The 144,179-nt window shown below is 39.5% G+C and overlaps 1 protein-coding gene and 1 long non-coding RNA gene across 9 annotated transcripts; one reads left to right on the forward strand and one right to left on the reverse strand.

The window, feature by feature from the left end:
- Positions 1-276: 276 nt before the first annotated feature.
- Positions 277-1,144, forward strand: LOC129717440 (uncharacterized). The gene is made up of 3 exons (XR_008726675.1): positions 277-436; positions 494-678; positions 741-1,144. It is a non-coding gene; the product is annotated as an uncharacterized LOC129717440 (long non-coding RNA).
- Positions 1,145-2,641: 1,497 nt separating this feature from the next.
- LOC129717439 (phospholipase A1 3-like) lies at positions 2,642-66,587 on the reverse strand. Of its 8 annotated transcripts, none has more exons than XM_055667330.1 (8): positions 66,503-66,587; positions 59,183-59,494; positions 42,822-42,996; positions 41,055-41,178; positions 15,321-15,459; positions 14,646-15,253; positions 2,801-2,957; positions 2,642-2,735 (listed from the first exon to the last, which is right to left on the reverse strand). In XM_055667330.1, exons 2-8 carry the CDS (start codon positions 59,230-59,232, stop codon positions 2,654-2,656), a joined length of 1,335 nt encoding a protein of 444 aa, XP_055523305.1. In that variant the 5' UTR covers positions 59,233-59,494; positions 66,503-66,587; the 3' UTR covers positions 2,642-2,653. The 8 variants fall into 8 exon arrangements, with proteins under 8 accessions (XP_055523305.1, XP_055523306.1, XP_055523304.1 ...); XM_055667331.1 differs by having other exon boundaries at positions 59,183-59,538; positions 66,503-66,584; XM_055667329.1 differs by having other exon boundaries at positions 66,354-66,579.
- Positions 66,588-144,179: the final 77,592 nt, after the last annotated feature.

Below are 144,179 nucleotides of genomic sequence, written 5' to 3' on the forward strand. Positions count from 1 at the left end.
GACACATATTCGCGCGCGCTACTCGTATAGGCTCGCGGGGTCTAACAAGAAAGATAACTATCGTTCGTCTTCGCAATGCGTTAACTTCGCGCGTAACACTACCTTCGAGATTATGCCACAAAATACCGCAACAATTTTTGAGTGCACACCACACAACTTTAGGTCGTTAAGCATGCAGCCAATCTAGAGCCAAAAGGCTCATTCTCTCTCACGAGATCAATCAAAGCAGCAAACTGTTTCCGCTCTCGCACCCTAACGACACTCATCGGCAGCAAAGCCGATCATTAGCTCAGTATAGAGGATCAAAAGTGGTCGTGCAGTTGAGCGATCCTAAGTGAGTTGAAAAAGCCCACTAAAACCACTGGCATCTCACTGGAAGCTTGAGCTCGCCCCAGCAAGAATCGCCGTAAATATAAAGGAAACCAACCGCGCACAGGTAAAAGTGACGAAATAAAGAAAACACAACGCAATTGAGGCTAAATTTGTCTTGTAGCAAAAGATCACACCGCGACACGTCAACCACGTGCTCAACTCAAGCGATCCCCATGACTACGGTCCAGGTATAGCATCATCCAAAGCGATTTGGTCGGCTAGTCAGGATTCGCAGGCACATTGAAAATCATCAGCGCAGGCAAATCGATCGAGGACCATTAGGCGAGCACAGAAGGCCTTCAACAGGTACAATTGCTCCACAACGAGGATCTTCCGATTGCGAAAATAACGATCAATCGCCTCATCAGAGGGCCTTTTATTTGCAGGCCAAAACGTGATCAAGAATAGACTAGCGATTCCAGGGGGATTCTGGGCCACCAGATCGAGCTCGAGGGACATTCCGAGCGGGTCGGTTGACCGGTGAACGGGCGCGAGGCTTCGCGCTTAGAACGACTGGCAGGCGGCACTCTAGGGTAGTAGGGTGCAGGCAGCTGATGCAGTAGTGAAGCGGTGCGAGACGGTGGTGCCTTCAGCGCCAGAGTAACCGGCACGGGCGTGCATGGCGCGACAATAGATCGACAGCGGCGGTCGGAGTGCGGTAAACGTCGTGTCACGGGGCCCCCATCGATACTATTATTTAAGACCACTGTAGATGTGAGAATGGAGAGATAAACTGTATGTATAGCTAACAATAGATATAAGTCCACAATGATCGCGGTGTTTATTTTTAAGTCGCCTACTCCCGTAAACGCTACCTTGCATGAATGACCAAGGGTGATTGATTAAATCTCATTCAGTCTTGTATTAGCAAGTAATCCTCAGTACTTAGTGCGTGTTATGCTTTGACTGCGAAGTCTACTTGTATTGACTTGAGCGACCTCTCACGGTGTAGAAGAAAGGGGAACATATTAGAGCTATATGTTTTATAGGTTTCCGGAACAAAGTAAACTCGGTCTCCGACAACAACGACTGTTACATCTTCTTCCTTACTCCCTAACGATCGTAAGGTCGAAGCCGGCGCCGTTATCGATCCATACAAAGCGGTAGCTGCTGAACTGTTGTACATTGAAGATGGTAAACTAATCGCAAGTTGCCATATTCGTGCAACTTCACTAGCTCAGATCGATCACGGATGAGCAACTACGAAATGTACGGTCGTCAAGCTCACAGACTCTACGGCCAACTGTTAAGTGTACCGGACAATTGCAGGGCTTGCGGTACGATCCTACTGACACTCACGGTCTCTCCCGAATCAGGGTAGGAACATACGACGACTATATCATAAACTTCATCAAATTCTATTATCAGAAACCGAATGAAAATTCCAACTGCCCGCTAGATAATTCAGGCAACATGGCCAAACTCCCTGCTGCGATACCCACTGTGACGGGATGCACCCACAACTTCGACGAACAGAATTGAATCTTCTTCGCCCGCCTTACCGCGGAGCTCGAACCTAACTCCAGTTATAAACTGGTTATTATTTATAGTTGTGCACAAGATTTATTGTTTTCCCCAGGGGTGGTGTGGCTTTCTTTCGCTTTTCCCAGACTTAGAACCCAGTTCATACAACTGGTCGGAAGACGCCGGAGACGCGCGCCGTGCGTTCGCACCGATCTCCAATCGGAAAACAGGTGAAAACAATGTCGAGACCTGCAGCAGCACCGTGGTGTCTGCCCGGCAGCGGTGATTTATTGCCCTCACCTTAGCAGAATATTGACTGAACCAATGAAATAATAACTAATTTTCTGAAAGGACAGCAAGAAAATCACCATAAAACTATAAGAGTTTATTCCGTCCTGCACCATTACCACCATGGCACATTAATCTTCCAGCCGTCGTCGTCGCCGTTCTCGTCGTCCACCTCCCGGCAGTCCGAATTAATTATAGACACTTCACAAGTCACTCCCCGGCTGGTTTGTGTCTCTCCCGGAGGGGCTTGCGATGCGAAACACACCACTTACATCGCCCAAACACGATAATAGACCGTGATAACACACTTCCGCTCTAATTTTCCCACTGCCGGCAGAAACGCAATCGGAGAGCAGAAGAGCTTTAGTCCTTCGAGACGGTCTAGTCCAAAACCGTCCCTCCGAGCAGGAAGTAATTTTCTCCATTAATAAATCATCGCCGGTCGGCTCCCTTTCGCCGGTCTCGGCCCAGGAAGAGCGCCCAGGGATTTTCTTAGCTAAAGAACAAAAACGCGCCATGCAACAAAATTTCATGTATTTCGCGATATCGACTTGGCATACGGATAAACGGTTTTGTCTATCGAGATGAACAATGGTCCGAGGGCTCGTTTGCTGGTGGAAAGAAAAATGTCTAATGAAAGCTTGCTGTAGAACGTGGCGGCTCTGCCCGTGCTTACCTGTTGTAGAGTCCAAAGTCGTCCCGTGTATTGTTGGCACATTCACCCCGCCGGTAGAAGAAGTACGAGTGGCAGTTGGTGCCCATAAAAATATTTTTCCGGTTCAAAGAGGCCCGAAAGTATTCCACTGCTTTGAAGTGGCTGCAGATGAATTGAACTAAAATGACAGGAAAAATGTGAATTATTTTAAGTTTTCAGTAACCGAAGCTCGAGAGCAAAAGTGACCAGTTAATAAACAGCGATTTTTGTTAACTTCAACTATAGACAATATTAATTCTTATTCCGAAAATATCATCATCGTGATATACCCGAAAACGTCTGAATACTAAAACGTGCAATAACTCCTGCTAGACTTGATGAATTTTTCTAAAAATTTGTGGTATTATTCTATACTAAGAGTACCACAAAACGCATGGTCACAATATATGGCAAAGAGGTAACATGACGAAAAAAAATGCATTCTTCTTTTAAAAATTGTCAATTTTCAGGGTCATCCTACTCTTCTCAACATCACTAGCAAAAATATCTGAATATGAAAATATTTTGTAAAAAAACTCAAGAGCTTTAATGTTATGTATAATAGAGATGGTCGGGTTTGGCTTTTTTTTCAAACCCGTACCCGACCCGTACCCAAATTTTTTTTTCTCGGTTGAAACCCGAATCCGACCCAAGCCCGAGACATTTTTTCTCGATTGAACCCGAACCCGAAAATTTTATTTTTGCGAAATTTGAACCCGACCCGAACCCGAAACTGTGAAACCCGAACCCAAGATTTTTTTCGAGGGTTGAAAACCCGAAACCCGACCATCTCTAATGTATAAGCCAAGTGTGCCAAATGGGGTAAAACGGCCCTAGAAGGTTTTATTCAAAAAACCGTCCAAATTACTATATTTCCTGTTAGATTTGATAGATTTTGCTGAAAATTTGGATAATCACTCTACCTTACCAGAACCACCTACTTTAGCAGAAGATGCGCCATTTGGGGTAAAACGTTCCTCGAAGATTTTTTTTTCGAAAGATGCTGTCAAAATCACCAAAACTGCCAGAGCTTGGGTCTTGATAAATTTACTAAAAATTTAGATTATCACTCTAAGTAAACTCGAACCTTAAAGCAAGATGACAAGAGTGACAAATAGATTTTTATGACGAAAAAAAATATTTGTCTTGGAAAATACAATCAGTATAAATCTTTGTAGTACAAAACATACTCTTAAGTATTATAATATTTCATTGCCGGCTTTTAAAATTTTATAGCAAATTCTAACGCTAACGAAATGTCACGCAATCAGTTCCTTGTGGTTGCCAGAGCTGTTTAAAATGAAACATTAGCAAAAGAGTTGCCATATATACTGTTATTCTCTCGTCTCTATCTGAAGCGGTTGGTAAAAAATGTCAGAATCTACCCGAACGATACAAAACCAATTTCACTGCCAAACTTGAATAATTGCAAAGTGTTTTCTTCAAAGTACCAACCAGAAAAAGTACTAAAGCAGCTCTGGCGTTTTGAACCTTTTGCTTTTTGATTTTTTTAGCTTTTGAGCTATTGACGGTTCGACTTCTAGTCTCTTCTGATTTTTGGTTGATTGACTTTTTATCTTTTAAACTAATTGAATAATTTACTTATTTTTTACGTCTCTGGCGTCTTGACTTTTGGCTTCTCGCTATCCTGACTTTTTTGTGTTTAAGCCTTTTATCCTTTAACTTTTCGACTGTTTGACCTTTTCTCTTTTTAATTATTTTACTTTTTTTCTCTTTTTCACTTTTTGATCTCTCTTATCTTTACAAATTCCGATTTTTGCATATTTTCACTCATAAAATTTTTGTTTTTGAAGAATATTCGTAATGGACCGATTTGATTTTGATTTTTTTTAATTTTAATTCTTTAGCTTTTGGATTACTTGACTATTAGAATTGGCGGTTTTGTTGTTGACTTTGTGTGTTTTTTTTTTGAATTCTCGATTTTTTTTTACTTTTTGATTTCTTGGCGTTTTAACTTTCTCTTTTTGACTGACTATTTTAATTTTTATCTATTTGACTTTTTTAACTTTTTCTTATCGCTTCCCTTTTGACTATTTTGCGTTTCATATTTGGACTAGACCAGGCTCCTTCCGTTCTCTTGATTTTTGCTCAAATTTCCTTCTCTACCTGCCAAACCCCTTGGAGAACTAGACTTCTCTCACACAGAGAGAGTAATTATCCACATTTAGGCGTAGAGTATTTCAGTCGCAGAGCTCCTTTTCACTCTTAATCATCGCGTGTTAGGGGTAAACATTTGTTTGCTCTCTCAGTTTAAGAGTTTTCGTTGGCTTCTCCTTTACTAGAAGAGAAGTTGGCCAAATATCAAAACGTTTGGGTTCACATTGAAGCCACATCCTAACTGTTTTCGAATTTAATATTTTAGGAAGATTCACAACTCACCATGGGAGCGTATTCTGCAGAAAGTTCAATTTTATACTGTTTTTGCCACACCCCAGAGCGATAGGAACGGTAACGCAATGCTCAGTTGATCTCCGAGCAATTTATTTCACTTTTCTTGCGTGCGCGGATGAGCAATTTACAAGAGTTTCACTGGGTTATTGCTCTGTCAAATTAGGAGCGTTTTTTCGTCGGAGAAACTATTACTCTGCGCTCTCTCTACAGCAGATGGTGTGATGCACATTGAATGTAAGCTCACAGTTGTTAAGACGGAAGAAAACTGTTTTCTCTTTAAGATGAAGATGAGCAAAACAAAGCCGATTTTTTCACGCTTTAGAACGTTTGACTTTTCGACCTTTCTGTCTTTTTACCGATTTTTTATGCTTGTCAAAACCTTTATTACTATTTATTACTATTGACTCTTAAACTTTGTGATTTGTTGTCCGTTTGAGTTTTTGACTTTCTCATTTTTAAGCTTCTTGACTGTTTGATTTTTCAGAATTTTGACTTTTTGACTTTATTATTGACCTTTTACTCCTGTTACTTTCTGATTTATTGACTTTTCTGCTTTTAGAGTTTTTTACTTTTGAACCTGATCTAAATTTTCGATTTTTTAACTTTTTATCTTTTTTATATTGCGACTTTTAAACTTTGATGAGGATTTTTTTTTGAAGGGGTTGGTAAATTGATCCTTTGATCGCATGGATTTTTGAATTTTTGAAATATCTTTTGAACTATTTCAATTAAAATTTTTGTTTTTTTTAGACTTTGTGAAATCTTGACTTTTTGAGCTCCTAATTTTCTTATCTTTCAACTTTTTGACTTCCTGATTTTGAGGCTTTTCAGTTATTTAACTTTAAAACTGTTTTAGTAATTAACTATTTCACAATTTGACCTCTTGATGTCTCTGACTACAGATCTTTTTGGTCATTTTGGCCTTTGCCATTTTCGTACTTTTTGACTTTCCGAAGTTTTGATTTTTTGCAATCTGACTTTTTGAACCTTGAACGTTTTGAAATTTATTCTTTGGATACTTGACTTTCTCACTTTTTAGTAGCTTGAATTGACTTTTTGACATTTTTTTTAAATTTTTCCCTTATTGGACCTTTTGAATCTTACTTTTTGACTATGCTTTGTGACTTTTTGGCTTACGATTTTTCATTTGCTTTTTGAGTGTTTGCTCTAAAACTATTCGACATAAAAAACTTTTGACTTTCTACTTTTCGACTTTATAACATCTCATTTTTTTATTTTCTGCCTTCTGACTATTTGATTTTAAGGCTCATCAATTATTAAATTTTGGTTTATTGATTGTTTTTTATTTAAATTTTCAACTTTATTTGGCTTTCGATTTGTTGACTTTTTTACTCTTTAACTTTCTTACGCTCTTTGAATACAAGATTGAACATGAGCTTGAACTTTTTGAATTTCATTTTCAACTTTATGATAGTTTAAAATTTCGATTTTTCAAACTTCCAATTTTTATAATTTATACCTTTTATCACGTGATACTTTGACTGTTTGCATTTTGATTTATTAAATTAAAAATTACTCCAGACTTAGTGACTTTTATGATATTTCGGTTTTTCTGCTTTTTGACTTTTTACCTTAAGGCTACTTAGACTTTCTGGGTTTTTTTTACCTTTTTGTCTTCTTAACTGTTTTGACTATTTTATATTTTAGATCTTCTTCAGTTTTAGCTGCATAGCTTCTCACCTTTTCTTTACCTTCTCACTTTCGGACTCTGTGACCTATCAACTTTTGATTAATTGACTCTTTCGAAAGAGTGATTTTTTTCCTTGACTTTCTCATTTTCGGTCTCTAACTTCTAGACAATATGAAATATCTTGTTAAAAACTTTCTCTTTATTTTTTGACCATGTTTCATTTTGACTTTTGGATTTCGTTTTGTTGTTTTTCATTTTGACTTTCATCTCTTTTATCTTTTGTCCTGGCTTTTCCTAATGATAATCTTTTTATTATTTTGAGTTCATTATTATTTAGACCTTTTGATTTTCTAATTTCTTTGCTTTATAGGTTGAGACTTCAAGACTAGTAGCCTTCTGGATTTTTTAATTTTCTGCTTTTTCAATTTTTGCCACTTGGACTTTCTCATATTCTGGTTTTATGGCTTTTGGACTTTTTAAGACTTCGATATTTTGTCAGTTTTTGGTTTCCCAAGTTTTTGACTTCACACTCGAGTTTTTCATTTCCTGAAATTTTGCTCCATACCTTTCAAATGTTTTGATATTTTGATTTGTTGCGTTTTGACCAATCGACTTTAACCCTCTAGTGCCCAGTGCCGCCTTTAGACGGTCTTCAGTTACACCTTCATAGTGATTTTAACGAAGTCCGTCTGAAAATTAATTTGGGCAATAGAGGGTTAAAATTGTTCGAATTTCTAACCTCACTTCAAGGGGTTCTTGATTTCTTCACTTTTTGCCATTTATTTTTTTATTTGTTGGCTTCTCTACTTTTTGAGTTTTTGACTTCTTGATTTTCTGGCTTCTTGAACTATTTCTCCTTCTGATTGCTCGATTTTTTGTTGACTGGCTGTTTATATCTTTTCAACTTTTTTATTAATCACCTTCTGACGATTTGACTCTTTGAGTTTTCGACTATTACTTATCTTACTCTTTCTCATCGTAGCCTCTTAAACTGCTTTATTTTCTGGTTCCATGACTTTTCGGGTTTTTTGGTTTTTCAAGTTTTTGCCAGTTAATTGACTACTGAATTTCTAATCATACCATAATGTCTTTTTTTAATTCGTACATGTTGCTCATTGTTTCTATTCACGTTTCACATTTATAATATATTTTTCTCAATTTGCTTGTAACTCGAGTATCAAACTTTTTCATATTTTGTTTTTAATTTTTGAATATCTTCGAAGAGCATTGTAATGTTTCTATCAAAACAATTTTTATTTCGATTTTTTGGCAAATCCCGCCGCTGTCACCAAGGATCTGTATGATTCTGCCTTATGTTGAAATCTTTTTTGTGAATTTGCGCGTAGGTGTTGTTAAGTATTCACTAAAGGCACTGTTTGTTACTTTAAATATTAATTTCTCGAACTTTGAATACATGTTTCATGTTTCAGAAGCTTACCACAAGATTGCATCCTGAACTTTCATGATTACATGACCATTAAAATCAATATACGCTGTAGAACATTGATTCCTAAACTTTGCTTGCAGTATAGTTTCGAACTCTATGCTGCAGAACATTTTTCTTCATGGCTTTATACTCAACGTAGAAGTATTCAGTATTCCTTCAAATAATTGATAACATTTATGCTCCAAGTAGCCGAACAAGTTTTCAAACCGAAAAACAGTTTACTGCATCGGGAATCGAACTCTTGCCTTCCAGCTTGAAATGTTGTGCTCTTACCGACTTAATCAAAACATACGAACCCTCAAAGTATGAGAAAAACAAAAACTTTGAAAAAAAACCTGAGCAACATGGAACAATAATGTGCTATCGAAATTGATTTGATTTAGAATTCTGAAAGAATCAGAAACTGACTCATAATATTAGGAATCAGATGAGCATATCATTTCGTGAATTTTGATTAGGAAAATTCTGTATGAACGGAAACTCATATTCAACATCAAACTTTGATATATCTACCACAAATTAGTGAAAATCCGGAGGTTTAATCATTTGGTTTCGATTGTTTTATAGTTGATTCAAAACCACGATTATGCTTAGCTGACCCATAATACTGGGATGAATGCAATTGATAAATCCGGCCGCTGTCACCAAAGATGTACACTATAAAGATAAAACCGAATTTCTCCCCGCTTTGTGTCGCTCGGAATGAATTTGTAACGCGAGTTTTTACCTTAAAAATGAACCACTGAAAAAATAGAAAAAGGGTTTACCTTTGGGGTAAGTTTTTTTCAGCATGATTTTTTCAAATGTTAAGTTCTGTTTCGTTTAATCGCGTATATATTTGTCGTTCAATATTCTGCCATGTGGTTATATTAAAAAAAAATTTAAATGTTTTTTTATTTCGAACTTTCTATATAAATTTCTCTACCTTCCAGTTATTTCTAGCCCCTGTTGATTCTTTCACCTTTTCATTTATCAAGTTTTTGAATTTATGCTTTTTCGAGGACCTTTCTGAATTGTTGCTTGCCTTAGATTTTGACTTGTCTGCTCTGATTTTTGAATTTTCTTGTTAGTGTTTTCAAAGTTTTGATGTTTTGGCTTTCAAATTTAACTTTTTGAATTTAATTTTTCTGACTCTTTGACGTATTAACTTCTCTAAAGCTTCTCACCACTTTCTCTCTTTTTTGAATTTTCGGCTTTTATCTTAAGGACTTTTCGATTTTGTGGCAATTTGACTGTTGAATTTGAAATTTTAGTTCTGCCAGTTTCTTTAGTTTTTAACTTTACACCTTCCTAACTATCTGACCTTTTGATGTTCCGGATCTATTTTTTTTTTCATTTTTAACTCTTTCACATGATAGTTTTCTAACTTTTAAACTTTTCAACTATTTTGATTTTCTGACTTTTCTGTTTTCATGTTCATGGTTTTTTCATGTTCGATGATTTTTAAAGTTTTTGACTTTTAGACTTCAGTGCCATTTTAGTGCCTTTCTTCATTTCTACTTTGTGACTTTCCAACATTTCCGTTTGAGGAATTTACATCTTTTTGTTTTTTGAATTCTCAAATTTAAATTTTGTTGACTTTTTCACTTTTTTACTTCTCTACTTCATAGTTTCTGGCTTCTAGAAGTTTTATCTTTTTTTGAATTTATTGACTGTTACTTTTTGTATTTTTTGATTTTCTGGCCTTTTCATTTTCAAACATTAAACTTTTCCGATTTATGACTTTTTAACTTTTTTTGACTTTTGAACTTTTTTATGTTTGATGTCGATGTACCGATGGCTTTTTGCCTCTGACTTTTCGACTCCTTTTTTTTTATTTTCTAACCCTTTTACTTGATATCATTCTTACTTCTAAACTTTTCGACTTTTATGATTTTCTGACTTTCTACTCTTTTATCTTTTGCCTTTTGGATATTGAATTTCCTGGTTGTTTGGCTTTCAGACTTTTTTACCTTCAGATTTTCGATCATGTTGACTGCAGTCTGCTTGATTGTTTTGATTTTTTGACATTTTGATTTTTTTTTCACTTTTTACCTTCCTAACTTCTCAACTCTCTGAATTCTAAACGATTCGACTCTCCTAGTTTTGAACTCTTTTTGATCTTCAGATCTTTTCTAAGTAATACTATTTCACACATTTTGGTATTACGAGTTTCTTTTGGACCTTTTCCCTTTCAACTTTCAAACAATTTAATTTCCCAAAATTTTATTTTTAAATATATATGCTTTTTGCGTTTGGCTTTTATACTTTGAATTTTTTTGACTTCAAGCTTTTCCACTCTACAGCTTGCTTACTTGTAGACTTTTGGGATTTTGAACGAATTTTTACTCTGAACGCTTTTTTATCTTTTTCAATTTTTGCTTTGTTAACCTTTTAATTTTTCCACATTATTTTCAAAAATGCCCAATATGTGTGTGTAAAAATGCAATAATACATTCAGTATAAAACATTTATATAATTACCAGCAATTAGTCAGAGTACGAAGGCTAAATTGTTCGTTTTCGATTTTTTAATCGTCGATTTAAAACCGCGATTAGGCTCAGCTGACCTATAGACGGTAATTAGCAAATCTCGCCGCTGTCACCAAGGATGTACGCTTCTAAGATAAAAACGATTTTGTTACTTAAAAAAATTCACTTTTACCATTTTTTGACTTTTCTTCTTTTTGAAAGTAAATAGATTTGTATTTTTTTTTAACTTTTGCACATTATTTTTGAATATATCCAATAATTCGAGCTAAAACTCAACTAGTTTTCTGGCTTCTAGGAGCTCATAGTTTCTGGCTTCTAGAAGTTTAACCTCCTTTGGATTTATTGACTTTGTTACTTTTCTGATTTTTTGACCTTTTCATTTTCAAAAATAAAACTTTCGATTTATGACTTTTTAACTTTTTCGTTGAACTTTGAACTTTTGAACTTTTTGAAGTTTGATGTCGACGTTCTGATGGCTGCTTGCCTCTGACTTTTCGACTCCATTTCTTTACTTTCTAACTCTTCTACTTGATATCATTCTTACTTCTGAACTTTTCGACTTTTTTGATTTTCTGACTTTCTACTTTTTATCTTTTACCTTTTGGATATTGAATTTACTGGTTATTTGGCTTTCAGACTATTTTACCTTCAGATTCTCGATCATATTGACTTCAGTCTGCTTAGTTGTTTTGATTTTTTGTCGTTTTGATTTTTTTTCTCACTTTTCACCTTCCTTACTTCTTAACTTTCTGAATTCTAAGCGATTCAGTTCTCCTAGTTTTGAACTCTGTTTGATCTTTAGATCTTTTCTGATTTATATTATTTCACACATTTTGGTTTTACGAGTTTCTTTTGGACCTTTTCCCTTTCAACTTTCAAACAATTTAATTTCCCAAAATTTTATTTTTAAATATATATGGGTCATTCCATACGAAGTGTCCATGCCACTTGGTCCCAACCATCACAGATTTTGCTCAAAGTTGGGGGAATTATTCATCTACTGTCTCTTTGGAAAAATCCTAATTTTGGTGTCGTTGGAATACCCCCCCCCCCCCGCTCTGTAGGACCCCCCTTTTTATTGCAAAGTCACGCAATTTTTGTCGAAAATATCTTTTTTCTTTTTCTTACAATTCATAGACGTAAGATGTCCGAAAAATACTGATGGATGGATCCAGAAAAAATATAAGTTTTGACCGGAAGTGTTGCCAAATAAATTATTTTTGTATTTGAAAATTAAATTTACATTTTTCGGTAAATGCAGCCATTTTTATTATAAATTTGATAATATCATCGTGTTCCTTGGAAAATTTTATGTAAAAAGCAACTATCATTCCGGGGTAATATGAGCCAATCTCGAGACATAACATATTTACGAAAAATTAATTAAGAAATTCAAAACCATTTTCGTAAAAATGCTAATCTCGATATTGGCTCATATAACCACGTGGTGAGATGTGTTTCTTACGTAATTTTTTTCAAGAAATGCGATGAAACCATCAAATTTAACATAAATTTAGCTGCATCTCCCGATCAATGCAAATTTAGTTTAAAATACCAAAATAATCCATCTGGCAACACTTTCGGTCAAAAATATTATTTTTTTCTGGATTCCTTGGTTTAATTTCTTCAATGTTCATCTATCACAATTTTTCGTTTGTCTTACGTCTATAAATTATAAAATGAAATAATTACGAAATTCACAACTATTTTCGTAAAAATGTTATATCTCGAGATTGGCATATATTACGTCGGGATGATAGCTGCTTCTTACGTAAAATTTTCCAAGGAACACGATGAAATTATCAAATTTAAAATAAAAATGGCTGCATTGGCCGAAAAATGTAAGTTTAGTTTTCAAATACAGAAATAATTTATCTGGTAACACCTCCGGTCAAAACTTATATTTTTTCTGGATTCTTTGGTTTATTTTCGTTGTAAATCATCTATCAGTATTTTTCGGACATCTTACGTCTATGAATTGTAAGAAAAAGAAAAAAATATTTTGAACAAAAAATGCATGACTTTGCAATAAACAGGGGGTCCCACAGAGCGGGGGGTATTCCAATCGACTCCAAATTTGGGATTTTTTCAAAGTGACAGTAGATGAATAATTCTCCCAACTTTGAGCAAAATCTGTGATGGTCGTGTTCAAGTTTGTGCTTTTTCGTGGTCACTTCGTATGGAATGACCCATATGCTTTTTGCGTTTGGCTTTTATATTTTGATTTTTTTCGACTTCCAGCTTCTCCACTTTACAGCTTTCTTACTTATAGACTTTTGGGATTTTAAACGTATTTTTACTCTGAACGATTTTTTATCTTTTTCAATTTTTGATTCGTTAACGTTTTAATTTTTCCACATAATTTTCGAAAATACCCAATATGTGTGTAAAAAAATGCAATAATACATTCAGTATAAAACTTTTATACATTTACCAGCAATTAATCAGAGTACGAAGGCTAAATCATTCGTTTTCGATTTTTTTATCGTTGATTTTAAACCGCGATTAGGCTTAGCTGACTTATAGACGGTAATTAGCAAATCCCGCCGCTGTCACCAAGGATGTACGCTTCTAAGATAAAAACGATTTTCTCACCGTACCACAAAGCATTTACCACACTCATTTGTACCTTAAATATGACCTACTAGTAAGTTGAAAAAAAAATCTGCTGTATTCTTGCATTGTGTAGATTTTGAAATAAGTTGTTTACTGTATGTTCGTTTCAATTGTCGAGTTAGTTATTCTTGGGACTTCTAGACATTTGGACTTAAAAAAAATTTCACTCTATACCAATTTTGGACTTTTCTTCTTTTTGAATGTTTTGATTTGTATTGTTTTAACTTTTGCACATTATTTTCGAAAGTATCCAAAAATTCGAGCCAAAACTCAAGTTTAATAATATTTGAGATGACCTTTTTCTATATCTGTTTATGTTTTCAAAATCTTTTTTTTTTTTCACTGTAAGTTCTCAATTAATTTTTTTCGATATTTTTGAATAAAAATATAAAAAAATCAAAAAGATCTATTTCTTGGTTATCTCTTTTCGTTTTTTATGAATATCGATTTTTATTTTAAAAAAAATGTAAACGCTTGTTAAAAGTTATTCTAGCGAGAAATCCGTTATGCACGAAGCGAAATTTTTTGTCGTAGAATTTACTGTGATTTTTTCCGTATTATATTTTTCCTAGTTCCTGCCTCATGAACTAAAATAATGTACGTATGGAGAACAACAATTAGACATTCAGATAATTTTCCAAATATCTTATTTTTTAGCGCTGCCTATGACAATGCGTGTTTTACTGTTGAAATTGAACCGAACTTCCGACTTCCCTGACATCTTTGATTACAGCTCAACAACTTTGATTACAGCTCAACAACTATACTTGATATTTCGAACTGTTCAATAAGATTAGAGAACAGATCGATCTACAAAACGCAACCCAGTTTGTGTCAATTGTACATGCGGTTGCTGAGTAATAAGAGTTTGAAGGTCATTTTTCGGGGTAAAAGCTGATTTCTCTCCGCTGGGAATGGTTTAAGGAAATATATGTTTTACAATCTTTGGATAAAGCTTCTTTTCGTGGCTTTCATAACTTGAAATTTTTCGTCAGATTTGTTAAAGCAGTTCGAAAAATTGCTGAAAAAATTTATGTTTCATTTTAACATAAAATTTGTACAGTAAACAGAAAATGCTTAGTTCATCAAAGTGGTATACGACATTCGACCCATTGGACTTCATTAAGAACTTCGATTTTCACGATTATTGCCATATCGTTCTAAAAGAAAGGCAAGCACAGTAAGAAAATTAAAAACTAACTGAACTTTTCTGAGCACAGTTTTACTTACGATACGCTTTCGTGGTGTCATTGTTGACCAGCGGGAATTCGCAGCCCGGCTGCGGACTCGCTCCGTTGTTGGTGTAAAAGTCCTGATGTCCCACATTCGTGGCCGTTCCAATGATGTTCTTGTCAGTGTGAATCGCCTGCACAAACAAGGCATCCGTTTTGTCCAGTCGCTTTTGGGGCGATACCAGGAAGGGTTTCGTAAAGGATGGTCCCGCTGGATCCAAGGCGACAATCATCGGCACTTTCCCATCCAGGGCAGCACCAGCGATTCCGGAGATGTGCGCCCCCATGCTGTGTCCCACCAGTGTCACCTGCTCGATGGTTAGTCCTTGCGCGAGAAGGAATTTAATGAACTTGGCGAGATACCGGCCAACTTTGCCGGTGTTCCGAGCCGCCAGATTGTACTCCACTAAGCCCAGATAGCTCCAGTCCACAGCACAGATGTTACCTCCAAAGTGTTTAATATAATCAACGACAATCTCCCGTACCCAAGTTCGGTTGACATTATCCGTCCAGCCATGGGTTAGGAAAACTATAGGCTTCGTAATATCTATTTTTTTGTGAACGTACGGATCGTTAACAAACACTTGCTGATATGCCAGATGATCGCTGAAATTTCAACACACAAAAAAAATTAATTATTTCATTTTAAATTTTAACAATATAAAAAACTCACGGTTTCGAACACCAGAAGGTCACCTCGGACCGGACCTCATCTGTGCCGAAGAAGAGCTGTGACAGCGTATTTCCGACCGCTCCCACCACGATGCCCACCCTATTGGCTAGCAATTCATCCTCATCCAACGCGGGGGACGCTGCATCCGAAGGCCACGAATGAATATGGAAGCGGAAAGACAAAAAAAACACAGAGTATGATATTAATCCTGTCATACAAGCGAACCGAGCGTCCGACTAACCCCCCCAGCGGAGTACCAAGAAACCAATGAACAAGCGAAAAAGGATTAATATTCGCCATTCAAATATTGTTCGAGAGATCGAATAGTCCAACTGGTGGTGAATTGGGAATGCGGGAGACGGCGACTAGCAGCTTAGCCGCTGGTTCGATCTGTCCACCGGAGCGCGAGCTCGAGTCGGATGCCGGAATCAACTAAAAATCGGAACGATATTGAATTGGACATCGTTTCAGACTGTCTCGGACGGAGTTCACCGGCTAGGACCTCGAGGCGGAAGGAGCGGGATTGGATCGCCCGAGTGCTCGCAGCGCGAGTCCCGAACCGGTCATAGTTCTTCATCCACCAAATTGACAATACAATACGATATGTAAATAGAGTGTAAATTAAACTCATGATTTATAGCTGGAAAATGGTCAAACAAACATCGCTCGGTCTGCTGGGCGAATCCCTAGCACAGCAGCAGCCGCGGTTCGGGTGGTGCTAATTCAATTCGAACTAAACGCGAACAGTATGAATTGGAATGATTTTTGGAAAATTGATTGATTCTATTTGTTTCTTTTCGGCGGAACGCTAAATTCGATCTATTTTATAGTTTGCGTACTGAAGAAGATGGTGTTTGTATTAGTCGACTACTGAATTTCTATCATTCCATAAAGTTTTTTTTTAATTTGTACATGTTTCTTATTATTTTTTTTATTAATTTGTCTGTAACTCACGTATAAAGTTGTTTCATACTTTGTTTTGAATTTTCGAATACCTTCGAAGAGCATTGTAATGTTTCTATCAAAACAAATTTTATTGCGATTTTTATGGCGAATCCCGCCGCTGTCACCAAGGATCTGTATAATTCTGCCTTATGTTGAAATCTTTTTTGTGAATTTGCGCGTAGTTGTTGTTAAGTATTCAGTAAAGCCCCTATTGCTTTAGCTTTAAATATTAATTTCTCGAACTTTGAATACTTGTTTCATATTTCAGAAGTTCGCCACGAAAATCCATCTTGAATTTTCATTATTTCTTGGTCATTAAAATCAATAAACCCTGTAGATCATTGATTCCTAAACTTTGCTTGCAATATAGTTTAGGACTCTATGCTGCAGCACATTTTTCTTCATGGCTTCATACTCAACGTAGAAGTATTAAGTATTCCTTCAGTTATTGATAACACTTATGCTCCAAGCAAGCCAAACGATTTTTCAAACCGAAAAACAGTTTACTGCATCGGGAATCGAACTCTTGCCTTTTAGCTTGAAATGTTGTGCTCTTACCGCCTCAGTTAAAACATACAAACCCCCAAAGTATGACAAAAGAAACCTGAGCAACATGGAACAATTATTTATTATTGAAATTGTTTTAATTAAGAATTCTGAAAGAGTCAGAAACTGACCTTCAAATTCTGTATGAACGGAAACTTATATTCAACATCAACCTTTGATATATCTACCACAAATTAGTGAAAATACGGAGGTTTAATCATTTGGTTTCGATTGTTTTATCGATGAGTCGAAACCACGATTATGCTTAGCTGACCTATAATATGGAGTGACTGCAATTGACAAATCCCGCCGCTGTCACCAATACACTATAACGATAAAACCAATTTTCTTCCCGCTTTGTGTCGCTCGGAATGAATTTATAACACGAATTTCTACCCCTAATAAGGCTCACTTGAAAAAAGCTTTTTCTGGCTTTTAAGGGCCATAAAAAGCCAAAATAGAAAATGATCCCAAATTGACCTTTCAATCGCCGAAAAGTGCTTCTAAGGGCCAGATATGGCCAAACAGAAAATGACCCCAAATTGAGTTCAGAACCGCCGAAAATTGTTTCTAAGGGCCAGAAAATGCCAAAACAGAAAATGATCCCGAATAGAGCTCAAAACCGCCGAAAAGTGGTTCCAAAGGCGAGAAAAAGCCAAAATAAAAAATGAAATGAAATTGAGCTTAGAATCGCCGAAAAGTGCTTCTAATGGCCAGAAAAGGTCAAAATAGAAAATGATCCCAAATTGAGCTCAGAATCGCCAAAAAGTGCTTCTAAAGGCCAGAAAAGGCTAAAATAGAAAATGATCCCCAATTGAGCTCAGATTCGCCAAAAAGTGCAGAAAAGGCCAAAATAGTAAATGATTCCAAATCGAGCTCAGATTCGCCTAAAAGTGCTTCTAATGGCCAGAAAAGGCCAAACTTGAAAATGATCCCAAATTGAGCTCAGAATCGTCGAAAACTGCAGAAAAGGTCAAAATAGAAAATGATCCCAAATTGAGCTCAGAATCGCCGAAAAGTGCAGAAAAGGCCAAAATAGTAAATGATCCCAAATTGAGCTCAGATTCGCCAAAAAGAGCTTCTAAAGGCCAGAAAAGGCCAATCTATAAAATGATCCCAAATTGAGCTCAGAATCGCCGCAAACTGCTTCTAAAGGCCAGAAAAGGCCAAAATAGAAAAAGATCTCAAATTGAGCTCAAAATCGCCGAAAAGTGCTTCTAGAGGCCAGAAAAGGCCAAACTAGAAAATGGTCCCAAATTTAGCTCAGAATCGCCGAAAACTGCTTCTAAAGCCAGAAAAGGCCGAAATAGAAAATGATCCCAAATTGAGGACAGATTCGCCAAAAAGTGTTTCTAAAGGCCAAAATAGAAAATGATCCCAAATTGAGCTCAAAATCGCCCAAATGTGCTTCTAAAGGCCAGAAAAGGCCAAAATAGAAAATGATCCCAAATTGAGCTCAGAATCGCCGAAAACTGCTTCTAAAGCCAGAAAAGACCACGATAGAAAATGATCCCAAATTGAGCTCAGATTCGCCAAAATGTGCTTCTAAAGGCCAAAATATAAAATGATCCAAAATTTAGCTCAGAATCGCCGGAAAGTGCTTCTAAAGGCCAGAAAAGGCGAAACTAGAAAATGATCCCAAATTGAGCTCAGATTCGCCAGAAAGTGCTTCCAAAGGCCAGAAAAGGCCAAACTAGAAAATGATCCCAAATTGAGCTCAGAATCGCCGAAAAGTGCTTCTAAAGGCCAGAAAAGGCCAAACTAGAAAATGATCCCGAATTGAGCTCAGAATCGCCGAAAACTGCTTCTAAAGGCCAGAAAAGGCCAAAATAGAAAATGATCCCAAATTGAGCTCAAAATCGCCTAAATGTGCTTCTAAAGGCCAGAAAAGGCCAAAATAGAAAATGATCCCAAATTGAGCTCAGAATCGCCGAAAACTGCTTCTAAAGCCAGAAAAGACCACGATAGAAAATGATCCCAAATTGAGCTCAGATTCGCCAAAATGTGCTTCTAAAGGCCAAAATATAAAATGATCCAAAATTTAGCTCAGAATCGCCGAAAAGTGCTTCTAAAGGCCAGAAAAGGCGAAACTAGAAAATGATCCCAAATTGAGCTCAGATTCGCCAGAAAGTGCTTCCAAAGGCCAGAAAAGGCCAAAATAGAAAATGATCCCAAATTGAGCTCAGAATCGCCGAAAAGTGCTTCTAAAGGCCAGAAAAGGCGAAACTAGAAAATGATCCCAAATTGAGCTCAGAATCGCCGAAAACTGCTTCTAATAGCCAGAAAAGGCCAAAATAGAAAATGATCCCAAATTGAGCTCAAAATCGCCTGAATGTTCTTCTAAAGGCCAGAAAAGGCCAAAATAGAAAATGATCCCAAATTGAGCTCAGAATCGCCGAAAACTGCTTTAAAGGACCAGAAAAGGCCAAACTAGAAAACGATCCCAAATTGAGCTCAGAATCGCCGAAAACTGCTTCTAAAGCCAGAAAAGACCAAAATAGAAAATGATCCCAAATTGAGCTCAGATTCGCCAAAAAGTGCTTCTAAAGGCCAAAATATAAAATGATCCAAAATTTAGCTCAGAATCGCCGAAAAGTGCTTCTAAAGGCCAGAAAAGGCGAAACTAGAAAATGATCCCAAATTGAGCTCAGATTCGCCAGAAAGTGCTTCCAAAGGCCAGAAAAGGCCAAACTAGAAAATGATCCCAAATTGAGCTCAGAATCGCCGAAAAGTGCTTCTAAAGGCCAGAAAAGGCCAAACTAGAAAATGATCCCCAATTGAGCTCAGAATCGCCGAAAACTGCTTCTAAAGGCCAGAAAAGGCCAAAATGGAAAATGATCCCAAATTGAGGGCCAGAAAAGGCCAAACTCGCCAAAAAGTGTTTCTAAAGGCCAGAAAAGGCCAAACTAGAAAATGATCCCAAATTGAGCTCAGAATCGCCGAAAACTGCTTCTAATAGCCAGAAAAGGCCAAAATAGAAAATGATCCCAAATTGAGCTCAAAATCGCCTAAATGTGCTTCTAAAGGCCAGAAAAGGCCAAAATAGAAAATGATCCCAAATTGAGCTCAGAATCGCCGAAAACTGCTTTAAAGGACCAGAAAAGGCCAAACTAGAAAACGATCCCAAATTGAGCTCAGAATCGCCGAAAACTGCTTCTAAAGCCAGAAAAGACCAAAATAGAAAATGATCCCAAATAAAAAGTGCTTCTGAAGGCCAGAAAAGGCCAAACTAGAAAATGATCCCAAATTGAGCTCAGATTCACCGAAAAGTGCTTTTAAAGGCTAGAAAAGGCCAAAATAGAAAATGATCCCAAATTGAGCTCAGAATTGTCGAAAACTGTAGAAAAGGCCAAAATAGAAAATGATCCCAAATTGGGCTCAGAATCGCCGAAAAGTGCTTCTAAAGGCCAGAAAAGGCCAAAATAGAAAAAGATCTCAAATTGAGCTTAGAATTGCCGAAAACTACTTCTAAAGGACAGAAAATTCAGACAAGAAAATGATCCCAAAATAAGCTCAGAATCGCCAAAACGTGCTTCTAAAGGCCAGAAAAAGACAAAATAGGAAATGATCCCAAATTGAGCTCAGAATCGCCGAAAAGTGCTTTTAAAAGCCAGAAAAGGCCAAAATAGAAAATGATCTCAAATTGAGCTCAGAATCGCCGAAAAGTACTGCTAAAGGCCAGATTTGTGCAACATTTTTTTTTTTCACTTTTGTCGACCAATGTAATTGGAAAATCCCGCCGCTGTCACCAACGATATTCGCTCAAAGATAAAACCTGTTTTCTTCCGGGACGGGTGGCTTCGTGTCACGCGGAATGAATTTATTGCACTCATTTTCACCTTGACCTAGCTTTCAATTACCTGTTTGAAGTATTTTAATTACTTGTCCATTTTTGTTCAATTTTATTGTTATATTTACTAAATTTTCATAATTAGTAGTCCGTTAATTCATGCATATTTTCACGATAAACTTTTTTTTAATTCATACACTATTTTGTGTAATTGGCGCCGATGAGTACTTGAAGCTCTAGCAGACTGTGGATAGACAAACAAAGTAGTAGAACTGCTCATCAAAAGATTGCGACCAGCATATTTTTCAAACTCAATTTTTTGCAGATTTAAATTTGTGTGAGGCTTACTAATGATATATATTTCATGATACAAACCACACACGCGTAGAGTGCGTGGCGCCAACAATATTCTTATTGCTTATTGATTTAACTCAGTCCCAAAAATATGTCTTTGGAGTAAACCATGCTCATTTGTACGTGGCCCCAGCAGCCTTCCCGTGGTATGCTAATTTAAATCGGATCCACTTTGTGTATTATAGTATTTTTCATTCTTCTGAGATAGCAATCTATTGTCTGTTTGTTTGAATCGGTCTAAGACGAGGAAGTTGAACAATATTGTGATCTAAAGCGTTTCCATGCCAAATAACCAAATAACTCTGCAATACAAAGCATTGCAAATATAATTTACTGTATATAAACGTTTAAATTTACTGTATATAAACGTAAACACCACTACGGGTCAGTAAAAAAACACAAACTGATAAAAATTCGCACAATAAGAAAGCGTCAGAAATGAAATTGGTTTTCCAACTTTTTCATTATGCATTATGGTAATAAGCAAATTGTGCAGACAATCTGTGCAGTAGGGAAAGCGAAAAATAAGCGAACTGGAAATATGATACAAATTTGGAAAAATATCCCGCATCCCGACGGGACTTGAACCCGCAATCTCCCTGTCTCCGGCATGGTGTTTTGACCAATTAAACTACGGGGGACGGTGGTACTGTTCCACAATCTATATGCGTATCACATTCCACTGCTGACCGTCCCCCGTAGTTTAATTGGTCAAAACACCATGCCGGAGACAGGGAGATTGCGGGTTCAAGTCCCGTCGGGATGCGGTATATTTTTCCAAATCTGTATCATATTTATAGTTTGCTTATTTTTCACTTTCCCCACTGCACACATTGTCTGCTTAATGAACTCGAATATTAACGGGTAAAAGCCGTTGTTAAAAATAGAAATTTAGGTGGAAAAAGCAGGTTGTGGTCGTGGAAATGTATAAACATATTTGATTTTGAAACTTTTCCTCCGATTTCGCCACGAAACACGAAAATGATGGTAAGGCTATCACCATACATACCATAGTAATATTATAGACGAAATTTAAATTCGATCTCAATCGAAATTAACCATTTACCGTTTACAATTAACCAAGCAGAAATTGAACATTTTCTGCTGATAAAGCAGTATATATTTGAGAGAAATCATACAACATACTTCGAAAAAAAATGTGTTCTTGAAAAGGACGGACTTTAAAGTCGCATCGTTTACAGCTCTTCAAAATTAATATGAAAAATGTATGAAAAGTGTTTTTATGGATATTTAAAAATCCTTCGGAGAATGGATTGAGATTTTTCTTAACATATATATTAACGAAATTGACGAGCAATAACCAATCCAATTATTACCCGCACGTAGAACCTCCCTAACAACAGCAGCAGCAACGGCGTAGTCTGTAGTGGAATGTGCAATTCTGAAGGCGCGGTCGCGTCTCTCCATGAGCAGCAATGCATCCTGCCCTGCTTTCATCGACTCCATTTGTTATCTCCTCGTCGTTTGGCAAAATACAGCAGCAGCAGCAGCTCATCCCTAGTAATATTTCCCAACCAAAAGCGAAGCGGGATTCTGCTGGCGACGGACCGTAGCAAATTGCTGCCGAACTCAACAAGACTTGATTTTTTTTTTTTTTTTTTTTTTTGTTCAAGTTCCTACAACCCCACAGGAAGTGAATTCCCGCTGTGCGCCCTCTTGTTTTGCACAGACATCGCAACGTTACACCGCGAGAATAATGAAAAATTGTATAGCTTCAAATCGATCGGATTTCGGTGGAATAGGCATAATGATTATGGCCGAAATTAGCAGGAATGTCCATTTTTTTTGTTTCATTCTAGTTTCAGAAAATTCATCCACGAACAATGATAAGCGAAGCGGAGTGGCTTTTTATATGCTACCATTGAAATGAATTCTAATTAGGCATATACTTCAAATGTGGATGGTCTTTCGAGTCAATGACGCCGATATTTTAAAGCTTGTGTGTGTGCATGAGGGACCTATTTATTCTGATTTTTCCGGTTCGTTTAAATTACTACATCATTTGAGCTTGAATTTGAAGGGGAGTTGCCTTTTCAATTATAGCGTGAAATATTTTTAAGAACAACACAAAAACGAACGTAACTTAAACCAAGCTCTACAATAGGACATTCCACAGCTCCAACAACCGCCTGCCGGTCGAACACAACCCGTTTCATTAATGGGGAGAATTCATTTTCAAAATGAGATTTCCTGTCCCTTCGAGGAATGAAGAACTCCAACCGCAACTATTGAAAAATGCAAAGTCATGTCAAAGTCACGAAGTCATGTGGAGCCGCCGAGATCCACTGCTGCGGTTGGATATGTAGATTTTTTGTCATCGCCTTCCAGCGCACCGAGAGGACGAACTGAACCAGCAGCAGTAAGACAGATAGATAATTGGAGGAAGGCTGCACTTTCCACTCCCCGGCAGCGGTCGAAACGGGAAGAAATATTCTAGAGGATCCACTGCAGGACCTTCTCGGCGGAGACCAGCGCGGAAGGGGAATCGGTTCAGTAATGGTTGGGGCGAAGTAGCGCGTTCAAACTACTTCTTGTTAAATTCTTCCGCTCGACCGGTTTCTGAATGGGCCTCTGCCGGAGATAGCCGTTAGAAAGTCGAGATGAGGGAAACAGATGACTTGGCGAGAGTTGAGTTTTTTTTTTTGCTCCTTCGTCCTTCGTCCAAACCCGCACCCGGGTCCGCACTGCAAAATGAGATGTTTGACGAGAATCGGAATGATTATCTTATTTTACTGCTGGCATGTTATTTTTTTCAATTTTATTCCTTCTATTTACTCGCCAGTCCAACCCAGACTCCACTCGAGAACGGTTCGCCCTAATGATATGGCATTTCCAGACGCGATGACATAGTTGACAGACTCATAAAAAGTGACAAGTAACATTTCACTCTTGCCCATCTGACAGAGGATGGAACTGCAACCGACACTGCACCACGATTGCTGCTCGACTTCCACCCAAACACGCAGCAGCAGCAGCAGATGCAATGCAAGTCAATTTGTGCGGGTCTCCGATGCTCGTCAACCGGCAACGGATCGATACGGTAGTGCAGTGAGCAGAAGCTCAGTTTATAACATCATGTGCGTGTCCGCTACTGCATGCGCTTGTTTGATTTGACCCAACTTAGTGCGTAATTGAGTTTAATTGTTCCAAAAATCGACCCAACAAAGCGGCACCGCATTGGAGGCGCTAAATCGGATGGATTAATATTTGCACATCCTGTCTCGGAACGGGAGCCACGATGCAAATGATTGCTATTTGGGTTGTAATATTGCTGTGCAAGGGGTGCTATTGGTTTCAATCACTTGTACACCAGTGAGAAGGTGAGCAATCTGTCGGATTATGTTGAACGAAGATGAAAACTACAGCTTTGAAACCGTGAAGCCATATTAGATAATTGATAATATGTATAGATAAAAATTAATTTCAGTCTATTGTGCACATTTCCAGATTTTGTTGAGTCATTTCTTTTGTTTTTTTTTTGCTTGCAAAATAATTTCAAAAATTATCTGCATTTCAGATACACTGGGGTCTTTTTTCACGCGGTTAGTTGAACCGCGTTGAAAAAAAAATCCGCGTATAAAAAAACCGCGTAACTTGAAAAAAAATTGCGTGAAAAAAAACTCCATTCAATAAAAAGATCCGATTGAAAATAATAGCACGTGAGTAAATATAAACTTGAAAAATGATATACAAATTGTAACAGAACACACAAAATGAGTTGGAATGCTTCCAAAATGAAAATTCATTGAAGAACAAGACAATAACTCCGTTCTGTGCCGAACACGCATCAGTATCGGACGTGTTTGGTGATCGCTCCGATAGAATATAAAACAAAAGACGCGCGAGCAAGTGTTGGCATTGTTTGCCTGGTCGAGTGAAGGTTCAAGGTCGCCCGCCTTTGTGCAACTGTTTCGCATCGTGGCTGTTTGCTGGTGCGTAAGCCGATTTGGCTGCTAAGTGATTTGTGCTACAGCAGTGGACGAGAATCTCAACACAAAGGAGGAAAAAGAAGAAGCCAACAGTTGACAGCGAGTTGTGTCGCTGTGCTGAGTGATCACACACCCGGCTCGCTGCTGGTGGCTGTTTGGAGCTGCTGTATTGGTGCTGCTGGCTGCAACGGCTGCAGCTTCGACCGTTCGGACAACCAACCCTGCTGAAAGGAGAAGTAAAGAGGTACGTGTTCTGTCGGCGCTAGTGCGCTAGATTTAGCGCGATGGATGTAGATCCCTCGCCTCCCGTGCCACCATCCCCGAACCCCTCCAACCCTGTCCCTCCTGCCAACCCTTCCTCTGTTAATTCTCCAGTCCCCCCTCGCCCCAGGCTTTACCCGGACGGATCTCAGGGCTTACTGTTACTGTTTTCTTTCGGCCAAAAGCAGGACCGAAATCGAAACCGTTAAACATCCTGCAGATTTCGAAAGACCTGACGGAGGGGTACAAGGCCGTAACCGAAATCTCCAAGGTCAGACCCAACAAGCTCCGTGTCGTGGTCAGCGACCTGGAACAGGCCAACGCTATTGCTCGCTCCGAGCTTTTCACACGCGAGTATCGCGTTTATATACCCGCACGAGACGTGGAGATCGACGGTGTCATAACCGATTCGAGTCTGTCGGTCGAGTGTATCTTGGCAAGCGGTTTTGGCTGCTTCAAAAATGCTTTGTGTCACGACGTAAAAGTAAAGATCATAGATTGCAAGCAATTGCGGTCTGTGTCTCTTGTCAACGGCACAAAAGTGTACACTCCGTCAGACTCGTTTCGTGTTACGTTTGCCGGATCTGCTCTCCCTAGCCACGTCTCGATCGATCGGGTTCGTCTGCCTGTGCGATTGTATGTACCCCGTGTTATGAATTGCACCAATTGCAAGCAGCTAGGCCACACAGCCGCCTACTGCTGCAATAAAGCACGATGTAGCAAGTGTGGAGAAACACATGCTGACGATTCTTGCAGTGTAATTGCTGAAAAATGTATTCACTGCGGGGAAAATCAGCATGAGCTCTCCACATGCCCGGTGTACATGCAACGCAGAGATAAAATCAAGCGGTCACTTAAGGAGCGTTCAAAGCGATCTTACGCTAAGATGCTGAAGAAGACCGTGACCACTTCTACCATAACATCGAACCCCTTTGATCTGTTGTCCTCTGATGAAACCGATTCTGACGATTCACCAGCGGGAACAACTTATGCCAATCCTGGGGCGTCTAGAAAGAGGAAAAATATTTCCTCTCCTAAACATCCCCGAAAAGGTCCTAAGATTTCCCAAAGTGAAATGAAAGTTGCAAACAAACCAAACAGTGCTGCGGAAAAACCGAAGCAAACTCCTCCTGGGCTTGCAAATTTAAAGTCCCAGAAGGAGTTCCCAGCACTGCCAGGAACATCTAAAACCCCAGTTGTTCCTTTTGCACTCCCAGTTGATGAAACAAACTCTGGATTAGTGAAATTTTCTGACATTGTGGACTGGATTTTTGAAAATTTCAATATACCCGATCCTATTAAAATTTTTCTTACAGCATTCCTCCCAACAGTTAGATCATTTTTGAAGCAGTTGACTGCCCAATGGCCCCTCCTTGCAGCGATTGTATCCTTCGATGCCTAATTCAACTGCGTATACGAAGGATTTTATCTCTGTCTTACAGTGGAATTGTAGAAGTATTTCACCAAAAATGGATTCATTTAAAGTTTTAATAAATAGAAACAAATGCGATGCATTTTCCCTTTGTGAAACTTGGCTTACTTCAAATATTGATCTCAACTTCCATGATTTTAATATTATTCGCCTTGATCGAGACACCCCATATGGAGGAGTACTTTTAGGGATTAAAAAGTGCTATTCTTTCTATCGTATTAACCTCCCCTCGATTCCAGGCATCGAAGTTGTAGCATGTCAAATGAATTTACAAGGTAAAGAGCTTTGTATTGCCTCAATATATATTCCTCCCAGAGCACAGGTCGGGCAACGGCTGCTCTTTGATTTAATAGAACTTCTTCCCTCGCCACGTTTGATTTTGGGAGACTTCAACTCTCATGGTGTGGCTTGGGGTTCCCCCTACAATGATAACCGCTCCTCTTTAATCTATAACCTTTGCGATGACTTCGACATGACTATTTTAAACAACGGTGAAATGACACGTATCCCGAAACCTCCAGCGCGCCCAAGCGCTTTGGATCTATCCTTATGTTCGACGTCGCTACGGTTGGATTGCACATGGAAGGTAATCCTCGATCCTCACGGTAGCGACCATTTGCCTATTCTTATTTCAATTACTAACGGTTCAACTCGCATGCGACCAATTGACATTCCGTATGACCTCACACGGAATGTCGATTGGAAGTTATACGAGGAAATGATTTCAAAAGCGATCGAGTCGATTCAACATCACCCACCACTTGAAGAATACAACCTCCTCGCGGGCTTAATCCTCGACGCCGCGTTGCAAGCCCAAACGAAGAAATATCCCGGCGTAACGATCAAAGAGCGGCCTCCAACTCCGTGGTGGGACAAAGAGTGCTCCGATGTCTACACGCAAAGATCCGACGCGTTTTTGGCCTTCCAGAAGGGAGGTATACCCGACGACTATATACGGTATTCGGAGCTTAATACCAAGCTTAAAAGCCTGGCTAAAGCAAAGAAACGCGGATATTGGCGTCGGTTCGTGAACGAGACGTCGAGGGAGACATCGATGAGCACTCTTTGGAACACAGCCCGAAGAATGCGGAATCGCGTAACGGTCAACGAAAGCGAGGAGTCTTCAAGTCGGTGGATATTTGATTTTGCCAGGAAAGTATGTCCGGGCTCTGTTCCTGCGCAAAACTTTGTTCGCGATACGTCTCCGGGTCACGACGCGATAGAATCACCTTTTACGATGGCAGAATTTTCAGTTGCCCTCCTGTCCTGTAACAATAACGCACCTGGGTTAGATAGAATCAAATTCAACTTGTTGAAGAATCTACCCGGCAATGCCAAGAGGCGCTTGTTGAACTTGTTCAATAAGTTCCTGGAGCAAAACATTGTACCGCAGGATTGGAGGCAAGTGAAGCTGATCGCCATCCAAAAACCAGGGAAACCAGCTTCTGATCACAACTTATATAGGCCGATTGCAATGCTATCCTGTATCCGGAAATTGATGGAAAAAATGATACTCCGTCGTTTCGTCCACTGGGTCGAATCAAATGGTCTACTATCAGATACTCAATTTGGCTTCCGCCGTGCCAAAGGGACGAATGATTGTCTTGCGTTGCTTTCAACAGATATTCAGCTGGCGTATGCTCGCAAAGAACAAATGGCGTCTGCGTTCTTGGACATTAAGGGGGCTTTTGATTCCGTTTCTATTGACATTCTTTCGGGTAAACTTCACCGACAAGGATTTTCTCCAATTTTGAACAATTTTTTGCACAATTTGCTGTCCGAAAAGCACATGCATTTTACGCACGGCGATTTGGCAACTTTTCGCATTAGCTACATGGGTCTTCCCCAGGGCTCATGTTTAAGGCCCCTTCTTTACAACTTTTATGTAAATGACATCGACGAATGTCTGGCAAATTCATGCACGATAAGACAACTTGCAGACGACAGTGTAATCTCTGTTACAGGAGCCAAAGCTGCCGATTTGCAAGGACCATTGCAAGATACCTTGGACAATTTGTCTGCTTGGGCTTTACAGCTAGGTATCGAATTCTCTCCGGAGAAGACTGAGATAGTAGTTTTTTCTAGGAAGCATGAACCTGCTCAGCTTCAAGCACAATTAATGGGTAAAACGATTTCTCAGGTTTTGGTACACAAATATCTTGGTGTCTGGTTCGACTCTAAAGGCACCTGGGGTTGTCACGTTAGGTATCTGATGAAAACATGTCAACAAAGAGTGAACTTTCTTCGTACAATAACCGGACAATGGTGGGGAGCCCACCCAGGAGACCTTATAAGGCTTTACCAAACAACGATATTGTCTGTCATTGAGTACGGGTGTTTCTGCTTCCGCTCCGCAGCAAACACACATTTGATCAAACTGGAGCGAATACAATATCGTTGTTTGCGTATCGCCTTGGGTTGCATGCAGTCGACCCATACGATGAGTTTGGAGGTCTTAGCTGGAGTACTACCATTGAAAAACCGCTCCTGGAGCCTGTCTTCTCGCATTCTTATCAAATGTGAGGTCTTGAACCGTCCTGTGATTGAAAATTTTGAAAGGTTAATCGAACTTAATTCTCAAACCCGTGTCGACTTATCAAATACTTCTGATTCTACTGTGTTTTTCGATACATCCATGATAGAAGAAACTCGTGGAATCCCGGATCATTTACGCGTGCAGCAGATCCCTGAAAATTTTTCCAATAAATATCGAAACATCAACTGCGACAATATGTTCTACACTGACGGACGGATCACTTTTGATGGGTCCACTGGCTTCGGTATTTTCAATAACAATTTAACCATCTCCCATAAGCTTGATAATCCTCCTTCTGTTTACGTCGCAGAATTGGCTGCAATTCAGTACACCCTAGGGATTATCGAAAAAATGCCCACGGACCATTATTTCATCTTTACGGACAGTCTCAGTTCCATTGAGGCTCTCCGATCGATGAAAGATGTTAAGCACTCTCCGTATTTCCTGGGGAAAATACGGGAACATCTGAGTGCTTTTCCCGAAAAATCGTATCAGATTACCTTAGCGTGGGTCCCTTCTCACTGCTCGATACCGGGCAATGAGAAAGCGGACTCTTTGGCTAAGGTGGGCGCAACAAACGGTTGAATTTATGAAAGACCAATTGCCTTTAATGAATTTTTCTCATTTGTACGTCAGAATACGATCATCAGTTGGCAAAATGCTTGGACCAGAGGGGAACTGGGAAGGTGGTTACATTCCATAATCCCCAAGGTGTCGACGAACCCGTGGTTCAAGGGGTTGGATGTAGGTCGGGATTTCATTTGCGTGATGTCCAGGCTTATGTGCAATCACTATAGATTTGACGCGCATCTCCGTCGTGTTGGGCCCGGGGAAAGTGGTATCTGTGCCTGTGGTGAGGGTTATCACGACATAGAGCACGTTGTTTGGTCATGCACTGTACACCGTGACGCCAGGTCTAAATTAATAGCTTCCCTGCAGGCCGAAGGTAGGCAGTCGGCTGTTCCTGTTCGTGATGTCTTGGCGAGCCGTGACCTATCCTACATGTCCCTTATATACGTTTTCCTGAAATCCATCCACGCCCCAGTTTAGTCCTACCCCCTTCCGCCTGCATCCAGCCTAACGACAAGAACACGTTAAGACCCCGGATCCGGAAACAGCAATCAGACCCGCACGATACTCTCAAGGCCCGAGGGAGACAACCCAATATGCCAGTCCGTAATATCTTGGCCCAGCAGCGGACAATATTCAATATGCTGCTTACCTATGGCGATGGAAAACCATCAAACAACAAATCAGTGCTTTTAATGCAAAACATTCTAGCTTTAAGTTAGATTTAGTTTCAGCTCGTAGTCGGCAGCGAGGATAAAAAATTTGCTTTTAGTTACTAAGATACTTTAGAAAGTAAGCTACCAGATATAATTGGCCCCGTAAACATTAAATTATATTTGTGCCGTGTCAAATAAATTATAGATGAACAAAAAAAAAGACAATAACTTTTTCAGAACGATTTTACCATATTTTTAAGTTTTCGTTCCTTAATCGGAAGTTAATCGCAACGACCCTGACTCGTATCGTTATACAATTATTAATGTATTTTTTTGTTCCTTTTTCCCGAATCAACTGAAATATTTTATTATTAGATAAGAACAGCGAATATGTTAAAAATATGCATTATTTAGATTGATAAAACAGAAAATCTTATAGTCATGATTGATACGATTGATTTTTTACTTTATTAGATTCACTTATACTAAACTTATTTAATACTGCGTGAAAATAATCATACAGGCAGGCTTGTCCTTTCTCCTCAGAGAATCACTAGCGTCACTAGGAGAATATCTTTCACTGCGGAAACAACTTCTCTCACACTTGTGAGCAATTCGATGTACTTGTTTGAAGAGAGCAGCGAATCGTCTGTATCTGAGGAGGCTGCAAACAACTTAGTAGAAAAGAAGATTACGTTTGCTTTACATCTCGAAACTGGAAAAAAAATATTTAGGCGCCACTTCTAATCACATTCTTCTACGAGAAAACTCAAGTTGTCTCTCAGCTCAGCGTATTCTCACTCTTCTTCCGCTCGGCTGTAATGTAACAGGAAGTAAATTATATTTTTCTGCAAGCAGCAGAGGCTTAGCACAAAGCAGAAGATAGAAGTGTGGTGCAAAAATCACAAGGGTTGTATGCAAAGCCACGACCGCAAGGTTGACGTAGACCTACATAAGGTTGTTTGATACATTATTTTTATTGAATATTATTAAAATTCTGTGCAAATGAGAAGTACTACCGAATTTAACTTGCACATATAAATACGACCCCACTGATCAGGAAAGGAACAAACATTTTGCGGCGCCAACAAGTTTCAACAGTTAGAGTGTGCATGTGCATGCAAATTAAGATAATTAACTTTTAGTTATAGCGCAGAGCGAGAATATATCAAATCTTCAATTCATTTGTTTGGTTGACTATGACGTAGACCTACATAAGGTTGTTTGATACATTATTTTTATTGAATATTATTAAAATTCTGTGCAAATGAGAAGTACTACCGAATTTAACTTGCACATATAAATACGACCCCACTGATCAGGAAAGGAACAAACATTTTGCGGCGCCAACAAGTTTCAACAGTTAGAGTGTGCATGTGCATGCAAATAAAGATAATTAACTTTTAGTTATAGCGCAGAGCGAGAATATATCAAATCTTCAATTCATTTGTTTGGTTGACTATGCTTCACAGGATCATGAGCGGCTTCGGCTGAGGCCCTTTTATAGGCCAAATATAACATTTCAAATTTCAAAGTCTATAACTCGGCCGACCGTGCTTGGGAAGCAATCATATTAACGACCAATCAGATCAATCAAATTTTGCGCTACAAGGATTGACCATTTACAATAATTTAGTTTTTTTTGTCGTAATTGAGGCTGAATAATTTTTAAGGTTTGATTATGTGAAAATTTAATTTTTATGCAGATAATAAAAGCTGTTCGGGTGTTATGCTTATTACTGAACGAAAAGTTAATTCAGTACGTACTGAGTCATGGAGATTAGGTCAAATTTTAATTGTTCCAAATTTGAAGGTGTAAAATATTAACTCTTCAATTAGGTATTTATTTCATCCTGAAAAGGACAATTTTCTGTTTAACTCAATATCGGATAAAATGCCGATCGCTTCTCTGCGTTATTACTAACGGTGCGAATAAGGTATTCCTTGTGATAGAATAACACAGTGAAAAGCTGTTTTAACACTTAAAACTAGACGTCTCATGTATTTTGAGACGCCAGCTTTCCAGAACGTTGGTGTGTTGTCAAAATGAGACAACTTTTCATTGGATGCATTTACTAGTGCCCGCTATCGCATAGAGACAGCATTTCACTAGAGGAAGTGCCCCACTGCATCAGCTGGCCCTGCTACTATCGATGCTGATACCAGCTGCAACTGCTGCTGCTGCTAAGGGAGGACTGGTGTTGTCGCTGTCTAGAACTATTATGAGCGGCTGAAACAGGCTCTTACATAAACCAAATAGCACATTTAAAATTTCAAGGTCTATGATTCTGTCGACCGTGCTTGGGAAGCAATCATATAACGACCAATCAGAGGTCGAATTTTTCGTTTGGACAAGGCTTGACAATTATCAATAGTACAATAGTTTGAATAATAAAGAACGAAGAAAATCCATCGAAAACTACCCGATTTATTAGCATTTGAATTGGACATATTTTTCACATTTTCCGATTTCAGATTTTCATGTTACATCCCTATGTAGCCGAGTATGTAGCCGAACTTCCTGAGAGACGTAGTTCTACGTCAAAAAACAAGCAGGCAGCGCTCACGCCGGTGAAGAAGTGCGCGATGAATTTTAACTTCGCATTTTTCACATATTGAGGAGAATAACAAGTAATCATGTAGAATCGTGATCGGAACCAAAAATGTATCGTAATCGAACCAGCAATTTTATTTCAGATTCATTTGAATTCGATTATTCTAGGCAGACAATTTAATTTCCTAAAACTATTCTTAACATTTCAAAATGGTCACTTCCAGCACAGGCAAAAGGAAGCGGTGAAGTTTCAGAAGTGTTCCAATCATGGTATAAGAAAGGCCTTCGCATTTCATCAATAATTCCAATTAAAGTTCACTAGTTAAAGCAAATATTTCGCACAATATACATGAAATTTAGATGTTATTGAAACATTTACTGAAAAATATACTAATATTTTTCTCCATTATCACTGTTTAAAAACAAGACATTATTGCAATCGTGAGGGCGAATTGTACTCGAAAATAGATTATTTTTACAAACTTTTTATTGATGGTATTACTTAAAAAATTTCATTTTTCTGAACATCATCAGGAGAAGTTGTTTGATAATACTAGTAAATGTTTGAAGTATCTTTTCGTTAAATAGTGAAGTAATCTCGTATAAGAAAAATTGTTTCGATCATGGTAAATTTTTGTAATTCTTGATGATCATGATACAACACCCTATAAATGATTTACTTTACGTGATACTTAAGTTTCACCGCGTTTTTTAAAACAGGTAACAAAACTTGTTTTATCAAAGTTTTATGGCACTGTTTTGGCTGTTTCAAGCGCTATAAAACTTTGATAAAACAAATATTGTAGGTTATGCATCTCAAAGGAGAGCAGCGTAGCCGCAAGGTTACAGGGTCCGCTTTGTCAAGCGGATGGTCGTGGGTTCGAATCTTAGTAGAATCAGGCCAATCGTTGTCAAAACTGGACTTTAAGCATGGGTTCATCCTCAGGCCCCCCCCCCCCCAACCACTTATCCTTCCTTTTCGCTGAAATCTATAATACCTGTTGAATTTATCAACAGAAAAGTGCTGCGAGAATAATTCCGTAATCATAATTCGACAATTATTCATTAGATGCTACGAGTGTACCATTAAAATTAATCTAGAATTTTACAGAGTATTACTTCGATGCATAATTATTAATTAATTAACACTTGTTTTAGATATAATGTTTTCCAAATCGTTTAACTTATGTTATATTTTCGGCTAAGCAGTCACAAAAAATTAGAACGACTTATTTTATACTATCCGACGTTTCGTCACTGGTCAGTGACTATTTCAGGGGAAACTGCGGGGATTTATTACATGATTAGAGGCTTTCAACATAGTTCAATGATTAACAAATAGTTATAGTCTAGCTGATTGTCTGTGGTTATTGTGTCTGTGACTTACATATTATCAGTTCGTTCCTTGTCAAGATGCTTTTTAAAGCTTATCGTCAACACTGATTGGGGCGATTTTGGGTACATTCTATAGGTTTGGTGGCATCTTGGCAAGGAACGAACAAATAATATGTAAGTCACAGACACAATAACCCCAGACAACCAGCTAGACTACAACTATTTGTTAACCATTGTAATATGTTAAAAGCCTCTAATCATGTAATAAATCCCCGCAGTTACCCCTAAAGATCTCACTGACCAGTGACGAGACGTCGGATAGTATAAAATAAGTCGTTCTAATATTTGTGACTGCTTAGCCGAAAGTATAACCGATGTTGTAAGAACCTCCACCTTTTTCTGCAAGTTATGTCATTTTCCTAATTTCGCAAGATGCAAAGAGATTCCATTTCGTACGTAATACGAATCTACGAAAAATGAATCTCCTTTTGTGTTGGCAAACAGTGGAACTTGACCGATAGAGTTCACCGTCACGCAACAAAATAAAACATCGTTTCGTGTTGCAACTTGGAAGAAAGACAATCGAAGGGCACAGTGCTCTCAGCCACGCAACAATTTATTATACTGTCGCGTGTTGCATATTGCAGCTGTGCGGCTAGAGATAAACAAAATTCTGTTCCTGCTTACGTTGACTGATGTCAAACATGAGAATGAAGTTCGAAATGTTGCTGTGAAGTCGTGGTTCAATCTTATTCAGCTATCGTCTAGACACGTCATGCTTAGCATGCTTGTCTTTACTTCTAAGAAAACCTCTAGAGTGCAGGAGAACATTTTTCACTGCGAAAACAACTGCTCTCACACTAAAGAGCAAATCAACGCACATGCTAAAAGATAACGACAGACGATTTTTATCTGGTGAGCTTCCTGGAGGCACCGCCGTGAAATCTGAAACCTCTCTCTTGAGAGACAACCAACTATGGTGTACTTTCTCACACGTATGGATAAAATAATTACACAGCATAGCTATCTGCGGTGCGTTTTACAGTTTGTTTCTTGAGCATGGCAGAAGAGGAAAAGAGATTGGGAGAAAAAAATAGACTGTGTTTCTCGTGCCGGTCGAGTTTACTCTGGTCGAATTCGTTTTCGCGGTGTAGCTACACGAGGACTACACTTTTGTTTTTTTATGTTTTTTGTGTTTTTTTTTTTTTCACTTTCCAGACTACTCGCCAGTGAACACTGTGGTGGGTAATACCCACAATACCAACCTTTGTCTTGTCTGCTTTTGTTACCATAATATCATCTCGCTTCGCGATGTTTATTTTAGACCAATGTTGTAGGTGGCTCCGCCTTTTTTCAAGTTCTGTCATTTCCCCAACTTGGCAAGATTCAAATCGGATTTATTTCGTATGTAATACAAATGTCCGGAACATGAATATCATTTCGTGTAGACAAACAGTGGAACTGGGCCGATAGAGCTCTCAGCCAGTGTTGCGGCGTGGAGAAAAAAAAAAGTCTTCTCGTTTCAGATGGAAGCAGATACCAAGAGTAAAGCATTCTTAGCCACGCAACAGTTTATCGCACTATTGCGTGTTGCATCCTGCGGCTGGGGGATAATAAAAATATGTTTCAGCTCAAAACACTGTCTGTCTGAGCTCAAAATACCGCCTGTCTCAAATCATTTCAAAGTTTTGTATTAAATGAAAAAAATTCTTCAATAATTTACGTAGCTCTCCTTGATCAACAGTCGGGTTTTGGATACCACCATCTACTTTCAAACAAATGTTGTATATTCCTCTAAATTTGTTTAAATTTCATCATTTATTTCAAGTGGCAGTGTTGCCAGAAAAGTTGTTTGGCATTTGAAAAAATGAAATTGTAGTTTTCGGCAAATGAATATACTTATATTTCAAATTAAATATTTCCAGCGTGTTTCTTAGAAAATTTTACATTTGAAACACTTCTCGCCCCATGGTGTTATGAGCCAAGCTCGAGTAACAGCATTTTCAAGAATTAAATTTAATTCAATTTGATAAAGTAATATTTTCATGATAAGCCTGCAATTTTAATTTTTAGTTCTGCTAATCTCTCTGAATTTTTTTTACTATGGACAATCTGGCGCAATTTGAAGGAAATCAGACAACAAATAAAAAATACCAATTTTGACCGGCAGTGTTGCCAGATATGTTATTTTTACAGTTGGAAAATTGCATTTTTCGGCAAATGAGTATTTTTTTATTTCAAACTTGAAATTGCATCGTGTGTCTGAGAAGAATCCACACACCAAATACTTGTCACACAGAGGTATTATGGGCAAAACATCTACAGTTTTTTTTTTAAAATGAAGTAAACTTTTCTCTGGTTTCATGTCATTTAAGTTTTTGCTTTTCTCCTATTTTACAAGGCTTCAATCCCAGACATACTGCAATCTATTCTGGTTTCGACTCTATATCTTTGAAAACGGTTTTAGTTCAACAGAGAAGACCATCTACAAAATGTTATCGGAGAGGTGTTACCGAAATAAGACGTCGTACACATATTACGTAATGCATGAAGGGGGGGGGGGAGGGGGGTTGACTCTGTGTTACTTATCGTTACGTAAGGGAGAGGGGATAGTAGAGACAGTTACGTAACTGTGATGTTTGCTAGAAATTGAGAATTTTGGAGGGGAGTCAGGCTGCTCAGCGTTACTTAATTTTAGGGGGAGTCATATCGAACGTTACCTATCGTTACATAGGAGGTGAGGGGGTCTGAACTCTTGATTTTTAGCGTTATGTAATTTGTGTACGACGCCTAAAATATAAAATACTGAGAAACCATGACGAAAATCTTGTAGCGCCAACAAATCAAAGTGCTTTTCTTGTTTATACATAGGGTATCGAATGTCTTCGGCAGTGGTTTTCTTCGGCAGTTTTTCTGCAGTAATCTTATGCAAAAGGGGGCCAAAGAAAACCACTAACGAAGACGTTCGATACCCTATTTGAAATTGGAAATTTCGAAATAAAATTTGAAATTTTCTTAAGACTGCTGTTAATCGAGTTTCACCCATAATTCCTCTGTGCGACAAGTATTTTGTGTGTAAAATTTTAACCTGGAACACGATGTAATTTTCAAGTGTGAAATAAAAATATACTCATTTGCCTCTTTCTCCTGTGAAAATATCATATCTGGCAACACTGTCGGTCAAAATTGGTTATGTTTTTCATTCCTTTACTAATTTCCTTCAAACTGCGTTATTCAGAATGTCCATTATCAAAGAGTTTCAGAGATATTAGCAAAAAAATAATAAAAATTTTGGGCTAATCAGATTTTTTTTAAATGCTGTAACTCGAGTTTTGCTCATACCTCAGGGTGATTAGTATTTTTAATGCAAAATTTTCTCAGGAACAAAATGAAAATATTTAATTTAAAATCAAAGAATATTCATTGTTGCAAAATCGAACGAGGTCTGAACAATTATTCTTCTTATATTCTACATTTTGTATGTTTGTTAAGTTGAGGTTACTTTGTTGAGTACATATTTATGCAATATTTTTGGCATTTTCCATGGTTCCCGTATTTTTTAGATTAGCTGTGTTTTTATTTTTCCTTTATTTCATATATTCTGTATGTATTCTTTGTTTCATATCTTTTCCAAATTTTCTATATAGTCTACATGGTTAAAATTGGTTTAAAAATTTACTTCTTCTATCTTATCTATATTTTCTATACCAAACACAGATTTTATATTTTATATTTTTTATACAGTTTCTATGTTCTATATATTTTCTTTCTATTTTATAAATCCTTTTTATTTTTATTATTTTATATTTTCCATATTTCCTCTGGTCCTATAGTTCCCATATTTTCCAAATTATATTATCCAAATTCCTATATTTTCATAACTTTTATATTTTTCTGTATTATCTATATATTCTGCATCATTTGTTTTTGCCATAATTTTAAAGCTTTTTGTTTTCCATTTTCATGTTTCCTAAATATCCTGTATTTTTTTTTATTATTACATATTAACAACCACCATTTTCATTATTTCTATATTTTCTGTAATGATAGTTTTAATATATTTTTGTTTTCATTATAATGGTTCAGAATTACTGTTTTTTTTTCTGTATGGACTTCCTCACTGCGATCAGAATCGTAGATCTATTGTGAGATATGCCCGGGTGTCTGCTGTATCCCGCACTTCTGTTAATAACAATACCGCTATTGAAAAGTGGCATGCTTATTATTATTGTTCATCAGTGCTTTTGTGTGTAATGTGATACTCTTCCTTACACGCTTACTGTTCTACGATACTCGTTCCTCTTGCCAAATATCACCAATTACAATTCCCTGGAGAAGTTTCGTCGTGCGTCCTTCTGGCCAGTTTTATTGATAAGAGGGACTTTATTTTTTGTTAAGAGGAAGTCACGCAAAGGTATTGTAGATTTCAGCGTAAAGGAAGGGTAACTGGTGGGGAGCCTGAGAATAAACCCATGCTTAAGTCATTTTTGATATCGGATGGCCTGGTTCTACAAAGATTCGAACCCAAGACCATCCGCTTGACAAAGCGGACTCTAACCTTGCGGCTACGCAGCTCTCCAGAATTACTGTTTATTAGGTTGCCATTGCACGCTGGGCCAGGAATGAAATTTAGCGGAACGAAATTATTAGCGCTCTCAGGGTTTATCAAACCAGTTTCTTATCTTCTACAAAGTTTCTCGGTATATTTATTACAGAGAGTTGATATTTCGGCTTACAGTCCAATGAACTGCGGTAATTTCTATCTGCTCATAACCGACGTTTCGGCCCTTATATGGGGCCATCATCAAGGCCTACAATATATTCGATATTTTACGTACAATTCGACTTATATTAGGACAAAAATTACACTTTACGACATTGAAAAATCTACTCACTTGAAACGGTAATCAACAAGTTAAACTATATTTGCAAACGTAAGATACTCAAGTCGTAAAAAGGGTTTATGCTGTACATCCAAGCGCAAATACAGATAATTCGTTTTGGGGGGGTTTGTACTGCTTGTAATCGGTGAAAAAAAAACTATCAAGCGACGCACTTCGGCTCACAAAAAAGAAAGGAATATACCGTGTAGACGAGTCTTAATGCTTTGACTGGTGTTAGAAACATCAGCTTCGTTGGTGTCGTTCTGAACCAGATGGGTTTCATTTGGTCGTTCCACTCGCATTTTCCCTACACTTGTAAACTTGGTTTAGCTAGGGCTTTAATTTGAATGCTTAAATTAGTTTCACGATTTGACCACAAAGGTGGCAACTTTTTTATCTTACACACTAGAACTTTGCAGCCTTCGTCGAAGTTGTAGACAAAAAAAGTTTATGAAACTTTGCAGAAGACACAGAATTTCTATCTCATCAAATTTAAGAGAGCTCCGAAGTGGCGTCTCAAAACAATCAAAGTGTTACTTTTCGCTGCCGTTGAAAAAAATATACCGCTATAAGCTACCAATAAAAAAGGCTAATCGCTACTCTGTTTTGTTTTGTGGTTAAAGTAAGCAGTTACTTTGCTGTCATTAGACCATCACTGTTTCTCATGGAAAACAAGGTGTCTAGTATCAGCGCTTTATCTATGCTATTTTCGAACAAATCGAATGTTGTTCTCGAATTGACCTAAACTACCCTAACAAAGGTTTATTCAAACAGCACGTGCGTTGCACGGTGAATGGTATCACTAATGGCAGGAACACATAATTGAATACGTTCTTCTTCACTCAATCCCTACTTCAACGCAACTAATAAATTTCATCAAATATTCATCGATAATTGATTGATAAATGTGAATGTTTACATGATATTCAGCATCCTATTAACAACAAAAATACGTTCAAAGTTCTACATTACATGACACCACAAGTCTCACAGCAATAACAACACCGACACTCATGAATATTAAAATAAACATGAAAGAAGGGAGAGTGTCGAACAACAGCAGTCAAGCACAGTTAATTTCAAACTCAATTCGAACTGTGTGCTGCCCTAGCGATAACATGGCGACGCTCGTGAACCCTACACACACACACACATACATATAATAATTCAAACCCCACGCGTGCCGGCCGGGCAATGAAGCGGAAAGTTATTTCAAACAACGCGCAGTCAGTAACACAGTATAAGCAGCAGCAGCGGCGGCATTTCCTCGTCCCGCTTGGCGCACATCTATAAAATCTACGTGTCTGGCGAGATAATGGAAACGAATTGCAAACTATTCCCAACCAGCGGAACTCCGAAGGTAGAGTTAGCAAGCAACACTACCGTTACCGCTTTTCACTTTCTCGCCGCACCCTGCACGTAAAGTCAAGTGGAAAACTTTACGCGAAAATTGCAGTTCTGCTCCGGGTTGATTATGAATAATGATCTGCGCTCGTGGTGCGTTGTTCGTGGGAGGAGAGGGTCTAGCGAAGAGATTGGATAATTTATACGAATTAGCAGATTACATGCACCAACTCCTGCGAGGGGCGCAAGCGGAAATCGCAATCTTTAGGAATCTTTCTTGAGAATTGCACTTTCCTTGATCTTTGCTGTGAGTAAAATTTCAGTGTCGCGTGTCGCGACACATCAGCACTGGTGGTCGCGTAAAAATAAGTAAAGTCATGATATTTGTGATTTTTTAAAATCAAATTGGTTACGAGAGTAATAAAAATAAATTAGAGCACGCACACATGAGGGATAAGCGAAAGGAAGGAGAAAACCTGAGCCTCGGAATTACGTGAGTTGAACATGCAAATACATGAAAATGATTTGTAATGCTTACATAAGTCAGTTTCGGAAAAGGAGAGTATGAAAATACTTACGGAAATACTCCAGCAGATCATCCTGGCGAAATTTTTTCAAGTTATTAGGTTTTCCGGTCCTCGTTTTGAAGGGTTTAAAATCAAATTTCATCTTAACATTGACGGCATCCCGTTTAAGCGATTTCTGTCCGCGAGAAGAAGAAACAAATAAAAAAGGATAATTCTTTTATTATGCATTTTAAATAAAAAAAAAACTCTTTGAACAAAAGCACATGAAACTCATAGTTTGTCGCCACGCTTTCTGGTGACTGTAGCCGGCCCCTAGCCGGGGAATAAAGGCTTGCCGCAAGAAGAAAAACCCAAGGATTTATGAGTTGGCACGATGCTCTGCACCAACCCAGCCACCCATCATGGTTTCCCGTTAAATGATATATTAGACTGACAATGGACACAATATTTTCTCGTTTTTCCTCCGGGCGGTCTTGCTGCCCACCTGTTGTTGGTCGCGTTCATCACTCCGCCGGTGCTTCCGGTGCTTAACGTTAGAGTCGATGCTTTAACCGGTTGAAGCCGAAGAAGCTGTCACCCTAAGGGTGGAGTTCGTGATTCACGTTCGGTTGTAATTATACCTTATCTACTAGTGACAACAATGACTGTTTTCACCCTTTTTACACGGCTTACGGTTGATCACAAGGCGCCCAAGATGACAACGCGCTCCACGTGCGAATGAAAATAAATTGCAATATATTTCACATAATAAGACGACGATCTTTTATAATCGGATTTATGGTCAACGGGAGCTGAAGCGAGACGTGAGTTGACGAATCCGGAACAGGAACCATAGCCGGAGGGGGTTCGCCTGGTAGCCACACATTGTGTGTCATTATTTGGTTGTCTTTTTAGTGGCTGGAGCGATTTACCGAACGAAGATGGAACGAGTTTTCCACGCGCAAGCTTTCGGATGGCCACCACCGGTTGTGGTCAGATTGGGTGTGCAGATAAATGGGAAAGTGATTTCCGCTGTCAGCGGTGATTGAGGTGTTCCATTACCAGCGGGGGAGGATCGAAATTGATTAATTGACAACCGGGCGTGTTATTATTTCGTAGACATGAAACTGTAACTATTAATAAATACGTTTTATCTTAAAATCGTTTTTTAATTCAATAAACGCAGATGACAATTAACCACTTCGACGCCTTTAAGATTACAAACTATCTTCCTGAGCGCAAACATGATTCAGTTGAAATTGCACAAGTTGTTTCCGGCAATGACAGATGCTGTTACATAATATCTTTCGGAGCGTTGAACACAGAGAAGTTGCGCGCAGAGAAAAAATAAGTTACCTTCCGGTCACACCAAACTGTCTTACGATGTTTTCCATGGCAACATAAAATCTCAGGACGGGAATTTCATTTTCCAAATCCAACAAACAAGCTGCTGCAGCTGTGCTTCAGTATCATTCAGATCTTACCTTCGATTCCGTGGCGTACACTCACACACTCGAGTGGAAATATGCATCTACGACATCAAAACTCAATTTTCCTGTCATCACATCAGCCCGGTTCCTTTTGCCAGCGGCGAAACCGGAAAAAGAGGACACTCAGCCAACATCTGGCGCCCCCCACCTTCGGGCATGTAAAAGGTAAGACGTTGTAAGGACCAGGTTTCCGAGATGATGTGCATAACAATGCAAATCGGCTCGCTGCATCACACGGAATGTTACATCAACGGGGTAACGAGCAAACCTGTCTTCTACCTTTCTTATTCGAATAAACCAACAAAATTGCAATTTCTTTTCTTTTGGTTTAAATTCCGATCGTACTTACCATTAGGTTAAGTTTCGCCGCAGCCGTCCCGGGACTGGACAGCGTATAGGCTGACCCCATGCCGGCACCCAGCAGCATTCCAACGGCGGAAGCCAGCAGGATCGTTACCATCGTGGCGGTCAGTGCCTGGCGGGAAACATGTGTGATTATGGTGGCGGTGAAAAATGGCCGCTTCCTGGTAGGTGGTAGTGCGGTAGGTGAGAGGCCGTCCAAGAAAAGAAAACAAGAGAAAAAAAGAAAGAGGTAAAGTTGAAATAAAAAAAACTTCCTTCAGATTAGATGCACCGAAACTAGTTCCGTTTTTCCGTGCATCCAGTGCATTCCCACCGGAGGCAACCGGGAGGCAGTGATTTATGCGAAAATCCTGACCAGTGCTGGAGGGATTTCACGCAAGACTCTCGCACAGATCTCAATGAAACTTTGTGAGTTTTTTTTTTGTAACAGTTTGGTGACATCGGTAATTTGAGTAATTTCACATACAAAAACCATGGAATGTACAAAAAAATTGTTGAAAATTAGAGTGTAGGAAATTTTCGTAAAACAAAATGGCAGCTCTTTCTTAACATTTTCTCCATCAAAAAAATTTTATTTTAAAACTGAAAATACATGTTTCCAAATTAAAACACTTTTTTTAATTCAAACTTGACCAAACTAGTTATATATGTGGTGATCCTGATAAGAACCGTTTTTATTATTCTTGTGAACGGAAATGGTAATGACTGCTTCCAAAAGCGATGGTCAAACATTGTACTGGCTCCATTTTCTTTAAATTCATAATACTTCATATAAAATATTTAAACATGTTAAGAAAGACTGTTATAATTCGACTTCACGCTGCATTACGAACTTAGAACAGAATTTTGTTGTCCCCTAGCCGCACAGCTGCAATATGCAACACGCAACGATGTAAACTCTTGCGCGCTGAGAGTGCGGTACCTCTTGCTATCTGTTTCGATATTTGTCCTCAAGAGAGTGCTGCACTATTGCTATTCACATAAGTATGGTTGTGATTTGAGTGTTTGTGAACTGGAATCAAAATTTAGGACTAAGGAATACTGTGAAAATTTTGACTCCGAAGTGATTTTGGGTCCAGAAAACGACAAAGAAGATGTGCGCATACGTTTTTAGAATACAAAAAAAGGATCATTTACATACAATATAATTTGTGGCAGTACGAGGTCAGCTAGTTAAAAATAAAAAAACACTAACTTATTTGTGTTGAAAGAATGAGAGGAATGGTTTATTTCGCAAAGTCGTAGGAGATTTTTATAAAACTTTGCTGATCAAATAAATTCGTACCTTCATTGGGTACAATGTTATAAAGCATACAATATGGTTGTTACTTAAAATTTTTTGTACTTAACTTTTGTTAGTTGCATTTGACAAGAAAACGTTGTTCGGAGGAACACAAAGCACATAATTTTGCAAAAGACCACTTATCTCCGGGACATTTGTTTACAAAGATAGAGCATATTCCACTTTATTTTTCAATAGCTTTCAAAACGCATAGGGTGAAAAAGAGCTCGTGGAATCATGATGTCAACACTTTTCCTCAAAGTTCAAAGCCAGCGCACAGTGGTCCAATAAGGCAAAAAGTGGAACTTAATTCCATAGCGCCTTTCACATTCATCCTAGCTTAATAGGGACTTCGAAACAATTGTTTGTATAAATGACCCGCATAACCGCAAATCATCGAATGAAAAGTTTACCATACTAAAAACTTCAAAAATATGAATATTTGTAGAACAAATTAAAATACTGTCTTCATGAGGTACAAAGTTATAAAGTATGTTATATAGAACTTAGCTGAAAATCAGTTTTTTGTACTTAATTTTTGTTAGTTGCATTTTACACGAAAGTGTTATTCGGAGGAATTGTTAGGGCATACAAAACACACATTTTTTTCCAAAGACCATACATCTCCAGGACCTTTTCCTTCAAAGTTATATCATATTTTAGCTTATTTGTTCGAAAACTTCAAGAACGTATAGGTTTAAAAGGGGCAAGTGGAATCATGATGTCAATACTTTTCCTTGAAGTTAAGCTCAAGTACTAGAAAGTCTTGATTCATTTGTCCCAATCCACCCATATTAGAGTACGGCGAGCACATATTACAGTAGGTTTTCATATATTAAAAGGACACTATTAGTATACCTTTTTTGTGTTGAGAGCTAGAGGCATAATTTATTTAGCAAAGTTTTAGAACTTGCAAAAATATGAAACTTTGCTGAACAAACAAAATTCCTATCTTCATTGGGTACAGAGTTACAGAGTATTTTATGTAAAAGTAATTTAAAAGTTAGTTTTTTGTATTTAACTTTTATTAGTTACATTTTACAAGAAAACTGTGTTCTAAAGAAGCATTTGAGCATACAAAACACACGTTTTTGTTATAGACCACACATCTCCAGGACTTTTCCTTACAAAGCTATAGACACATTCTCTGCGAAGCTACACCAACAAACCAATTTTTGAAATGCATATTTCAGCGATGTAAATATTTTTCCTAGATTCTATAGTGCTTGAACCTTCCAAAAACGTAAATGTCAAATTTATAGTGTTTAAGAAACTGTAGGAAACTAATTGCAAGGCTCAAGTAAAATTAACAAAAAACAAGCGTTTTTGGTTACATATTTTTTAAATGGCTACAAATGATCAGGAGTATGTATTTATAATACATTTTTTATGCTAAATGACTGTGAAATAAGTGCTTTATTCGATGCCTAAAGGGTTTTGAAGTGAAATTTCAAATATGTTGATCTTAGGCCAATATGAAAACAGGGGTAATTTAGCGTTGTAACGTCACGAAAAAAGTACAGTTTTTTACTTCATGGAAACTCCTTACATTTAATCAAAGAAATATTTCGTTTTCTCTTTATACTCAAAAATACCTTTAATTTGATACTAAAATATCGCAGCTAGGTTGACTACAACTTGAGTTACAACCGGGTTTAATTTGCATTGTATCGTCACGATTTTTTTTTCTCCCTTATAAAATATTCATCTATGTTTAAAAACATATTTGATGCGTCTAAATTAGTTCACGTTACATATGTCATATAACAGAGAATAAATTTTGTGAAATGGATTAATGTTTTTAGTTATTAAACTGTGGGTCATCCATGAGTAACGTTACATTCTAAAAAATTCTAATATTATTCTATTATATTACATTACAATGCATTGCGTGAGGGGGGATTGAAAATTGTCAACTTCCGCGTTACGTAACATGCGAATGTTCCCTAAGAGAAAAACTATTGACGCAATGTAACCGTATCAATGAAATGAATACTTCGTCCGCATCGCTCAAGCCAATCTTCCGAATGTGTTGGTTATTGCAATTACGAGACGTGACATCACCACATTTAACGATGAGAAGAACATTTTTGAACGGCCAACACCATATCGTGGAATAAGCCAGCTATTTATTTTTGGGGCAAGTCTAGATGAAAAAATCTTCAGCGGAAAAAAATGCACTCGAATTTTCTTGAATAAGTAGTGTTAGTTTTAAAAAATCAAGAAAATATTACGGGAGCGAAAAAAGCTAAAAAGCGGCATTTTTGTGTTGTTATTATAATTTTCGAAAGGTTTCTTGTATTCATTGGAATTAAGGACACATTTGTAAACTTGTTTTTAATATAAATGCTGAATAAACTGCTAACGTACTCAGACATTGTGAAAAAACTACAATAAAAATAAATTTAATATGTTTTACACATAATGTCATATAAGACACTTTTGAGATCATTTATGATACATATGTCACTCATGAAAAGAATTGATTTGATCATAACTCACATTCCTTCACTGAAAATCTCCAAGTTTAAGTTTGATTCTGCATGACCAAACATTAAACGACAAAGTAAATTTGCTACGTAGTTTATGGATAACCCCACAAACCAAGTGCATAAAGTAGAAGTAGAAATATATAAAATCATACATTAAACTATTGCATATGAAAATGCCTAAGAAATATGTGATGAATAATGGATATCGACTGATTCATATTTTCGTGACGTTACAACGGAGTGAGAATACCCCTTGCTGAAAAATGAGCGTTGTAACGTCACGAAATATAAAAGCTTCTTAAATATAGATGTTACCAGTTATAGGCACTCTAAACATGGCAAAATGTTCGATTATTATTTTTTATCAAATCGTGGAACAAGAAATTGTTATAAAATTCCAAACAGAACAGAGTTTTTGACTTTTGTAAGGAAAGTCCCGACACCTCAATTTCTCGCGCGTTGTAACGTCACGCTACATTTTTACTCCCCAAGGTTATAAAAACAAAGTAAACAAATATCTTATACATCATTCTTATAGGAAATTTTGTCTACTTTCCGGATCTGTAATAATATCAAAGGGTTTCATGACAAAAATACAAGTTAGAATTTAAATGATGCCAACAGAATAGTCAAAACGTTGTAACGTCACGGTAGAATGTGTCTATAGCATATTTTGAGACTTTCAGTACTGCATGTGAAGCCTTACCAGAAGTCCGATCAAGTTTTAATTTTGGATAGAGACTTTTGTCGAGGAGACAAAACTGTTGAGTTTGTAGTAAATAAAATGCACAAAAATTGTCGATTTTTTCATGTGTTTACCTACGAAATTAGGGTGGGGAATCGTTTAATGGAAAAAACGAAACTTGATAGCAGAAAGCCAGAACCAAGTTTTTTTGTTCTATTTGGGTTTATGTTCTATTATTACAAACAATCCTGAATTTATCGGAAGTCGATTGGTTTTGTCTCCGCTTGGCGCATTGCATTTTAAATTTATATGGAGATTTGTATGGAAAAACCAACTTTTTTGCATTATCCATTCTAAAGAGCTCAGATTGGCTCAAACCATAGATTTTCCGCATTTAAATCGACATACTCAACTTTGAACAGTTATGGCTCTTCTAAGGTACGTTCTAGCTCTTCAGTGTCTTCTGCAAAGTTGTTAGGCATCTAAAATACTATACTTTTACATAATGTAGTGCATTATTAGAGCATTATTGGGCTCTCTAGAAAGGTAAATGCAAAAAAGTAGGTTTTCCCAAATAAATTTTCATACAAATTTAAAATGCAATGCGCCAAGCGAAGACAAAACCAATCGACTTCAGGTAAGTTTTGGGATGTTTGGGACCCCAAGAGGAACCAAAAAAACTTGGTTCTGGAAAATCGATCATTTTCCCCACCCTATTATTCATAGTAACTCATGGGTCAGCAGAAAAAAATTAACTCGAACTCTAAACGTTATGGCGAAAACAGTGAAACTACTTTATTCAGAAGTGTGCGCACTCAATGAACGGTAGGGGAGACTGGGGAGACTTGATCCCGGGGGAGACTTGATCCCTTCATGGTATCTCACTGGTGAAATAACATACGTTGTTCAAATATACTAGAGAAATGTGTTATTTTACATGAAACAGTATTCCTGTTAAAAAAAAATGGTATAGAAAACTCAGGATCTAAAATATACTAGATTAAATAAAAAATCGAGCCCAAGCACCTCCAGAGATTTTTTTTTTTCAAATTAAAGATTCCAAATGAACCATCTATGATCACCCCTCAAATATGAAATTCATAAACATAAGATTGATAGATATAGATAAAAGAATTGGTAATGTTTAAACTGATTTCTCATTGAAAACTATTCAAACAATAAGTTTGCTAAACTAGTTCTTTTGGGTAGACTTGATCCCTCAAATTCGTGGAAACATGATCCCTTTGTGCCGAAGTCAACAAATACCAACAAATATAGTAAACTAAACATTACCTCAATCAAAGCGAATGTTACCGGAAAAGTATTGTCGAAAATCATCACTTCTGCGTACAGTAAAACAAAAACTATCAGTAAACGCAGTACGACTGGCAACCCTGTATAACAAGTTTGACAGTTGTACACGTATCTCTATCAAAACAACAGAAAATCGCTGCCTTTCGTCGACCGGAAAATGTTTTTAGTTGGAAATCCAGAAATTCCGTTGAAAAATCTGGTAAAACTGTTGAAATATAATAAATTGTAGATCTTTCCATCATGAAAAACATATTTTCGTTTCAGGATGCGTACCTACAAACCAACAGAAAGTTCCACCAAACGGGTGCCTGTGCCACCAAACTTGCTTAAAAAAGCTGTAGCCGCTGTGCTCGATGGTCAACAAATCAAAACAATCGCCAGGCAGTTCGGTTTACCGGTGATGACCCTCAAGCCCGGAAACAGAAAACTTCCGACAAGTTGATCCAGTACGAGCCCGATTATGGATCATCATCCAGAGCATTCACAGATGAAGAGGAGAAAATGCTCCAGGATTATGTGTTAAAGGAAGGAAGGAAATGGGTTAACGGTGCATCGTTTGAGTGGTACTGCGGATTTATGCGTCGCCGAAAATGTTTGTCGGTACGGAACGCGCAGGCAACGAGTCTGAGCCGTGCTACTAGCTTCAACAGGCACAACGTTGGCAAGTTTTTCAACAATTTGAGATCAATTAAGGCACGGTATAATTTTGAACCAATGGAAATCTGGAATTTGGATGAAACAGGAATAACTACAGTTCAGAACCCCCAAAATGTAGTAGCTGAAAAAGGATGCAAACAAGTCAGCAAGGCTACATCAGGCGAACGTGGTGAGTTGGTAACCGCCTGTTGTGCAATAAATGCTATAAGTGCTAATAAGTGCTTTATCCCACCGTTTATGATCTTCCCACGCAAAAACTGGCAAGATAGGATGCTCAACAACTGTTTTTCTGGAACCGCAGGCAGCACCCATCCGAGCGGTTGGATGACTGCTGAAAATTTTGTGAAATTTCTCGAACATTTTGTGAAGCACGTCAAGTGCTCGAATGATAAACCGTGCCTATTGGTCATGGATAATTATGACAGTCACGTAAGTGTACATGCTCTATCGTACGCCAAGAATAACGGAATCCATTTGTTGACTATCCCATCCCACACATGCAGCCATTAGACAGAACTGTCTATGGTCCGCTCAAAACATATTACAATCGTGCGGTTGACGATTGGATGGCCCAGAATCCAGGAAAAACGCTGACTATTTATCAAGTGTCGGAGTGTTTTGGTAAGGCATTCAAAAAAGCTTTTACTGTGGAAAATATCGTTAGTGGTTTCAAATTGAACCCTTTAATGAGAATATATTCACCGAGAAAGACTTTCTCTCTTCATACGTCACTGACAGATCGGAACCGGAACTAGCATTCAGTGACCCTTTATCGAGTGTCGAAGCAGCAGTTTATAATGCAAGTGTCGAACATTCATCAGTCATAAACGTTCCACTCGATAAACAAGCAGGGAATGCCTCCGCAGAATCATCTGCTGATTCCGCTGGGGCTAAGCAGTCCAGATCGCGACGTGTACCAAAAATCGAAACACCCAAGCTTCCGAAAAAAAAAAATACCGGCTTCAACAAGTTCCAGTAGGTTTTGCTCTTGCTTAAATATCGATTCCGATCATCGAACAAGAACCCTCAGATTACCTCAAACCTATTTCGAGTGGAATCAAAACACCAGAAGAAATTAGACCATTTCCCAAAGCATCACCCAGCAAAAATACCAGGAAAGGCAGGAAGCGTGGGGAGACTCAGATCCTGACGGACACTCCGGTTCGAGTAAAAATCGAACAAGAATTCAAGGCAAAGCAGATGAAGAAACCTAAGGAGAAACAGCAGAATAAGAAAACGGCACGTCGCAAACTTTAATTTTTTTGACAACTCCGAATAATTTTTCAAAATAACTTTTTTAACCATTTGACAACATATTTTAGAAACATTTTTAACCAACAGCAATTCAGTAGCAATAAATTATCTATGAAATAAAATGACCCTTGAGTGTTTACGTACTAAACGAACGATTCCTTAAATTTTATATTTACATAAGGCGAAAAACAACATGTTTTTCGAAAGGGCGATCAAGTGTACCCAAATGAGGGATCAAGTCTCGCCTAGTCTGAGATTTTCTTCATTCATGCATGTTTTACAAAAAATCCTAATACTGCTTTTTAAAGCAATATAACTAGAAGTTTTTTTTTATGGTAATCAGACACTAGTATAGTTCATCCAAATCCGCAACAGAAACATATTTTGAATGTGTTTTCTTACAAATATAATGAAATTGAGAAAACGGGATCAAGTCTACCCAGTCTCCCCTACCCCGCCGCGTCTAAAACGGATATCTTGCGACACTTTGTGGACACCGGATACGCCCGTTTCGACATCTACAATATCTTGGCACTATTGGACAACAATCAAAGCATCGAAAGAAAGCCCGGTTCCGAACGGCCGACGACCTTGAACGGAAAGACGCTCCAAAGTATGCTGACGAGGAAGCCCGAGGGGAAAATGGCTACATCGCTGCGTGCGCTTGGTCGGGACTTGAAAATTACTTTTTGAACATAGATGGCAACGACTGGCAGGGCACTTCGTATTTCACTTTCTCCACGAAGTCTAGTTTTTATGTTTTTTGAGCACTATGCTTCGGTCAGTTGTCATTGTTTGCCACCACGAAATGAAGTTCATTTTTCGTATTACACACGGAATAAAATTTCGTTGCGTCTTGCGGAACTGAAGAATTGTCATAAGTTGAAAAACAGAGGCGGAGTCACTTACAACATGGTTCTGAAATAAACATCGCGAACAGAAAGCGAGCTCGTGATTGGTTAAACGCTACTTCTCCAGATAATTTATTATTAGAAATACGTGTCAATTTTTATATTACTTTCACACCGCCTTTCAAGACATCAAGAACGCTTTTCATATTTTGTAATCAGTTTTTTTAGTGTCTTAGTTTTTTTATTCAAATGTAATATCTTTATTTAAGAATTTGAATGGGGAGCTCCGTTGCAGAAGGCTAAAGAGTCAGCTTTGACTAGCGAATGGTCGTGGGTTCGAATCTCAGTAGAATCAGGTCATTTGGTTGTCAGAGAATTTTACCATGTGTTAATTCTCAGGCTCCCCACCACATACCCTTCCTTGAAGCTGAATTCTAAAGTACCCCTGTTGACTCTCTCCCAATAAAAATAAACCCCTATCATAATAAAACTGGTCCGAGTAACGTATGAAAGTTCTCCTCAGGGAATTGTAATTAGGCGATATTGAATTAGGCGAGAATGGAAAGAGGCTAGGTATAGTAGAGCAATAAGCATGAAACGGAAGGGTAAAACTCATACACAGACACGGATATGAATGATAAGCGTATCACTTATTTCAATAGTTATACTGCCGGTGAGATGCGGTGTACGAAAAAAACCTGGGCAATATCACAAAAGATCAAATGTCTGGTCGCGGTGTTGAGTCCACACAGTTAAAAAAAAATTTTTGAATCTCCGCGTTCCAGAGGGTCAACCTCTTTAGGATGTTACATAGACAAAGCATAAAAAAATCCTAATTAGAAGCAAATATGTTATTAAGAAAATTTATTTTTAAAAAATACAAATATTTTCTACTTTATTTTTTATCAAAATACAGTGACGTGTCGATTTTAGCACGGTTCATTTTTTCACGTTTTGTTTTTATCACTTTGAATTGTTCATTTGCATTTCGGTTTTATCATGTTTCTGAAATATATGAAAAATATTATAAAGTCGCGAATCAATTTACCTAGTGGCGTGATCGCCACTGAGTATTGTATCATCTAATTTGAATATTGCAGCACTCCTCAAAAGCTTAGCATCACCGGGAATGGGTAGATATTTTGTGTTTTCGACGACCTGGAAAGTTACGATCTCCAGCAAATTTGTTCGAAAGGCCAAGGGCTTTTGGTTAATGGAGAGTTCAGTGCAAAATTCTGTCGTTACATGGCGATAGTATGAACGCAATTCGTCATATTTGACCCTAACTTATCCCGTGATTCTTACTCTCTAGAAAACTGCGGTCTTCAGCAAAGTTGTTCAGAAGGTCAAAGGCTCTTGGATGGTGGAAAGCTAAGTACGGAGTTTTACAATTATGTGGTGTTAGTGTGCACGCAATTCTTTATATTTTATCCTTGGTTGCCTATACTACGAGTCCATCTTCCTAGAAAGCAATGGACTTCAGCAAAGTTTTTCATATGACCTTCTGAACAAGTTTCCCGAAGACCGCAGCTTTAAAAATAGAATCTTTCGAATTAAAAATACTTAGAACTACATGCACACTAGCGTCACGTACCGGCTAACTCCCACACCAAACTGTATTACCAACTAGAAACCCTTTCCGTTCTGAACAACTTTGCTTATATTCTTAATTTTTTAACTCTCTGGATTCACAAAATAAGTAATGTTCAAAGTTCCTCAAAACTACATGCACACAAGAACCACGTTATGGTCAAATTTAAAAAAAAACTGTGTACAAAATAAAATCTCTTGACCCCCTGCACAACTTTGGTATAGACGACCTCCTGATTGGTCGGATTCAAGAGGTGAATAAAGTTCAAAATACTCAGAACTACATGCACACTACCGCCGCGTAGAGGTTGAACAAACTGTGCGCCAAATAAAAGCCTCTAAAAGTTCCTGGACAACTTTTCTCAAGATCACAACTCTCTAGGTTGTCGGTATCCGAGTTAAAATTATATAAATATGCCCATATTAGGCATTGCTAAACTTTTCGGGGTGCTGCAATATATAAACTTAAAGTGAATAGTGTATTTTTCATCCAGGAAAAATACGAAAAAAAATCACTGCATCAATAGTTCTTTAAATGTTTTATAGATTATATAAAAGTTTTGAAAAACAGACAAACACGGAAACAGTTTTGAGCAAACAGCAGCAGTAAGTGTGAGTCGATTTTGACATATCCAAAATGGAATGAAAAGGTTAACAAATCGCTTGAACAGGTTTTACTGTGCCGTCGTTTACTATCAGTTCTGTGAAAATGAATGCTTTTGTGTCAAATAGTCTCCATTTGCGGGTAGCGTTGCTTTTCTTATACAAGAAAAACGGCGACTAAAGCGCATCGAGAGTCAAAATAAGTTTACGGAAATTCTACACTATGTGAAATTAGTGCCGTGATTGGTCTGTTCTGTTGTTTTAAAGTTGGTAATTTCGATGTTGACGACTGTCCGCGTGAAGAAGAGCCAAAACCCTTCGAAGACGCTGAATTGAAAGCGTCACATGATGAGGATCCATGCAAAACGCAGGAACAGCTTGCTTTAATATTAGGAGTAAGCCACCAAACCATTATCAAGCGATTGCAAATTTTGGAAATAATTCAAAAACAAGTAACTTGGGTTCCTTATGGTTCGAAGCAAAGAGGTTTTGCGCGTCGTTTTTGCCTGTGAAAAACTGTTCCAGCGGCAAAAGAGAAAGCATTTCTTCATCGCATCGTGACTGGTGATGGAAAATGGATTCATTACAGCGACTCAAAAAAAGGAAATCAAAGTACACACTGCTAAGGGTAATGGCGTGTATTTGGGACCAGGTCGGTGTTATTTATTATGAGCTGAACAAAACGATCACTAGGGAACGGTATCAGCTCTAATAGATGCGATTTAGTCGAACATTGCGGAAAAAAACGACTACAGTACGAGCAGAGAGCATGAGCATGAACATGAGCATGATTGATCGCCCGCGGTTGCTACTCTGTTATTGCCAGGTCAGCTGTATTTACACAGGAAACCAATTGATGATGTTTGAGATTAACATACATCCTCAATGTGTAAAAACTGGTGACCTCAATCTTTTTATTGGACAATACCAGCGCCGGCCGCATCCGAATGCAGATCAAATAAGGAATGTGTATAGGAATATGATGACATGATACTCGCTTTGATGGAAGCCGAGAACACCTCTGCACTTCCACGAGAAATCACTGGGAGGTCGGATAAAAGGGTAGGGTTTGTTGCAGCATAGTTCGTTTTGGTAAACGGTGCGCTGCCACCGAGTCTCTCTTACCGTATCACGTCTTTTATGACAGCCACCGACGACGTCGACGATCACGATAGCGTTAATATTCCTAACCGATATCCACGAAAGTTCTCGCATAATACACTCGAAAGACTGAAAATTTAACGGTTATTAGACCAGACAATATATTTTAAATTGCATCCACAACCATAATCGCAATATGAATATACAAGCAAATCGGAAGGTAATTACTTTCTGCGGCCTTGCGTAATTTTCGTTAATTGAACGTATCGCACTATACTACGCGTTTTAGTTCCAGCAAGTGTTATTTTATTGATTGATTTTATTGATTGAACCTAAGTCAAACCCTATTGAACAACCGTACGTCGAACGCGAGTAGATGGCAATTATACCACTGGGAAATATATTAAAAAGCATTGTCGTCAACCATGAAATGATGGATTATGCGCTCGGGAAACTACTCGGGAAATTTTTTTATACTTAATTAAATCAACAATTATACCGCGCGCGACATGTGTTATAAGCCGGCCATTGTAAAGGTAATCTTGAACGCGTTGAAGAAGCTCGCTAACGTAGGTAGAAATGAACTAAGTATCCTAATGAATTCAAAAACTGGCAATTTTTCATGCATCCAAAGCCCGTAAATTTCAAAAACGAAAAATTGCATGAGTTTTTTTTTAAATGCCAAAATTGTCAATATCAGAATACAACCGGCATAGACTCGTAACACGCAGACTTACGAGACACCAAATAATCACTCAAAAGTTGAATATATGTAACAGTATTTTTCAAAAGCTGTAAAAATCATAAAACTTGACGAAATACCCACAAAACTATGCCTTATTTCAAGTTTGCTAAATGTTGAAAATATCATGCTTAAGATCCAAAAGAAAACCCGCAAATATCTGCATTTGAATAATCTGTATATAAATAATCTGTACACGAGCCCGTGTAACCTGCGATCTGCGGACAACTCCACACATCTAGCAAGCAGCTGTAGTTTGCAACTACTGCTCAAAATAAATCTCTCGTCGACCTCACACAATACCCTCACTCGTTTATTAGATCATAGTGAACCTGTAAGTCAGAGAACCGACAAGGCACCCACCGTCAAGGCAACCGTCAACATCAAAACAGACGAGCTGTATAATTTTTGGTGTGGTAGCCGCCCCATCGGGGAGCCCCCCGCCGACCCTCCAACACACAGGCTTACTAATTAGATACAAAGCCAATTCGTCTGTGTATCTCTCACATAGTTATCGACTCAAGAGTTACCTATTGAATGAAAAAACTAATAAAATTCCATGCATTCAAAGCCATAAAAATTTAGAAAATTCAGATACACTTTTTCCTCAGAACAATGCGCATAAATGTATATAAAACCGAGCAGAGTTCCAACTCCATTTGAAAAATGCCAAACCAATCGCAATCAAAGTATGTTTCAATATAATTGTTTGAAAAAGAAAAGTTTATTTACGGAAATATTTATCCAAAAGCTAGAAAAATCATAAAATGAAATCCGCGATTCTATGAGACAATTCCAAATATCATGCGCCAAAAGTAAATTGTAAGGATTCTATATACTAAAACTATCGACGTTAAAGCAAGACGCATATTCAACGATTTGATTAGAAATTTATGTGTGCCTATTACCTTTCATAAACACAATTCATCTATTCCATCTCTCATGAACTCTAATAGACAACAATATTCCACATAACCACATAACAATAGGGGTCTTCACATCGAGCTCGTATACGAACACCCAGCCGTAAACTGTGTATCTTCCGTTACTCGTCAATGGAGGTGAGTATTTTTACGGCTGGGTATTTGTTTACGAGCTCGACATGAATACCCATAATATAAATCTCCAAGAAAGCACCCTAATTTAACTCTTTTTCCTATTTGGACAATCAATACAACTATACAATTATTCAGGAACAATAAAAACAGTACGCTACGTCGCTGCGCAAACTGGTAACTACGCGGTATCCGGTGGCATATAAAGCCTGTATCAGACCAACCGTTGCAGCGGTCAACCGCCACCGTTCCGTCCTTCTTCGACCAATCAGAACACAGCGGTTGCAAAAAATAGAATTATTTCTATTCTTGCCGTCAACCGTTCCCAATCAATTTGTTGACCAATTTTACATAAGAAATGCTATATTTGACCGTTGGGAACGGTTGGCGGCAAAAATAGAAATAATTCTATTTCCTGCAACAACAACAAGCGACGGTCGACCGCTGTGCTCTGATTGGTCGAAAAAGAACGGAACGGCAGCGATTGACCGCTGCAACGGTTAGTCTGATACAGGTTTAAACCATATTCGTGAACCATTTAGAAAAAAAAATATTTCCAAACGCGGATCGTGTATGTCGAACCGATCGCGCTGATAAGTTAACCTACCTGACTATTCTCAGTTGCTTCTACTTGTGGTCTTGTGGGTGAAAAGAGAGTAAAACATTTCGAGACTCAACGCATCGCACAATTTGACTTGCGAAAAAAAAGCACTACTAGCAACCGGAAAGCTACCAACAGATCACACTTTTACACTTCTGCCGAAGTGCGATGAAAACCACTACACACAAGGCCTATGCATTCTCGAAATGATCGACACAAAAACATATGTATCCTTTCGATGATTACTATGCCAGCAAAACAAGCGCCAACTAGCACCTAGCATCACAGCAGACACGACAGCGCAACGCTGCTCTCTCCGCTCTCCAAGTATTGCCTTTCTTTTCGTACACACCATCATGCGGTCCATTTGCGCATGTCCATAATGAACCGCTAGTTAGTGCGACGCACAAAGTATGCACTCACACTCACGCAACTTAGCTTGCCTTGCAATTGGCAATTTTAATACGTGGATAAATAAATAATCACTCCCACGCAAGGAACACTACGTTTTTCACTAAACCTTCACTTTTCTCACATAAACGAAGCATCACAGACCACATCTTTACACTTTTAAACAGGTTTGGCCACATAATTCATTTATAAATTAATAACCTAAACGGAGAACTTTCAGGGCACGTGTTATCAAATAGCCGTCGGCATCATTGCAACGACTACAGTACGAGCAGAGACACGAAAAAGTCATTCTTCTTCATGACAACGCTCGGTCTCATAATCTCAAAGTCAGTAAAACTTACATACCTAACCTTCATCGTAACGATACATTTATCCTAACGATATTCGAGCTCTACCAGAACGATGAGACAAATTTTTAGCTAGAAAGAAAACGGTTTGGTCTGATCGGTATGACGTTTTCGATAAAATTGTAGATAATAATTGTGTCTTTCCGGCAAAATATACACTCTGAAAAAAATTAATTCTTTGAAAAAAAGTTAAACGAAAATTTCAAAATTAATTATCAGAAAAAGCTCATTTTTAAAAAATCTATTTTTTTATAAACAATACAAAAGATTACCTAAACAATGCAATCGGTCCGATCATGGTTAAAATTATGATTTTTTGAGAAATACTTCTATGCAGGGTTTTAGCCAAATCAAAAATAACAATTTAAAAAAAATATTAAAACTGGGACATTTTTTGTGGAGCTGCTCTCATTTATAAATAACTTTTTTTAAATAAATAAAAATTTAATTCCCCACATCCCATTCATTAGCCTTTTTCAAGATATTGTATGGACAACTTATGCAAAACTTCAGAGTATAAAAAAAAAAGTTTTAATAGAAGAGTGCATTATAATTTACGAATTCAAGTTTCTATCTGTTTAACAATTCTACCAAATTAATGTTTAAAAAAATAAAACAATTTCCCGTTCCACGATTTGACCAAAATTTCGCAAATCGCATCATTTTGAAGTAACATACTTTTAAAAGCAAAAGCTTGAAAAAACACGAAAAAATGATATTAAAACTTTCCATGAACCAGCATCAAAAACAAATTTGAAATAATATAAAAATTGATCGATGGACGATCAATATAAAAAAAAGTTGCAACAAAAGTGATTCAAAATGTTTGAGAAATGGATAAAAACGTAGTAAAACGTAATTCGAAAACATATTGAAAATAAATCGAAATGGTGTATAAATGAATATAGAAGCTGCCCAAATTATTATATATTCTCCAACATTGGGTGATAAACTGGTCGGAAATAAATCAAAATGTAATTAAATATTAAATCATGGGATGGCATAAGAATTCAGATTTTGAAAAGAAATATGTGTTTCAGGAATATATTTTGTTCAGTGTAAAATTTAATTCTTTAAACAAAATTTTGTACTTCTCATAGCTTATGAGTTGAAAATTTTCTGGGAAAGGTAGAAAAAACTTTGACCCTTCTCACAGACGACTAAATCTACCAAAATCACCAAACTCACAAAGTTTCACAGATATCAAAAAGATTTTCACCAACGATCGAGTGCATTAGCGTAAAATCCTTCAACAGAAGACACTCATGGCGGCTTCCAACGTCGACGAAGGCAGCGGCGACCGACGGCGGTGGCGTCATGATGGTAAAATATTTGAATAACGAGATTTTGAACACTTACCGGTGTTGGAGATGTGTCGCACTAGTGTGGTGGCCAACCGTTCGTGTCATGTTTGTTTTTCGGAGCTTCAAGTTCTGCTGTTGCTGCTGCTACTGCTGCTTCTCCTATCTGGTGTGTTTATCTAAGACAAGAGCGCTCGACAGAACTACTAGCACAGACTACTTCAGCACAGCAATAGCAACTTTCTTGACACGTTCTACCAGAACAATTGTAAACATTGGCCTGCTGACCAGTAAGCAGTTCATATACAACAGTAAATTGAAGGTAGTTCTCTTTTTTTCGGTTTTTTTCTGCCTCAGTACTCGCACCTAACTGAGAATCAACAGTAATTAATGCGTCTCTCATATCATGCCGAACTGGACCGAAAAATAATCGTCATTAGAGGGCTCCTTCGGCCGAAGGTAATAAAAGTGCTTGGTCGGTCAAGTAAGCTACATGGCAAGAAACACGTTTTGTGCGGTTCAGCGAACTCGGAGTTTATCAAAGCGTGGTGGCTCGTCTCGAGGCGGGTTTGGCTTGACCAAACCGGGCACGACACATTCTAATGTTATAGGTTATTTATGTTGTACAGTTCGTCATCGTACATGTAACCGTATTGAAGGTCAATTCCGGGTTTTATAGTAAGTGCCGAGTTACGAATGTGAACATATGTTTTTGGTTTTTGTTTTTGTGCTTTCCCCTTTGTAGATTTCACGTTTCTCACAAACTTTTTTGAGTTAAAAAAATTGTTTTGCAACACTTAGCTTCCGCGTTTTTGATTTAATAATTTGGTTTAAATTAAGAATATAATCTGATTTTTCAACCTCCCGCTTCACAGAGGCAATAGACAAAAAAATGATTGAATGATCAGAGGGCTGAAAACAACGGAGCAGTTTAGGTAGAAAACACTAGAAGCCAAACCAGTCAGAGTTAACACTGCAATAAAGAGTGTTTTTATGGGGCTCTAAAAAAATTATTGAACTAAAATTTACAAAATTTTAACACATTCGAAAATATTCGAAGTCGACTTTTTGGAACAATGTAACAAATTTTTCACACCAATTGACAGGTTTTCAAATTTCACCAATTTTTCAAATGCTTTTAGTTATTGTTTGTATTATTTTTACGCTGATTTGAAAATAGTGGAAAGTTAATTGATAAAATGTCAGAGTTAATTTCTATTCTTGCAAAATTATTTTCTAGTTTTTGCCATTTGCGGTTTGTGAAGGATTTGTCATCGATTCTTAGATCAGTTTGTGATAATTTTCAGCCCCTATTTTTTTTTGCTCTCCATAAATTTTGAGTTTAATTCGAAGTCACTTTTTTGCCATTTCTGGCCTTCAAAAGCGTGCATTCCGAGTGAAATTAACGATGTATTTTCTTTCAAATACATTTTTTGAAATTATTATTCTGTGCTGACTTTGGATTATAAACGATTATAATTATTTTAATCACCATTTCTTTATATTTAAAATGGTTTTAGTTGTATTCTAAAATTAATTGTTTTTTTTTAAATTTCGTAGTTGAGCGCCGATGCTTAGATTACTGTATTATTATTATTATTATTATTGAGAATATTTTGTATTTTTTCTCTAGCCCTGAAATGTTTTTGTTTTTGACTTGATTTTGGATTATTTTCTTTTTAACTGAGGATGAAATTTTTTTATATATTTTTAGTTGATTTTTTTATCGCCTCAACTTTTTTTGTACTTTTTACACACAGACTATATTTTTGAAATAGGGTCATTTCGTACTTTGATGAGGTGGCATGCTCAAAAAAGTATAAGAATTATGTGCCCTCCTAAAATACATATTATACATACAACTGAATGGATTTCAAATGCCATATCTTGATTAAAGGGTAAGGGTTGCCCCAAACTTCTAGTGTAATACTTGACGCATCTTTTCACTAATGAATTATGGAAAAATTTAATTGCAAACCAATCATTTTTGATTTAGTTTCGTAACATTCAACTAAACACCAGCTCGCTTTTATGGCAGAGAACAGAATGGTATAGTGTAGAGTTGTACGTGCCGTTATGGATGCATGATTTGTTACTTTCACTAAACAAATCTTGATCACTACTGTCTTAATCGATTGGTAATAATTTCCCCAAAGTTTTGGTAAAATAATCAGCATGTTTTTTCAGCTATAAACAAGTAGAGAAATTACACAAAAATCACTTGGAAAAAATCAGTAGCTTTCTGTTCGTATATTCATTCTAGACCTATGTTCTGCCCTTCTTTTTCCACGTTATGTCATTTTCCCAGTTTCGTGAGTCGCAAGGAGATCCTTTTTTTCATATGGACCCAACTGCGACCAGTAGTTTTGATCTGAATGCATAAAGCTACAGCAAAAATAAACATTGACATTAGACAGGCTGGTGTACATTTACGTTAATTGAGCGGTCGTGTCTTATAAACAACCTTTTCAACTTTTAACATCAAAACTGTCTTCGGACGAATTTTAGAGTTTTTTAAGACAAACATTCAGCAATCGTGAATATATCAATCCTGTTCAAAAATATTGATGTTTCTAATGAAAAATACCCCCTTTCCATTTATTTGCCTTTTCTTGGCGTGGAACTGCGCTTTTCTTTAGCCTACCACTTAGGAGTGTAAATTGAAAATCTATTAACGGAAAAGGGCGAAATTTGACTCTTTTCAAATGCTTATAAAGCGGTTTGTTTTCAATCGATTTTGTTCATTCTTGCATCAACTGATTGGAAAATTATATACGCATTCGCCAAAATTCAGAAAAACTTCGTTTCATTATGCGAATTATTGTACTATTGAAAATTGTTAAGCCTGGTTGAAATGAAAACTACGTCCTTTGATTGGCCCTTTGATATAATAACTAGCATATTCTTGCGATGGTAAATTATGAAAATGGATTAAAAATCATTAACTTCTGTTTGGTTTTGCAGCTTCAACCAATCACAATCTCGCTTCCTCTTCGCTTGTTTTCTGCTGCTTGCTCGTTCATTATAAATAGGGGAAGTATAGAAATCAATCACTCATTTTGCTTTGGCGGCCGTGTTGAACAGACAGAACGTTGCAATGTGTGTATCTCGATGGTTAGACCGCGTCGTACACATTAGCGGTAACAGATGTTATATGATAATCATTTTCAAATGCTTACTCTGTCTCTACCACCGGCTGAATTTCAAACATCAATATCTTGATCGACAACTAAAATACTGCCCAAGACCGTGCACACACAAGGCGTCTAACACAAACTACGTCAAACTAAAAATTAAGATTTCAGACTCCCTCCCCCCTCTTTTATAACAATAAATAACGTTCAATATGACTACCTCCAGCTAAAATTACGTAACACTGAACTACTTGACCCCTCCAAATTGTCAATTTCGAGCAAACATTGCAATAATATAACTGTCTCAACCACCACCACCACTCCTCCGCTTCTATGCAATAATAAGTAACGCAGACTCTAACGTCATTTGTGTACGACGCCTAACATATGCTATATTATTATTTTCAAATGCTATTTATCTTGTTGCCACTAAACGGTTTTAGAACACCAATTTCTTGAAGTATTATTCACAGTATTATAAGCGCCAGTATCAGCTGGCTTTTAGAATTTGCTTTCGGCTTAAACAAATAATTTCGCCGTTCGTACACATGTCTCAGCAGCAGCACGGTTCTTTTTAGAATGCGATGTCAGAATGCCTTTATTTCCCCACGGGGTGGCACAAAGATTTCGACCAGCATATCATATATTTAACATATATTTAACAGCAGACTGCCTTTCTCAAGGCAACTAAACAAGTAATTGAAAGTTGCCCAATTTTTCGAAAGGTTTTCTTGTTCTGTTCAGTCAGTGATATCGTATTTTCGTATTAAAAGGCGATAGCACTCCAATTCTTCCCGTGGCCCTCTACGGCCATGAAGCATGGACGTTGAAAGAGGCCGATCGGCGAGCTCTTGGTGTTTTTGAGCGTAAGATTTTGCGTTCAATTCTTGGCGGCATGCTAGGAAACGGTGTTTGGCGCAGACGCATAAACCATGAAGTGTATCAGGTGTACCGATCGGCGGATATAGTCAAGCAGGCAGAGCACGGCAGGTTGCAGTGGGCTGGGCATGTAACTAGAATACCGGAAGAACGACCACCGAAGACTATGTTTAGCAGAAATCCCGATAGAAGCCGTCGACTTCGAGGTAGGCCCCGCACTCGCTGGATGTGTGCTGTCGACGAGGATGCCCGCGAAATAAGTATTAGGGGAGATTGGAGGATTCGGCATTGGATCGATAAGCGGTCTGTAGCCGTGAAAGTAAAGTAAGTAAGTAAGTACTCCAATAGCACGTGAGAAGTACAGAGATTGATGCCAATAATTTTTATTATGTTTTCAAATTAAATTTACTCAAATACAAAAAAAAAGCATATATTTTGATAAAATGTGGACTTCGAAATGAAGCCAAGATATATTTTTTTTATTTGTCCAGAAATGAACATTTTTAAATCTTAGGGTAAATGGTGTCTTCGGAAAAGTTGTTGATAATGTTGCATTAAAAAAAACTTTGCTAGAGATTTTCTTCTTCCAGCTCTTCTTGTTTTGGAGGTACACAATTTCGTATCAGACTAGTTATAAAGAATCGATTTTTTTTATTTAGAAATAGCTGTAGCATTTGGAAGGCAACAATGTAAATTGAAACACACAACTTTGTAGATGTCACAAAAAAGAACCGAGTTATTGCTAAAAATGAGCTCAAAATCCTGTTTTTTATTTCCTTTTTTCTTCAAAAACACTAAGCTCTTTTTTTAGCACGTAAATTCGGAAAACAACTTTATTTGCTAGAGGTTTTTAACCATTTCCGCCAAATACTTTCGAGAAAGAATCAAAAGCAATGTTATTTACTTATGCGAAACGAGATGAATATCAAAAAAAAATTTAACTAAACTCTTGGGACCCTCTAAATAAACAATTCTAAAATGACAAACCATAAAAACATGTCTCGTAAAAAATGACATTCCTGAAAAATTTCGCGTGAAAACTACCACGCAAACTCATAAATCCGCGTTATAAAAGCCTTTGGTGTATTGGTTTAATTGACATACTATCTTCAGAAAATATTTATTACCTATACAAGAAGCTCCAAAGAATAACAATAAATTTTAGTCCAGAATTCAAAGACTTGTGCTGCAAAACCTGTCTTTTCAGTCTTGCACTCTAGAGAAATTATGATTTTGGAAACGTTTCAGTTTCTTTATCCAAAAAGCTTTGCCAAAAACTTTTTTCTTCTAACTCTTCTTGTTTTATAAATTGAAAAAGTCCTTGATTTTTTTCAATTTCTAAACATCTGTAGGATTTAGAAGGCAACAATTTTCATTCCCATATAGACAACATTCGGTACGCGATACACACATCCTTCAGTACACAGCCGCTCTATTGCCGAGTTTGCTTTTCTTTGCACGAAGGCTGCCAGTAAGGTCCCGAGCAATCTGTATTTTACTCCTTACGCTTATTCTTTCTACATCTTTTTTGAGCAGCCGTCAACCGACATTCGTCTTAGGCAAATAAAAATAAGGGGTAAAAAATTTTCCGGGGGATTTGAGATGTTACAGACACGCGCTGTTTGTGTAGTGTTGACACGAACGTATGTATAATGAGCTTATTCTCTCTTCTGCTTTCGCTATTCCGAAGACATCCTCTTAATAATGCCGAATCGACAAACGAAGTACATTTTTCGTTTCCTTTTGTGATGCTCTGTTGCCAACATGTTCTCAATGTGATAACTCGACTACTAGCGCGGATAGCTATCGCTAACATACAGCAACAGAAAAAGTAAGGCAATAAAAATAGGCTGTACTATTGGAATGCCTGGTAGAAGCGTTAAGAACAAAATTAAAAAATTCAACCTTTTCACCGAAAATTAGTCGACTGAAATCAACGAAAAACTGTAAACCGCATCAAACCTCTAACAGTTAGAATTCAATCGTACACAAATACTTCTGAAGGTCTGAGCAGGCTGAAGAAAATGGCTTCCGAAGTGAAGAACAGGCCAAAATAGCGAATGTTGCAAAAATTATAGCTAACATAAAACAACGTTTTTACCATCCTGTAAAGGCGCAAAGAGCATACAGAATTAGGCTCAGAAGCGCTCAGAGAAATTTCTAATTAATAAAATCCCACAATACGCTCAGAATCAACGACAGGCTGCAGCGAATAAAATGCTAAACCAGTCAAATTTAGAATCAACGGAAGCCATTTTAAAGGTCAGAAAAGGTGACGAAAATAATCGAAAACTAACAAAAAAAAGACAATGAAAATGATCCTGCACTAGGCTTAGAATTCACGAAGAACACCATTATACAAATTTACAACCAACTTAAATAGACTGCACTTAGAGTGATTTTAATGTTAAACTGCCCGTGAAAACTGCTAAAAAGAGCAATTAGTCATAAACTGAGGTCATCTCTAAATGTGAAAAGAATTTTTTTTGAGGAAATGAACTGCTACCTATTTGATACAAATGTTACACTCAAAGATTTAAGAGGAAAGCTTTTACAGAGCTCTGCCATGTTGAAAGTTTTCGTTGATTTTATTTGAATTGTTCAACACCCACCAAAAATAATTCGATCGAAAAAAATAACTTCAAGCGATATGATTTTGGATTGAATTGAATAACAACAGTGGTTTTACTGTCGCAACCAATGATTTTAGGACCGTTCTAAGCATTTTAATGAACCGATACTGAAAAGTGCTAAACAGGAGTCGAATAGCAAATTTTGTCTTTACTTTGAGAATATCATACTTGTTTTCAAAAACGAACATATTAAGGCTTCCCCGAGATTGAATTATAAATTTTACAACAAATTCTGATTAGATATTTTATTATTTATTGTAATTTTGTTTAACTCACATCATGGAGTTTCGTCGAGGATATAATTACAGGTTTATGCAAATTGGACAAAATTTCTCAAATTTTTGAAAGAAACATTAAATTATTATGTTCATTTTTATGTTTTGAATATTCTACAGCGTTGCCCTTAAATTTTTCCATTTTTATCAATTAGCATATTACATGTTGACTTAAAAATACTTGCAGTTCAGTTTTACACGATTTAGAGTATTCCACCAAATTTTACAGCCTCCGCAAAATAAATTATCACAGTCCAGCGAACCGTTATTGTGCCAGAATCATCCGTCCTGCTAATTAGTTTAATTACTCGAAACAAATCACACTGTAACGCCTCCGTCCAAACACCCGACGGTTGTTCCTCTGTCAGTCACTTTTTGTCGAGTCACTAATCACACACTGGTAAAAATGCCAAACGCCACCCTCCCAAACAACCAAAAAACAATTCAAATTTGAAACCGTTCAACAGCGGCACCGGCAGTAGCATTCCAGTCTCACAAAACTCTTGAACTTGAACTTGATCTTCTCGCGACGCTCGCCAGCACACAACTGGCTAAGTCTCAAGAACCGCACCGGCTCGACCAGCAGCAGCAGCAACAGCAGCACCCGTGAAAGGTGGTCCCAACCGGGTGCCGCGTTGTAATAATGAACGGGATCAACAACTAAATGTCTAACAGTCATTTTGATAATGTCGGTCCTGAGCCACGATCTTTACTGTTTCTTTTTAATGCAAATATTCGACCGGAGGAGAAGGCGCGGCCGTCTGACATCTTTTCGAGCGGAACTCTCGCTCGATCAAATAAAAGTTTTGAGAATAATTGTGGGCCTGTTAACGACCTCACCGCCTACAGGGTAGTTAATAGAAAACTATAAAAAGCGAATGATGGACATTTTTCGATGATGATCATTCCACTGTGCGTCGATCGTGCCGATCGCCGATATTTATTTGCTTTTAACACAGCTGACACTCTTTCTTCCCCGCATTTCTAGTCAATATTGACCTTTCACTCGGCAGGCAGGCAGGGTTTTCGCGCATCAACAGTAGCGTACCGTTAACAAGATGCGTGAGGGCTGGGAAGTTGTGAGGAATAAGGCATTGTCCCAATTTTGGCAGAAATTCTTGTCGGTCTGCTGCTGGATGCTCGAATCAGGCCAACAACGAACGTTCGCCGCCGGACGTCTCCTTATTATTTATTATGAACACTGCAAAGCTAAGCGAGCCACCGATCGCCCGACCAACAACCAAAGAGGAAGAGTGCTGAGAGCGGCAATGTGGCCTAGCGTTGTTTTTGTTTTGTGCGTTGCGCAGAAAGCCACCGCCTGCCGTCGGTCGTCGCCCACGGCGAATGTTGGAAAAAGCAACATCGCTGACTGGGAGGCGCGGCTGGAAATATGATGCCCCAGCCGTGCGCTGACAGATAGGTTAACGATAGAGACGAAAATGCAAGAGGTGACTTCTTTGGGGAGTAGAAAACCGGTAAAAATCACTGCAAAAGTCAAGCATGTGTGTCAATACCGGAATAATTAATCATTCGAGTCGATAATCGTGGTTGAGAATGTGAAAATTATGCAACACAACACAACCAATCCAGCCGATCCTAATTGCGAAAATTGCTAATCATCGTCAAACAGGTTTTTATTTTGCTTCATAATTCTCACAAGTCCCGTCCATTAGCATTCCCTGGTACTCGAAAGGAGCTGCAATTATTTCCAGACAGCAGCACACGCTCGTATTCTACCGTTAAGGCTCGGGTGAAGGAACTCAAAACTGATCGTCAGAAGAACATTCGATCATAATTATACAGCATTCCTGCTTGATGATAAAATACGCTCGCCAAGCATTTTACGATCCTTTGTTCCATAATGGTCCGCCGAAAGAAAGAATAGATTCTCTATACATTTCAAAGTAGAACAATCAAGAAAATCTCCCGTTGAATAGTGAACAATACTGATGTGGCTTATGTTTTGTAAAAGACCGAGCTTCCGTATCTGAATAAATTATTAGATTACCGAAGCTAGCTCATCATTTATTTTACAAAAAAAAATCTTCTAAAAATTTGCATAATCTGAAAGAAATGGAAAACGAATGAAACAAACAAAACCGGCGAACAGAAAATGATCGAAAAACGGGTCTAAGCCTGAACTATAAAATGTGTCTTCAGATCAGGAAAAAAACATATCCAAGCAAATATCCAATTGAAAGAAGCAGACTTTTGATGAATGCTTTCAAGATGAAACTGGACGGTGACTGAAGGTTTCTTTTCACTTGACGTTTATGATTGTAAAAATCTCAGCTTCCCCCTAAGAAAAAGCGCTCGAATTGCTCCTTTGTGCTTGCGTTAGCGGTGCAAAAAATCGATCAAAGTTTCACACACGTAATTTTAATGATTTTTGAGAAAATTATCTTGAAAATTCGAGCACGCAGTTTCACCTTAAGTACTAAAAATAAATTATCAAAACTATAAATTGACAAAAAAAAACTGAACCCAAATTAAGTTTAAAACTTAAATTGACATTAGCAGAGCAAAAGTTTCATCTCTCAGATATGGTATTACAATGAGTATCGATTTTTTTTATCAAAATTTTTTTTTTATCAAAATCAAAAATCAAAAAATCAAAAAAAAATACTGCACTAACATAAAATTCACTTTTCTTCTGATAAGGGATAGACAAAAATACTTCTAAAGACCTGAAATGGCCGAAGTATGAATTAATCCCAAATTATATTAAAAGGCGCAGAAACCGGTTTTAAGCGAAAGTAAATAATAATTCTAAATTGTGCCCATGACAGTCGGCTAACACTTTCAAAGATCGGAAAGAATCAAAACCAAATGTTGTCAAATTAGGTTCAGATAGGCCCGGATTTGAAAAGGGGGGGGGGCAAAGAGAGCAAATGTCCCGGGCCTTTCGACACGAGGGCTCCTCTTAGTCCTGGGCAGACGTAAATACCTAGTGGAGTCCTGACCTTTTTTTTGCTCATCACCTTTCAGTGGAGGGGTAGAGTCATTAAAATACTACAAGGTATACAGCCCTAGAGGTTGTATGAAATGGTGATGTAGGACTAAATGTATACATTATATGCTGCGATAAACTGTCATAGGCAACAATACCGTTTTTATTTGATGGTCGTTATTGTAAAACTAACGATGCATGAGTACATGAAAATTTTACACTAGAAGTAGTTGCGAAAATTCTCATAACTCTCATCTTCAAGCATCTATAGCTCTGAAAAGAACCGATTCCATAATTTTCAGCTCGAAATGTGTGCTATAGAGCGCTGATGATCGCACCACCACCGGTAGTATTGAATATTTTGTTGGCCGCGCATAAAATTTGCTCTCCGCTGTGCCCTCCAGTAGCTGTGCCAGCAAAATATTCTGCAGCGTACGATGGTAACTGTTGCTGCCGTATGCAGAATAAAGGTAACATGCTCCGCGATGCCTGGAAGTTGACTCGTATGCAGCTCTCGTTTCTCAATGCCGCGTACCTCTAAAAGCTATACTCCATTCGCTGTTGTGTGACAAACTAGACTGAAGCTGAATTTTCTACACGCAGTCTTTTGTATCGAGTTCAGCGTAGATTTTTGCCATTAAGGCGTGGCCACACAGCTTGGAGAAAGAGGAACAAATCAAAACACTTTGTTGAGTCAAAATATGTAGGCAGTGGAATTTATTTCGTCCATGTTATTGTTATCTGTGCTCGGGAAGCAAGGGAATGTTATCTGTGCTCGGGAAAGACTGATGAGCCGAAAATCCAAGCAATAATAGATACACGTCACAGTCGATAGCATTCACATTATGTTACACATTTTATCTATCCACCGACATATAAATGACTAAGATGCATTAAGTCGTTCGCTCGCTATAATTGTTTGAAATCTGACGCAACATTTGCCACTTTCAATTTCAATTTCACAAAGTATAATCTAGTATAGAAAACAAAGACATAGTCCTACGTCAAAATTTAAAATTTCTTACTTTTTTACCACGTAGGTAGAAAAAAAAACAGTATAATTCCACAAAAAACGGACAACCACTTTAATTGATCATTTTTTATCTAGCTGAAACCTTGCACAGATGTTCCTACGCGCTTAAGGGGCCATTTTGCGCTTACATTTTTTTTTTTTGAACCACAACTTTTATGTAAAAAGAGAATTGATGTTTCATTTTTAAAGCCAATAGGAATTGTTTGATTAATGCGACGTTTTGAATAAATTTGTAGATTTATACAGTCCAACCTAAAAATACACCTCATCAAAAAAAAATCTTTTGACGAAATGAATTTAAAAAATTTAAAAAATTTTTTTTTGAAACTCATTTTTTTATTTTTTTATAATGGTCTTGTCTTGTCTAGTTTTTATGATTGCCCTAATTACCTACCGAGCAGGTCGGATTTAGATGCTCGGGGGCCCTAAACAGATATCTTCACGGGGCCTTCTTTTCTTAAAAAAAATCAAGAGGTAAGAAATTTTAAATTTTTGAATGACTCTACCCTTTCGCTGAAAGATGATGAGCAAAAAAAGATCTCCACTATGTTTTCACGTCTGGCCCAGGACTTGGGGGGCTCGTGTCGAAAGGCTCGGAGCATTTGCCCCCTTTGCCCCCCACCCTTGAATCCGGGCCTGCTACGGAGAGAACTTACGCAACAATTAGGCGACGCGGCGTAAGTGCTAAAATGAAAGAATTCGAAAAAGGAGACGGTCTGCACTGCACACTGTTTGTAGATATACAGACGAACCGTGTGCGCTAAGTACATTAGTTTTCATCAAATGTTTAACCATCAACAAGCATATCGATAAGATGGCACCGAAGACAAGCGGCAATGCAGTTAAGTTCAGACTTCCGTACGTTTGCTGTTGTCAGGAGAGCTAACTAAGCACGCTGAGTCTGAAGCCAAAGCTAAACTGAAACATTTACGGAATGCACTAGTTTGAAGTAAATTGTTTCATTCCTCCTGTCTAATACAAATTACAATCAGCCCTTCTCAGAGCCACAAACACGTTCTTGAAGCAATTTTAAATTTTAACTCGCAAATTTTGACATTCTCACTAAATGCGATCAAGTTTGTTTCTGAACTAGTTTGAGTTACGTAAATTAGAAATCTGTGATTAATAACCCCGAGCACCGGCAAATTTGCTTAATTCATCATCATTGCGAATTGACATGACCACACGCTGCCAAAACACGCACTAACATGTTAGGATATACCTATATGACGGTGCTTCCCAAACAGACGAGAGATCTAAAAACGCTGTGAAAGGAGATCTCCAATCACCGATGCGGTACACTGCACACTTTTTCCAAAGCAGCAAAAACGTGATCGAAACTATTTTGACTCAAAAATAAAAGATTCTAGAGCCGTAATATCTTATGTAGAGTTGTTCCATTATTCATTTTCCATGTTACAGGAGTTGCCATTTTATAATTAATCTATCTAGAAGTGAGAAACTAATTTTATTTTTCTTATTTTGAGAAACAAAAATCCACTTTGTTCGGCAAAGTTGTAACATATTTTGAAATAAACAACGTTATCGAAGACATTACATTTCTACCAACATATTTAAATAGACTTTTGTGGAGTTTTATATTCATTGTCCCTTGAAAATCATTTTTTTGACGTAGAGCTATTGACGCAGAACTACGTTTTTCTTTAGCCTACCACATAGGGATGTAAATAGGAAAACTATTAACGAATAGGGGACGAAAAATATTCCTTTCTGAATGCTTATAAATCGGTTTGTTTTCAACCGATTTCCTTGATTCCACCCAAATGTAGAAAAATGTTGATTGATTATGCGAACTAGTGTACTATTGAAAATTGTCAAGCTTTGTTGAAACGCAAATTACGTCGTCGACAAAACAGTATAACAAGTTAACCGCATCGTAGCGAATTGCAGAAGTAGCAGCAGCGGGTTTCTCCAGTAAACAAATCACATCTTCGGCCTTCTTCCCGCAATAAAGTTTTGCTTTATCTTGGCAACAACACATTCTGTGCTGAATCCAAGAAAAAACAATATGTCGCGGCCGTCTTATTTACTGAAAGCTTTTACAGATTTTAATCAGCAAAATGCTTTTTTCAAGGCAAATAAACAAGTAATTGAAGGTAATAATTTTTTGCCAATAACAGAAGCATTCTGTGCTGGATCCTAGCTATCAAATTCTGTTGTAGTTGGCTAATTTTTACTCTATTTAGGTAACTCCCCCACTGTTGGGGCAGCACAAAGGCTGCGATCAGCATAACCGATTTTGAACAACAAACTGCCCTGTTCTGTTAGAACGCCTTAACAAAGGTGATTAATTCGACTTTACAGGAATAAATTGAAGTCAATTCAATCAATCAGCATTCATGCTTCGTCGTCGCCCAGCTGCTCAGTTTCAACGACAACAACGCAACAGCGAGCATATCTCACAAAAGATCTACGATTCTGGCCGCAGTGAGGAAGTCCATACAGGAAAAAAACAGCGAGCAAACGAAATCGCTTACAAACCGCAACACGATATGGGTTAAAACCGTTGCGTGTGTGAGCACCATCGGTGTTTATTCGCTGGATACAAAAATCAAATGGAATTTCGGAATAATCCGTCTAAAGAACATTAGAGAATGGTAAAACTAAACAGAAAGGCGTGACCTATGTCGTAGCAACCTTCGGCTATAAAAGAGTGTTTCTGGTGAAACCAGCTACATTTATTAGTCGGAAGGTGAGCTGGCTAGACCATCCACAACGTTGACAGCAGTAGCAGGAGATATCAGCACTCAGTAGTAACAGCGGATTGCAGCGGGTTGCACCTGTGGCTGCCTTTAAATCAAACAAATCACTTGCCCTGTGGTTGGTCACCATGTCTCAGGAGCACCGCGGTTCTTCTCACTTCTCAGCGTGTGTCGTCAGACTGCCGTTATTGCCCCACTACTGAGGCAGCATGAAGGTTACCATCATCAAATCCAATTTGAGCGGCAAAATGCCTTTCTCAAGGCAAATAAATAAGTATTTGAAGGTTAATAATTTTTTGACAACTCAAGCGAGCAATCTGTGCTGGATAGTAGCAATTTAAATCTGTAGCAGCTGTCTAATTTACAGAATGTGAAACAGCTTTTACAGCTCATGTTTTTAGTGTCTTAATTTCCCCACTGTTGAGGCAGCACAAAGCAAGCATTAGTAGACTTTATGACTCATTAATGAAACACTTACAACAATGCATTTGTTAATAGTGTGCGTAACTCTACGTCAGTTATGCGGTCGTGACAACCTCCTATTTTTTTTAATTTAACTTTTTATAGTGATTTTCTACAATTTTTGAATGTTCAACAATGTTGAAAAACAATATCGCACGCTTAGCCTGGGGGCTAATAGCGGTCTCGATCATCTAAATTAATAGAGAGAATTCTTTCTCGATACTGTTTTTGGCACATTTTGCATGTGTATAATGTACAACGATACACCGTACCCCAGTGCTGGGTCGAGAAAATTTCCAGCTCGAAAAGATCTTCGACTCGATCCGGAATCGAACCCGATATCACAACCGTGTGGGTGAGCTAGCCGACCAATATCGCTAACCACAGAGCCACGGAGACCACATCAATGTTTTTTTTTTCTGTATGGACTTCCTCACTGCGACCAGAAGCGTTGAGCTATTGTGCGATATGCCCGGGTGTCTGCTGTATCCCGCACTTCTATTTTTAGCAATACCACTATTGAGAAGTGGCATGCTTCTTATTATTTTCGATCAGTGCTTGTGTGTAATGGTACTTCCCGTCGTTTTACACGCTTACTGTTCTTCTATACCGAGCCTCCTTCCTCCTGCCAAATATCGCCAATTATAATTCCCTGGAGAAGTTTCGTCGTGCGTCCTTCTGGCCAGTTTTATTGATAAGAGGGACTTAATTTTTGTTAAGAGGAAGTCACGCAAAGGTATTATAGAATTCAGCGTAAAGGAAGGGTAAGTGGTGGGGAGCCTGAAAATAAACTCATACTTAAAGTCCTTTTTGACTTCGAATGGCCTGATTCTACTAAGATTCAAACCCACGACCATCCGCTTGACAAAGCGGACTCTGTAACCTTGCGGCTACGCAGCTCCCCCCCCCCCCCCCCCCCACATCAATGTTATTGTTATTTGTTATTTGAAAACAAACAATGTCTTCGAAGGAAGTTTATTTCTATTTCACATATTTCTTTGGTTATTGACGATTTTTACTTAAATAATGTACTTATTTATTCACAGATATCTACAAAATCTGCAGACAAATTCATTCAAACCAGATATAGAGATTTGTCTCTGTTTTTAAGACATATAATGCAACAATGTTTGCTACAATCTGTCAAAATTTGGTGTCTTCAGCAAAGTTGTGTTTTTTTCGTTTCGGAAAAAATATATACCGTAAGAAAAAAAAATCATCTAAAAAAATAAAGGAATGATTATAAAATGAATAACTACAAAAGTCTACTTTCTAAAGATCTGATATTTTTTTTACGAAAACTACACATTTTTGTATAAACATTGATGCTTTCTAGAATATGGTGAAATAAAACTAAAAATGTCATGATTTTTGAAAAAAAAAATTAATTTTTTCAGAGTGTATTATTTTCAAGGAATAAACTTATAATCTCCAACTTTGCCGAAGACGCTATACTGATCAAACAAACCGTTTGAACGCTAAAACAATTTTTAAATCTTAATAGACACCCGGTGCGGACGATTATCCGATAACTTGATGTCCCTAGTTTGATGTCTCAAAACGTGATGTCCCGGGTTTTGAAAAAAATCGAACTTTGAGATTATCTCCAGCGCTCCTATCACAGATCAAAAATATTTTCAGCGTCTAAACGGTTTGTATGATTGGTATGGTGCCTTCGGCAAAGTTTAGAATATAATTTTACCCTTGAAAAAATATTTCTTGTAAAAAATTGAAAAAATAAATTTCTGTTTATTTTTATCAAAATATTATAACTTTTTCAAAAAACAGCAATGTTTAAACAATAATGTGTAGTATAAGTTCCTCTTACCAATAAAACTGGCCAGAAGGACGCACAACGAAACTTCTCCAGAGAATTATAATTGGCGATATTTGGTAAAAAAGGAAGGGTAGCACACTACATACAAGCACTGATAAAAAATAATAATAATAAGCAATGCTACTTTTCAATAGCGGTATTGCTAATAATAGAAGTGCGGGATCTCACAATAGATCAACGATTTTGGTCGCAGTGAGGAAGTCCATACAGGAAAAAAGGCGCTGTTTGGGCGCTAAAAAAATCCCCTGCAAAACAGATGCAAACTGCTTAAAAGGTTCTGGGTGATTGAAATAGTGTCCCTCGATAGGGAACTTCAATTGATTATTGTTAAATGTTGCTAAATCGGTTTTAGAAGCTGAAAATAGTATTACTATTTGGGCAGATATTACTCCCGAGAAAGCTCACCGAGCGAGAGACCGTGCATCTTGGATCACCGGGTCGGCTTGCTGCGGGGTAATCGGAGGGCCTTCGCGCGGTAAAGTGTGCAACAACTATTGTATTCCTAGGAGGTTTCTTTTTACCTTAAATGGAAAAACTGTTCATTTATTTATTACTTTTTTTTTTAATTCGCTATCTAAGGAACCATCCATTAATGATGTCTCGCGTTTAGGGGGGGAGGGGGTTTCAATTATTGTGACATTTTGTGACATATGGGGGAGGGGGGGTTATCTTGAGTGTGACATCACATTTAAACTCAAAAAAAAAAATAAAAAAGTCACATACCTAACCACAGAGTTTAACTCAGAACTATTTATGTTATTTGCATCATTCATTTATAGTTTTTTTTTATTCTCGCTTATTTTCCGTCGGTCTAGTTCCGCCACTGTTGTTGTGCCAATCACCGACGCCCAGGGAGACGACTCCACCCTAACCCTAACTCACGACCCGTTTATTAACGGACCGGCGCCAACGGCTTTACTTCCTCATGCGATGATCCCAGAGATTTTTCGCCTCAGAAAATCTCCCGTCGTCGGCTAGGATTGAATCTAGACTAGTTGGGTTGGTTGTGAGTGGATCACGCCACCCCACAACCATCGACACTTATGTCAGCGTTGGGATTCGAACCCAGGCGTCGAGCGTGGTTGGCGGAGACGTTACCAACCACGCTAGGCCCCCGCCTATTCATTTATAGTTCTACGTTCCCTTTTTTTGCTTAGGATTTGCGTTAGATAAAATAAATAACAATTTTTTTTTCACGTTAAAAAGCATCTGTTTTACCGTGCATGTTCGTTTATGAATGACATTGCAATTTCATTAATTTTTAGTTTCTCTCAATCCAATCAATACAAAAATTGTGACAAAACGTAAATAAAAATGCTTGGTTTTTGTAACATGTGGAGAAGACAACATGTAACATGTGGGAGTGGGCATCAGCGGATTAATCTGTTTTCTCACAGTACGTACCGGCTACTTCGAAGGGTTCTGGTTCTGCTGGGCTGTGTTGCTGTTGCTGCGATGCTGCGTTGCTGGTTGCGGGGGAGGGAGAAAACACGTTGCTGTTCTGCGCTGCTCTGGTATGATGACCAAAATCGCAATGGCGGATGCGTGGTTTGGCGGGGAAGCGGGTTCTTCAGCGTCTTCCTTCTTTGACTCAATCGATGGGCCACAGACGAGACCGTATTGACGCCACCGAGAAGGGTCCTCCTTTACTATCAGGTCCAGTTGCCCGAGGATTCCGCGGGCTCCTCGCTGCCCGAAACTCCTTTACGGTTAGACGTAGGTGGATTTCACCACCTAGGCCGACTCGTGTGAAGTGAGAGAACGACAAACGAATAAAATATTCGTTTTGGTGAAAAAACAGAAAAGAAAAGGTCCTGAATGCACTCTTTCTTTGGCTGATATTCGGCACTCACTTAGCTACTTTATATTTTTTCTAAATCTCTACTCACTTGCTTCTCACGCGAACGCTGCGATACTTCTGACCGTTTGGCGGTTTTTCAACTCTTGATTTCCCCTCCTTTTACCACCCACCATTTTCTTCCCTTTTCCTGCATTTGATTATGCCCACCCCCTCAGGGTTGTATTTTTCTGATTGTGTATAACAGTTCCGCGTTTAGCTTGGCCCATTTTAGTATGAATAACATTTTTTTGTGTTTTTGCATCCTACTAACCTATTAACAATAATTATATTTTAATTGACTAATCCTACTAACAAATTACATGAAAATTAATTAGAAACACAATAGTTCTAATATACATACAGCACATTTCAAAAAATACTAAGGACGATTTGTAACAACGATTACAATAGATAGGTTCATTAAGCATACAATGTGCGCAGTAGGGAAAGCGAAAAATAAGCGAACTGGAAATATGATACAGGTTTGGAAAAATATACCGCATCCCGACTGGACTTGAACCCGCAATCTCCCTGTCTCCGGCATGGTGTTTTGACAAATTAAACTATGGAGGACGGTGTTACTGTTCCACTGTTCTATATCGTATCACATTCCACTGCCGACTTATTCTATTGCTCATCTTTAAGTACACACAGTGCTGTGCAAGCGGTATTTATAGACTGAAAGGAATGTCTCATCACACACAGAAGAGTCAACTGATGCTGATAACTCATATAGACCTGTGTGGTCGAGACTAAAGTCAGTCTGAGTCGTGCTTGCAAGTGCGACACAACAACGAAAGGGGCTCCGTAGGGCTAAGTTTTTCGAACTAAAAAAACAATTCTGTTTTCAACAACGGCTTTTACCCGTTAACACACAAGTCCATTAAGCAGACAATGTGCGCAGTAGGGAAAGCGAAAAATAAGCGAACTGGAAAAATGATACTGATTTGGAAAAATATACCGCATGCCGACGGGACTTGAACCCGCAATCTCCCTGTCTCTGCCATGGTGTTTTGACCAATTAAACTACGGGCGACTATCTATATCGTATCACATTCCACCGCCAAATTGATATACTTATGTTTGTATTAAGGCTGTGCGAAATTTCGCGAAATTTCGAGGTTCCCGAAACTAAACGAAATTTTTCTCGAAATTCATCAAAAAATGACTAGAGTTTATAAATTTTGAGTAAATCTTTTTATTGATTCATATTTAAACAGAAGGCTCAGAGATATTATGAGTTTATTTAAGTGGAAAATTTTCAAGAAAATACAGGAAATTAGGAAAATTATAGTTAACTACAGATTTTTTCAAACTTTATACAGCAAAAGCTTTGAAGCATTTCCGGACCTTAATTAGAGTTTATAACAGTAGAAAAATTGGTTAAGAAATCATAATTTGTATCTATTTATTAAAAAAATGTCAATTTCGATAAATTTCGGTCAATTTCGTGAAACTCGAAATTTCGCGAAATTTCGCACACCCTTAGTTTGTATTTTACCCTACAGATTTCAAGTATTTCGTCTCAATACACAGGCGGCTCCTAAAGCTGCTTAGAATATGTTCCCTGCCCTATTTTTTGAGATATTTATTACTTTGTAACAATTTGGAAAAATTGGCCGAATACAAAAATAATTTACAATGTATATATTTTTTCTAGAACCGCAACTTTATTACCTACAAGTTTACTGAAGACACCATCGCAATCAAACAAGTCGTTTTTCTGATATTAAATATTTTATTCATCAGTCACATTTTTGAATAGGCCAATTGAAACAGCCACGGCAGTGTATGACATTGTGACGTACATCCATTTGATCATTTTTTCAATACGGCCCAAAAACGAACGGGTTACTTGTCATTTTTTGTATTAAAATGGTGCCTACGTCACTTTATTTTTTTGATTTTATGCAACGTACGAATAAGTAACAACTAAAAGTAAGATACCAAAAGATGGGTCTTCGTATAACGAATAAATTGGCATAAAAATCCCATATTCGAAAAAATGGCATTTACGTCACTTTGTCATCTCACGGCAGAGCAGTCGTGAGTATATATGAACTGATATTATAGAATGACTTCTTTATCAAGAAGGAATAACTGTACAAAGGTTCAGTAAAATCGGAAGTGACATGCTAAAAAGTTTTTTTTTTAATTTATTTTCAATGGAATTGTTCAACAGCGCTGGTTTGTTTTATATATTTGAAATCGCCGCCTGCTGCATTGCAACTAGCCGCAGCTATTATAGCTTTTATAGCGCTAGCTTTTATACGTGACTACTGGGAGTAATACTTCCGATGGGCGTGTCGTTATATACTCGAGCGAACAAAACTAACATAGCTACTTTTTTCAATCGCCACCCCTAAGTTGAAAAAAGTGTAAAAAGTAGAAGACAATTCCATATAAAATGCCCCAATTTTAATTGTCATTCTATTTGGCTGAAAGTGTGCACAAATGCCTCTATGGTCTGGATGTGTCAAAGTGGTAGACAGTAATTTTGTCCTTCCAGGCAAAATAAAAGTCGTTAGACAGAACAAATGTTTAAAGTAAACGGTATAAAAGCCAATAAAAATATAAAAGCCAATTAAAAATTTACAAAAATACAAAACTCGGAAAAAGGTAAAACATCAGCTGTGAAAACATATGCTCATATTTGCATCGCCCCAGCAAACATGATGATATGTTTTCACATTACCTTTTTTCTGAGTCTTGTGTCTTTGAAAATTCGAAGTCGGCCATTTCTGGCACCTATACCGTTTAACTGTAAGAAAAAAACACCTTATACCGTGACGTTACAACATTGTGACTATTCTGTTGGCATAATTTTTATTCTCACTTGAAATTTTTCAACAATCCACAAAATTCCACTGTTCCACAATGTTGATGTCACACACCCGAAATTAACTGATGCCTTTGATGCCCAATATATTAGTCTATTCGCGAAATTGAATTTTTCACGCTTTCCACCCACATGAAACATTGCCGGGATAGGAGGGGAAAATAATGTTTGTTATTCGATTAACCCGAATCCAGTGCCACAAAATGACACCGTCGTCCGATGCAAAATAGCTAGCTGCCTAGTGCCTAATCAAACCAAACCATTCTAGCCTGAAAGCTAAACTATTACCAGAACACAGAGGGGGCTTTCCGGGGCCACAACGGCGCGTGCGATTGTGGTTCCCGCGTTTAATCGTACCGAAACTATCCGTTGTAGGGAAATAAATTTTAATTAAAATTGACACGTCTGTGAATTGTTTACCTCGGGCGCGTGGTGGTGGTGCTGGTGGAAAAGGACACCTGTATAACAAACTTACTGCACGAAACAACGGAAGTGACAATAATTTATTGACGAATACCACCCGCGGGGGGTGGCCTGTGGGTAAACTGCACATCGGCTACCGCTTAATTGATGGAATTAAAGCCCGCCGAGGAAAAAGTCAGCGAACCCACCGTGACGCCCGCGCCGGCGACGGTCCAAAGCGGGACAGGGTATAACTATGATTGATAGATGGCACCCTTTTTCCCCCGGGCGCACAGCACCACATACCAAGTTGAGTCATTTATGAGCTAATAACAGTGGCTTTGGTGTTGCACCGTGAGTTATGGGCTTTCGTGTTTTACCCAGGTTCATTAGGGCAACGTGGGATTGTTGTCAATTTATCTATATTTAGGGGCGGCTCATCAATATGTTCACAAGCAGCGGGCCTTGAAATCGAGCAACTTCAAACTTTCACGAGGGAGTTAGCTGAAGATAAACATACAGAATGAACGAATACTCACGGTCGCCATGTGGAGTAGCAGTGTTCAAGTTGAATTTTTTTATATGTATACGCATTTGAAACTCAGGTTTGATGACATTGTAGACAATCAAATCTATGTCTTTTCAGGATTTTAACATTGTAATGTGTAATAGATCAATGCTCTTCTAAACTTTTTGATGAATATTTTTGCCTTTCTCCTAGAAAGGTATAGCAATCACTTGCAAAACCGAAAGTATAAAAGTGCTCCAAAGGGCCGAATGGCATATATCACTCGACTCAGCTCGACGAGCGGAGCATTTTCTGTATGTATGTGTGTGTATGTGTGTGTGTATGTGTGTGTGTATGTGTGTGTGTATGTGTGTGTGTGTATGTGTGTGTGTATATGCAGATTTTTATTCTCACTCACTTTTCTCAAAGATGGCTGGACCGATTTTAATGCAATTAATTGCAAATGAAAGGTCTTGTTGTCCCATGAGACCCTATTCAATTTCATTGTAATCGGATTTTTAGTTTGGAGGTTATGTATCAAAATGTAAAAATCATGAAACATCATTATCTCGCAAAATGCACAACCGATTTGAACAAAATTGGTTTCAAATGATCGGGCTATCCAGAAAACCCTTAACTTTTAAATTTTATGAAGATTGAACTTCGGGTTCAAAAGTTATGAAAAGAAACGTGTTCTAAAGACTGTTTAATCTCACTCATGTTTCTCAGAGATGGCTGGACCGATTTTCATAAAATCAGTGTCAAATGGAAGGCCTAGTTGCCCCCTAAGACCCTATTGATTTGTTCTGCAATCGGATTATAACTTTGCCTGTTATGTTTAAAAATGTGAAATCCATCTATGAAAAGGAACATATTCCGAAGACTACTTGGACTCACTCACTTTTCTCAGAGATGGCTGACCCGATTATCACAAAATTAGTGTCAAATGAAAGGTCTAGGCGCCTCATAACACCCTATTAAATTTTACTGTAATCGAACTGTAACTTCGTCTGTAATGTACCGAAATGTGAAAATCACGAAACTTCATTATCTCAGTAACTACACAACCGATTTAATCAATATTATTATCAGATGAGCGGGCTAGTTAAGGGTAAACTAATGAATTATGATTGAACACGTGGTTTCAAAGTTTGGCTGCCCTATACGTTCTCATTTCATTTCATTATAATCGAACTTAAGCAACCGTTATGTATTTAATTGTTAATAAAACAACGAAAGTCTATTATCTCAAAGATTACATGACTTATTTGAACATAACTAGTGTCATACGAACGAGTCATCTCTTGAACTTACAAATAACAAACTTCATAACAATTTGATATGTGGCTCAAAAGGAAAAAACAGAAATTCAAAGACTAGTTACAACTATACCTGCATTTGTCGATATATGTGGCCTCAACATGAATTAAATGTGGTATCGTACGATTTGAACGTTCCAAATTCATTGATTCCTTGCGATGTGTTTGAAGTCTGAAAATGCACGACGAATCGGCCATAGGATATGATCAAAGTCAATTAACAAATCGTTTGAAATGATTGGTTTTATCGAAATGACAACATCCTCGACTTTTGGCTTCGGTACATCACCTTAATTCTGAATATATTCATATTGGGTGGTATTCGGTCATTTTCAGCAAATTTTCTGGCATCAATTTGACACCGGAAATACTCATTTTGGGAGGTATTTAGTTATTTTGGTTGTTTTCCAGAAACTAAAAATGGTCGTCTTTAAATTCAAAATGGAGTCAAGGGTCAATGTTTGGTTCTATGCATCCTCTCGATTACGGAAATATCCATATTGAGTATTATTCGGTCATTTTCGACTGTTTCCTATAAGTTGCCATTTAGCGATTCAAAATGGTGTCTGAGGTCAATTGTTAGCTCATTGCATTATTCTGGTTCCAGAGATACTAATATTGGATGGTATTTGGTTATTTTAGGCTGTTTTTCACAAACCGGAAGTCGCCATCTTGGATTTCAAAATGGTATTTAGGATAATTTCTGACCTCTGAGCGTCATTCTGGTTGAAGAAACACCCATATTGGGTGTTATTCGATCATTTTCGGCTGTTTCCCAGAAACCGGAAGTCGCCAACCTGAGGTCCAAAATGAGCTCTGTGATCGATTTCAGCTGCTGTGTATCATTCTAGATCCGGAGATACTCATGTTAGACGGAAATCGGCCATTTTTGGCTGTTCCCAGAAACCACAAGTTGCCATCCTACAATTCACAATGGTGTCTGTAGTCGATTTGTGGCTCCAGTGCATCATTAAGATTCCGGAAATACCCATATTGGGTGATATTTGGTCGTTTGCCACTGTTTTTTCCGAAACCGGAAGTCGCCATCTTAGAATTCAAAATGGTATCTGTGGTCGATTTTAGCTCCTCCTCCTCATTCTTTATCCGGATATTATTATATTGGGTGGAAATCGGCCATTTTTGGCTGTTTTCCAGAAACCGGAAGTTGCCATCTTACAATGCAAAATGTTGCCTGAGGTCGATTATGGAACATATTTGTTACTACTAAAAACATTCACCTGCCAAATATGATTCCATTTAGTTGATTAGTTCGCGAGATGTGCAGAAATTTGTGCAGAAACATGTGCTTCTGGCAGAGGGAGGGGCGTCGAACCAATATGGACATATTTGTTACCCTTTAAAACATCCACATGCCAAATTCGGTTCCATTTGCTTGGTTTGTTCTTGAGTTGTGCAGAAATGTATGTTTCATTTGTATTGGACCCCTCCCTTCCAGAAAAGGGAGGGGTCTCAAACTATCATAGGAACCTTTATCGGGACCAAAAACTCCTTCATACAAATTTTCACGTCGATCGGTTCGGTAGTTTTCAAACCTATATGGATCAAACAGACAGACAGACCGGACTACATTTTTATATGTATAGATTACAACAGCAATATTTTAGAACCTAAAGAGTGAATATACTTTAGGGTGGGGAATCGTTATATGGAAAATACAAAATTTGATAGCAGAAAGCCAGAACCAAGATTTTTTTGTTCTGTTTGGGGCCCCAAACAATCCTGAATTTATTGCAAGTCGATTGGTTTTGTCTCCGCTTGGCGCATTGCATTTTAAATTTATATGGAGATTTGTATGGAAAAAACAACATTTTTGCATTTTCCATTCTAAAGAGCTCAAAATGGCTCAAACCATAGGTTTCATGACTTCAAACGGTAGGTTTTTTGATGCCTAACAACTTGGCCGAAGACACTAAAAAGGTAGGGTGTGCCAAAAAAATACTAGAGCTGTTCAAAGTTGAGTATGTCGAAATTTATGTTGCAAACCATTTTTTCTGCCAACACTGCCAGTGTACCGGCGTCAGTCAGATTTCCATCAGAAGTTACCTCTGAAACACGTTGTAGATTCTATCTACGCCTATAATATTGACCTAAATTTGTTTACTTGATCCAGCTGAGTGTATAAACTCGTTACGACAGGTTACTTCTGATGGGAATCCTACTGATGCCGGTACATTGGTAATGTTGGCAGAAAAAAAGATTTTCTGCATTTAAATCGACATACTCAACTTTGAACAGCTATAGCTCTTCTTATGGACATCCTAGCTCTTCAGTGTCTTTGGCAAAGTTGTTAGGCATCTAAAATACTATACTTTAACATAATGTAGTGCATTATTAGAGCATTATTGAGCTCTCTAGAAAGGTAAATGCAAAAAAGTAGGTTTTCCCATATAAATTTTCATACAAATTTGAATTGCAATGCGCCAAGCGGAGACAAGACCAATCGACTTCAGGTAAGTTTAGGGTTGTTTGGGATCCCAAAAGGAAGCAAAAAAAAACTTGGTTCTGGAAAATCGATCATTTTTCCCCACCCTAATGTATAATTTCCTTATTAACTTCACTACTTTTCATTAATTTATATCTTACTAACGCCTTTTTAATAGTACTCTCCTCCTTCTTTGTTTACCTATTTGGTTTTTCATGAATCTCTGGTTTCTCATCATCCCGTGTCACCGGCAGAAAGCAATAATGATCATTTGAACAGACTCGTCGATGTCACTATTGTGACATAGCAATGGCACTTTTAAGCGCCTAAAAATTATTCAATTGAAGTAGTTATTATTTATCTGTCAGCACTTTCTCAGAGTAAAATTCTGTTCCCCCCACACTGTTTCAGAAAATCAAATAAATGATTTCGGGGCACTAAGAAGTGCCACTGGTGTTATCTCAATAGTGGCAACCGGCAAGTCTGTAAATTCTGCAAATCTGTAAATTTGCTTGTGTCGCGGGATGATTCTCGTTTTCTTGATATTTCTGGCAGCATTTCTTTCAACTTAGTTATTGTTTATTGTTAGTCATTGTTGTTTATCTCTGTTAAATATTACTGAATGGCTTAATTACAGATTTTTAATTTACATAATTCAAACTAGCTCGATAATCAAAATGTGATCACATTTAAGGAGAAACAATAGAAATTAAATTAACCGGTAATTGATGCAAATATTTAAAAAATGCAGCCTAAAAACTGTCAACATCTAAAACAGTAGCTCAAAGAGAAAGAGAATACCCACTAAGTAAAGATGCAAAATTGGAAACCATTGAGCATCAACTCAAGGACAATTCAGATTTGGATGGTATGACAACCGCTTTCTTCGCGGGCTGGTGCACATTGCAGTGACATCGCTGGTCGCGGCAAACAAACCATCACAGCGGGACAACCAGAAGTGTGCACTTCAACTGCACGGGGACTACAACAAAGTGGTGTACAACTTTGACGAGCGGAAGATGTTTTGTATTGTTGAACCATTTGCCTTGTGTCTCTCGCGGACTGCGATATGGCTAGCAAGCAATAAGTGTAAGTTCAAGGGTTTTCTTTATCTTCAAGTGTTTGGAGATCCTCAGCACTCGGTGAAAAATCGCTTTCCATCAGTAGCGGAGAGAAGCATCATTTAAAATTCATTACATACCGTGAAGCCAGAAGACTGGCCGCAGCCGTCCAGACATACTTGCCTTTTATTTCCATCGCCAGGAAAAACGCATCAAACTGCAATTGCACTTCGGAAGGACACCTGTTCGTTTTCTTCGCCACCGGTAAGGAAGGACACAATCTCCAGTCGTACGTACCAAGGAGATATTCTTTCTTTCACCCGCTGGAAGGCGCATCCCAGGGCAAAGGCACCGCTAGCAAACGGAAAAAGGATAGAATCTAATCGAAAAACGGTGAATCAAGCTGTTTCCGAGATCCCGAGAACCCGAGTGGAGGGGTAAAAAAAAACGGAAATGCCATTAAACGAAATGAAATTAAATTGCACATATGGATTCGACATTAAAACTTATACGTATGGCGTTGGAAGCTCGAGCACCCGTCGTCGTCGGTCCGGTTCGTCTTGCCGGAGTAGAATCTACCCGTGCCCGGCCTGCGCATGAGAAACCGATGAGCTTGCAGAAGCTCTCTTTCTGCAGGGTCCTTTCGCGCGAAGGATGGAATTCATTTCGCGTTTGAAGAGTCATCTGATATGAATTTCTGTTGACTCGCTCAAAACTGCGGTCAGTGCAGGCGTCGTCCGTGGCCGGAATGCGAAGTCAGGAGAGTTGATTAGAAATGTTTGTTTTTTTCTTGATTGAAATTTTATAACTGAATTGAACGAACAAAATAAGTTTGTTACACAAGCTAAACTAGTTGCAATTCTAAACCATTCGTGAGGTTATTTTTGAATTCTATTTTCTGCGCCAGAAAGACCGGTCAAACTTTTCAATCCGGTAAGTTTAAAAGTGTGTTCGGCTTGCGGCACAAGCGACGCGTTACAAATCGGACCACCGACGGGCGCTTTCACAGGTAGTTCCGGTGGCACCCCCCGTAGGCAGCAAATAGCTCACGGAGCGTGAACCGAAATAATTGGCTGCAACTGCCGTCAAAGCTCGTCAAAAGTCGCACGCTTAAATCCACTTCCGTTAATTGGCCGGCAGGCAGCACGCGGAACTAACCGGGGTGAAAGTTGCTGTTGAAGTTTATGTGTGTATTTTTTTTTCTTCTCGTTGCACCTTTCTGCGCGATGGATTTTTTCCACCGGTTTTCGACAGTGCGAACTTCCTCGGGCCAGAAACCCGGTGGACTAATTCCGGTTGAGAAAATTCTACAGCGCGAGCGACGGGTAGTCAGTGTTGCCAGAGGATCGAATTTCAACACTTGAACGAAAAAGGTTACCCGAATAGAACAGCTTAAACCGAAAGTTGGAACAACCCGACCGAATGTTTGGAACTCCAATCCTTTCTTCACCTTTTGGTCCGCCGACACTGCAAAGTTCGTGCGTCTCTCTCTCTCTCTCTCTCTCTCTCGCGCACGTCTGTACTGAGCTCAGTCGTAGGTTCGGTATAAATTCTTACTTTCAGTTGATGTTAACTGAACCAAGGGTGAAAAAAAACTAGTGGCAAAAAGCAGCTTACCGCCCCTGGTGGGGCGCGGAGACAGGTTTCCTCGCTCCACCCTTTCAAGTTTACTGCACCAGAAGCAAAAGCATATCATTAAAAAGTTTTTCGAATAAACTACAGCATAGATTTTTACAGTTCGTCTCTCTCGCTCGCTCGCTCGTTCGCTTATTTCGTTTATTTGCAGGATATTTATTTTTCTCGACTGTGAACGGATTTTTTCTTCCACCTTCCCCCCAGGGCCGCAAACGACCAAACTGTAGAGGGTTGGGGGAAAACAAGTGAGTGTTTTAGCAAATTAAGCTTTTTAATTCAAATTAAAGTCTCATTTCGGATTGCGAGCCTGACGGAAAGCTGTTCGGTGGGTCTGGGATATTAATGCATATTTTTTCCGCTATGTTTCTCGATGTCAGCTGTGTTTAGTGTTTTAGTGTGCTAAACTTTGGTGTTGGCATATCCAGGAGAATTCAACACCTGGCTTTCGCCGATAACTTTCATGGCAATCAGTTGCAATCGTAAAGCAGGAGCTATCAAATTAACGAAGCGTCAATATTTTGAGCAATATGAGTAAAACTTGCAAAATACCAGATCAGACTAGACCATAGATGGAATAAAATCTGCAAACGTGAATAGAACTAAGCAGTTTGTGAATTAATGAGTGATTACAGCACATTCTAAACTACTAAAATTCAATGCAATTTGGTCACATAATCTTAACTTTTTATACTCAAAATTTTCAGATACGTGGAAAAAATGACAAGGTATTCTGGGATTCCCAGTACATCAGTAATAGCGAGGTTGTGACGTATTAGCTTTGCAGGTAGCAAGTAGTAGTATAAAATTGCCGATTTTTCATGGGCTTACCTTCACACACGCTGACGCAGCAGAAGAAAAACGCACACACGCTGAATCAGCAGAAGAAAAATGCCAGGTCTATCGAGAACGGTTAACCTACTCCATTCAGAAGTGTGTGAACGGTACCCAGCTGCGTCGAAAACAGACACCGTGCGGTTCTTTTTGGACGCCGGATTCGTCCATTCCGGCATCTATGACATCTTCGCACTATTTGACAACAATTATAGCATAGCAGGAAAACCCGGTTCCGAACGGCCGACACACTGAACGACAAGAAGCTTCAAAGGATGCTAAAGAGGAAGGCCGAGAGAAAAATCCCGTCAACTAACCTCAGAGCTGTAGGCAATGACCCAAAGGCAGTAGCTAAATAAGATGGTCAATTCGATTTTCCTGGCAAATTGCGACGTGGCGCTGGTGATGAACAACGAGACAAATCTCACCCTGGATGGCAACGACTGGCAGGGCACTTCGTATTTACCTTCCTTCGTGGGAAGTGAGCTCTGAGATGAACCAAACACACACCAAGCCCACCAAGAAGGTGCATCTGTGGCTGGCAATCAGCGAGAAGGGAATTTCCAAACCGCTCTTCTTTCGCTCCGGACTGGCCGTGAACGGGGAAATTTATAGTATAAGGTGCCTGCCGGAAGTTGCGTCGTCCGTCAAGAAATACTATAAGCGCAAAGACGCGGTGTTCTGGCCGGATCTGTCGTCGAGCTACTATTCGAAGTGATCGTTGGAGGGATGTGCAGGTACCAGAAACATATCTGGACGTGCGTTATATGTCCTATGGAACACGGCTCTTCTCACAGCATAGAGAAATTGGTTGAGCTGCATGCCACCACGGGTTGGCGCGTGACGATCACCGATGTCATGCAATGTATTTGTGACCACTGACAGTACCCGGCAGTCCCAGACCAGCAGCGGGAGATCGTCTGAGAGTGGTGAGGGTCGGACACTGGGCAGACGACTCCTAGCACCCGAAAGCATCTCTGACGGAGCGAGTAGTGCCGCTCACATCACCCGAGATGCACTAAGTCACTCATAGGGACCGACGCCAGTAAGGTTCCAGTTATGGCAACTGGTAGCGTAGAAAACGGACTTGAGTTGGAACTCGTTATGGTACCACGTCTCTGGGCTGGCACCTGCGTCGGGCTCCCCTGGTAAAGTCGTGTGACAATGGCTTGAAGCGGCGAGGTGGTACACGATGCAGGACAGGCCTTCCAGTACGTTCCTAGTCCATTGCCTGGTGGAAACCAGACAGGAGTAGGATCAGTTGGTCGTTCCCGACCTACGCTGGTCGGGGGCATTATAGTCACTCATAAGGTGCTATGGCGGTTTACCCTAGCCATGACCTCGCTGCTTCGGCATAGACCACCATGGGACCACATAAGCGACTACTTCATCATGGACAAGGAGAGCGGCTGAGGCGGGCGCCTAGCAGGGTTGGTAACGTCTCCGCCAACCACGCTCGACGCCTGGGTTTGAATCCCGACGCCGACATAGGTGTTCGATGGTTGTGGGGTGGCGTGATCTACTCACAACCAACCCAACTGGTCTAGATTCAATCCTAGCCGACACCGGGAGATTTTCTGAGGCGAAATATCTCTGGGATCACGCCTTCCATCGCATGAGGAAGTAAAACCGTTGGCGCCGGTCCGTTAATCAACGGGTCGTAAGTTGGGGTCCTGGGTGGAGTCGCCTCCCGAGCGTCGGTGATTGGCACAACAACAGTGGCGGTACTAGACCGACGGAAAATAAGTGAGAGTAAAAAAAGGAGAGCGGCTGAAAGGGGGACCCATATAACTAAGCATGAGCAAGATAAAACGAGTGTAGAGGGGTTACCAGACCCATTTGCGCGTGGGGGCAACCAGCGGTCTACACAGAAAAAAAGCGGAAACGGATGTAGCAAAATCGGGGGTGGAAAGGCTTGCACATCTATTTCCACACCGGATATAACCGTCGACGCTCCTTTGCTAGCCAAGGCCGTCGAGAAGTGTATTCGATGCCATAATCGAGTTCCTGGCGATCAGACGGAACATCGCCGGTGACCTGAAGCAGATCCTCCTCCTGCTTCGGAACACCATTGATGAGTCCAGAAAAGAGCACGAGGAACTCGTAACTCAAGTGGAAGCTTCCGAGAAAAAGGTGGATCTGGAGGGCGAGTGCATCTAAAGAGGTGCAGACAGACGCCCCCTCGTTCGCAGCGGTCTGCTCCACGGTGCAGGTCGTTAAGAGAACGAGGCAGTCCCCGGGAGAAACGGCCCCCGGGAATATAAAGAAACGGTTGGTTGTGCCACTCCCGCGGGGAAGCACACCAATTGGTTCAAGGTCCGCCGAAAAACCGGCTACGGGGAACCCTTCGGTCATCGTGGTTGGTGAGAAGCATCAAGAAAGTGCGCCGCGCCAAGATGGCGGAATGGACAAATGACCAAGGAAGGTCAGGAGAGTAGGGGGATGCGCTCATGATCAAGACGGACAGGTAGAAGCGCTCAGAAGTCTTGAAGAAAATGATGGAGGAAACCCAGCTCAAGGATCTAGGAGCGGATGTGCAGAGCACTTGTCGATTCCACATAGGCGAGATGATACTTGAACTCCGGAAGGACACCAAGGACAAAGAAGCTACCTACAAGACGGTGGCTGAGCAGGTCCTAGGAAAAGAGGTGCAAGTCCGGGTACTCACCGCATAACTGACTCTCCAGCTTATAAACCTGGACGAAATCACCGACGAAACCAGCGGGAAACCCAGGTGGCCATTTTAACTGCCAGAAGGCCGCACGCAAGGACGTGAAATTTTTTTGCGAGGAAGCCAACATGATTACCTTCCATGGAAAATTTATCAAACTCAATTATCTGTCTCAGTTATTTTTTTATCACCATCCGAGAAAAGTCCATTTTTTAACGCATATGTTAATAAGGACTACGTCATCAGCATAACCAATGACCTTGTAGCCTGGCTGCGATAGCTTGGCTAGAGAGGGTCTGTCACCAGTGATTATAACAGTAGGGAGAGAACTCCAGCCTGAAGACACCCTTTCACTACCTCTTCTGTGACAGACTATCTCCCAACGCAGCGATGACCTTCCTACTCAAAACCATTGCTCGGATTCAGCTCATTGTCGTATTGTTCACTCCTTTATTTTGTGTAGCCGCGTCAAAAGAGGCAAAGGACGTGTTATCTAAAGCTCCCTCAATATCAAGAAAAGCGCATTTCAGTGACTTCTCGATCTTCGTCACTAGGTAGTTTGATTTCAGTAGATATACCCTGTTGATAAGTATATTGATGTTTATGCAAGGATAACTCCTACATAAAACTCGCTTTCGGATGTAGTTGTCCGTATTTTTTTCCATCAACTTGAGAAGAGTTGAAGTCAGACTTCTAGGTTTGAGGACTTTGAGCAAAGTTTTGTATTTTTGCCAGGCTTTGGTATAAACACCACCTTAACGTTCCGCCAACTGGCGGGGTATGTCCCAGAGTACAGCTAGCCCTAAAAACGCTGGTGAGTTCGGACATGATGACTCCGTCCGATTTTTACAGAAAGATTGGTAGAATTCCATCTGGTCCTGATGACTTCATGAGGTGAAATTAAAGAGCTTAGTGCCCAGTTGATAAGTTTTCGTGAACAATCGCCGAACGAGTACTGCGGAGTCACGTGACGTCATGCGTCTGAATCCGAGGTGCTGTAGCCAGTGGTGGGCACCGCTAACCGAAAACTTAGCGACGCTAATCGCTAAGTCGCTAACCGGAAAATTTAGCTCGATAATCACTAAACGCTAAACGATAAACCCACATTAGCGGAACTTTCGCTAATCGCTAATCGCTAACTTTTTAATATGTAAATAGTCATATCGCTATATTTGTTGCTCGTGTTTTGTAAGATTTGGACCACTTTGATCTGTTTTGGTTAAACAAACGAAAACAATTACTTTTCAAAGCTATTTACAGTAAGAGGTTCACGAAACGGTATTCATATTTGATTTTGTAAAAACAAGAATAACAAAAGTTATTAAGCTTGCATTGAAAATAGATACTCTTAGGAATGTTTTCAAAATATTCAATTAATATCTGAATCGAAAAAGTAGAATCAAAGTTGTCATACATTCAAGCGCATTGCAATTAACCAAAGTTCTTGGTGTGCCGAAAATTCAATCTTGACCTTGTGCTTGTTCTTAAAAATGCTCCTGTGCCTTGTACAATAACTGGAACTCCATTCTAGGGTAAAAAAACTGACAAAAGTAACTTTCGCAGTAAAGTATGTTCATCTTTCGAAGCAATTTACGTACGCCATCAGCAATTCACAGTTTTTCTAAATATTTGTATTGTCGCTTCTCTACAAAATTTATCGAATTAGCGATTAGCGTTTCGAAGGCCAAAATTTTAGCGACGCTAACAGTTTCGCTAACCAGCTCAAAAATTAGCGAAATCACTAAATCGCTAACTGAATTTTAGCGTCGCTAATTAGCGAATTAGCGAATTAGCGGAATGGTGCCCAGCTGTAGCTCTTCAGCGTTCGATCCGGAGGTCACTCTAGAGCCAGGTAAGTGGATGTTCATCAGGACCTCCAGCGTGCTTTGGTCAAACAACCATCTTCCTTTTTCAATTGCTTTAGACTATTCATATGATCTTTGGACATCGCTTTTTGCAGTCTCGTTGGCTCAATCAGAATATGAAGGGTTCGCCACAGAAGGCAGAATCACGAAAGGCAGAACTCTATGACCATACACAAAAGGCAGAATATTTCAAAAGGCAGAATTTCGAAGGGCACGAAAGGCAGAATCACTGGTAGCAGAACCTGACTCACGATAGCCAAGTGCGAATCCTGGTCACGGTACCAAAGCTGTTACTCTACATTCATTTTTTGATGACCAGTTTTGATGGGAGGTGCAATTCAAGCCTAATTATTAGATCCGAAACGCGCAAACTGGTTTGGCTCAGGTCCTAAAGACTCTCACGGCATCGCGGAGAGTAATTTTTCGATGTTAGGTATAACTTACACTAGTCTCAACGGTTTGTTTGTTATAATTAACCTAAAACAATTCATGCGGCGAAGACGCATAATCGAGGACAAGGAACCGAGGCGGCACAAAGCCGCCGTGGTTTCCGCGGTCCGAGCCGGCCGCCGACCCGCCGTCGGAAGCGGCGGCCTCTTGCATACAAACAACTGATCTACTGGTTTTCTAGGATTATTCAAACAGGTTTTCTTTCCCTTAGTTAAGTCCGAACGTGCGATAGCGAGTAAGGACAGCATACAATTGGACAATAGAGTCTTGGTTTTGAGAGAGTTTTGGTTCTGCCATTCGTGCTCTTTGAGATTCTGCCATTCGTTATTCTGTCTTATGGAATATTCTGCCTTTCGTAATTCTGCTTTTCGTGATTCTGCCTTTCGTGATTCTGCCTTTCGTGATTCTGCCTTTCATGGGAGACCCGAATATGAATGTCCTCATAGAATCGAACACTGGACTTGCTTCGCGTAGCTCTGTGTTATATTCTGAGTGGGGTACTTTATAGGCTTCCCATTTGGACATGATTTTAACCCTGTTGACAACAGGCTCTCGTTGCAGTAGACAGTAGGCGTCAGGAGTACGACTCTCACGTTTAGGCGAAATGCGGCTCTAAGGGTCGCGACTGGTCAGATGCTCTCGCTTACCTCTTATGATTTTTCGGCGGAACCTTCTTCGCTATCGTGGAAGTGCATCGTGCAGGTGGTAGCGATACACTCCCCAAAGAAGTCTCTGCACCAACTTTTCTTGCCTTTGCTCCAGAGCCTTTCGCGCCTATGTTAGAGGACTTTCTGCCAACCTCCCGCAAGCTTGCTTTGCTGTACTGATAGTTCAGTAGGAAGCTTTGGGCCGCTATGAGATTATAAGACTGTTGGTCCAGCTCCACCATCAGTTCGACAGTCTTTCCAGTAACGTTCCGATGACATACTCGCCATGCTCGTGTGGAGGTTTTGGAGTAGACGGAGAACTCTCTCATTTGTGATGTCCACACTGATTTGGAAGTACCCTACGAACTTAGGGCCTTTGGCAGGTCCTTCGTGTGCCCCTCTCAACGGTTTGACAGAAGACGCAGTAGTGTTCAGTCATCTAACTGTATCGTTGTCGCCACAGTCAAGTAGTAGGATACCTTTTTTTTGACGGCAGTTCCTAAACTTGGGTCTGATGGTGATCCCTGGTTCGTAATCACAGTCGTGCCTCTGCAGCCTGCCCTCATCAGCCGTCCCGGTCCTGTGTTTGAGTACGAGGAAGGGATCTTCCAGCTTGCTAGCATCGGCATGTATTTTACTGATTTTAATGATCCAACACCTGATATTCCCGCACCTTCCAGTCATCTTCCAGTCATCCATCGAAAAACCAACCCGTTACTTACTTTACTTACTTTAATGGCGACAGATCATTAAGATCCTATGCCGAATCCAGAATACGTCTCCACAAAACTCGGTCTTGGGCTGCTACTCTCCAGTCTCCCCTTACACCCGCTGCTCTGGCATCCTCGTCGACAGCACACATCCAGCGCGTGCGTGGTCTGCATCGAAGTCGTCGGCCTCTATCCGGTTCTCTACTAAATATTGTCTTTGCCGGTCGCTCATCCGCCATCCGTGCTACATGGCCAGCCCACTGTAACCTGCCGTGTTTTATCAGCTTGACAATATCAGCGTGTTTGCATACTTCGTACAGCTCGTGATTCATGCACCTGCGCCACACCCCGTTCTCTAGTTTGCCTCCGAGTATTGATCGCAGGGTTCTACGCTCGAAGACCCCAAGCGCTCGTCGATCGGCCTCCTTCCACGTCCACGATTCATGTCCGTAGAGCGCCACCGGGAGGATTAGAGTCCTATAGAGCGCAAATTTCGTACGGATCTGTAGGCTACGGGACCTAAGCTGACTTCGCAATCCGTAATAAGCCCTATTCGCCGCCGCAGTCCGCCTCTTCACCTCGCGGCTCACCTCGTTGTCACATGTCACGAGAGTACCAAGATAAATAAATTCATCGACCACTTCGAAAGTATCCCCATCCATCTCTACCGCAGCACCAACACCCGTAGAACTACCACGCTCTCTGCCAGCCACCATGTACTTTGTTTTGGCAGTGTTTATGGTGAGTCCAATTCTCGCAGCTTCCCTTTCGAGAGCGGTAAAGGCCTCCTCAACTGCTCTACGGTTAACACCAATTATATCAATGTCGTCCGCAAAGCCCAGAAGCATGTGAGACTTAGTGATGATGGTGCCGCTCCTCTGCACACCTGCCCTTCGTATCGCACCTTCCAAAGCTGTGTTGAACAGCAAGTTCGAGAGCCCGTCACCTTGCTTCAGACCATCTAACATCACAAACGGTCCGAAAATTCACCCGCTGTCCTGACGCATGATGTGAAACCGTCGAGCGTCGCACGTATCAGTTTAATCAGTTTAGTTGGGAAACCATGTTCTAGCATTATTTGCCACAGCTCGCTGCGTTTCACTGTATCGTACGCCGCTCGAAAGTCTATCACCAGATGATGTGTCTGCAGGTTGTGTTCTCGAAACTTGTCGAGGATCTGTCTCAAGGTGAACATCTGGTCCGTTGTAGATCACCCCACTCGAAAACCGCATTGGTATTCCCCAACAAAGGCTTCCTGCAACGGCCTCAGTCGCTGGAACAGGATACGGGAGAGAATTTTGTAAGCGGAATTGAGTAGGGGTAATGCCTCGATAATCACTACACTCGAGTCTATGTCCCTTCTTGTAGATAGGGCATATGAGTCCTTCCAACCAGTCCGTAGGTAGTTGTTCCTCAGACCATACCCTTAGGATAATCTGATGAATTGCACTACACAGCCGCTCGCTCCCAACTTTGAAAAGTTCGGCCGGTAAGCCGTCCTTCCCAGCGGCTTTGTTGTTTTTTAGCTCTTTGCAAGCATTCTTCACCTCGTCCAATGTTGGTGGGTCCACAGCTTGTCCGTCCTCCCCAATTTCTATCCTGTTCCCCTCGACGACTCTCCTCCCTTCCTCGCCGTTCAACACCACTTCGAAATGTTGCTTCCAACGCCTGGTCACCTGCGATTTATCGGTAATCAGGTTCCCCTCCCTGACATTGCACATGGCAGGTACTGGCACGGTCCGGTTCCTGATTCCGTTGATCGTTCTATAGAAGCTCCTCGTATCGTGCCTGGTGAAGCAATTCTCCGCCTCCGCGAGGACGCGATCGTAGTGCTCACGTTTCTTACGGCAATGAAGCCTCTTTTCGGCAGCTCTTGCCTCCCGGTATTTCTCCCGCATCTGACGCGTTACACGATTAGCTGCTACTAACGTGTTGGCGTAGGCTCGATTCTTCTCCTCCGTCACCTCTAGGCACTCAGCATCCAAACACCCACTACGCGTGGTTCCCGTTGTCATGCCTATCACCTCTCGCGCTGTTTCGCTGACCGCATCATGGATGTGCTTCCACTGCTCGTTCAGGTCCACTCCAGCTGGTCCACCGATCCGTCTATCAACTTTCCGAGTATACTCTGCAGCAACTCCTTCCGCTGAAAACCTCTGGATGTCCAAACGTATCTTCCTTGCCGATCTCGATTTAAATACATTGGACAACCGGGCGCGAATCTTGCCTACCACGAGATAGTGATCCGAGTCGATGTTTGGCCCTCGAAAGGACCGCACATCTATGACGTCTGAAAAGTGCCAGCCGTCGATCAGCATGTGGTCGATCTGGGAGCAGGCCTCTCCATTAGGGTGTCTCCAGGTGTGCTTTCGAATATTCAGACGTGCAAAATGGGTGCTACAGATGGCCATTCCCCTGGCCGCGGCGAAGTTCACTATCCTCAAGCCGTTGTCGTTGGTGGTAGAGTGAAGGCTTTCCCTACCAATAACGGGACGAAAGAACTCCTCTCGTCCGACTTGTGCGTTCGTATCTCCGATGACGATCTTTATATCGTGTTGTGGGCACTCTCCATACGTTTTCTCGAGGAGCTCATAAAACTCCTCCTTTACGTCATCGGTTTTATCGTTTGTCGGCGCGTACACGTTGATAAGGCTGTAATTGAAGAATCTGCCCTTGATTCTTAATACGCATAGACGGTCATTAATAGGCCTCCACCTAATAACACGCTTCATTTGGTTTCCAAGTAGTACGAAACCGACGCCCCGTTCCGCTCTATCGCCGCCACTGTAGTAGATGTGATACTTGAAAGAAGTGCCCGCGGTCGGATCGACCGCCCGGAATTCACGTTCCCCGGTTTTAGGCCACCGCACCTCTTGTATGGCTGCTACCTCCACTTTTGCCTTCCGTAGCTCTCTGGCTAAGATGCCCACGCGTGCCGGTTCGAGCAAAGTCCTAACATTCCAAGTACCAAGTTTCCAACCGTTGTCCTTTTTCGTTTGCCTAGGTCTATATCGAACCCGTTATCGAGACTAATTCTGGGTACGGATTTTTTACCAGAACGTCCGCGGTCTCCGGACAAAAATAGACGACTTTTTCCTGGCCGTTACCGAATGGGAGTACGACGTCATTGTTTCGACTGAAACGTGACTAGACGACAACATTCACTCAGTGTAGTTTTTTGGCAGCGCCTTCACCGCTTATCGTTGCGATCGCAATCGAAAAAATAGCATTAAGACGCTATATTGACCTTGTAGCTATATTGACCCTGCTCCCGTTTGTGATACACTCGAACAGCTATGGATTATAGTCTCGATGCCGCTTCACAAAGTCAGTGTCGGTGTTATCTATTTGCCTCCCGACCGCAAAGCTGATGTTACTGCCATTGAAAATCATGTCCAGTCCAATCCTTTAGATCTGTTTTGTCTTCTTTAAACCGAAACGATCTCGTGCTGCTTTTTGGTGACTATAACCAGTCTGGATTGGTTTGGATTGGTTTAGTTATAATCGCTACCGGTACAGACGATATACTGTGGGTATGCAGAACAGTCTAATGTCGTTTTCGTTTTCGCGATGTACTACACTCAAATGACACTCAAATGACACTTTTGACACCGAAAATGTTTTATTTGATTTTTCGTGTTACCCTTTTTCTGTCTCTCCCTACACTTTTTCTGTCACTGATGACACCCGAAAAAAGCAGAGTGTGCTGTAGGAAGTTACCAACACATTCACACGTATGTGTCAAAACTGGTTTGTTTTGGTTTTCGTTCCACGTGGTAAAGTGTCAGGTAAATTTTTTCTCAGCACATTTGCGAGATGGACATATGAAATGGAAACGAGACAAAATGACGAATGCGATTATGACCAAAACAAAACGAATTGACAGCTATCCCATTATTACGCATACCAATGCAATGACACTGAAAATGTTTTATTTGAAGCTGCAAAGAATAGCACGGAAAAAGTGTAGTACACCGCGAAAAAAAAAAACGACATAAGACGAAATCCACGGCGTTTTTGGTCGTTCGTCAACAGAAAAAGGAAAGAAGAAGGCCTACCAAAAAATATGTTTTCGGGCAATCGTCAAGCTAACACGGCATCTGAGAAGTGCACCTTATTTGCTCAACACAACACTGTAGCTCTACGGCTACAGCTGCAGATTGACTCAGCTTTAGATGGTATCCCCAGAGACGTCATTGACTTCAGCTCATTCATAATAACTTACCGCCGAGTGGAAGCTGCAATCGACGAAATTAATCTCTCTTACGGGCCTGATGGCATTTCTTCTTGCGTCCTGAAAAAATGTAAAGCTATGTTCGTACATTTACTATGCTTGCTATTAAACTTGTCGCTCCGACGATGTGTTTTCCCTACCAGCTGGAAATTATCGATTATTTTCCCTGTGCACAAAAAAATGACAAACGCAGAACTACAGAGGCATAACTTCTCTCTGCGCTTGCTCAAAAGTATTTGAGATAATCATTTACGATGCACTTTTCGCTAGCTGCAAGCAATATATCACGATCGATCAGCACGGTTTTTATCCAAAGCACCCTACTGCTATCAAACTCGTGCAATTCACTGCAATATTTTTACAAAATATGACTGAAGGTGCCCAAATCGATGCGGTTTATACTGATTTGAAAGTTGCATTTGACTGCGTCGACCATGGTATCCTGCTCGCTAAAATGGTGAAACTTGGATTGGCCCCTGCCCTTGTACAATGGCTGAGGTCGTATTTGGTTAATCGTACACTTTACATAAAGGTTGGATCACAGCATTCTTCTCATTTTTCGAATGTATCAGGCGTTCCGCAGGTCAGTAATTTAGGACCACTGTTCTTTGCACTGTATATAAATGACGCATCTCTGATATTGCCTGACAATGGCCTAATTTTTTTGCAGATGATGTTAAGTTGTACAAGATAATACGAAATACTGTAGACTGTCTCGAACTCCAGCGACTAGTCGACCTTTTTATCAAGTGGTGCTCCAAAAATCAATTAACAGTTAGTATTCAGAAATGTTGTACAATGGTTGGCCAAACTCTGACAAGAGTCAGCCAGGTACGAGATTTGGGAGTCACGTTGGATGCAGCGCTGTCTTTCAGGCCACACTACAATGAGATTGTAACAAAGACGAATCGACAACTTGGTTTTATTTTCAAGATAGCCGCGGAAATTCATGATCCACTGTGCCTTCGATCATTATAGTATTCTTTGGTGCGATCTGTTCTGGAAACTAAATCCGTAGTGTAGTGTCCATATAACGCAAACTGGATTGCTAGAGTCGAATCAGTCCGTGGCGAGATTCGCAGCAGCTACCGGCATATTCTGATCGCTGCCAGCTTTTAGGCATGGAAACACTGCAACAAAGACGTTTCGATTCACATGCTTTATTTGTGTTCAAAATTTTGACTGGTGAAACCGATGCCCCGAGAATTTTGGAGCAGTTACATCTGTATGCTCCGGAGAGGCCATTACGACGAAGAAACATCGTTCTATGCCAGCTAGCTTCAACGTTGTAGCAGATCTAGCCGACTTCAACATCTCGGTACTTACGTTCAAGCAAATTCTCCGTAGACGACAGGCTTAAATGTTTCCGAAGTGGACTTTATTGTCTGTAAATATTAAGTAGTAATAAGTAGTTTATTTTATCATTAAGACCACCAATGTGTCAGATGATTCAAGACCAACAATAAACAATAATCCTAAATGGTGTCACAAACAGTTTTAACGTAGAATTAGGCATTTAAATATTTTTTTTCGAAAAAAAATAAGCGAGTGACAACGTGCCTAAAATTGGAAAAAAAATTCAATAACACTCAAATAGAACTGCTCCAGATTACAAAATCACTGCCCAGCTTCCAGACTCAAAATGTACAACGCTCGGAGCGCTCGTACCAGTCGACCAGTTTGGCCAAGCACAATCTTATCTAGCCAACTTAAGGGCCATAATCTACATCGCCGCGCAGTATCCCCGGGCCAGAGCACGATGACATTCGCACACCACGTTTTTACGAACCATGAACAGAACTTATCTTTTGTGTTAAAACCAACAGCAGCAGTACACTTCCGGTTTCATACCGACACAAAACCGTTTATCGGAACCGAAGCAATGAGGAGGAGGAGGAGAATTCGCGAACATAAAACTTTATTTATATCGACAACTTTTACCCATTTAGTTCATAAGATAATTCCTTGGGGTGCACTCTAGAGCCGAGGTACAGCCATTCCGCCGATGTTCCTACAGTTGCGGAAGTGATCATCGCTAAACGGTCATGTGTAGAAGTTTGCTATAGAAAACCCAGTAAATTGTCAGCATGTGAAAAAAGCATCATCGCTTATCGGGGAGCTTGCGGCTGGGCATTACTGCGATGGCGTCGTCGTCGTGAAACATCCAATCATGTGAGCTGTTATGTGACTGCATCTGAGGGATCGATTTCGAGAAGTGAAGCGAACTCAGCAGAACTACTGTTGTTTTAATTGCCTTGGTGTGTTTTTGTTTTCGAATGCTGCTTTAAGTTTCTTATTATGTAACTTTAGCACCAAGAGCCACAAGGTGACAATGAACCAAGAACATTTTTCTAACACAGCTTCAGTTTGGTTCTGGTTGACAAAACCGAGCAGCATTTCTTAAAGATTCCTTCAGTAAGTTGAAAGTAAACCTTCGTTCTGGTTGAGGAAACCACGTCCGATTCGGTGGCTGTCAGTGTCTCGGGGATCCGGTCACGTGTGGTTTGGTAGAAATCAAAATGTTCACCAACGCAAACAACGGAACAATCAGCCTTGCGGCATTCGAAGTAGGTACGGTCCAACCTAACCCACTGGCACCGAGGCCGAAAGAAAGTCTTGACTGTGCTCACGAACGCGCTTTGACTGGCTGACATTTTTGTTCCAAACTCAACAAACAACGGCACGCCATATTTGCTGCTTTTGCCTCCGCCAGGGCGGCGGAGGCGGTGGTGTGCAGAGAAGGGAGAGTTAGTACATGTAAGCTACACAACACGGAAAAAAAAACAGAGTTTTTAAAGTAAACTGAATTGTAGGTGGGCTTGGAAGAAAAAACTTTGCGCCCGTCGATAAGAATCGATCCCGGGACGGACTGGGCGGTTTACGGTGTGCTTTTGGGCTTTGATTCAATTAATTCGGCTCACGTCGACTCTCTCAAGGTAAGATGAAAACTTTTTCTTTGCACCTTCGCCCTACAACATCATCGTCATTGCTACCGGCTTCATCGATTGGTGGCAATCGAAAAATAGAACTTTCTCTTCAATCCGGCGTCGGCAGTTTTATATTTGTTTCTGCGTTTTCGTAAAACAGGAAAATTATGCAATCTTAAGGAACTTTCCCACTTTAATCTGCTATCGTTCAGTCAACTTTGAAGTTATTCTAAATCTAAACCAATTACTAGCTCTCCTTCCCTCGAACAACTCGACGGAGCGTACAGAATCTCACCCTTTTCCCTACCCACACCACTACTGTTAGCGCACTGCACCGTGCTAATATTATTGATATTAATTAACATTTATTACTGTTTACACAATACTTTCTAATTAAAAAGCAGCAACCGGTAGGCGCCTTATCGTCTTCCAGAAGAAGAAAATGCGGCGATCCCCGGTAGCGCTGTCTTTATGCGTTGTGTTTACCGTGCGTATGTGTGCCAAACGGGCCAAATGTTGCGGGGAGGGTTGGAAGACTCGGTCGGGTTTGCTGCTTGCTGTTGCTGCTCATCGGGTAAGTAGAAGTTTGTCTGCAAACAAGAATTAACATAAATATGAGGCAGACTTCATAATCACGTTTAGATTGGAAGCATCCTCAAAGCTCTGGCTCATCATAACTGGGATCGCTTGGACTTTAAACTTGTTTACAATATAGGGCAATGGTTTTGTTAGGAAACTAATACAAAACATGTGTTGAATGGTTATTATACTGGAAAGTTTGAAAATGCGATATTTATTCGGTTTTGCTTATTGGATTTATCTACTGGTGTTCTAGAAATCTACTATCGATCATCTTGAAAAAATCACAGGAGGGTTGTGTGCAAAACCACGACCGCAAGGTTGAAGTAGAATACTTTTACACAGCTCTACTTACGGCTGTACATTAACCTACGGCCGGCGAATCGGTTCGCGCCGCTTTTCGCGTTTAGCCTGGCAGAGGCCTAATGCGCACGGCCAACACAATAGAAAGGTGTTTTCACATTGAAAATAGACACGGCTTTACTGGAGTAAGTGTTGGCAAATGCATCTACCGCTAATACCGCCGCTATCGTACGAAAGCGCGTCGTTTCATGTGCGTTCAATATCAACAACGAAAAATGACGCGCGTCTAAGAACACCCGAACTGTTTCGCCGTGCCGCTTCCATTTACTTTCTTATAACATCGGCCTTAGGGAAGTACCGGCTGCACCTACCGCTGAGGCTGTTACCATACTGCTACTGGTACCCAAAACTATTAACTCTTCAAATTAAAAGTTTAATTTATCCTCAAAAGAGCAATTGTTCAATTCCATATCGTATATAATGCAATCGCATCTCTGTAATATTACCGATAGTAATATTCTTCTGAACAAAATGATCCAACTCTTCCATTAGAGAAAGTGCCGGCTGATGTACCGCGAAAAAACCGCCCGATCGCTCGCGTAGCCGTTCAGCCTGGCAGAGGCCTGAGACGTGATGGCCAACCACAGGCGCAACCCGCTGATATATTCTGTTACCGCTGAGTGCCGATATCGTCTGTTACTGCTGTCAAAGTTGTGGACGGTCCATCCAGTTCACCTTCCGACTGATGAATGTAGCTAGTTTTCCCAAAAACACTCTTTTATAGCCGAAGGGTGCTACGTAATAGGCCACGCCTTTCAGTTCAGTTATTCCATTTCCTAAGGTTCTTTAGACGAATTATTCCACAATTCGCATTTGATTTTTGTATCCAGCGAATTAACACCGATGGTGCTCTCACACACGCAACGGTTTTAACCCGTATCTTATTGCGGTTTGTAACATCAAGCGATTATGGGGGTTTACTAAATAAAGTAAAAATTAGACAACTACAACAGAATTTGATTGCATCCCGCACAGAATATCTGCTTGTGTTGATGCCAGAAATTATTAACCTTCAATTATTTGTTTATTTGCCTTGAAAAAGGCATTTTGCGGTTCAAAATCGGTTGCTGATCACAACCTTTGAGCTGCCCTAACAGTGGGGGAATTAAGATACACGGACAACATGCACTGTGGAAGCTATTTCACACAATTAGACGGGTGCGACAAATTTAAATTGCTAGGATCCAACACAGAATCTTGCTTGCGTTATCATAATTATTAACTTTCAATGACTTGTTTATTTGCCTTGAAAAAGGCAGTTACATGCTGCCCTAACGCGGGGGGAATAATGGCAGTCTAGCGACACACGCTGAGAACAACGCCGCTGCTCCTGAGACGTGATGATCAACCACAGGGCTAGTGCTGCTGCTAAAGAAGGACGACTGCTGTTGTCGCTGTCTAGAACTATTATGAGCGGCTTCGGTTGAAACAGGCTCTTATATAGGCCAAATAGCATGTTTTCAATTGCAAGGTATATGATTCTATCAACCGTACTTGAGAAGCAATCATATAACGACCAATCAGAGGTCGAATTTTTCGTTTTTACAAGGCTTGACTATTTTCAATAGTACAATAGTGTGAATAATAAAATTCCAATTATCTTATTTTGGGAAGAATCTTAGAAGATTTTCCAATCTATTGCTGCAAGAACGAAGTAAATCCATCGAATACTAACCGATTTATTAGCTTTTGAAATTGGACATATTTTTCACTTTTTTTGGTTTTAGATATTTTTTCATTTCACATCCCTATGTAGCCAAACTTCCTGAGAGAAGTATTCTACTTCAAAAAAACTGTCAAAAGGACAATTATAGTGCTGGGAAAAGCTATCTATTTCGAACAACTCTTTTTAAGATAAAATAAAGCATGTGTGCAAACAGAAAAATACCAGAGAACTTAACGATGCCAGAACAAAACATTCCGAATGCTACATGTGTTGAAACATTATGTAAATATATTCGTTTGCATTCTACTGCCAATTTCTTAATATAGAGGTGAGCGTTTCGAAGGCCAACTTTTTTGCAGTTCCGCTAACGAATTCAAAGATTAGTGACATCACTAATGCGCTAATTCAGAATTGGTTGAAGTGAGAAGTTTCCAAGTTCGATGTAGTACGCAGCAGTAGAATTTTACAGTTTGTAAATTGTTAAGAAATAAGGCGTACTGTTTTGAGAGTTTTTGGATTTGATTAGAAAAAAAACACATATTGAGTAGACAAATTTTTAAATTCTTTTTTTTTTGCGTCGATAGAACGACTAATATATTATAATATTGTAATATATTAGTCGTTCTATCGACGCAAAAAAAAAGAGTTTTAAAGATGATTTTGGCCGTGGCTGCATTCCACTTTCTCTCTCTCTCTTTCTCTCTTTCTCTCTCTTTCTCTCTCTCTCTCTTTCTCTCTCTCTTTCTCTCTCTCTCTAACACTTTATCCGATATATTACAAATAAATACTTCAATATTAGATTCCAGAGCCCCATAAAAAGTCCAAAAGTCAACCACACGATCTACAGGGTATTCAAAAAGTTCGAATACACTTTAAAAATATGTTAAATAATGGAAATACAATTCTGAATCACTTTCAATTGAATCAGTGTTCATTGAGAACTTTCACGGCATATAAGCTGGGAGCATACCCCCTTTGTGCGACGAGCCTGGAACGGAACGTTTTACCCTTTACGAGATTATTAGGTTTCTCTTTTCTTCCCACTCTACAACTCTCCCAGAGGTTTTGGGTACAGCCAACACTATGGTTGCCGAGTAACCAGTCATCAACAGAAGAAAATGTCCATCAAGCTATTGTATTTGGCTTATAACTCATGGCTTGTCCTGCATATTGTTGATATATAAGCGATCCCAGTTGCTATCCAGCATCGGCGGCTGCTGTTCAACATTCCCGCTCAACCAAACGTTCGTAATTTTGGCCGCAGTAGTAGTTCGTGGTAGCGACTTGGATATATCTGCGTTGGTTGATACATAGAAAACGCCCCTCTACTGCTTCTTCAATTAAGTCTCTTGTTTGCATACCTGCTAGACATACCTCACAAATGCATCCCTCTAGCCATTCTTGAATTTTTGCAGCTGTCTCAACCATTTCAACGATTTCCATTTCAGGTAGCCATATCTCCGCCGCCACAACTCAACGCTCTCAGTTTTCATCAACATAGCACTATTTCATGCAAGTTCACTTCTGTTGCGGGCAAAGGACATCCAGGGCCTACAGCTGACCCCTAAGACTGCAGAGGAATACGCGCAACAGCTCAAAGCGGTACCTTCTCACGGTTGCCAGTGAGGTGGTGGACAGGTGGAAGGAGTACATCGATGGACACCTGAATGGCGATACTGTAAACAGAAGCGGAGCAGGAACTGACCTAGGAGCACCAGCAGCAGATGAACGAGTACATCGACTTCACGGCGGCCTATGATAGAACAGCTATGGCAGATAATGCACGACAACGGATTTCTGGATAAACTGACTCGACTGATCAAGGTCACCAAGGCGCAAATGTGGCGATCGTCGTGGGCACACAATACAGGTGTGACCACTGACAGTATTTAACAGTCCCGGACCAGCAGCAGGATGTCGCCTAGGGGTGGTGAGGGTCGAACCAGGGACAGTCGACACCTCGCAAAAGCCACAAGTACTCCGAAGCACCTTTGACGGAGCGAATAGAGCCGCTCGCATCACCCAAAAACACTAACCCGCCTTTTGGGACTGATGCCAGTAAAGTCCCAATTATGGCAACTGGTAGCGTAGCGAACGGATATGAGTTGGAATTTGTAATGGTACCGTGTCCTCGGGCTGGCACATGCATCGAGCTCCCTTAGTAAAGTTGTGTGATAACGGCTTGAAACGAGGTGGTACCAGATGCAGGGGTCACCGTCTCATAAAACCTGGCAGGCCTTCCAGTACGTTCCGAGTCCATTGCCTGGTAGGAATCAGGCAAGAGTAGGATCAGATGGTCGTTCCTGACTTGCGCCGGTCGGTGGAGTCATAGTTCCCCTTCAAAATGCTATGACTGCTTACCATAGCCATGACCTCACTGCTTCGGCATAGACCAACATGGGACCACAGAGGCGACTACTTCTCCATGGACAAGGATAGCGGCAGGAAGGGGGACCCAATTAAATCAAGATGAACTCAGGAAAATGAAAAAAGACGGATGCGGAGGGAGTTCCAAATCCCTTCGCACGAGGTGGCATCCACCGGTCTCCGGAAAAGAAGGCGCAGACGGATGCGGCGAAGCCTGGATGTGGTAAAACGGCGAATCCGTCCGTGTCCACACCAGACATCTCGGTGGACGGTCCCTTGCTTCCGAGCACCATTGATAAAGCCAGAAAAGAGTACGAAGAACTCGTAGCTCGAGTAAAGGCGGCCGAGAAAATAGCTCAGCGGTTTTTGGCAGCAAGTGAAGACTTCTTGCTAGCTTGGTTTCATCCATACTTATGGTATGGTGGGCCAGTGTTGTCCAGAGCGCTAGGTACTAACAGTTACCGCGGTAAACTGGAAAGTACCTACAGGCTCATGTGCCTGAGAGTTGCGAGTGCGTATCGTTGGCAGCGGGAATGGTCTAACTCCACAAAGGGCAGATGGTGAAGTGAACTTCCACCTGACACAGATCCTGTCAGGCCATGGTTGCTTCAGGCAATAACTGCACAGGTTCGGACACGCGGGGTCGCCCATGTGTCCCGAGTGCGTGAAGGAGGAAGAGACTGCTGAGCATGTCTTCTTCGTATGCCCCCGTTTCGTAAGAGCGAGGAGCGACCTGTGCGGCCGCCTCCCAAATTGTCCCAGATGGTCTCATCCCTGAGTTCTCTTTTCAGGTGTCTGTTCGCAGATTTCCCCGCGGAGGAAACTTACGCCCGATTGAAAGCCGAAGCCGGACGAATCAGACTGCGAATAAATGCGTCGAAAAAGAAATACACACGAGCGAAACGCTCCAAGGAGAACAACATCAACCTCCCAACTCAAGTCTCTGTAGATGGCGATGAGCTTGAGGTGGTCGACGAGTTCTTATATTTGGGGTCACTGGTGACCGCCGACAATAACACCAGCAAAGAGATCCAGAGACGCATCCAGGCTGGAAATCGTGCTTACTTTTCATTTTGGAAGGCACTTCGATAGAATCGAGTGCGACGACGCACGAAGTTGACGCTGTACAAAACCCTGATACGACCGGTAGTCCTCTACGGAATCGAGACAACAACACTTCTCGCGGAGGACCTTACCGGTCTTGAAGCTTCGAACGGAAGGTGCTGCGGACTATCTACGGTAGAGTACAGACGGACGACGGAGAATGGCGACGATGCATGAACCACGAGCTGCACGCGCTACTTGGAAAGAACCCCATTACACACCTGGCGAAAGTCAATAGGTTGCGGTGGGCCGGCCACGTCGTAAGGATGCCGGACGACAACCCTGCGAAATCACTTCTCCTCAGCAACCCTGCCGGCACCAGAAATAGAGGGGGGTAAGAAGACGCCTGGGGAACTTGATACAGCACGAGCCACCATGGCTCTCGTCTGATTGGTAAGGTAAGGTACAGCTGACCCATTCTCCAGAGTTAGTTCATCGGTCTTGATGGTCTCCAGAGCCGTGAGAGCTTCATTCGACTTCGGCAAGGCTAGTAGAAACTGGCAAACTACGTCTTCTCCTTCCGTCTTTACTCCAACCGCCTTTATCTCCCGAAATCCCTCGTCGAATTGTAGCAGAAAAGCCTTAACATTATCTCCTTCTTCGAGCCGCATCTCTTGAAACTTTTTCCAACAATACCATCTCGCTCGAACGCATTTTTCCGAACTTCCCAAGCATCCTGGGAATTCATCAAGTTATTACTTTTACGATCTTTTGCCATCAAATCATCCCGTAGCAATATCTTTCGCAAGTTCCAACGTAATATTGACAGAAGTCCTTTTCCAGTAAAGTACTTCAATTCGGAATTTCCAGTTCCCACAGTTACTTCCGTCAAACAGCCAGGGTTTTTTCTTCGCTCATTTTGATGATCTTTTTTCTTAACAATAACTTCCGTTTTGCAGCGCTGGGCCCATAACCTTGTAGTTAATGTCATTATTTATTAAGGACTGGAAAAAGAATGAAAAATTATTTATTAGGCTTATAACTCATGGCTTGCCCAGGATATTGTTGATTTAAAAACGATCTCAGTTGCTATCCTGTATCGTCGGTTGCTGTTCAACAAACTCAAGTTTCGGAGTTGCGTGGAAGCTGCTATTAATTCAAGACAACCTGTAGACGAACGTTTCCAGAACGAGGCCACAAGCACGAGTTGCAACGAACCCTGGAAAAAAATGCGAAAATCGAAGCTTGGAATTCTGAGGACCAGCGCGAGGACATCAAGCAGCTCGTAAGGCCTGACTGAGCTGATCGATGAGGTGACAAAGCAAGGAAACTATGAGTCCGTTCTGAAAGCTGAAACTAACTAAGAGGTAATCGTCTGCCACTACTGTAAGAAATCGAACCATAAGTAGAAGGAATGCCGAAAGCAAGCCAGTGTCAAGAATCTAAGAAGCAGATAATGGAAGTATCATAAAATATCATTTCCCTTCCACCGATGAAGTCTGTTCAATTTTTTGCCCTCGCGTTGCAAAGGTTCCGGAAACCATTCACATGCGACAACTTGGGAATCCTGGAAACGTGTGCCATTTGAGGAGGAACCTGCACGGCGTGACACAAGCAAATTTCCTGTTTCCATCGAACGAATGTTGAGGATGTTCAATATGGAACAAGTAAAGCTAATTCCAATGGATCATGGTTACACCATGGCAGAGAAAAAACAAGAGAATATGATGGCCTTTAACCGAGAAATACCAGAATCTGGTGGGAGCTTTACTCTACGTTGCCGTATGCTAACAGCTTGATATGGCAATCACGGCGTTCATCCTAGGCCGTGAAGATGGAAGCAATGCGCTGCTGAACTTCAGCTGCAACTAGGAGGTAGCGTCACTCTCAACGGATACACTGATATGGATTAGGCGGGCAGTCGATTCAACCGGAGTCCAAATCTGGTTTCATGTGCTAGGCTAGTCTAATGGCGTCCACCAAAGCGGAATATATTTCCCTTCCAGAAGCAAGCAAGGAATTACCCTGGCTATTGAAGCTGATGCGAGATTTTGGCGAACGAGCATAACCAGAGCTGGTGAACGCCGAAGAAGATACTAAACGAACGAAACATGTTGATACTAGGTATAATTTCGTCCGGAATTTGATTAGAACCAAAGCTGTGAAGGTGAAGTCGGTAAGCCGAATCGTCCTCGAAAGACAAGTTAGTTATTCTTTAACCACCAACCTCTTCCATCTTTTCCACTCTACTACCCTCCGACATAGCAGTACGAGTAATTCCGCCCCTCTGGCACGTCGTAGTCTGCGCACTTGTATATGTGGTCTAAATACTGAAAAATATTTCGTGAAATATTTTATCAGAGTATGTCTGCTCGTACCAAGATCTAGTATTCCTGGATGGGTGCTGTATTTATTGGAAGTGGAAATTGGAAAGACTGGTTGTAATTTTTGAAGAATTTCGCTAGTGAAAATGATTTTATGAGCACTGACTGTTGATGAAGTATAATATTTAAAAATTAATAACATTTTTTAAATTAGCACACTTATTACTCTCACCACTTCGTATGTCATTCAAAAATCAAATTCAACAACTTATCCGCTGCACAAATTAGTTAATTGAAAATAAAACCGGATGGAGCATAAATTAAATCTACACTAAATGCGCACACAAACACACAAACGAAACGTCCAGTTAATTAGCACCGATTTCAGCATTGGTAATTGTTTCTCCGCTCAACTGATTATAATCCAAATTGGCTCGATTGATATTAATCCCGGTCGGAGCCGGGTTGTCACAAATTACTGAATAAGTGGCATTAACTCGCCAAATAGAAAATCGAATGATCGGTAGCGTAATGATTTCCATCGAAAAGCGGGAACCGAGTGTCAACAAACCGGTCCACATAATTAATTTCAAAAGTATGTATTCGTGAAAAGCAACTTCTTAATCCAGCTTGTAAAGCGTTGATGTTAACAACAACCATCAGTGGGATTACACTTCAATTACGTCTCGTTTGGCGTTCCCTGATAAGCAGTGCACGTTAAAATCGCTGTCATTTCCATCATGTTGAAATTAACTGCGAATAATGACCGCACTAATAAAAATTAATAACACCAACTTTTCACCGTCCCACTCCTGCTCAAGCTCGAGCCAACGGAGAAAAGTCAACGCCACGAATTAATCTAATCACAAAACCCAAGATGAACAGACTGTTGTGACTAAAAACTTTCCTATCCTCAAGCTACCTTTCCATCCAACCGCCCCTTTCCACGGCAACCGGAACGGGGTAAATCTTGCATGTTTAATAAAATTACATATTAATAATATGTGTTTGCCTTAGCTCGGAATAACACACCGCACACAACCAAGGCGCCGTGCTTGGTGGTTCCACAAGGGCTAAGGACCTGTGTCAACGGATCGTCTTCTTTATTAGGATTCTCTCTCGTCGTCAGAAGCAGTGCTATCCGATTTTCGCTCACCGTTGGTTGCCGGGTTTGTTGGCACAAAGATTCCTCCGTATCAGCAAACACAACGTTTGAAGGTCTTCGCAGAACTTCTTCCACACCCGGCCCGGGAAGAACAGGAGCTTTACACACTTTAAAGCGGCACGCATTATGTTTGTGTTTTACGAGTGTGTAAGCTTACAAAACACATTCTCCACAGTCTACGGAAGTCTGCTGACATTGGCCCATTCCGGTGAAACGATGGCGAAAAGACAAACAGTTTAGCATAAAATATTCGCAGCTTTGCCACCGGCTAACACTTGTATGAGATAGCTTCGTGATTAGGAAGTTTCTGGTGAATCAGGAATGTGTAGCCAAATGGAAATATTTGATTTCACTGCAGAACCTATACGAGGACCCGGTTTTTTAATGTATGTCGAAGCAGTTTTTGGTTGATTTTTTATTATAAACAACCTGAAAAGATGAAAGTGGATGGAAACAGTTAGGTTTGGTTGGAATTTAGAAAACAAACAAACTCTAAACTACCCGAACATGCTAGAAGATTTGTAACTGCTGGAAGGAGAGAATAGTGACTATGGAAAAGATGAACCTGTTTGAATAAATGCTGGGAATATAGGGTAAGGAACGGCTTAAGTAGTGGCGGTTAATTTAATCAGTCGAAGAAATGAATTTTGATCAATATCTACAGTTTCAATGAAAAATCACCTGCAAAATGAAAGCAGACAGCTTAAAATAGGTTCGGAGTGATTGAAATAGTTATCACTGTTAAAGTTTACAGATTTTACCCTTAAAACAAGTGCTGACAGATTAATAATTCCATACAACCTGAAAGTGGAAGATTAATAAAAACTTTTAATAATCTTACAATTTACTTACAATTTACAATTGTTTTTAAACAGTTTTAAACTGATTTCTGACAAAAAGAAGTAATTTTTGTCATTTTTTGACAATTTTGGACACATTTTTATACCTTCAAACATTTTTTTACACTTCCCGGTACTTTTTTGGCACTATTCTGGCATATTTTTAGACGCTTGTTATGAACCTTTGTTGCAACTTTTATGCATTTTTTAACATTTTATTATTAAAAATTTTTTTTTCCAAAAGCTGATTTTTTTTTTCAAAATATGTTATTATGGTTGTCCGACTATGAATGAATGAGTAGAAAAAGGTAAAATTTTCTATAAAATTCTTCATTTTATCTGAGCCGCAATTGTTTAGGCGACATTCATAAATTACGTACACAAAAAAGTCAAAAAGTCGCTCAAGGGTGACCCCCACCTCCCCCTGCGTTACGTAGTTTATGGATGTAACCTTATTGCGAAATTGTGGATTTTTTTTTGTCGTTACAGGGAAAATGTACACCACTAAATAAAATATTCATGACAAAAAAAATTAAAAAAGTTTACATTGAAAAAAATGGACTTTTTCGGATGATAATAAAAAACTTAGACAGATAATTGATATTTCAGTTTTGTCGTGGTAATCGCCGCATCTATTTGATTGATCCGCCGGAAACCGTCGATTACAGGTAGCAATTGACAGATAATTGAGTTTGATAAATTTCCCATGGAAGGTAACTATAATAACTTACTTGCCAAAAAATTCTATGCTCTTGTGAGCGGCCTTGGATTCTTAGACTCTTGGAAACGGCAAAAACAGCATGAACTGGAACCTTCAACATTTTTTCTTATCATCTTCTGAAATCAGGATCACATTTCAAACACAAATGGATGCAACATTTTGAGGGTCCAGGATTACGAGGACCTAAAATTTCATTGGTTAAAAATTTCAAGAACTTTAAGAATCTAAAGTTTCAAGGGTCTATGATATCAAGGGTCCAAGATATCAAGAATTCAAGATTTTAATGGTCTAATGTTTCAAAGGTCGTAAATTTCGAGTCTTTAATATTGCAAAGGTCCAAAATTTCAAAGGTCAAAAATTGCCAGGATTGGACGAGTCAACAATTTCAAGGGTTGAAGATTGAATAGGTCCCAAATTGGAAAGGTCCAATATTGCAAGGGTCCAAGGGTCCAAGATATTGCAAGGGTCCAATAGGTCCAAGATTTTAGGGTCCATGATATCAAGGGTACAAGATTAGAAGAGTCCACGATTTCAAGGGTCCAATATGGCAAGGGTCCAAAAATCAGTTCAAAAATCAATCAGATCCATAAATGCAAACATTCAAGACTTCGAGTATCTGTCAGTTCAAAACTTCAAGAGTCTAAGAGTCTATGAATCCAAAAGCCCAAGAGTCCAAGAGCCCAAGAAACCCAACCTCAAGAGACAAAGAGTCCAAAAGTCCAAGAGTCGAGGAGTCCAAGAGACGAAGAATCCAACAGACGAAGAGACCAAGAGACCAAGAGTCGAAGAGTCTAAAAGTCCAAGAGTCTAAGAGTCCTATACTCTACGCTAAGAGTCCAAGAGCTCAACAGTCCAGAAGTCCAAGAGTCGAAGATTTCAAGATTCCAAGAGTCCAACAGTCCAAGAATCGAATAGTTTGGAAGTCTAAGAGTCCAAAAGTCCAAGAGTTCAAGAGTAGAAGAGTCTAAGAATTCAAAAGTCCAAGAGTCTAAGAGTCCAAGAGTCCAAGAATCCGAAGGTCCAATAGACCAAGAGTAGAAGTCCTAGAGCCCAAGCGACCAAGAGTCCAGGAGTACAAGAGTTCAAGAGTCGAAGAATCCAAGAATCCAAGAGTCCAAGAATCTGAGATTTCGATAAGGGGCCAACCACATACCGGGTGGACAGATTTTTAACGATTTTGACCCCCCCCTCCCCCTCCGTGGACAACTGCCCATATAAATTCTAAAAAAATTGTATGGACCGTGGACATCACCCAATTCCCCCCCCCCCCCCTTTCCCCAAAGCTGTCCACGTGGTATATGGATGGCACCTAATGCAAGAGACTAAGAGTCGAAGAATCAGAGAGTCCAAATGTCCAAGAGTCCAAGAGTCCCAGATCCCAAGAGTTCAAGAATCTGACAGTCCAAGAGTCCAAGAGCTCAAGAGTCCAAAAGTGAATAAGTCAAAGAGTCTGAAAACCGTAGAATCCGTAATTAACAAAACTACAGCCCTAGAGTTCAGGAGTCTAAGAGTCCAATAATCCAAGAGACCAATAGACCAAAAATCGAAGAGTTCACAAGTCCTAGAGACCAAGAGACTAAGCATACAAGAGCCCAAGAGTCAAAGAGTCAAAGAATCCAAGTATCCAAGAGTCTAAGAGTCTTAGAGTTCAAAACTCTAAGAGACCAACAGTCCAAGAGTCCAAGAGCTTGAAAGTCGTAGAGTCCAAGAGTCGAAGAGGCGAAGAGTCCAAGAGTACAAGAGTCCAAGAGTCTAAGAGTCCAGGAATCGAATAATTTAAGAGTCTAAGAGGTCTAAGAGTCTAGGAGTCTAAGAGTCCAAGAGTCCAAGGAACTAGGAGTCCAAGAGCCCAAGAGTCGAAGAGTTCGAGAGTCCAAGAGTCTAAGAACCCAAGTGTCTAAGAGTCCAAAAGTCCCAGAGCTCAGGAGTAGGAAAGTCCAAGAATTCAAGAGTCCAAGAATCTAAGAGTCGAATAGACCAAGAGTCGAAGAGTTCACAAGTCTTAGAGCCCAAGAGACCAAGAGGGCAAGAGCACAAGAGTCCCAGAGTCCCAGCTTCTTCTATCTTGGGCAGCCGCTCTCCAGTCTCCTCGTACACCAGCAGATCGTGCATTTTTTTCCAAGAGTCCAAGAGTCCAAGAGTCCAAGAGTCCAAGAGTCCAAGAGTTCAAGAGCCCAAAAGTCCGAGAAAGAGCCCAAAAGTCTAAGAGTCCAATAATCCAAGAGCTCAATAGACCAAGAGTGAAAGAGTTCGCAAATCCTAGGGTCAAACAGACCAAGAATCCAAGAGTCCAAGCAACAAAAAAATCTAAGAATTCGAAAGTCCAAGAGTCCAAGAGTCCAAAAGTCCAAGAGTCGAAGAGTCCAAGAGTCCAAAAGTCCAAGAATCCAAGAGTCCAAATGTCCAAGAGTTTAAGAGTCCAAAAGTCCAAGAGTGAATGTGTCAAAGAGTCCGAAAATCGTAGAATCCGTAAATAACAAGAATACAGCCCTAGAGTCGAAGACTCGAGGATCCAGGAGTCATATAGTTCAAGAGTCCAAGAGTCTTAAAGTCCAACAGCCCAAGAGACCAAAAATCCAAGAGCCAAAGAGTCTGAAAATCGTAGAATCAGTAACTAACAAGAATACAGCCCTAGAGTCCATGCGTCGAATAGTCGAAGAGTCAAAGAGTCGAATAGTCCAAGAGTCTAAGCGTCTAAGAGTCCAAGAGTCTAAGAGTCCGAGAGCTCAAGAGTCAAAGAGTCGGAAAATCGTAGATTCGGTAACGAAAACGAAGGAGAAGACGAAGAATCCAAGAGTCGAACAGTCGAACAGTCGAAGTGTCCAAGAGTACAAGAACCATAGAGTCGAACTATTGAAAAGCATGAAGTCCAAGAATCCAAATTTCAAAAATTTTAGAGTCAAAATGTTGATGATTCTGGAGTCCGAGTTTTAAGAATCCAAGAGTCCAGAAGCCCAAAGATCGAAGTGCCCTGGCATCCCAATGTCCTGTAATATAGAAAAGTAGAAAAATCGTAAGTTTCAGGGTCCAAGAGTCCTAATGTCCGACAGTCCAAGTGCCCACCGCTCCGAGAATTTAAGACGCTTACAGTACAAGAGTCGAAGAGTCCAAATTTCGAGATTTTAAAGATTCAAAGAGTCCAAGAATCCAAGTGCCATAGAGTTGAAAAGTTAAAGAATCTAAAGTCCGTGAGTCCAATAGTTGCAAAGCTTTGGATTCGAGAGTCCAAAACATTTAGAGTATAAGCATCCAAGAGATCCAGAGTTCAACAGTCCAAAAGCTTAGAATTCCAAGACTTTAAAATCTCAAGAGTTAACGATTTCAGGGGTTCAGGATTTTGGGAGTTAAAGATGCCAAGAGTCCGAGAGTCTAATAACCCAAAAGCTCAATAGCCAAATAATTCAAGAATTTTAGACTCTACAAATTCAAAAGATCAACAGTCCAGTAGTCTTTGAGTCCAGGAGCTCGAGAGTCCAAGAGTTCACCAGTATAAGAGTCCAGCAGTCGTAGACTCGAATAGTGAAAAAATTCTAAGAGTTCGATAGTCCGGAAATCCAAGAGTCCAAATCCAAAAGTTTCGATGGTTCATTAAATAAAGTGTTCAATAACCTGAAAAATTTAAGAGTCCAAGCTGGGATAAATTGAATTGGATAGTATAGCATTGATTAGGGTATGAAAGGATACATACCCAATTATTATTAATTAATTTAATCTTTCAAGAAAACTTATCCGTATTGTAAATTGCTGTTGCACCGTCTATTTTTAGATCGCACAATCTGATTCGAACGTTTACTTACGCTATAATTCCTGTACGCTTTTCTATCGTCAGAACATCCAACAGCAATGATCTTGCTACAACTCATTACGACGTAAAGTACTCATATCAATGCATGGGAAAGTTTGATTGTTTTAAACCGCTGCTACTCTCCTGCCAACAGAATGTATTATGCATACGCAGCGTTACAGCTTCTTTCCCGCCTGTGAAAATCCAACCGAGGGTCCATCCGCGCTCCATTTAGCAATCTAAATCTAATGATGCGAGATAATAAGGACGTAGTCCGATTAGACCTTGTGGAAAAAAAAAACAATTTTTCGAATTATCCTAGACTAATTGGAGAAGCCGCGTTCAGCAGCCATTTTTACTTCTGCTCTGCACGGATGACTTAAGCGGTAGGTCTTCAGGAGAGAAAAAAAAGCTCTAGCACTGGTCACGTGGTCACTGACATTACCAGAAAAAGTCGATTGGGTCTGGGTTTTATTGGCAATATCGTTGCCACTTTATGTCTGTTATGATGGGCCATCCGACAACGTCGCACCCCCTTACGAAGCGATTTTGATTGCTGTGGGAATCCTGCCTGGAAAAACGGAAAAGTTTTCGGGGTGATAATGATATTATCGGGCGTGAAAGTGACGAAGTTTGTAGCTTCTTCACTTATGCTTTACCCGCTTTTGCTGGGGTTCAAGTTGAATGGCCGCCTGAGTATCTGGTTGAGGAAAAATATATAGAAGAACTATTCTTCGATTGATAGTAATTTAATTTTAATTTTCACGATTATCTTTTATCGAAGGGTTTATTGAAACGGGTTCGAAGTTTGCATATTTTGTGGTATTTTAAAGTTTTTGGATATCTTTGCCCTCTATTTTTTTCATTCTTAACCGTAGTCGGATTAACTATCTCTAAACAACAGATGCTCGAGGGGAAGCGATCCGAGCTTTTTTCCTCATCGTGCGTCAAATCAACCCCAATGCAGGTATATCAAACAGATCAAATAATCCGAATTAGTATTACCAGTAGAACCGTATGATCCTCATCGAACGGAGCATCAATGCAGCGAGAGCCTGACGGCATCCGACGGTTGTTTTGTTCCGTTATTAGCCGCACCTCTCATGGAGCGGCTCTCCTACCGATTCTCGACATCCAGCCGTACTGAAACGGTACCTGCCTGGAAAAGCTATTCTGCCGCCTCAAGCGAGGACGGACGCCTAGTCTATAGGCATTCAATGGGAGCTCCCTTCCGCCCACTCACCGGGTGCCACTTCATCACCGGTAGACTGGCTTTTATGGAGTCTCCGCAAAATGGCAACAAAGCCCATTCGAGCCATGATTCCAGACCGCCGACTGATGGTGCACATGATGGGAAGGCTTATAGCGTACAGTCACTAATAGCTACAGTATAGCCAATCATTGTTTGATTTATTTCAATGGAAAGCTTTGTAACAAGAGAAAACACCAATCCTTTCTCCTCCTTAACCCCAAAAAAGCTGCCAGCCAGAAAGTCGTTCTCCTTAACCTGGCATTCTTTCACACACACACACACGAAACGGCATAAGTTAAATGACTTGAAAATTTTAGAGCTCATATGTTTCGTTGCTCGGCATAGTAGAACAACTTTCCTGTGGCTGAGCTCCCAAGCTGGGAGCAGAGTTTAGAGAACACAAAAATCGCTGCGGTCAAAGAAAAGAGTATATAGCTTATGCTGCCCTACCCCGTACCCTCCGGAATTCCCTCCGTCGAGATGAAACTTCTGCCCAATAAAAGCTAAGAACACTCGTTCCACTCCGCAATTAGGAATCAGGAGTAGAAAATTTATTGCTCAACAAAATTTAAGGGTTTAGCTTGTTGGATAGTCCAATAGTGGGGTTTGCAAGGAAGCAGAAGTAATGCGCCATTCGACGATGTGTTGAAGAAAATGACGGCGTCGTGTTAAGATGTAGGAATTAATGTTGAATTCAATTTTATTTGAGGAAATTAAACAATTTTTTTTGGTGAGTTTTGCTAAGATGAAGTATATACAGTTTAAAACTATAAACATTGTTAAATCTAAAACAAAACAAAACAAGCCTAAACCAGGCGAGTAAAAGAAGCAAATGATCAAAAAGTCAGAGTACAGAAGCAGTATTTCGAATATTAGATGCAATATAATCAAGCATATAATTTTAGTTCACATTTTCTTCTGTAAACATACTTGATAGATGAGCCTATATAAAAAATATCACGAAAAAATGTGAGTCTATGAAATCATCACCCCACTGGTACGGTTAGGTGTATTTTAGTTCATTTTTCAGAAAATAGCAATAATCACTACATTTCTGGCAGGAACAGAACTGAATCTGCTAAATCGCACCTAATTCACCAAAGAACGGAAACAATTAGTCAGTGGTGGGATCGACATATTTCAGCCTACCGGTGCAGAAGTTTACCCTCAGTTTACCCATCCTGGCAGGCTTACAGCCATTTCCCACCGAAGCCGACAATCTGTGGCCACTGTTTCACCGCTAATGTCAGAAACTTTTGCTTCTCCCACCACGTGCGCGCTCGCTGTCTTTCTGGGAAGCCCAATTTTCAATTCTCCGAACAAGTGTATTGCCGCGCCCCCTCGCTGTTCCCGGGTGCCTGCCGCCTACCGAAAATGAACTAACAGCTGCGAAAACTGTGAAGGGGAAAAATTTTAATTTTGACCATCGCACTTTTCGGAAAAGCGCGATCCTGCTGTTGGAATGAAAATTCGAATATCTGCACCGTTTGACATGCTGAATTTGGTTTTTCTTGGCTAGAAACGAAAAAAATATCATACCCAACTGCGACAGGTGTGACTAACTGTAAACCGAAATTGTGATCCCCTCTGGCGTGCGGGCAAAATCAAATGAACCGGCAAAGAGGCATTCCGGGGACGGATTTGCGCCTAGATTATGTTGTCAGAAAACATTGAAAAAGCAACAGCGAGAAAAAAAGCTGTCATTTGCTGCCGAATGGTACGTTTTGGCATCAGCACTATGGCGTGAAACCGATACAGGATTGAATAAATTTGAATTTGATTATGGCGTAGGTGGCAGTTGGTGCGAACGCGTTTCGATTCCGCTGTTCGTTCAGGCGACTTTCTGCCTGGCACGCGTCGGATGTCATCCACCGGCGGCGACGGGACGGGATTTCGGAAGCGAAAGCTTCTCGTAGGATTTTTTTGTTGAATTGCAAAACTCGTGTATGTTGTGTAACCATCTTAACCATCCCGCGGCCCGTTGCTCACCCGTGTGGAAGTGACAGTCATTGTACGCTCTGAACCTATTTGTTTTTCAATTTTCCTACTCTTGGTTACCGTTGGTGAAATTAGTATCTCCAATTTTGTAACCTATTATTTTCATATTTTGTGGTTATTTCGTTATTATTCCCTACACTTCGTTGATTTGTTTTTTTTTTTCATTTATCATTTTTCAATTTTAAATATTAGTTGTTTTTTCTTTTTGTAAACTTTTGTTTATTTTCGAGTTCTAAACGCTTTTTGTCTTAATTATCCCATCCGATTTTTTTCACTCTATTTTCATTGTTTTTTTACTCTCTTATTTTCTCTTCATTGACAATCTTTGACTTTTCGTAGTTAGGTATTATTGATTTTTTAACTATTTTTTTTTTACTCTCCCAGCTAGTCTCGAGGTACGATGCTGGCCCAACAAGCCAGTCGTCGTAGGATCGAGTCTCGGCTCGGGAGAGACTGTTAGCGTCAGTAGGATCGTAGCGCTAGCCCCGCAATTGTCCTGTACACTTAACAGTTGTCTGCGAAGTCTGTGTACAAGAAACAGAAGGTCGAGTTCCGATACGGAATGTAGCATCAAGGCTTTGCTTTGCTTTGCTTTTACTTCTTATTTTTAGATTCCCTATTATGTTCTCGTTCTACCTACACGCAAAAGTTGGATGGTGCGAAACCAGTACAAAATTGTGCGTTTTTAGCGCAATTGTTGATGTAATTCGGAACCAGTACAATGATTGCGTGTTGGGCATAACGCAATTAATGCTCTAGCGTTTCTCCAATGTATTTGGCAGCTCCAAACTACTACACCTCAACAGTTTCAACTGGTATCAAGCAGCATTGCAAAGCGAGCGAGAAGCAAAACCATTCTCCTCCTTTCTGCTTGAGCACGAGACATATGCTACGCTTTTCAAGTCTTTTGCACACACGCTTTCGAGATACTTTTTCTTCTTCCTGCATTCCTCTGAATAGCAGCAAGCACGCACCGACAGTATGAGTGACACTAACAACACTGGTATCAAGTATGTTCAGCACGGGTGTCTCGCTCATTTCGTGAAGCAAATAATAATCCATGAGTAGCAGTCACTAATACACTCGACGTGAGAAATAAAGTGTCGGTATATGATACATATTCTGATTTCATTCTATGTCAATGTATTCGCAGTACAACCGTTGCGTTATGCGTTTCACACATTTATTATGCGATTTCTGTGCAACATTTGTGCGAATCGGGAGGACACAACGATTGTACAAGACTTCAACTTTTGCGTGTATCATAAAGTCGCGACTTTCAATTTTAGCTTTTGTTTTTATTTTTCTCTTGTAGAGTTTTTAGTCTTGCCACTTTTCTTTTTTAGTTCTCATCATTATTGTTTTTTTTTTTCAAAGAAAGTAACTTGTTGAACAAGTTCAACGAACGTCTTTTTGCAAAGCCGGGTAGATTCTTCAACAGGTTGAATTCTGTTTTTTCTAATTGGGCATTTTGCTAGGGGTTATCTCACGACCTTTGCGAAAAAGATTGGGAGAGCTAATCATTCTCCTCTTCCTAGATCCTTCTGGCGAGGCATAAGAACACACGGTGCTCCCACAGACCGTTATTATAAGAACAAAGAATCTAAGTTCACCATTCCATTCATTATGACGTCCAGAATCTCTGGTCAAAATTTCAAAATCATCGTACGGTACATTTTTGAGTAATGCTCTTTGGAAGGTTGGTAGGTCGTAAAGTACAAAAAAGTGATTGAAAACGACGAAATACTTGTTCTGAAACACGTTTTTCAACCACCATTTTATGAAATAATTTCAAAATAATTTCTACACTTTCCAAGTATTATATTTCGAGACATTAACAATTGGTGAAAAGATTTAATTGAAAATCTAAGGTTTTTATTTTATAACTTTGCACCGAATGAAGTTGGGATTTCCATTTGTTTAACAAAGTTTCATATGTTTTAATCTTCTCCATATTACCTGAATAAACCATTCCTCTATTTTGTAACACTAAAAAGTTATTTTTTTTATTTTTAGTATGGTAAACTCTCCATATGTTTTGACAATTTGCAATTATGCGGTTCGTCCATACAAACAATTGTTCCGAAGACACTACTAAACTAAGATGAAATTGAAAGGCGCTACGGAATTAAGTTTCAATTTTTGGTTTATTGGACCACTGTGCGCTGTTTGTACGCGGGACATGCCGAAAGGTCATGTCGAGTTTTCCTGCAATGAAGACACTTTTCAGTGTCTCCACTGCAAGTGATCTCAGCATGATTGCCCCCGTACTTGCTGTAGCAAGCCTTTTCAACAGCAGTAGGTGGCTGTGTGACTTAACTGCTTGCAAACAGGCGTACAGGCAGACGAACCTTGGCGAATGTCACTCGGAAGGAATCCGAAGGAAGGAATTTCTTCTCCCTTTCTCCGGCGAATACTGAATGCAATTGCTTGCAATCCAGTATCTTTACATTTTGCATCATGCGGTTCTTAAAACAGCCTACCCCATAATGCCAAATGTCTCGACAATTAGATTATCCTTGGTAACCACACCGTCTATCCATACATCCTTGGCAAGGATGTACACGTGACACCCTCCGGTAGCTATCGTATCGCGTTTACCTGCTTCAAGCTACTCACGTTAACTCGCAGGTTGTTGGGCCTCATCTTTGCGATTCCAATTACGTCCCGTAACTGTTTAGCCAGGTCTTTGGCAGTTTGGATGACATTCAAGGGCTTCCCTACCCAAGCAACAATTGAAACATAATGAAAAATTGATTGTGATCATTTCTTTCACTAACGAAATTCTGAAGTTTCAAAAATCATCTATTGTTTTTACGATGAAATTATGAAGATACGAGCAACAACTAAAGTTGCATCGCTGCTTCAAAAAACTTTTCAAAAACTACGAAATTCGCGAGGTTGGGTTTGTTGTTAAAACGTGTAAACGGCATTTGAAAACCTAACCTTCACTGGATAGATCTAGTGGGCGGAAAATATAAGTTGCCAACGTTATGCTTGCGAGATACACAAAGCATTACTTCCAAAAGTTGCTGTAATGTTCGCAAGCTATATAAAAGCAAGTTCGATCGTTCGTTGTTATATTTGTTTTTGAGATGACGTTATATACTGTGTTGTAACTTTTTGCTTAGTTTCATACTGATGTCCATGTCTTCACGTCGCAAGACGATTTGTTTATTTACGGAAATGTTGCTGTGATGATAAATCTTGAGTTTCTGGTAGGAAACATCATATTTTCGGCTTCCAAATCATACATATCGCCGAATCAACACGGATTTTTCTCGGGCGTTCTATTGATGCGCATTTTGTTCAGTTTTGTGATCAAATAGACACAGTATATACTGATTTAAAGGCCGCTCTTGACCGTGTTGACCATCGGATACTGATTGCAAAACTGAACCGTTTAGGAGCCCCATCATTTCTCACTAGTTGGCTAGAATCATACCTGGTTAACCGTCGCCTTTGCGTAAAGCTTGCTGCGGTGAAATCCGATTATTTCACAAACAGCTCTGGCGTTCCCCAAGGTAGCAACCTTGGTCCATCATTATTCTTGTTATTTTTCAACGACATATCCCGCTTGCCTTCACATGGAGCTAGTTTAGTGTATGCTGACGACTTAATAATTAATAATACGGAACATTTAAGACTGCAAGGAACTTCAGCGGATGATCGATCTCTTTCAAGATTGGTGCTCGAGAAACCGCATGACTATCAACGCCCAAAAATGTTTATATCGTTTACCCGTAAAACTGCACCAATCATATGGAGTTACCAAATCTGTGGCACTCAACTTGAGCGTGTAGATTCAGTAAAGGATCTGGGGGTCATCCTGGACACAAGTCTCACTTTTCGCGATCATTATGCAAACGTTATTGCAAAGGCAAATCGCAATCTGGGATTTATCATGCGGACTACGAAAGATTTTATCGACCCATACAGTTCACGATCACTGTACTATTCACTTGTACGACCATCCCTCGAGACTGCATGTGTAGTATGGAGTCCTTACACGGATCTTTGGATCGCCCGGTTCGAAGCTGTCCAGAAGAACAATGCAGCCAACATACTGCATTACGACATCCGGTGCAGGCTTCTTGGTATGGAAACACTTTACAGCATGCCTGACTTCATCAGAGCAATATTCGCGGCAAAACTATTACTATTTGTTGTTGACGCTCCTGTAATACTGGACCAATTAAATTTGTATGTGCCATCAATTCCCCTACGCCGGAGGTTGGAGTCCCGGAGAACCGAATACGGACGAAACGAACCGATAATTTCGATATGTCGACAATTCAACGAAGTTCACGAGCTATTCGATTACACTATATCAGTACAGGTGTTCAAAAACAAACTGAAACGTCGCCAGTTGGAGTCTATTGTCAGAAATAGTACACACTGCAACATAACCGAGCAAACCGCCTAACTACGTAGGTTCCAGTCAGCAACCCAAGGGTTAGGAGCACAATTTCATTCACACGACAAAACTGTTCATGTATTCGATTGTAATTGTGGGTCTCTCAAACAAATTAAATAAATTGCTTCGATTAAGAGAGAGAAACAAAATTGAAAACTGAGCGATAAATTTACGAGGATTTCTACAACAATCGAGAAATCTGAAAATTGATAACTGGAATTAAATACTCATCAAATCAAACTTATCAAAGATCAATCGCTATACAGATAATCTTTTGTTTACCACAACGCCATGTAATTGCTATTCCGTCCAAGTTGCTGTTACGATACATTTTCGTTGCTGAGATTGGATCATGCAACATTTACCATGTTGTTATCAAATTCCGCGTATAAGTTCATACACATTACTGTTGCATTTTTGAAACTTGTGTTGAAACAACGAAAATATTGCACGCTTTTTGGTCATTGTAAAGGAAACTGAAATGTGGCTGCAACTTAGAATTTGTTGCTGTGGTGCGCAAATTTCATAATCCAAACAAATGTTGCTGCGTGGGTATGGGCCGGAAGAAAACAACGTAGGGCTCTTTGGCTGCATCTGGGTAAGTTTTTAACCGTATCTCCGGAATCTTTGGTACTAAACTAGTTACAAGGGAGGGTACAAGAGAAGGTAGAGGCGAGCTGATGGGAGAGATTTCAATCTCTTTCCCATTCGTTTGCATATCCGGATATAACTCCACCTGGATGTTGTCCATTTTTGCGGTAGCGTTACGTTCTACCGCACACAACCGTAATGCTTTTTTTCGAACGAGTGTATAGCGGAGCGATTCTCGTTTGCTTCTTATTGCAATGAAAACAGAAAAGCGAATACTGTTTAGGCTGATTCCTTATATTTTGGATAACCCCCACAATTTGGAAAGCGTTCCATTGTGAGCGTAGAAATTAAGGAGTATTTCACCTTGGTTTTTGGCCTAATTTCGGATTATTTACCTATTGTTTATGCCTCTCAGAATTTTTTTTATCAAGGAATAGAAGATCCTGTTGGGAAAATTGCTTATATACCCTTTTCCCGCTTCGGAGGCGTTTTCGGTGACTCTTAGTTTAATTCGGAATCAGCTAAGATTTTTTATCCCTTATTTTGTTCTTTTTTTCCTTATTTTGCTCTATTTATGGTTAGTAAACGGCTGGGCAATGCGTACCAGCAGTACACCCGTACTAGTTGGCATAAAATAGACCCCAGTGTGGTCCATAGCATAATGCCGGCTCAAACAGCGACTGAACCGGAGCGGACCGCTAATTTATGAAATGCGGTTTCTCGCCAGCTACACCCAAGACGTCAGCCCCGTCGCGAGACTAGGCATCGCAGCCCTAGTAAGACAGCACGCTAAAATAAACATACTACGAACAATCCAGAGAATGATACGAATCGGAACAATCGGTATAGACCTAGGCAAACGAAAAAGGACAACGATTGGAAACTTGGTACTTGGAATGTTAGGACTCTGCTCGAACTGGCACGCGCGGGCATCTTGGCCAGAGAGTTACGGAAAGCAAAAGTGGAGGTAGCAGCCATACAAGAGGTGCGTTGGCCTAAAACTGGGGAACGTGAATTCCAGGCGGTCGATCCGACCGCGGGCACTTCTTTCAAGTATCACATCTACTACAGTGGCGGCGATAGAGCGGAACGGGGCGTCGGTTTCGTACTACTTGGAAACCAAATGAAGCGTGTTATTAGGTGGAGGCCTATTAATGACCGTCTATGCGTATTGAGAATCAAGGGCAGATTCTTCAATTACAGCCTTATCAACGTGTACGCGCCGACAAACGATAAAACCGATGACGTAAAGGAGGAGTTTTATGAGCTCCTCGAGAAAACGTATGGAGAGTGCCCACAACACGATATAAAGATCGTCATCGGAGATACGAACGCACAAGTCGGACGAGAGGAGTTCTTTCGTCCCGTTATTGGTAGGGAAAGCCTTTACTCTACCACCAACGACAACGGCTTGAGATTAGTGAACTTCGCCGCGGCTAGGGAAATGGCCATCTGTAGTACCCATTTTGCACGTCTGAATATTCGGAAGCACACCTGGAGACACCCCAATGGAGAAGCCTGCTCCCAGATCGACCACATGCTGATCGACGGCTGGCACTTTTCAGACGTCATAGATGTGCGGTCCTTTCGAGGGCCAAACATCGACTCGAATAACTATCTCGTGGTAGGCAAGATTCGCGCCCGGTTGTCCAATGTATCTAGACATCCAGAGGTTCTCAGCGGAAGGAGTTGCTGCAGAGTATACTCGGAAAGTTGATAGACGGATCGGTGAGCCAACTGGAGTGGACCTGAACGAGCAGTGGAAGCACATCCATGATGCGGTAAGCGAAACAGCGCGAGAGGTGATAGGCATGACAACGGGAACCACGCGTAGTGGGTGGTTCGATGCTGAGTGCCTAGAGGTGACGGAGGAGAGGAATCGAGCCTACGCCAACACGTTAGTAGCAGCTAATCGTGTAACGCGTCAGATGCGGGAGAAATACCGGGAGGCAAGAGCTGCCGAAAAGAGGCTTCATTGCCGTAAGAAACGTGAGCACTACGATCGCGTCCTCGCGGAGGCGGAGAATTGCTTCACCAGGCACGATACGAGGAGCTTCTATAGAACGATCAACGGAATAAGGAACCGGACCGTGCCAGTACCTGCCATGTGTAATGACAGGGAGGGGAACCTGATTACCGATAAATCGCAGGTGGCCAGGCGTTGGAGGCAGCATTTTTAAGCGGTGTTGAACGGTGAGGAAGCTAAGAGAGTCGTCGATTCTCTACAAGTTTCGAGAACACAACTTCCAAACGCATCATCTGTTTACTGACTTTAAGGCGGTATACGACACAGTGAAACGTAACGAGCTGTGGCAAATAATGCTAAAACATGATTTCCCAACAAAACTAATTAAACTGTTACGTGCGACGCTTGACGGGTTTACATCATGCGTCGGACGACATTGATATAATTGGTGTTAACCGTAGAGCAGTTGAGGAGGCCTTTACGGCTCTCAAAAGGGAAGCTGGGAGAATTGGACTCACATGGGAGTACATGGTGGCTGGCAGAGAGCGTGGTAGTTCTGCGGGTGTTGGTGCTGCGGTGAAGATGGATGGGAATACTTTCGAGGTAGTCGACGAATTTGTTTATCTTGGTACTCTCGTGACATGTGACAACGAGGTGAAGAGACGAATTGCGGCAGCGAATAGGGCTTATTACGGATTGCGTAGCCAGCTTAGGTCCCGTAGCCTACAGATCCGTACGGTGGCGCTCTATGGACATGAATCGTGGACTGATCAATACTCGGAGGCAAACTACAGAATGGGGTGTGGCGAAGGCGCATGAATCACGAGCTGTACGAAGTATACAAACACGCTGATATTGTCAAGCTAATGAAACACCATGTAGCACAGATGGCGGATGAACGACCGGCAAAGATAATATTAAGCAGAGAACCGGATAGAGGCCGACGACTTCGAGGCAGACCTCGCACGCGCTGGATGTGTGCTGTCGACGAGGTTGGGGAGTAGCATACCAGGACCGAGCTACGTGGAGACGTATTCTGGGTTCGGCAGAGGATCTCAACGATCTGTTGCCATATAAGTAAGTAAAGTAAAGTATGTATTTTGTTCTTCATTCAGGGTAATTTTTGTATAATATATTTGATCAGATATCGTTTGGTGACATTCCTCAAATACAATAAATTACTTTTTTATTAAAGTCTCATCTGAAAATTATGCTGCTAAATATAATCCAAAGTATGAAAAACCAGTTCGTTTACTTGGAATGGTGTCTTCAGAAAAGTTCCAGATAAGTGCGATAATAAGAAATGATTTTTCTGTACGACAACGCTCTATCACATATTACAATTTTCACGTTTTAACAAGAAATTTGTGTTTCGGTTGCTAATATTTTCACTTCCAGCAACATTGCCAGAAAAAAATATACTTTTTACTCCGACGTTTCTGCGAACATCTTCCAATGTTACAAAACACTTCCGCAACACCGGGTAACGTAAACAGTAATTTGACTCAATTGCTACTGGTAGGATTTTGTGCTCTTCTTAGTAAGCTACTGATCGTCTAACGATGATGCTGTTGCCTATCGCCCTACTATAAACTAGGAGTAACTGTCAGAGCCGACTGGAATACGCGCTATTTTTTCCTTCCACAAAACCGATTGCTGTGCTCTGTGCTGTACCAACACGCTATTTTCATTGGTAACGGAAAGCGGCGTGGGGTGGCTTCAACGGTAGCGGTTTCCGACGATGAATAAATGAATGGACAAGTTGTGAATACATTTTTAATTACCAATTAAAATGAGACTAGCCTCATTTAAGTTCGACTGCGTCGGACGGTCGGGCAGGCGATGGTCAACATGTTCGCAGAACACTTGTTGATTGAGCTTCCCGCAATGTTCCCGGATCCAGGGATCGGTCGAAAGCTGGTGAGTTTGTGCGATAATTAGTTATTTTTTTCTATTCTACGAGAGGCTTCCGGCTGTGGTGTATGGGGGTTCGTGGGGAAAAGCGCTGGGAAAGTTGCTGATATGGTGAAAGGGGAACTTTTAATATCAGAAAATTATTGCGGAACTTTAGTTCTGTTTAGTGAGTTTAAGCTGATTGAAAATATCTAAATTGATGCCGAAACAGAAACCTGCTAATTTTTCCCTAACACAGCAGACAATTAGCAGGATGGAAAAAATCGATTACAGAACTGCGCTCTGCTGCTGGGAAAAGTTTCCCACGCGAAGGATGCTTAACAAACTATGTACGTTATATATTAGGGCAAACAAAAGAAACTAATGATTGCTTCTCTTTTCTCCACTTATTGTTGTTTTTCCTTTTGATTTTGCTGAGTTACTGGCGAACTTCTCGAACACTATTCAGGGCTACATGCGTCACTCTTCTCAACACAAACGGCTGTTTTTACCCGAAAAAAAAACGCCAGGTATTTTCACCCTGCTGCGATCTGGTGCTTAATCTTCCATCCGTTCAGCGGTAGAGCATCAGTATCCTGGCCGGTCAATTCCCACAGGAAGATGCAGTAGATTCTCGTGTTTTTGCTCATTATACGCAACTGGTTCGATGAAAAAAGCGCTATTGTTTCGTGGCCATTTCCCTCTCGCCTAGTTCAGGCGGCGGTGCAATCCGGAGTGGATGACTATGCGCTATGCTGCAAAGAAAAGTTACGAACACTATTTCCAGGTGCTACTCCGAGCAGCTGTTTCATCAGCTACCAGACAACAAGGATTACCGGGAAGGGATTTCGAGCGAAAAATGTCTGAACATACATTTTCCAAGCCGATTGAGGTCCGGCTGATCGTTGCATAGGGTAAGGGTGTGTGTGTGAGTGCCTGTTGGAGTACTTTCCGTCTTGTCTTGATTAATTGCCATCCACTAATGACTTATTCCGAAGCACACAGAGCCAGACAGAAGAAAAAATAACCAATTCCCTCAACAAAAGATAACCAACCAACAGACGAGCACGGATGCAGTGGGTAAGCGGACCTGGGGAAGTTCCAATTGGCCAACAACATCCAGCCTGCCATCTGGGAATGTGGTCCTTTTCGGCATGACAGTTGTTTATTTGCACTTTCGGTGGGGGGGGGGGGGGGCGAGCGCGGAAGAGCAGAGCAAAGGTTGAGTTGGTAGCGCTTTGTAACCACAAAAATCTATTATTGCAGTTCGCTATCTTCTTGCCAGGCTCTAGTGAATGTGATTTGGAGATGAACTTTCCAGTTTGCGGTGCGGAGGCGGTTTCGTGGGGCAAATGTTTTTCTCATTGGGTTTTTTGGGTATTGCTTTTGAGTTTCTATTACGATTCTACTCGTAATACTAGAAGAAAGCTGGATATTTAAGTTTGGGTTTCTAGTTGAATGCAGAGTCGATCTTCGTTGGCTTGTAGAAGCCTTAATCAGCGGTATCTATTTGAATTTGGGAACTGTTTTTTATAGTAATTAGTAGATTTTAGAATTGTTCTTTTTTTGTTTTTCTGATCTCTAAAAGTTATTTATGAGGTTAAAATATTTTACAGTATAGTTCTTAATTTGAGAAAGAAGTTTCTTCTTATTATTATTCTTATTTTTATTTCAAGCAGTGAATGTGGGGTTGGCGATTGAAAAATGTACTTACTGGGGAAATAGTTTCTTAGAAATTTCCAAAAAATATAGTTAAGCAAAGCCATCATCTTATGTATTGAGTTCTCGGCTTGTAAAAATAATCTTCGCAGATATCAGTTTTCGAAGACCATTTTCTAGTGATTCAGATTTGAATTTCAGCTCATGATTCTCTGCTATAATTGTCTACCTTTTAGACGTAGTTTTGGTCTTTCTGTTACCATTTAGCCTTTCGCTTCAAGGCCTTTCATAAAAACATTTTTCCAAACTGATTTCCACGAAACACTGACTGCCTTTCATCGCCCAGGTCATGCCAGTTATATACAAAGTTATATACAATATAAATAAATTTGTAGAGTACACCTCGTCCAACAGCGGAAGTAAATTTCTCGACTGTGCTTCACAAAAACTTTTGCCCCGTCGTTCCTTGCACCGATTGTTGGTGCCACTCCAACTAAAATTCAATTTTTCCATGGCTTCCGCTGGCGAACAGTTCAAAACCGCAAACAGGACTAATTTCGAACAAACAAATTGCTTTGCAGTTCATGTTGAGTGCTGCCATCGTGCGGTAAATGGCAGCTGAAGTTGATTGTTTTCGAGCAAAAGCCAAAAAAAACACGAAACAACTACAACGGTTGATTGATAATGATAAGCACATTCAATAAACATAGCGCCTAATTGAGTGATAAAAAGCCCTTCTATGGATCCGTAGTTCAGCAAGCACTGAAAAAAGCAACTCCACAATCCCTATGCAACTAACTTTCGCACACCGGGGGCCCCCCGTCAATCAAATACAGCCAAACTGATCCCTGGGAAGCAATAAAAACAGCCATCATCTTTTTCGGGTTTGGCCGTTTTTGCCACTGTGCACAGTGCCAAAGTTTCGAAATAGTTTACGATAGCTTCCAATAAATGTCAATCATCTCTGCGAACATTTAAATTCCGCAGCCGTTGGTTTTCGTTGTTTTTTTTCGGCGTTTGTCGATTCGATTTTACAGCCCACCCCCGCCGCAGTCCCAGGAATGGCCAGAGCGATTACAGCGCGCGAAACGGTTTCCGACAGTAGCCGTTTAATTTAAACGTTTTTCCTATCAAATGGGTTGCGTTGGGAGGGGGGTTGTAGGGTAGGCAGATTTATTGTTTTGGGCCTGCTAAATACACACATAAAACCCGGATGGGACAGACGATTCGGAAGCGGTCGCAGTAATAGCTTTCCGTGGCTCGGGCCGGGGCAAAAAAAAACGAAAATTGTAATATAAAACCATTGACATTGCGTTATTAAGTACTGTTTTTCACTACACGCATGAACAGTTTTTGCTTATTTGCAATTTTTTGTTTTCGAAATGCCTGGTCTGAGTAACAAAGGGGAAGCAGGAACAAACGGACATCCAGAATTGTGAGTTGCGAGATTAGCTCGGGTACTAAACGGAAGTGATTGTTGAGCGTGTGAAGTTGTATGAAGTTCCACAAAGTAGCAGCATGGGTTCTATGTTGTTTAGTTTTTTTTTTTATTTTAACTATTTGTAACGATTATGTGTAATGAGTTTGAATTCAACTGTTAACGTGAAATCTACGGATATTTATCATTTCTATGATAAAACTTGGGTGATAAATAACTGCAATTTCAAACAGCCTATTCAGCCGCTAAGGGACCGCTCCTAAGCTCTACTATGTGGTAATAAATCTTAGCTACCCGAGCCGAAAACAGTTTTTTTCTGCGTTTTATGGTGAAAATTTCAATCAATATGTACAGGTTCTTGTAGCGATGAAGGACAAGAACGAGAAAAATGATCTTTTTTTTCAGTTTTCAGCTTGAAAGAGATTCACACGCCCTCACGAACAGTTTTGACAAATTTTTATTATTTGGTTTTGCGATGATTTTGAGACTTCTGGACAACTTGAGACGACCAATATTTTACCGACCGATAGTAAGATTTCAGCGTATCTTTAAAACATTTTCATGATCTTGTGATTGTTTTGAGACTTAGGAAATCATTTTATCAGAAATTCGATCACAATACATTTTTTCTATTTCTTTTTTCGTTTTTTTTCTGGATTTTTGATTGCTTTGCGACTAGTTTTCAGATGTTTTCAACAACAATTTTTCAAAATTGTTCAAAAAATTCAACAGCTTTTGACAATTTTGTGATATTTCTTTTTGGTTATTTTGAAATTGTCACAAACTTTTTGACGGTTTTTTGTGTTTTTGGACGATTTTTTCTAAAAAATTTTTTAAACACTTCAGAACATTTGGAAAAATTGTTCGTTGGACGTTTTAGAGCTATTTTGATTCCTTGATTTTTGGTTTACGCCAATTTTCTAACAATTTATTTCCTCTTTTGTTTTACAAATTTTCAGCGATTATTTGATATATTTTTGATTATTTTGTGACGCCATTCGCCAATTTAAAGTTTTTGATGATTTCAAAAATAAATTTTGATTATTTTTATGATTTTTTGATTCATGATTACTTTTGGTACGGTTCCAGGAAAACTTTTCAAATTATGACTTTTCGACGTTTCTCAATTTTTTCATTGCAATTTTTACCATTTAGGTCATTCCATACGAAGTAACCACGAAAGAGCACAAACTTGGACACGACCATCACAGATTTTGCTCAAAGTTGGGAGAATTATTCATCTACTGTCACTTTGGAAAAATACCAATTTTGGTGTCGATTGGAATACCCCCCGCTCTCCAGGACCCCCCTCTTTATTGCAAAGTCACGCAATTTTTGTCAAAAATCTCTTTTTTCTTTTTCTTACAATTCATAGACGTAAGATGTCCGAAAAATACTGATGGATGATTTTTGAAGAAAATAAACCAAGGAATCCAGAAAAAATATAAGTTTTGACCGGAAGTGTTGCCAGATAAATTATTTTTGTATTTGAAAACTAAATTTACATTTTTCGGCAAATTCAGCCATTTATTTTAAATTTGATAATTTCATCGTGTTCCTTGGAAAATTTCACATAAAAAACAAATATCATCCCGAGGTAATGTGAGCCAATCTCGAGATATAACATTTTACGAAAAAAGTTGTAAATTTCGTAATAATTTTATTTTATAATTTAAAGACGTAAGAAACCCGAAAAATAGTGATAGGAGAATTTTGAAGAAAATAAACCAAGGAATCCAGAAAAAATATTGTTTTTGACCGGAAGTGTTGCCAGATAGATTATTTTTATATTTTAAAACTAAATTTGCATTTTTCGGCAAATACAGCTAATTTTATTTCAAATTTGATGGTTTCATCGTATTTCTTGGAAAATTTTACGTAAGAAACACTTATCATCCCGTGGTAATATGAGCTAATCTCGAGATATAGCATTTTCACGAAAAAAGTTCTGAATTTTGTAATTAATTTTTCGTAAAAATGTTATATCTTAAGATTGGCTCATATTACCACGGAGTGGTAGGTGCTTCTTACGTAAAATTTTCTGAGAAACACGATGAAACCATCAAATTTAAAATAAAATTAGCTGCATTGGCCGAAAATGCAAATTTAATTTTAAAATACAAAAACAATCTATCTGGCAACACCTCCGGGCAAAAATAATATTTTTTCTGGATGCCTTGGTTTATTTTCTTCAAAATTCACCTACCACTATTTTCCGGGTGTCTTACGTCTATAAATTGAAAAAAAAAATTAATTACGAAGTTTACAACTCTTTTCGTAAAATGTTATATCTCGAGATTGGCTCATATAACTTTGGGATGATAGTTGTTTCTTATGTGAAATTTTCCAAGGAACACGATGAAATTATCAAATTTGAAATAAAAATGGCTGCATTTGCCAAAAAATGTAAATTTAGTTTACAAATACAAAAATAATTTATATGGCATCACTGCCGGTCAAAACTCATATTTTTTCTGGATTCCTTGGGTTATTTTCTCCGAAAATCATCTATTAGTAATTTTCGGACATCTTACGTCTATGAATTGTAAGAAAAAGAAAAAAGAGATTTTTGACAAAAATTGTGCGACTTTGCAATAGAGAGGGGGGTCCTGGAGAGCGGTGGGTATTCCAATCGACACAAAAATTGGGATTTTTCCAAAGAGACAGTAGATGAATAATTCCCCCAGCTTTCAACAAAATCTGTGATGGTCGTATCCAAGTGGCATGTACACTTCGTATGGAATGACAGCCTTCAAAAAATATGATCTGTTTTGATGTTTTTTTGTCGTTTCTGGACAATTTAAGACGATAAATTCTAATAATTACCAATAAATCTATGTTGTATTTTCAACAACGCTTTAAAGCTTTTTCGACAAATTATAAAACGTTTCAATATCAAACGTTGTGAAGAAGGCCTACCTTGACTAAAAAAGTTGACGTTTTAGAAACTTTTCATTTAGTAAAGACCTTTTATTATTTTTGGAGCAACTTCATAACCAGTTATAATGGCTCAAGGATGAATTTGACGACTTTCTGACAGTTTTTCAACTGTGAGAAACGATTTGAGCTGCAAACCTTTTGGCCTTTACCTTTTTTTTTGTTTTTTTTTTTTATTTTCCCAAAATTTTGACGACTTTTATCTATTACATATTTGTGTATTTTGTAATAATTCATGTGTCGCATGGTATTTAAAAATTCGTATAGCGTGTATATTTACAAAAACTGTTCTGTTTGGCAACTTTTCGAAGGTTTTCAACTACCTTTTTCATCTTTCATTTGGCTTGGGTTTCCAGAATTTTCTTTCATTGATCTTAACTATTTTTATTAATTTAACTGTTTTTAGACAACTTTTTAGCAATTTTTTAATGACTTCAAGACAACTTGTTAACAGTTTTTCAGCTGTGTGGGACAGTTTAATTTCTGACGAATTATCATGTCAACTCTTTTGCCTTTATTTTTCAACAACAATTTTTAGTTTCTCAGTGTCGCTTCTTTAAGGACTTCTGCGAAAAGTTCTCAACAGCTTTTGAATTAATTCGAGTCGAGTTTTAAAAAACTTATTTCAAACTTTTTTGATATTTGCTTGTTTTTTAGGTCATTAAGCTTTTGTCTGTCGTTTAGATGATTTTTAAATTATTTTTTGACGAATTCTTTCATTCATTTCTTAACGATATTATAGCTACTATTTTGTAGCGAATGATAACTGTTGCTTTTTGTAAATTTTTCCATTATTTTTTGTTGTTTTTTCCAAACAAAGCGAAAAAATTGTCCAGGAGCTCAAATTGAAAAAAAATTACTATTACAGTCATACCTCGATATAAGGCAACTTCGATATAACGTAACTCGATATAACGTAACTTTTTAAAATGTAGCGAAATAGAAAATGAATGATACACTGGGGTCGCTTTTTACGCGGTTGGTTGTACCGCATTTGAAAGATTAGATTAGATATACTTATACTAAACTTCTTTGATACCACAAATGATCTTCCAAATCGAGTAAAAATAATCCGCGTTATTGTAAAAATATCCCGTTTAAGAAAACGCATAAAAACAACCCGCGTAAAAAGCGATCCCAGTGTTCAGCAACTGTTTTTGGGCCATAAATTGCATCAAAAAAATGTTTGTAGTAAGTTTTGAAAACAATGAAACCAATGCGAAAATTGTCCAAAATGGGCATAAGGAAGGTTGAAAAATACTAATAGGTGATGGGAAATAGGATTTCACGCATCCTTCAGTAACAATTCACATTCTTGCATCAATTTAAAAAAAACATTCTTTTTTGCTTGTTGAAATTTTCTCTAAATGGGCATAAGAAAGATTTAAAAATACTGAAAGGTGATGGGAAATAGGTTTTCGCGCATCTGTGAGTAACCACCAACAGTCTTGCATCAATTAAAAAAAATTTTTTTACTTGTTGAAAATTGTTCTAAATGGGCATAAGAATGGTTTAAAAATAATAATAGGTGATGGGAAATAGGTTTTCACGCATCTTTGAGTGACCTCTTGTATCAATTGAAGAAAATTTTTTTTTTGCTTCTGAAAATATTTCTAAATGGGCATAAGAAAGGTTTAAAAATACTGCATAAATTTAAAAAAAAATTTTTTTTTGCTGCGATATAACGTAACTCGACATAACGTAACGTAAATAAAAATAAAGTTGCCTTATATCGAGATATAACTGTATAGGTTTTTTACCGTTACTATCGTCAAAAGACCGCAGAGTCCGCAAAGTAACACCGGGCTCATTTCTCTCAATTTGCTTACGGGAAAACTCAATTGATGTTTCTGAACTTGACGCACTTCCGAGGAAGCTAGGGTCACTAAAATTCACAAGAAAGGTTAAAAACCTATAATCTTTTATTTTATTTTCAATTTTCTCCACTTTTGTCCTAGAGTTAAACAGTAAATTTGAGGATGTTAACGAGTTTCGAACATTCCAGTTTTATCGTTAGTAGCTCTTCCTCGCTCACTTCCCCTCGTCCTAGGCTCTACCAAGACAGATCGGCGGCACCGTTACCGTTTACTTCCGGCCCAAAATGGCTAAATATAATACTGATTTCAAAGGACCTAACGTCATAAATCTCGGTCGTAACTGAAATATCTGAAGTGAGACCAAACCAATTGTGAGTTTTGGTTAGCGATCTCGGACAAGCCAACAGAATTGCTACCTCTGAGCTTTTTACGAAGGAGTACCATGTTTCTGTACCCTCGCGTGAGGTGGAGCTCGACGGCGTTGTGACCGATCGTAATCTGCCTGTCAAGTGCCTGTTGAAGTTGGCTGTTTCTAGAAGAGCAGCCTTCCTGAGGTAAAAATACTTGATTGCAAGCTATTTACCAATTACTCGTAGAGGGGAAGAAAGCCTACACCCGGACTCATATCTAGTCACATTTGCCATATCTGTCTAGTCTAGTCTAGTCTACACTAACACAGCCAGTACTTGAAAGGATCCTGGAAAATGATATCCATCATTTAAAAAAATGATTTCCATACATTTTTCTTGTCAACGGCCAGGCCTACTGTGTAGCGCAATATAATACAATATAATCTAAGATCGGGGACAATCCGTACCAACCGATCCGATTGAACCGAGTGACCCGAGTGATAAGGCTAAGAAAGTACACTCCTTTGTTGACCAATCTCCTGGGATGGAACATAGGTATTTCCCCCTTATGTACGGGTTTCGAAACCAAAGATATAGCGCCTTTACTCGCTTCAACTGTTACGGTTGGAACTTGAGTACTAACTCTAGTCCTAGCATTTTTAGCTTATGGTTATAGCGCCATTACTCGCTCTCTGAAAGTCACGCGGAATAAAAGTTTGTATATGAAAAATAAAAAGCCTATTACGCGTTGAAACCCGATCTTTGTTTTAGTAAGTAAAGTAAGATAATATCAGGATTTGTCGTGGTAGGTAATGCGATCGAAAACTTGTTTTAGTCTCGTGCGTGGATGTATAATGCGGAACATATGTACAAACAAAGCCGAACACTGAACTGACGATTCATGTCGAGTTTGCCTGATTTTTGGTACCTGGTATTCCAGGAACAATTAGCAAACCCGTTATCTGCCTACCTGAATATCGGTTATAATAAATTCCACAAATCACGCAATACAGATCTGCTGGTGCAATGCACTGGTATTGAACATAACTGAGGCGAAACAGTAAATTAAAAAAAGAACGCTCTCACCAGCCACAATGCCATCCAGATCCTCTAATTCAATCCTCATCCCGTATCGCTTATCGATCATACTTATCGATCTGTCGAGTATCCTTCGGCTCCAAGTTGCAGAAAAAACTTTGGACATTCAGTATTCCTGTCACTGTTGCGGGAACTCCTCCTTATGGCGCCTTCGAGATCCTTCGATTAGGGTTTCAGGCTCAGGCTGCCTCAGGCTCAGATGCTTCACAAGTTTCAAGAGGCATCACTCCCTAGTTCCAGCTTGACCTTCATGCACCGGCTCACCCTTCGCTGCTTCTTCATAGCAGACAATCAACCAATGCAGCTGGCATTTATCGGCTCTAGCCGGAAACAATCCTAGTCACATTTGCCATATCTGTGTTGCCAAACTGTGTCTCGGTCCACCGAGTTCGGCTGCCTGTGCGGTTGTATGTACCTCGAGTGATGAACTCCGTTCACTGTTAACAGTTAGGCCACACAGCAGCCTGCTGTTGCAAAAAAGCACGGTGCGGTAAGTGCGGGAAGGATCATGCTGATGATTCCTGCAGTAAAAATACTGAAAAGTGTTCCTTAAGTGGAACGAATACAACCAAACCGAAAAGTGCTGCGAAAAAAGCGAAGCAAACTTCTCCTGGGGATGCAAATTTAAAATCCCAGGAGAAGTTTCTAACTCATCCAGGAACATCACATCCAGCTGATGAAACAAATCCTGGATTGGTGAAAATCTCTGACAATGTGGACTGGATTTTCGTAACTTTCAATGTACCTGATTCAATTGAAAACTCTCTTATAGCATTCCTCCCAACAGTTAGATCATTTTTGAAACAGTTGACTGCCCAATGTCTCCTAAGAGAACAAAAAAACGAGTTTCGAACGAGTTGCGAAGGTTGAAAGTTAATGACTTTGGAATATTTTTTCCGATACTTTTTTTTTGTATTTTTTGGACGTGGCCCCTACAGCATATCGTTGTCTGTTGTTTTAAATCGGTCTCAAATAAAAAAATTGGATAATTTTGCGCTTTAGTGAAATAAATCACACACTCTCGCGTGGCCCCTACAGCATTATTAGTGTCTGTAAGTTTCAGCAAGTATCAAATCTATATGCGCTAAATGTGCATCTCTCATCAATCGACTTAACGGAGAATAAACCGAAAATAGCTCAAATAGAGTCGGGTATAAATAATATGTGTAATCTCATTTTTTATTAAACTGAATCCTAGTCATACTCTCCTTCCTTACTAACCAAAACCTTCTTCCTGTGAACTTTTTTGACATGCAGAGGTTAACATGGTCTCCAAATAGCAAGGGTTGCATAAACGAAAAAAGTTTTTTCTTTTTCTCTCGTGTGACGATTTTTCTAAAATAAAAAAATTTGGTAGATCGAGATTCATGCTGGAACCTTTGCTTTGATAAATATAAGTATTACCAATATCAACATAATTTTTTACAGACAGATACAGTGTGCTTCCATTTCCATTGAAAAAAGTGGACGCATGGTAATTTGTTTATTTTTTTTCGTAACTCCATGATCATTTTTTTTTTGTTAGTATCTTAAGTATTTATGATAAATATTAGTAAGTTATGAGTATGTGTGTCCAATCACAAATGGTGACTTCTCAACACTGTTAAAAATTTGTAATTTTAGTTGTTAGGATTTGTTTGCTTTCGCAATTAGGACTTATCGTTCGTAGGGATTAAAACCTACTTGTCAAAAAAGGGGAAGTAAACTTATAACTAACTTTAGTGCTAATTTATTGGCTATAAAGAAAGCTTAACGTGGCAATTGAGGATTGTAACGATTTTTGTCGAAAAGTGTTAATAATTTTATTTGACATAGCTTCTAATGGTTCAGTAAGTCTATGCAATTCGAGTGTACCAAACCAAGGAGGACGCTTCAAAATCATTTTCAGAATTTTTTTCTGAATCCTTGGGAGCGTTTTCTTCCTTGTTGAACAGAAACTTGACCAGATCGGTACAGCATAAAGCATTGCTGGTCTTAAAATTTGTTTGTAAATCAAAAGTTTGTTCTTTAAACAAAGTTTAGAATTCCTGTTAATGAGAGGATATAAATATCTCGTATATTTGATGCACTTGGCTTGTATACTCTTAATGTGCTCTTTGAAAATAAGTTTTTTATCGTAAATTAGTCCCAAGTACTTAACCTTGTCAGACCAACTTAAAATAACCCCATTCATCTTGACAACGTGATTATTGTTTGGCTTGAGGAAAGAAGCCCTAGGCTTATGCGGAAAAATTATCATTTGAGTTTTAGAAGCATTGGGAGAGATTTTCCACTTTTGCAAGTAGGAAGAAAAAATATCTAAACTTTTCTGCAATCGACTGCATATGACACGAGGACTTTTTTTCTTTTACGGAAATGCTTGTGTCGTCGCAGAACAATGAACTCCATGATCATGTTAATTGTCTATGGACAGTTAATTTCTTTCACCATTCTTGAAGTTCAAAAATTAAGACTGAACATCAAATCTTAGTGTATCAGTTCTCCCACTTTCATTAAAAAGAGAATAAATCGAACTTTTGGAATCACTATAGAATTATCTCAGTAATGTCAAATTCTCGAATGGGATTTTAATATACTACGATACTGGTATGAGGAAAACCGCAAGTTACATAAATTCTCGAATGGGATTTTAATATACTACGATACTGGTATGAGGAAAACCGCAAGTTACATAACAGAACAGTAATCCACAGACACAAATAAACCATTTTGGTGAACCGCAAGTGGAGGAATATGCTCTGCATGACTCAATCCACTGCACCGCACAGTTGTGTGCAATTCTCAAAAACTTTGTTAACAATGCAAACGAAATAGGAAATTGCCAAGCCGCCACCGATAAAAGTTCAATATCCTGCAGGAGCTGACGAGGCTGGAGAAATCCATCCGACCGAGCGGTCGGAGATTAGAAGTTTCGTACGAATCGTTGCCAGCGTCAGCGGCTTATCTGGTAAACAACAGCAGCTCCTTTTAACCGATCGGGATTTTGATGGTGGACCGACACGCAACCACATCACACACACTCCCACACACAAACGGAGGGGCATCGTTTATCGTTCAGTGCAGCAGTGCTGGGACGAGAGAGCAAATAAAATCCTGATTCCTGACCGCAATAAAATCTGATTGAAAATCCATAAGTGACTAGATGTTGGGCGGGCGACACCAGCAGCGCAAAACCCACAGCTGCAGACCGAGGTGAGATGGAGATCGGAAACCGCAAAACCGATCCCCGCTGCCGCCGCTGTCCTACCCAGCAGAATTCCTTCGCACTGTGGCGGCTGCCTGTATCACGGAGGAAAGGCAGATACGACGACTTTTATCCCTCCTATCAGACTGCAACCGGCTTTGAATATACTATCTGTCTGTCGCAGCAGCAGCAGCCACCAACAGAGTGGTTTTCGATTGAAAACTCAATTGACATTAGTCGAGGGCAGAAGACAAACAGATTGTATTTAGTGCCTGCATACATTGTGCACATAGCGAGCGCAAGGGAGCAAAAAGGTTATGTTCTTGGCCTGGTGCGTCCGAGGTAGGGTGCTGCAGCTGCCATCGTAAACTTTCCGGGAGGGGTGTTCGAGTTGCTCAACATGAGGCCATCGAGCGGTGCCACAACTTTTGTGCTGTATGGACCCACCAAATCTTGGTAACTAAGAGAATAGGTGAAATCGGAAAACAAATATGTTTGGAGTGTACCAGGACTGTCACTTCCACACGAGTGAGCGACGTTCTTGTCCAAAGGCTTCTGGTTACACAATATACACGTGTTGTTGAGCATATTTGAAACATAAAAAAAGTATTCATATTTCAATGGAAAAGCAATAAAGGATACTAATAACAAATATCGAATGTCTTCATATGAGCAGAACTGGTGATCAGCTAGACCATGGGCTATTGAACGGAACAAGTATCAATCGGACAGCGCAATATCTGGGAAATATGGCGGGTTTGAATTTTCTATGTAAGCTTCAAAGACTTTGGCAGCATGAGGCCGAGCGTTGTCATGCAATAAAATCACTTCCTCATGCAGTAGAATTACGTGCCTCTACTCGTGTTGCACCCGTTTTTCACGCATTGCTCGGCTTAATCGCATCAACTGATGTCGATACCGTTCCCAAGTGATGGTTTAGTTTCAACAGCTCATAATAAATAACACTGACCAAGCCCCACCAAACACACAGAACAACTTTCGCAACGTGTATATTCCGCCGAGCCGACGACGTGGACAAGGCAGTCTCAATGACCTTCTTCTCTTTGAGTTGCTACAGTTAAAACATTTTTCATCACCCGTCACAATGCTATGAAGAAAACCCTTCCTTTTTAGCAACTGGAGCAGTTGTTCACAGGCGAAAAAGCGATGATCAACGTCCCTTGGAGTCAAATCATAAACAACCCAAGTTCCTTGTTTTTTTTTTTTAATTATTCCCAACGCGAGCAATCGCTTGGCAAGTAACTCTCAATATCGAAGCAAGCTGTCTCTGCGTTTGGCATGGATCTTCATCGAGTGATTTCTGCAATTCAGCATTTTGACAGTCGTCAGCATCAGAATAACCGTCTTTGACACGACGAAACAGCCGAAATTACTGAACATTGTTTTCTTTCGAAAAGCGTTTCGGTAAACTTTTTCTAACTCTCGATGCGTTTCAGCTGCTGATTTCTTTAAATGAAATAAGAAAGGTAACGCTGATGACGCCACAATAAAACCACTAATCAGCTTGATTCGTCACTATTTAGTTATGTCAAAACCGATCAGCACTTACTGCTGGCGCCATCTATCGATAAACAGCGGGAACTCGGTTGCGAACCCTTCAGGAGCAGTTCCACAAAAATGTCCCAGTTATAATATATTTTTTAAATTGTCGTTTTTGATTAAGCTGAAACCTTGCATAGACGTTTCCATAGGCAAAAGATACCATTTTGTGCTATTGGTTGAATTTTTTTGGAAAACGACTTATTTTTGAGAAGCTATTGAAAAATGCTATTTTGGGAAGGTATTGATCATAACAAATATTTTTTAAAGCAAAAACGGTTTGTTTGATCGGTGTGACGTCTTTGGCAAAGTTGCAGATAATAATTTTGTCTTTCCGAAAAAAACATACACTCTAAGAAAAATTTTTTGAACAAAAATTAAAAGAAAAATATTAAAAATTGATTATCTAAAAAGCACATTTTTTTTAAATCTAATTTTTTATATGAAAACTACAAAAGATTACCTAAACAATGTAATCGGTCCGATCATGCAGAAATCAGAGAAAATATGTTATGATTTTTTGAAAAAAAATTGAATTTTGTTGTTCGCAGGGTATATTTTTTCATGGAAGGGCAAAATTATTATCTACAACTTCGTTAAAGAAACTATGCCAATCAAACAAGCCGTTTTGACTGTAAAAATATTTTTAATTACCCAGAGAATGTTCTATTGGAAATTAAAAATATTTCTACAGCCAAAACGGTTTGAATGATTTGCATAGTGTCTTCGGCAAAGTTGTAGATATCAATTTTGTCCTTAAAAAACAACACGTCCCCGAAAAATAAATAAAAATGTTTTTTCTTCAAAAAGTCATAACTTTTTTTCCTCTGATTTCTGCATGATCGGACATGAACCGATTGCACTATTTAAATAATCTTTTGTAGTTTTTATAAAAAAGATTTTTAAGAAATGAGCAATTTTTGGATACTTAATTTTTAAATTTTCTTTTAACTTTTTTTTCAAAAAATACATTTTTTTTCCTAGAGTGTAAGATTTTTTAGGAAAGACAAAATTTTTACCAAACATACCGTTTTTGCCCTAAAAATATTTGTAATCATCAATACCTTCCCAAAATAACTTTTTTCAACAGCTTCTCAAAAATGAGTTGTGTTCCAAAAATTAAACCAATAGCACAAAATGGCATCTTTTGCCTATAGAAACGTCTATGCAAAGTTTCAGCCAAATCAAAAATGGTCGATTAAATTGGTTGCTCGTTTTTTTGTGGAATTGCTCTTATAAAAAAAACGATCACAGAAAGTATAAAAAATATGAAAAGTGTGAGAACTATATAGAATGTACAGAAAATATATAAAGTTTAGAAAATATAGATACACTACAGTCGTTTCACGTGGATATCGGGATTAACGCGGGCTTCCCGGAAATGCTGTTTTTTACAAGGGTTGTTTTTATTAGTTTATTCCTTTTTCAAATATCATTTTGAGTGTCTGATGAGTTCACTTAATCCAATTACTGAATATCCACTGATTTGAAGTGACTTTTTTCCGTATTTTAATCTCGATTTGCAAATGAAAATAACACTGCACATGATTCTTTTCCGGAAATTTTTAGTAGCAATGATTACAAACATTTAACAAACGAAGTTTTTTTCACGCGTTTTCTGAATGTACGCGGTTTATTTTTACGTGAGTTTCGAAATTTGTGCATATTTTTTTTCGTTTTTTTTTAACGCGCATTCCCGCGTAAAAAGCGACTCAGTTTATTATAAAAGTTATAG

This window comes from Wyeomyia smithii, chromosome 1 (genome assembly GCF_029784165.1).
Source record: "Wyeomyia smithii strain HCP4-BCI-WySm-NY-G18 chromosome 1, ASM2978416v1, whole genome shotgun sequence".
Taxonomy (NCBI): domain Eukaryota; kingdom Metazoa; phylum Arthropoda; class Insecta; order Diptera; family Culicidae; genus Wyeomyia; species Wyeomyia smithii.

What these genes read in the sequence shown, in the direction of transcription:
- LOC129717439 (XM_055667330.1), bottom strand. Translation starts at nt 59,232, where the DNA reads ATGACACGAACGGTTGGCCACCACACTAGTGCGACACATCTCCAACAC. An exon ending in TGATCTGCTGGAGTATTTCC is followed by an intron (nt 15,460 to 41,054) that starts GTAAGTATTTTC and finishes CTTCGGATGCAG; the next exon opens with CGTCCCCCGCGTTGGATGAG. An exon ending in ACCTTCTGGTGTTCGAAACC is followed by an intron (nt 15,254 to 15,320) that starts GTGAGTTTTTTA and finishes TTGAAATTTCAG; the next exon opens with CGATCATCTGGCATATCAGC.